This window comes from Balaenoptera borealis (assembly GCF_965194805.1).
Source record: "Balaenoptera borealis genome assembly, chromosome: 7".
NCBI classification, from domain to species: domain Eukaryota; kingdom Metazoa; phylum Chordata; class Mammalia; order Artiodactyla; family Balaenopteridae; genus Balaenoptera; species Balaenoptera borealis.
Window position 1 is genome coordinate 106,295,376 of NC_138864.1, and position 141,659 is coordinate 106,437,034.

At 48.8% G+C, this 141,659-nt stretch overlaps 3 protein-coding genes and 2 pseudogenes across 10 annotated transcripts; 1 reads left to right on the plus strand and 4 right to left on the minus strand.

The window, feature by feature from the left end:
• Window positions 1-12,116: 12,116 nt before the first annotated feature.
• Window positions 12,117-26,009, minus strand: LOC309632486 (ADP-ribosylation factor 1 pseudogene; annotated as a pseudogene). The gene is made up of 2 exons (XR_014249545.1): window positions 25,187-26,009; window positions 12,117-24,976 (listed from the first exon to the last, which is right to left on the minus strand). The product of XR_014249545.1 is annotated as an ADP-ribosylation factor 1 pseudogene (transcript).
• Window positions 26,010-26,547: 538 nt separating this feature from the next.
• RBM28 (RNA binding motif protein 28) lies at window positions 26,548-55,984 on the minus strand. Of its 2 annotated transcripts, none has more exons than XM_082400034.1 (19): window positions 55,743-55,984; window positions 53,413-53,571; window positions 53,018-53,112; window positions 52,507-52,582; window positions 51,985-52,077; window positions 50,833-50,904; window positions 50,009-50,195; window positions 49,694-49,836; window positions 45,933-46,002; window positions 43,513-43,622; window positions 40,814-40,887; window positions 39,879-40,014; window positions 38,834-38,898; window positions 36,854-37,012; window positions 34,819-34,968; window positions 34,432-34,506; window positions 31,290-31,549; window positions 30,609-30,708; window positions 26,548-28,142 (listed from the first exon to the last, which is right to left on the minus strand). In XM_082400034.1, the coding sequence occupies exons 1-19, from the start codon at window positions 55,858-55,860 to the stop codon at window positions 28,008-28,010; spliced, it is 2,277 nt and encodes a 758-aa protein (XP_082256160.1). In that variant the 5' UTR covers window positions 55,861-55,984; the 3' UTR covers window positions 26,548-28,007. The 2 variants fall into 2 exon arrangements, with proteins under 2 accessions (XP_082256160.1, XP_082256161.1); XM_082400035.1 differs by having other exon boundaries at window positions 55,783-55,928.
• Window positions 55,985-56,740: 756 nt separating this feature from the next.
• Window positions 56,741-61,584, plus strand: LOC309632490 (chromobox protein homolog 1 pseudogene; annotated as a pseudogene). Its single transcript has one exon. The product of its transcript is annotated as a chromobox protein homolog 1 pseudogene (transcript).
• A 38-nt stretch (window positions 61,585-61,622) lies between these two features.
• PRRT4 (proline rich transmembrane protein 4) lies at window positions 61,623-73,315 on the minus strand. 3 transcript variants are annotated; one of them, XM_082400016.1, is made up of 6 exons: window positions 72,983-73,315; window positions 71,015-71,738; window positions 70,825-70,929; window positions 70,380-70,499; window positions 65,363-65,589; window positions 61,626-64,840 (listed from the first exon to the last, which is right to left on the minus strand). In XM_082400016.1, exons 2-6 carry the CDS (start codon window positions 71,664-71,666, stop codon window positions 63,764-63,766), a joined length of 2,181 nt encoding a protein of 726 aa, XP_082256142.1. In that variant the 5' UTR covers window positions 71,667-71,738; window positions 72,983-73,315; the 3' UTR covers window positions 61,626-63,763. The 3 variants fall into 3 exon arrangements, with proteins under 3 accessions (XP_082256141.1, XP_082256142.1, XP_082256143.1); XM_082400015.1 differs by having other exon boundaries at window positions 61,623-65,589; XM_082400017.1 differs by lacking the exon at window positions 72,983-73,315 and having other exon boundaries at window positions 63,814-64,328; window positions 71,015-72,889.
• Window positions 73,316-91,831: 18,516 nt separating this feature from the next.
• IMPDH1 (inosine monophosphate dehydrogenase 1) lies at window positions 91,832-109,169 on the minus strand. 3 transcript variants are annotated; one of them, XM_082400065.1, is made up of 16 exons: window positions 108,916-109,169; window positions 104,721-104,819; window positions 102,557-102,605; window positions 98,972-99,073; window positions 98,754-98,828; window positions 98,240-98,446; window positions 98,001-98,088; window positions 96,967-97,166; window positions 96,231-96,321; window positions 95,909-96,004; window positions 94,776-94,919; window positions 94,537-94,681; window positions 94,077-94,220; window positions 93,840-93,923; window positions 93,252-93,268; window positions 91,832-92,581 (listed from the first exon to the last, which is right to left on the minus strand). In XM_082400065.1, exons 1-16 carry the CDS (start codon window positions 109,083-109,085, stop codon window positions 92,481-92,483), a joined length of 1,812 nt encoding a protein of 603 aa, XP_082256191.1. In that variant the 5' UTR covers window positions 109,086-109,169; the 3' UTR covers window positions 91,832-92,480. The 3 variants fall into 3 exon arrangements, with proteins under 3 accessions (XP_082256191.1, XP_082256192.1, XP_082256193.1); XM_082400066.1 differs by lacking the exon at window positions 93,252-93,268 and having other exon boundaries at window positions 108,916-109,165; XM_082400067.1 differs by lacking the exons at window positions 93,252-93,268; window positions 108,916-109,169 and having other exon boundaries at window positions 104,721-105,059.
• Window positions 109,170-141,659: the final 32,490 nt, after the last annotated feature.

Consider the following 141,659-nt stretch of genomic DNA (forward strand, 5'->3'; position numbering starts at 1 on the left):
ATTTATTACAAAAATAAAAATCTGCAAGAGAATTTCCTCCTCCTCCCCTACCCCTTTCTCTCTCTAATTTTCCTCTTGTTCATGTTGCATCACTTGGTCTCACAGCCTCGCTCCACTTGCCCCATTTGGGGAGCTTCGAGATTCCTTGGTGACTTCCTGCCCTCCTAAGAACACACTCTGGCCTCGCTCTTCCTAGAACCGGACACGGCCATAATCTCCTTGGTTAGTGAGGCCACTAGCTGAGGGAACATCCGGCTTTGTTTTCCCAGGGGACGGGGGTGGAGGCTGGAGAAAATGCTCTGCTCCTGCACAGTCAGCAGGGCGGGTAATAGGGATCAATCTGGGCACTGTCAAATGCAGATGTGTCCCCAGCCCAGGAGGGAGGACGAGCAGCTGCTGTCTCAGGGCCCAGCTGCGGCCCACAGGCGGGCCCAGGGAGAGGGCGGCGCGGGCCCAGGGAGAGGGCGGCGCTGGCCCAGAACGGGCGGCCTCAAGGGGTTCTGTGCAGCATCCTGGAGGTCTGGAGCTCCCTGCCCAGCCCTGCCTGGCCAGGAGGACTGCTTGATGGATGCCTTTAATAGACATGTTGGGGAGCTGACAGGCCAAGCGTTTATGCCCAAATGCACACTGGCTGTTTAAGGAATTCCCAAATCCCTCGCTGGAGCCTAGCTTATGAAAAACATTTCTAGAGGAATCCTATGGCCTCTCTTGCCACTATGCTCATCCTTGGGCTGCCAGGGGGTGGGAGGGTTGGGGGAGAAGTGTGAAGGGCAGCCCTTTGGCCAATGCTGGCAGGTTCTGGGTCAGACCAATCAAATTATGGCAAATGAGGAGCTGGGGTACAGAAAGTTGTTTGGCAAAGATTTCCTGAGTGCCTACTATGTGCCACGCAATGTACAGGCTCAGGAGAAACAAGAGCAAATAATAGCAAATAGAGGAGCTCGTACTCCAGCTGGGCAGACAGCTGCACAGAGGACAGAAGAGACTGCCAAAGTTGTGAGAAACACACGAAGGTGATCTTTGGGGTCCCGGTGTCCCTGCCATACCTCCCCCACTCCCTCACTTCTACAGGTGCCAGAATCCTTTTACAAGTAATAGTGACCAATGAAGTGTTCTTTCCAGCGTGATTTGTTTAGAGAGGAAATTCTCAAAACCCCCAAACCCTCCAGCAGTAAATAGAGTTAGGGGCCTATAACAGCAAAGTTTTAGGAATCTTGACAGATCTGGGGAGGGGAGGAATTTGGGGGTGGCCCTCAATAAACCACATGCTGGCCTGAGTCAGGATATTTGGGGTCTGGTTCGTGGCGCCCTGTCACTTTAGCTGGGTGAGCTGGGGCAAGTCACAGCAGCTCTCCAGCCTGCCTCTCTGGTTTTCTGTGCTGTTTAGATGAAAGAAAGAGGAAAGCACAGAACCTGGGGCACCACCGGCGAGTTCCACCTGTGAACTTCCTGCCCTCACCCCATAGCGGTGATGCACCCCATCCTCACATAGCCAGGTGTGTGTGTGCTGCTGAGTTTTATGCGGATTACTGTTCATGTTTCTTTATATGTAAATAGTTGTTGAAATAATCCAATATTCAATGAGGATAAACAGCAGAGAAAGGGCCTTTATGCTGAAGTGTGTGTGGAGGGGGGATGTCTGTGACAGCCACATTTTATAATCCTGTGTCGAGCGTCTAAAAAGGCAGCTTCAGGGCTATCTAACACTGGCTAGACGGGAACCAGATTGCCCTGGACCTGGGCTGGGGACGCCGTGGTTGCCAATCCTTTAAGCTGATTTAACCCTGATTTTTGCCCAGTGCCTAGCGGCTGCCCAGCAAACGCTGGCCCACCCTCCTCTCCCAGACACGCCATGCTGGGTCCCGGCCAGGCCTCGCGCCCTCTCCCGGCTTCCACCGCCAGGCGGCGTTTGGCCAGGGAGGCCAGGTCTGGTCCTGCACGCCCAGGTCTTGGGATCGCGAACTTCTCCACCGCCTCTGCCGCCTGCCTGTGCCCCGCCCAGAAGCCGCTCCGCCGCGGGACAGAGGCCGTGGGTTCCAGCTCTGCCTGTGGACTCCCGAACTCCGCTGAAAGGGGCAGGCCGGAATCGAGGTCTGCGCTCCTAGAGAGCAGTGCAGCCATGGGGAGGGTTAACAAGGGCACCCCCCCCACCTGGGATGCCAGGTGCTGGATTCTAATCCTGATGCTAGGTGGCCCTGGGCAAGCGTGTTCACTTCTCTGGGCCTCAGCTTCCTCATCTGAAAAACCCACATGCTGGACTCCATTTTTTAGGTCTGTTCTAGATTAATTATTCTATGATTCCACCCATAAACGTATCAGGTGGGAGGTGAGGCCCTTCTACAGCCCCAGCCAAATCATCCAGCAGCCACAATCATTTGCATCTGAGCCAACACACCAATATAACACGTTTGGAAAACAGTTTTATTCCTTGTGCCAACTTAGGTCTGCGGGTAGTGGCCATCCGGAGTTCTGTGTTGAGAAGGAATCTGAAGCCTTATCTGGGTCCAACAGGAAACAGGATGGTTCAGGGTTAAAAGGCAGCCACCTTTACCAGTTGTGTGATTTGGGCAAGTTACTCAGTCTCTCCCAGCCCAGGGGATGGTAATGTGCCTGCCTCCCGGGTTGGTTGTGATGATGAATGAGATAATGCATGTAAAACTGCTCGCGCGGGGTCTGGTGCATCATTAACGCTCCGCTAGGAAGAGCCAGGGCTGCCTGTGGTGGGCGTGGAAGGGTCGGGGGAGCCTGACAGCACAGGGGTGCTTTACCGGCCACATTATCTTTTTCCCCTCTTCCCAGGGCTGATTTCTGGCTGATCAGGGGCGCCTTTTCTCTCAGAGGGCGATTAGGAATCCCACAGTGTGAGTGAGAGTGGAGTCGGAGGAGACAGCCCACCCCCAAATCCTCATGAAACCTTTGAGTTGCTCCTTTCCTTTCCCTTTTGTCCTGGACGGGATTTATTTCCAGAAACGCCTTTGTGACCCCGCCCCCTGCTCTTCAGGGAGCCCACCCTGTGCCCCTTTCTCGGGCCGAAGCGGGGAGCCGGGTCTCAGTCGCCCCTCCTCCGACCCGGTCCCGGAGGGTCTCAGGCTTGCCTGCGGTAGGGGTCTTCCTCCTAGATTCCTGCCCCCGGCCTTGGGAGGCACGGGGACGGCCAGGTTTACTGCGCACCCCGGGCAGGGGCTCAAAACGCGCTGCCGCTGGCCCCGCTGGCGCCCAGCCGCGTGCGCAACTTGCTGGGTCTCGGGAGAGAATTCCACTCGATCAGCAAATTTCCTTTTATTGCTGGTTTTGTCTACTGGCTTTTCCCCAGTTTCTCTTTTTCCTTCTTCCCTTGAGTCAGCAATGCTTAGCCCAGCGACGCAGATGGGGCAAAGAGGAAGCGACGGGCCCGGGGCGCCCCCAGGTCCCTTTGCCGCGTGCCCCAGGCCAGCCTGGCGCTGCGGCGACCCGCGCTTCTGTCCCGTTTTTCCGCTCACACAACTGAACTCTGCCCCGCCGCCCGGGGCTGGTGCAAGGGCACTGGCCGGGGAGGGAAGGCGCCGGTCACCTGTGGTCTCGTGGGTGCCCCGCCTGCCGGCCGGCCTGCCTGCTCTACAGCTCCCTTCTCTGAAGCTCTTTCCCAGTTCTTTAGACTTGGATGACTTCGGACCCTTTAACACAATGCTTTATATTTAATGCACTTTGTTCTCAGTGAAACTCTAAGTCCTATTATCCCACACTGTTCCTGTCAGCAGCCAAACTGAGCAATAGTAATATAATCATAATGGGAGTATAGCAAACCAGTAATTTTTCATCTGAGCTTTAAGATCTGAAGGGACATTTGAAAGGATCCCTCACAAAAATATGGGGTTGGCCAAAAAAGTTCGTTCGGGTTTGCTCTGTAACTGCTTACAAAAACCCGAATGAACTTTTTGGCCAACCCAATATTACCCTACACTCAGGGCTGAAAGTCTATCAGTAAATGTATTTAGTATAAGTATGCCCCATGCAATATTTGGGACATATTCATACTAAAAATGTATCTGTTGTTTATCTGGGGTATACTTACACTAAAAAATGATCCACTGTTTATCTGAAATTCAAATTTAACTGGGTGCCCTGGTTTTTTATTTGCTATATTTGGTATATAATCCTAGCCCCATGGGCCCTGAACTGATGCTGTAGAAGGACTTCACCTACCAAGAAATCCCCACTCCAGGCACAACCACAAAACCCCTAGCTGTGGGGGAGCCCCCCCCCACCAGGTGGCCTTTGTTTCTCCCCCATTTTACTGAGTGCGCTCACCCAGGATGGCTTCTTCCTCCTCCTCCAATGCTGCAGCCTCTTCCTAGGCTCACAAAACCCCAGCCTACCCGTGCCCAGGTGAGCAACTTGCCCCCCAGCAGGCAATCCAGGATGCTGCAAAGGCCAGGGGTAGGGGGCTCTGCTGAGTAAGCCAATCCCGCCAGCTGGGACTTACGCAGCCCGGGCTTCTTCCAAAGGCCCCTGCCAGAGACAAGGGGGTCCGCCCCCCCCTCATAGCAACATTGGGTGGGGATGCTAGAGAGCAGTGAAAAGGACTTGGAGTCTAGAGACTTTGATTCCACCCCAGCTGAATACTGCTCCCAGCGTTCTCAGACAACTCCAGACATTTGGAGCCTCCATTGCCTTGTCTGCAACAGGGCTAATAATACCTAGCTCACCCCACTGGAGTGAGAGTGAGAGGATGTAAAAGCCTCAAGAATGAATAATGGGGGCTTCCCTGGTGGCGCAGTGGTTGAGAATCTGCCTGCCAATGCAGGGGACACGGGTTCGAGCCCTGGTCTGGGAGGATCCCACATGCCGCGGAGCAACTGGACCCGTGAGCCACAACTACTGAGCCTGCGCATCTGGAGCCTGTGCTCCGCAACAAGAGAGGCCACGACAGTGAGAGGCCCGCTGAGAGGCCCGCGCACCGCAATGAAGAGTGGCCCCCACTCGCTGCAACTAGAGAAAGCCCTCGCACAGAAACGAAGACCCAACACAGCCAAATAAATTAATTAAATAAATTTAAAGAGCCAACATGTTTCTTTAAAAAAAAACAAAAAAAAACAAAAAAACTGGTAGAGTATTAGCTAATACTTAAGCTAATACTTAAAAAGCTAACAGCTTCTATTGTTAAAAAAAAAAAAAAAAAAAGAATGAATAATGGACCAAACGTGCAGATCTTCAACATTCCTGCTCCCTCACTCCCACCTTCCAATTCAGGCACTGCTTGGGCAGCATTTAAACCTTTTTTTTTTTTTAATTTATTTTTGGGTCTTCATTGCTGCACGTGGCCTTTCTCTAGTTGCGGAGAGCAAGGGCTACACTTTGTTGGGGTGCATGGGCTTCTCATTATGGTGGCTTCTCTTGTTGCGGAGCACAGGCTCTAGGTGTGCAGGTTTCAGTAGTTGTGGCACTTGGGCTCAGTAGTTGTGGCACAAGGGGTTAGTTGCTCCGCAGCATGTGAGATCTTCCCGGACCAAGGCTTGAAGCTGTGTGCCCTGCATTGGCAGGCGGATTCTTAACCACTGTGCCACCAGGGAAGTCCCAGCATTTACACCTTTTTAAGAAATATCTCCCAGTGATTATTTGACAGAGCCCTAAATGACAGTGATCAAGGTCCAAATGGGCCACAGAACTGAACCTTCTGGAAACAAGGCCCCCAGCACTTTTTTTTTGGCTGTGTTTGGTCTTCGTTGCTGCACACAGGCTTTCTCTAGTTGTGGCGAGCGGGGGCTACTCTTTGTTGCGGTGCCCGGGGTTCTCACTGCGGTAGCTTCTCTTGTGGAGCACGGGCTCTAGGCACGCGGGGCTTCAGTCGTTGTGGCTCGCGTGCTCTAGAGCGCAGGCTCAGTAGTTGTGGCGCACGGGCTTAGTTGCTCCGCGACATGTGGGATCTTCCCAGACCAGGGTTCAAACCCGTGTCCCCTGCATTGGCATGCGATTCTTAACCACTGCACCACCAGGGAAGCCCCCAGGTCCCCAGCTTTGCTTTCTGACCTATTGCTGACTCGGAGGACTGATGCCCAGCCTGTAGGGGAGCTCTTGGCGTTGACGCATCCTGCAAACCTCCCCAAGGTGACAGCTGCCTTTTTGGCAGAGGACCAGGGAGTCCTTAGCCCAGCCTCTAGGATTCCATCCTCTCCTCCTTGGGCCCCAGCACGGCTCTTGGGGCAGAGCTCCCTCATGGGGCACAGCCCCCTCCTGGGGCACAGCCATGAGGCCCCACGGTGCCAGCATGGACAGGAAGGGCAGAAACTGTGCGATATGCCAGGCTCTGGGGAGACCCTCATCCTGGCTCTGCAGAAACACAGCGGGAGTCGGGGTGCTCTGAGCTGCAAACCCCAAAGCTGAGACCTGTCTGTCTCCATTAACTCATTCAGCAGACACATCTTGGCCACTTCCTTCTCCCCCAGCACTGTGGATGGGGAGGCAAAGACAAACACAGGAGCTTAGAGCCTGGTCCCTCATGCTTTGTCTCTCCTGAAAGTCTCTCCACAAAACTTCCACCACAGCTCTGGGCTGGCAGCTTTCCCTCCTAATGTGCCAGGTTCTCTGAGATACAGGGTCTTGTCCAAAGCCCTTCCCTGCACACCCCTAATTCCATCCAGCTGTCAGAGAGGAGAGAGACAGGGAAAGAATAAGCGGCTGCACAGTGAGGCTGACTTACCAGCGGACTCTGACAAAGGCCCAGGAGACCTGGATTGACTTTTTACATGTAGCATATGTCTATTGCAGGCTTTTATGTGCTGAGCCCTAGGGATACAGGCATAAACAGGACAACGGGTCCTTGCCCTGATGGAGCTTATGGTCTAGCAGGAGAACGAATTAGATAAGTCATAACAATCTAATAATAAATTAGGTAATAATAACAATATAGGTCATAACAATGAGATAAATAATAACAGTGTGATGAGGGTTAGGCTGAGAGAAGTGAAATTGCTGTGGCATAAAGCAAGGGTCTCAGCCAAACCTAGGGGTCAGGGGTCTGGGTCAGAAAAGGGCTCCACAAAGAAGAGGAGAGTGAGACCTGAAGGCTGAGCAGGGGCTCTCCAGGTAGAGAAGGAGACAGAGTAACAGTGTTTTTGAAATTCCCAGGGCAAGAGAGAGGCTCTGGAACCTTGGAAATGTTATGCTTGTATGATTCCATTTATATAAAATGTTCAGAATTGACAAATCCATGGGGAAAGAAGGTATATTCGTGGTTGCGGGTGAGGGGGTTATAAAGAGACTGCTAACGGATTCACGTTTCTTTCCGGGACGATAAAAATGTTGCAAAATTAGGGGACTTCCCTGGTGGCGCAGTGGTTAAGAATCCTCCTGCCAATGCAGGGGACACGGGTTCGAGCCCTGGTCTGGGAAGATGCCACATGCCATGGAGCAACTAAGCCCGTGCACCACAACTACTGAGCCGGTGCTCTAGAGCCCGCTAGCCACAACTACTGAGCCCGTGTGCCACAACTACTGAAGCCCGCGCGCCTAGAGCCCGTGCTCCTCAACAAGAGAAGCCACCACAATGAGAAGCCTGCGCACCGCAATGAAGAGTAGCCCCCACTCACCGCAACTAGAGAAAGCCCACGAGTAGCAACTAAGAACCAACGCAGACATAAATAAATAGATAGATACATACAGAGATAGGTAAATAAATAAATAAGAAAAAAATGTTGAAAAATTAAATAGTGAGGATGATTGCACACCCTTGTGAATACAGGTTTCCCCCAACATCCAAAAGTAAAGTGTTCCTATGAAACATTTTGTTAGCCAAATGGCGTAAAGCAAAGATGCAATTGCCTTAGGACACATCCAGCTAACAGATGCACAAAATACATCAAGATAAAGCACAGATGCTCACAGACACCATGTAAAGCTATGGCGGCTCGATGCTGAGTGCAGTTCCCAGGGAAGGAGCTTGGCGGGGCCACTCTCACTGCTCAGGGTGCGCGCTGCCTCTATAACCACTTGCTGCAAAACAAACGCTGAATCCTGTTTTTGTTTTTCACCTCTTTTCGTCCACTTAGGATTGCTTTCCATTAGTGAAAATAGGTACTAATGTAGCTCTTTCATAAAGGTAAAGTGACTTAGAGCAAACTTTCAAAAAGCAGGAGATACTTATATACTAAAAGCCGCTGAATTTTACACTTTAAAATGGTGAATTCTATGGTATGTGAATGATTACATCTCAATTTTTTAAAGGGGAGACATCCTGAGGCCCACTGAGCAACTGAACGACGTTCAGCTCACATGGGACAAAAGTGAGGGTTGAGCCAGACCAGATCCTGCAGGACCCCCTTCAGATGGACTTGATCAGAGGGCTATGGAAACCAGCGGAAGGTTTGAAGCTAGAGAGTGACATGATCAGGCTGGCACTTTAGGAAGATGGTTCTGGCTGCAGTGTGGAGGGTGCATTGAACGGGGGCCAGGAGGACCAGTTAGGAGGTTGCTGCCATGGTCCAGAGGAGGACCTGACCCAGGAGGAGCGGGGAAGGAGAAAAGCAGGATTCAAGGGAGAGACAGGAAGCAGAACTGACAGAGCACGGGGATTGTAAAGGGAGGGATGAGAAGAGGAATGATTTGAGGGTGATGAGGCAGATGTCACTAAGGGTGAGGTGCCAGGGCAAGTGAGACTGGGGTCATTTATTGGGAAGGGGAAGCCTGGGGGAGGAGAGGCGGAGGAGCCCCGTTCCATCCACTTGGGGCAGGTGGAGTTTGAAGCACCTGCAGGACACTCGGAGGAGAGTATCTTAGACTGCGGAGGAGGTGGCCGGCTCTAGGAGACAGTGCTCAGGAGACAGCCTGGGCAGGCAGAAAGACCCAGAAGGCAGCAGCACGTGAGGTCGCTGAGGCCTTGGGAGTGAGGGAGCCACCCCAGGAGAGAGTGGGAGAGGTCAGGCGGAGCCCTTGGGAACCCCGGCACCTGAGCACAAGATGAGGAAGAGGCCCCTCCAGGAGCCTGAGAAGGAGAAACCAGGAGCCAACTAGACATGAGGGGCACGTGGCGGGGGGGGGGTCTAAGGGAGGGGGTGTCTTGAGAAAAGGGTGTGATCAGCCATGTGAACGCCACTGGGGGCCCAGCCGGTGGGGATACACATGTATTCACAGGGTTCAGGGAGAGGTCAGTCACTGGTGACCCTGAGAAGGTCAGGGTGGGCACCACAACCTGGAGACTAGAGTAGACTGAAGAGGAAGAAGCGGAAAGTGATTCTTGGTAAAAGTTTGTGAAGGGGAGAAGCGCTGCAGGGGGAGAGTGTGAGGCAGGGTGGCGGGGGGAGGAAATTCTGAGAGCCTGGAGAGGCAAGAGATACAAGTTGTGCAGAGCCCACAGCATGGGCTGGAACGGAGGAGAGGGCCCTGAGGATGAGACGCCAAGGATGTGAGAGGCTAGGAGTTGGACAGGTCATCTCCATGGAGGCTGGTGTCTCCAGGGATTATGGCAGGGCTTGGAGCAGAGGAAACGTCAGAAGAGGGAAAAGTGAAAATGCAGAGGGAGGGAGGGAGAAAAGGACCCAAGAGAAAAAAACCTATTCTTCAGGGAGGCAAGAAAGGGAGACTAATGTGTAAAGCTGGAGGATGTTTGGGGGCATCATTTAATGATATTAAATGTCTCTATTTTAATCAAAAAGGCTAAAAGGCTTGATTGAGAATCTAAATTACCCCAGGGACCAAGCTAAATTCCTGCCTTTGCACTTCTTAAATTGTCATAAAAGTCTGAAATTATCAGATGCTTCAGAGTGCATCCCAAATTACAGGACAAAGGGTAACCAAGAAAATGAAGAGTGGCAGGGACTATCCTCCTATTGCCCTGGGACCAGCCCTGCCAGCAGCTGACCACAGCTCCCAGACATGAGTGTCTGCTCACTGGGCTAGTCTGAGGGAGGAGGCTTCAAAGGGGGCATCAACCAGAAGGCGGGAGCTGGGGCCAGATCTCAACTAGACAAGTCTGACTTCTCCAAGGACCCCAGTGGGGACCCAGGAAAAGCTCCGCTCAAGCTCCAGGGGTGAAAGCAGGGTGGGAAGTTCTGTCAAGTTGCAGAAACCATGTCTTTCTTACTTATGTTTATAGTGCCTGGCCCAGTGTCTTGCATATAATATGTCAGCAGGTGCTCAGTCCGTGTTTATAGAATTAAGCAAATTTTATTTAAAAAGAGAGAGAGAGTTTCAGTCGATGGATTGGGGATGTGATGTGTTTCCCTTCCAGACGGATTTTAAATTTAAGATGGGAAAGGGCAGGAGATATTAGCATAACTAACTCTTCACTAGTGGACTTCCAGCTCTCCGTGAAAGGTTTTCTTGTTGGTGGAGAAAAGGTGGGAAGAGCCTTTCCTTTCTTCTCGAATTACCCCAAGGGGCACCGGTCAGTTCAGCGAGCCATGCTTGTATCACCTCTCAGTTAACCTCGCAGCTAGGTGTGCAGGGCACTGAACGAGCACTTTCCAAGGACCCAAGCTCGTCTCAACCTCACCACAGCCCTTGGAGGGAGGGATGCTGTTATGTCCACTGTATCTATCAGGACCTTCAGGTTCAGAGAGGCCCCTGGATGATGCCACTGGCCAGGGGTGGGCCTGGGACACCAACCCACCTTCTGCCCTCAAAGCCTGAACCCATCGCCCCACACCTGCCCCCCACACACACACCTGCCCCCCCATGGACCCTGAGACTGAAGTCACAGCAAGTGGTCCTCTTCTCACTGACTCAGAGCTCGCTCCCTGTGACCCCTTTGGACAAACACCTGCCCCATCTTGTCCCAAAACTTGTGCCAAATCACGTTCTTGTTCTACAGGTAGAGGAGATGGAAAAATCTGGATTCCACTGCCAAAAGAACTTCAATCTGGGGGCAAGGGAGGGGTGGAAGGAGGAGAGAAGTATAAGAAATGACTCAAAAAGAGCTGAACTTGCAAAAACGGCAGAAAAATCTCTCGGGTGCCGCAGAGAAGTAGATTTTTTAACGAAGCTGTGCTAAAGGACTGAAAAATTGCTTATGAGCAGAGGGCAGCGGCCTAGGGAGCAGTTTGACCTGACAGGGCAGACAGAAGAAGTGCCGGGAAGGCAGTGAGAGAGTGGCATGGACATGTATACACTACCAAACGTAAAATGAATAGCTAGTGGGAAGCAGCCGCATAGCACAGGGAGATCAGCTGGGTGCTTTGTGACCACCTAGAGGGGTGGCATAGGGAGGGTGGGAGGGAGGGAGATGCAAGAGGGAAGAGATATGGGGACATATGTATATGTATAGCTGATTCACTTTGTTATAAAGCAGAAACTAATACACCATTGTAAAGCAATTATACTCCAATAAAGATGTTAAAAAAAAAAAAAAAGAGTAACAGTCTTGGGGCTCCTGAATCCACCTGTTGGCCCCATTGTCTGGGGAGCCAGAGTAGAATGACAACAGCCTGATGGCAGTTCGGGGGCTGGAGGGAGGGGAAGGGGGGAGGGTATTCATTCATTTGTACATGAGTCCAGAAGCCTCCCTCTCTTTCCTGGGAGGAAGTGATATTTCTTTCCCATTTGGCTGTCCCTTTGGCACACAAAGCCATCTCTACGCTTGCTTACTCACTCGTCTGGGACTGGGGACCAGGTAACTCCGCGCATTATTTTCGTTGAGGTGGATGTTTGTCGCCAAGACGTGTTTGCTTTTTAACTGAGTTTGGGGATTTAGAAAGGAGTGGGTATGGGGTTCTATTTTATTTGGGTTTTACCTGTGGCCTTGCTCCTGGGCAGCCAAGGAGTCCTGTGGCCTGTGGTTTTCCCGGCAGCTCCCCTTGGCCATCAGAGGGGCCGCAGGAGGCAGAGGAAGGCTGGCCTTGACGTGGCGGCCACAGGAACCCACCCCAGGCAAGGGCCTCCCCTGCTGCACGGGTCCCCCTGCGGAGTCAGCCTCGTCCACACACCCCAGCCTCCGTGCCTCTCTCTGCTTCTCCCCCAGCTTGCACAGGAGCACAGGATGGGGCCGTGTCCCCAGGTGCGCTCACAGAAGGGACCCAGCAGCTCCCGGCGCCCGCCTCGGCTGTGTGGAGAGACGGAGGGCCAAGGGGAGGTGGCACAGAGGGAGCCAAGGCCCCTTCTCGTGTGCCTGTCCTTTCCCCCCCCCGCTGCCTCCTTTTCGTCTCGCCCAGTGCTCCTACGGTGGGGGACGCTATAGGAGTCCCCAGCACCCCAGTCTGGCCCCGCAGCAGTTTGACTCTCCCGTTTGCAGGGGCTGCTCCACATTGAGGAGGGGAAGGCGGCCGCTGGCCCAGCTGAGGGTCAAGCGGGTGATTGCGGCTTGAGGCGTCCAGGCGCCCTACACTGACTTTTCTGGGGAGCCAACAGATTCCAGTACTGTCTGAGCCCTCACGATTTGCTTTCTCAAGTCTTTTCCTTATCACAATGACACATGCTCATTGTAGAAAATATGAAAAATGCAGAAAACTATAAAGATGTTGAAAAACGCTTACTAAGGGTCCATTACCTTGGAAGCAACCACTAGTAAAACGTCAGCATATCGTCTTCCAATCTTCTGTGCTGTTTCTTTTCCTTCACATGGTTGAGCTCATACTGTACTCTTAATTTTGTGCAGCGCTTGTTTCTCTTAACAGTAGGTGATAAGCCATTCTCGATGACATGAAACATTTCGTAATGTTATTTTAAAGGCCAGCTGCGACGGTTCCTTTACTTTCATGTGTCAGCTTGACTGGCTGCGGGTGCCCAGATTAAACGTTATGTCTGTGTGTGTCTGTGAGGGTGTTTCTGGATGAGATTAGCATTCGAATCAGTGGACTCAGTAAAGGGCATGAATAGAACAAAAAGTGGAAGAAAGAGGAGTTTGACCCTTTTTTCTGCCTTACTACTTGAGCTGGAACATCTCATTTCATCTTCTCCTGCCCTCAGACTGAGATTTACACCAATGGCTCCCCTGGGTCTCAGGCCTTCGGACTTGGACTAAGTTACACCACTAGCTTTCCTGGGTCTCCACCTTGCAGACTACAGATTGTGGGGCTTCTCAGCCTCCATAATCACATGAGCCAGTTCTCCATAATATATCTTGATGATAGATAGATAGATAGATAGATAGATCCATCTCTCCTCTGGAGAACCCTGACTAATACAAAAGCTGTCACTGAGCCACCTCATATATAAGAAAGGAGAAATACATTCCACCTCTCAGCGGATGGATTAGCAAACAATTTGCAGCCACCTTTAATCCACCACAACAGGTGTATGAATGCTATGGTGCACCACTGGGTTCACCAGAGAAACAGAACCAATAGGAGATACAGATACAGATATAGATACAAATACAGTTATATATCTCATTTACAATTCCTATAAGGAATTGGCTCATACAATTATGGGGATGAGAAGTCCAAGATCTGAAGTTAGCAAGCTGGAGACGCAGTGGTGTAAGTTCCAGTCCTGGTCTGAGTCCGAAGGCAGGAGAAGTCTGATGCCCCAGCTCAAAGACAGTCAGGCAGAGAGAAAGACTCCTTTATTACTCAACATTTTATTTTATTCCCACTTTCAACAGCTTGGCTGAGGTCCACCCACACTGGGGAGGGAAATCTGCTTTACTCAGTCTACTTGGATTCAAATGTTAATCTCATCCAGAAACACCCTCACAGACACACCCAGAATAACAGATAAACAAATAAATATCTGGGCACCCCGCGACTGAGTCAAGTTGACACATAAAATGAAGCATCACGGTCACCCAGCACCTCCTTCCAGATGAAGGCGTTTGTTTCCCTGCTGGCAGTGTTGGCTGCTCACAGCTGGGTGTCTCCCCAGAAACTGTCCTCTCCCAAAGTTCCACCCCCCTCAAAGCACAGCTCCCTCCCAGTGACTGGTCAATGTGAGGGATTCCAGAGCCCAGCCCCCTTACCTCTATTTGGGACAACTCTGAAGGGCCATCCCATCTTTAGATCTCCTCATGGGATCAGCTGGTGACTCTGTCGTGACTATATCGCAGTTCAACTCTCCTCCTGCCCAATCTTCTTCCCTCACTCCCTGCCAGATGCTGCTCTCAAAGTCCTCCCTAATAACCAGACACAGATCTCTGCCTCAGAGTGTTTCCCACCAACCTGACCTGGTCAGAGGAAGAGGAGGCTGAGCTCTGACTGGGGCAAGTAGCCATGTAGACAGACTCTGAAATAAGATCAGAGCCTTCTGCAGCCAGTGGGATTTGTGAGGCTGCGGTCTGAGGGAGAAGTCGAGGCCTGGGGTGGAGTGGGTAGAATGAGAGGATCAGGAGACAGGTGAAAACAGAGTAAACATTGACCTAACCAATCCGCTAATGTTAATCATTTAGGCTGTCTCCAATGTTCACTGTTATAAATAACAAGCATTGCAATACATGTCTTGATTCCTAAGTTCTTTTGTTCACAGTTCTGATCACTTTTTTAGGACAGATTTTGAGCAGTGAAATTATGAATGAAAGACTATAAGTTTTTTGGAGGCTACCAGAACTTGCCAAGACCCCTATTCACACTGCATTTACACAGCATTCTCCTTCAGCCAAACTCCTAAATTTATAAGAGACCTGATTTAGGGAAGGTCATTGACTCAGCTGGAGAGTTAATTATTCATCTGAATTGGCCTGTGCAAAAGGCTCCAGAGAGCCTACAAGAAAAAATTGAAATGCTATTAGAACTAACAGGCGAATTTAATAAAGTGGTTGCATGCAAAATTCAATAGCTTCCTCATCAACTAGCAATAACCAATTAGAAAATACAATGAGGGTGGGTGGATGGGGGAGTGGAGAACATAGTCAAAACACAATTAACAGTAACAAAAATACCCAGGACTGATTTTAGCAACAAGTGTGGGAAACAGGAAAACTAGATCTTAAAAATGTACAAACTTTTCTAACACACATGAAATAATTAATTAGATGGAAAGGCATGGCATATTCCTAAGAGGGAAAAGCGAATGTACTGTAGGGTTAAACTATAGATTAAACACAGTCCAATCAAAAGTCCAAAGAGGTTTGTCATTTTCTTGTTAAACATGCCACAGTTGTACTAATGTTTACTCAGAAGAAATACATATGCAAGAGTAGCTAAGAAAAAACTTGAAGAGGAATGAAAAGGAATTTCGCTCCAAAATAATAAAATGCTATGCAGCCATGAAAAAGAATGGAATATCTCCAAGAGATGTCATAAAAAGGAAAACCCCTGGTGCAAAACACCTAGTGCAATATTCTCCACTGTACATACCTAGGTGCCTGTAAGTGCAGCGTCTCTCTAGAAGGACCCACAAGAAACCCTAACATGGGACATCCCTGGTGGTCCAGTGGTTAAGACACAGCACTTTCACTGCCAAGGGCCCAGGTTCAATCCCTGGTCGGAGTGCAAGCCGAGCGGTGTAGCCACACAAAAAAAAGAAACCCTAACGTGGTGCCTCCAGGGAAGGGAACTCAGTGTCTGAGGACCTAGGTTAGGAGAGACAGAGGAACAGTATCTTTTATTTTATTTTTTTGTAAAACTGCCTTTTATTTTTTTTATTATTTTTTTAACATCTTTATTGGAGTATAATTGCTTTACAATGGTGTGTTAGTTTCTGCTTTATAACAGAGTGAATCAGCTATACATATACATATATCCCCATATCTCCTCCCTCTTGCGTCTCCCTCCCACCCTCCCTATCCCACCCCTCTAGGTGGTCACAAAGCACAAACAGTATCTTTTAAATTGGGGCTTGGTCGATAGAATGTGAGCTCCAAGGTGGCAGGAACTCAATTCAGTTCAGTGCCCTCTGCCACGCCTGGAGGTGATCAATTAATACTTTCTGAGTGAATGAAGGTGCAACCTCCCTCATGCCTCATTAGATCATTAAATAAGCACGCTAACAGCATCTACCTCCTGACCTTGTGAGGACTGAAGATACTCATGCCCATGAAATACGACACGATGCCTGGAATGAAACAAGAGCTCAATAAGAGACAGTTATTAATATTGGGTTACTTTCTGGCAAAGAAGGATGCTCCCTTACAGCAAAATTGGCAAGTAGGTTTCACCTCACATGCCAACTCCAATTGTCTGTATGGTTGCCTGTACTTTTTTGTTGAAAAAGATGCTGAGGTCAAGGCTGGGCTGGATGGTAGGAGGGAAGTGATGAGTTAGCAGTGATTGCCACAGGCAAAGGAGGAAGTAGGGTGGCCTGGGTGCCCCTTCTTTGCTGTCTCCTCACAGCACTCAACCCCAAGGACCTCCTCAAATGGCATTAGCCAGCTCCTTACAGAGGTAAAACGTCAAGATGAGACAGACTTATTCTCCCTGCAGTTTGGCGGGGAGGACAGTCTCCGAGGAGGGCAGATTGCCCTGGGAGCAGAGCCTCGCCCACGTGTCTGGATCTCCCTGCAGAGGCCGAGGTGGGGTCACTGCTCCCTTGAGGACAGGATGAGCTCCCTAAACCCAGGCAGGAGAGAGGTGGAAATTAGCCAGTCATCTGGAGGTGGGCAAAACCTTTCTAGGACAATCATCCTTTCTCCTCTTTCCTGTGAATTCACTCAGGTCATTGAGGGCAAAAGGCATCCCAGAGACCCTTCTTCCCCCATGTCCCAGATGCTGTGGGCCCCACCATCAACTTCCACACTCCCCTCCAACGGCTCTTTCATTTAGTGCTGATAACTCTGCAAAGTTGCTTTATCGCCTCTGCTTTACAGATGAGGAAAGAGAAGACTGGAGGGTCTGAGTGATTTGTCCAAGGTCACCCCCTTGTCTCTTTGCCGTTATCCTGGGGAACTGGGCTGTGAAGGTGGGCAGAGGGTGAGTTTCCTCATGCCTCCTGTCCTCCAGAACTTGGATTCTCTTGGGAGGAGCCCTGGCCTTTTGCTTTTCCCCTTTTGTCCCTCGCCCACCTGGAGCAGCTCAGATCCTTCACTGCTTCCCTGGGAAAGAAGAACATGGGTCCCTTGTTAAGACCCTAAATTGCCTAAATCTCACCAAGGAGCTCAAAACCCAGAGGCCCAGCAGCAGGTCCCTGGGAGCTATGTGGACCCTCCCCAGAACCCTCACCCCAGCCCCAGAACATTCATGCTTCCTGGAAAGACTGGGGTCCTGCTGGGGGCCACCTCTGGAGATCACCCTCAATGCATTCTCTTAAGCACCTGCTTGCTACAAAGCATGGCTAGGGGCTGGGCAGACGGAAGGAAAGACACCCCGTCCCACTCACCCTCCTGCAGCTCACACCCTAGCAGGGAGGGCACACCCAGTAATAGACTTTCAAGGGCACCACTGAAGGATTCATAGGCGCTCTGGGTGCTCCATTAATTAGCCAAGTGTGGACATGTGTTTCAAGCTGTGTGAAAATCTATGGCATGCTTGGGGCAGGTGGTGAGCTTCCTGTCCCAGAAGGTCTGCAAGCAGAGGGAAAGGGACCTCTAGCCTTCCTACAGAGAGACTTAAGTCCCTTCTGTCCTCTTCATCTGGCCTCTGGCCGTGGGGATAGGGATGGGATATGCATTTTACTCAGTGGGATAATCCTTAGCGTATGCCTGCCACACAGAGTAAGTGCTCAGCAATTCTCAGCTGCTGTTATGAACTATTCTATTTGAGTTTAGTGCACCCATCCTCTTGCAGAGAGAAAGGGAGGCAAAGGGTTCTTCCCCTTCGCCAGCTGCACCCGTGCACAGCTGGCTGTAGACAGGAGAGCCCGGCTGGCAGCTGTCCCCGCAGATAGGAGCAAGGGTATGTGATTTCCTGAGCAGTCACTTCAATCCTGATGTTCCTTCAATAGTCCTTGTCAAATTGCCATGGCTCTCCCCAGAGGCTTTCATGACTATGGAAAATAAATAGCCATTATCTGACCTCCAGGGGAATGGAGATGTCTGCAGAATTCCAGGAAAGGCAGTTATAAAACCGAGTAGAGTAAATCCACCCTTTCGATATTTGCAAACCCCAATGCAAAACTAAGGTATGGAGTCCTGGCTACTGCCAAAGAAATCACAAAATAAATGTAGTCACCACTCAAAGTCTTTCTTCACTTATTTTGATGTGCATGAGTACATCTGGCTTCTGGTAGCCAAGGAAACAGAGAGAGAGAGAGAGAGAGAGGGAGGGAGGAAAATAACTACAAAAATATGTGAAGACTGGTGTCTTTTGCCCTGGCGTAGGGGAGAAAGGAGCTGGTCAAGCAAAGGACTTAATTTTTAAGTTAATACTTTATCATAAAAACTTGGCATTATTGATTACAAGAAGTTTTTTTTAAATAGTTGAGATTTTATTCTAACAGCTATAATTACAGTGCTTGTTTGTCGAAATGAAAACTGAAAACAAGTATACAAAACAGTTGATTACTAATTGTGTATTGAAAGCAGTAAGAGGTTCCACGACACCAGATAAACCAGTTCTGAGGTTTTCCCCAAGATAAAGTTTAACAGCTCTAGCTTCTTCAGTGTTTATCAAAATACAAAAGAAAACAGTAGAGCTTATCATTTTTCTATGGCAAATCTGACCTTTGTAGGCTGAGGGAGTGAAAGCACACGTAGACAGGGGCTCCGAGGGGCTGGGGCTCAAGGATGACCACCCGCGCGCCCGCTGGTGAGACCCCAGAGAGCCCGGAGCAGGCAAGCAAGGGGACTGCAGGGTTCCCGCTCAAAGCAGAGAATCCCAACCAAAGTGCCCATGCTGACCCCAGAAAAGGCTGGGGTTCCTCCAAGGGGTCTGACAGCAGTGGCTGCAGCCTCCAGCCCATCTCCTGGGCGGCCATGTAAGCACAGAAACAAACACAGACGCTATGGGGTGTGGGATGACTCAAGACAGAGCAAATCACAGGGACCCTGTTGTGACCATGCAGAATGGATCATGGCTGGTTCTATCCCGTTTCACGTTCCCAACAGGAAACAGATCACTGGTGGACCGGACTCAGGCCATTACTGCAGAACCTACGCTAGGCACATTTCTCCCTTCTGTGTGTTCAAGTGTTCTCCTTATCTTGTATTTGTAACTATTTTTAAAAATGCACTGAGTTTGGGTTAAAAACCAACCACCAAAATGGATTTCAACACAGATCTAAAGCCCAGGGGAGAAGCATCGGGCTTGTCTGACACAGTGACTCCTGGATGACCCGTGTGCCTAAAATCCCTTCTGAGTACTAAACAGTGGGTCGATTTTCTTTTGAAAATAAAAAAAGCTGAGTAATATTGCATAGGAGTACCAGAAACTGCCTCATTGGAAACAAAAACTATTTACATTAGATTAAAAACCCAGTTGCAGTCTGCGTCTGCACATTTACAGCATGGTGAAGCACACTGTGACCGACCATGGAGACAGCTTCTGGCACTCACACCCCAGGGGCACGTTTGCCACATGAGAGTAAAGCGAGGGTAGAAGGAGGGAGTGAGAGGGGAGGAGAGAGGAGTACAGCTCACTTCTGGTTCCAGGGCTGATTGGACAGCCCGTCCCCGCTGGTGGCACAGGTGGCCTGAATGTACAAGTTCCTGTGGCGCAGGGAGTGCAGCCCCAGCTTGTCCGTGATGTCGGCTGCATTCACGGCATTGGGGAGGTCCTGTTTGTTAGCACACACGAGCAGAAGGGCGTCCCTGAGCTCGTCTTCTGCCAGCACCCTCATAAGCTCCTCTCGGGCCTCATTCACACGCTCTCTGTCCTTGCTGTCAACCACGAAAATGAGAGCTTGTGTGCTCTGGAAGTAGTGGCGCCACGGAGGCCGGATCGTGTCCTGGCCGCCCACACAGTGAAGCCGATGTGCTTGTATTCCACAGTCTCCACGTTGAAGCCTGTAGTGGGAACGGTGGTCACGATTTCACCCAGCTTCAGTTTGTACAGGGTGGTGGTCTTTCCCGCAGCATCTAGGCCCACCATGGGAATGCTCATTTCTTTTTTGCTAAAAAGGCCCTTGAAGAGATTTGCAAAGATATGCCCCACGCTGTAGACTCGTGGGAGCGACACTGGCCAGAGAAACCCTGGGCAGCCGCAGCGCAGCTGCTGCTCAGAGGCAGCTGCTGGTTTCGCTCTACGAGACGTTTTAAAATGTTTCACTGCCATCCAGAGACCACGTGAGGATGAAAATGTCCTTCCTTTTCTTATGTAATGTGAAAAAGAGAAACCTTTCTTTACCCTAAAAACACTTGGTGTACCTGGCAAAAAAAGCGGTTTCAAATAAAAGTTCCGTAAAAGGCCCCAGAGATAGAGCCCTGGGCCAAGTCGGAGCCCTGCCCTGGTCCTAGCTCAGCGGCCAAGGGATCCTAGGAGTGTCATCCTGTTTCCATCAGCTGTGAGACTAGGGTGGGAACAATTGCCCCTCAATGATCTAAGCCAGGATTGTTGTGAAGATCACCTGAGATGATAGGAAAGCCCTGCCCAGCCAGGCTTCATGAGAAAGGAGCGATGTCCAAACCCAGCGGCCCCCAAGGGGACACCATGATCACAATGCTGCAAAACTGGATTGAAAACCTGTCACAGCCAGACCACCGTCCCTCAGGTAAGCTCCATCCACTTCTCAAATGACCAGGCTGTCGCCACCCTGCCTGGGAAGGATCAGGAAGGGAAATGAGAAGGGGAGAGATGTTTTTCTTCATTCTGTCTCTCCCATCCTGAGAAAAGCTTCAAGCCAGGAGGGGATGCAGGAGCCCACCATCCCTCCCCCCTACTCACCCCCATGGGTCTTGGCTCCCCTTTCCCATGGGGTGGACGGCCCCAGGAATCCCAGGCTGAAGTTGATTGGCAGCCCCTCAGCCCTGCCTTTGCCCACACTCCGCTATTTTGATCCAGAGGCCATGGCTGTGGCTCTGCCCCTCTCGACAGCCATGGGTTCTTCTAGGCCACAACATCGGGGAGCTGGTGACAGGCAGGGCAAAGGAAGCCCACACCCCTTCAGGGAACTGTTTTTTGTGCAAAGGGGGAAACAGAGGCCCTGAGGGGGGCAGGCCAGGTGGCAGCGGAGATCAGATGAGGACAGAGCACTGGCCCAGGTGTCAAAAGACCTGGGCTTGTATCCCAGCCTCATCCCGTGCCATCTTCCTTGTCTGGGCCTCAATTTGCCATGTCTCTGAAAGAGATCGTAGTCTCTGACCTGCGTAACACATAAGGTGGGTCTGGGGTCTGATCTGACGAGGGAGGTTGCTTTCGGACTTCCAGCGGACCCCGCTGGCTTGGAAGGAGCCAGAGCACGCTGCCTCTAAGTTGCTGTTCCTTTCATTCGTGGCGTTACCCACCTCTGAAGTAACACAGGCCTACTTTGCTCCCTAGGGCCCTGCGGCGGAGCTGGTGGCAGCGCCATGAGGGCTGGACAAATTCACATACTCTGGCAACTGATGGCCACCACACTACTGGAGGAAGCATGTTTGTTGGGGTGCTTTTTTTTTTTTTTTTTTTTTTTTTTTATGGCTGTGTTGGGTTTTCGCTTCTGTGCGAGGGCTTTCTCTAGTTGCGGCAAGTGGGGGCCACTCTTCATCGCGGTGCACGGGCCTCTCACTCTCGCGACCTCTCTTGTTGCGGAGCACAGGCTCCAGACACGCAGGCTCAGTAGTTGTGGCTCACGGGCCTAGTTGCTCCGCGGCATGTGGGATCTTCCCAGACCAGGGCTCGAACCCATGTCCCCTGCATTAGCAGGTGGATTCTCAACCACTGCACCACCAGGGAAGCCCCTGTTGGGGCGCTTTTAAAAGAATATTATCTATAATTCTGACACCAATTACAATTTTGCATCCAACCCCAATGTGTGTGTTTTTCCCCACACTAAGCAATTCTCCAACTGGGTGTCCTACATTCTAACTCAATGCTGACACTACCTACTTGGAGATAGTGTCAGATTCCACAGGTTAAGGGCTGGGTCCCCCATGACTGACCCCCACCCTCCAAATTCAGAAGCCAACCACAAGTTCAGGTTGTTACCTGTGCTTCTGACCAATCAGAGGTTCCAGTGACCCCCTCCTAATTTGCTAGAGCAGCTCACAGAACCCAGAGGAACATTTTACTTCCTAGATTACCAGTTAACTATAAAAGGATATAACTCAGGAACAGCCAGATGGAAGAGATGCACAGGGCAAAGTATGGAGAAAGGGCAGGGAGCTTCCATGTTCTCGCCAAGTGAGTTACTCTCCCCAGATCTCCTTCCACGTGCTCACCGACCCGGAAGCTCTCGGAACCCTGTTCTTTCAGGTTTTTGTGGAGGCTTCCTCAAATAGGTGTGATTGATTAAATCATTGGCCACTGATGACTGAACTCAATCTCTAGCCCCTTTCCCTGCATGGGCGATGGGGTGGGGGGCCGGGAGGGCCATAAGTTCCAACCCTCTAATCACTGGGTTGGCTCCACTGGCATCCTTAGGGACTTTCCAAAAGTCACCTTATTTAACATAACAAAAGAGACCTCTATTACTCTCTGCACAGGAAATTCCAAGGGTTTTAGGAGCTCTGTTCCAGGAACAGGGACAAAGACCATATATATATTTCTTATTGTAAATCACAATATTACATTATCTTATAAGAAGGGTGCATCTAAATCCCGTCCTTTCATTGCAAGTAGTATAGGAACAATGTTCTGGACTTCTTCCTCCATCTGAGGTGCCAACTGCCATGATAGGGTCTTCTCCAGTGCAGGCTAGAATACAAAGCATCTTTCCTGCAGTAGCTTCCAAAGGGAAAACCTCATCAAAAGCCCAGTATTTGAGTATCTTTTGGTTGAAAAGTGCATTCAGACAATGGAGTGTCAGACCCAGGAGAGAGGAGAGGGAAAAATGGAGAAAAGTTGAGAGTGAGAAGGCAACACTTGAGAATCAGCTGCTTACTAGGGTTTTTGCACATACAGCCTTTAACGTCCAGCCCTGTGCCTAAGGGCTGGGAGCCCCTCGGGCAGAGGGGGACAGGAATGCGATGGGTTCTGGCCACAAGGCAGATTAAGCAATATATGAGGGGAGTTGCTGGTAGACTGAGGCCCAGACAGTAGTGCAGGGAAGATGAAAAGAAACGGAGTGACAGGAACTGACATTAACTGAGCACCTACTATGAGGAACGAGGCTGAACTAGAAAGAAAAAAGAAAATACATGAAATGATAGGCTGGGGAGAGTTCACTGCAGCAGGTGACTGTCTGCTACACCCCTCATCTTCATCATCCTCAACAGCCAATCACTAAGGACACCATCGGCCACGCCCTGGGGCTGGGATTGCCATCACAGGGCTCCATCTACTTGGGGAGGTAAGATCTAAAGAAATGACAAGTAAGCCACAGTCGCATATGCTGTCAAGTGAGTAGATGTCAACCAGAAAGTGTCAGGGACCAAGGGAGGGACCACAATGCCCTGGGTTGGATGAGGTTCCCAGGGAGAAATGCTGGATAGCACGTGAGTGGAGAGGGACAAATTGGTGTGGACAAGGCACAGCAAAAAGAACACAGGTGGTGTGCTCAAGGGATTGTGACCAGCAGTTTATTATTCTTTTTCTATCACTTTGTATTTTGGGGCCCTTTCACATACATCACCTCAGGAAATGACTCTGTTGTCCTTCACAAACGCAGCTCCCTGGACCAGATGGCCTTCTGTTCCAGTGAGTTCAGTGGAATTAAACGAACTCCTACTATGTGTAAATCATTGTTAAGTATTGCAGGGTACACAGAAAAGTGTAAAATATAGTCCCTGCCCTCAAGGACAGAAAGGATTTTCCTTCCATCAAACGGCCAGGGAAGGAGATTCCGGGGTGACTCTGCAGCAGTGAAGTATTCGTCTGACAAAAGGCAGCAGGCTCTGGGCAGCGTGGACGAGCCTAAGGAAAACTGGATTTGCCATCTATCAAGATGCTCCATTTGGGGGTTGTCCAAAAGGTATTCTGGTGACTCTGCAGTTTCCTCCTCAGAACTGGTTACCAGGCTCAATCAGTCTGTGTCCTTCACATTCTTCCCACTATATTACTTCATAAGCACAGAAGCCTGTCCGCAGCCAAACACCAGTTCAGAATCAAAAGCTAAAGTAACTGCAGATGTACCTATAACTCATCCATGTCTAGACCACTGAATAACACCCCAATCAATGAGCAGTCTCAGACTCTGCAATTAATCCTGGAAAGGACGAGACATCAGGACAAGAAAGAAAGAACCAAAATAAGACAATGCATGCAAGTAACTTCTAAATCAGTCAACCTTGGGCAAAGGGAGGTCTGGAAATTTTCACTCTGCCTGAGAGAAACAAAGCAACCTCATCCTGGCCCTTTAAGCGCCAGTTAGGACTGAGTGAGAGAAAGCACAGTTGAGCATCATCTGAGACAAACTGAAATACAAACTTATCTTGGGCATCCTCAGTCTGATGATGTGGCTACTACCATGATGGAGCAGTCCATGGAGAAGTTTCAGGAACTTTCCAAGTTGGGTGGGCAGAGTTGCCACTTATATGACAGAATTGGCAGATGCCTGTCAGTCACTTCTCAAAAAGTGAGTGGGAGGAATATTAAGCAAAGAAGTAGCTACATGGATCAGCCAGAGGGCCTATGACTGAAGATTCTGGGTGGCCGGCACTCACAGAGGCATATTTGACCTCCTGCTTCCTCAGATGACTGAAGATTAAATACATGGTGAGAAGGGGATCTCTGGAACCTTGAGGTTCTGCACTCTGAATTTTTAGCTGGAAAACCTCTTTTCAAGGCAAATACATAGCAAAGGACATTTGGAAGTATTTCGAAGAACGAATTCACATGCACTAACTTTGTAACAGAGGAAGCTGCAGATCTCACTTCAAGACAGCTGAAACAGAATCCTCGCTGCAGGCGAAGTCTAGAGCAAGGGACTATACACCCTGGATCAAAGCAGAGTCTTCAAAACTACCAAGTCTCCCATCTACCCCCCTCCACACACCCACCCCCCACCAAAAAAGCAAAGAAACAGCCAGCACACAATCTTAAGACTCTTTATTTAAAATAAGCATCTCTGAGTCAGGCTGCTGTATAACCAAGCAGGAAAATCTACTGAAACTTGACAGTTTTGGTCAATGGCCTTCAGTCTTGGATGTTAATGAAATGTTGCTATTGTTGTTGTTTTTTAACCAAGCAGTCTGTAACTCCACTTTCACGTTTAATTCAGAAAACTCCATTTCATGAAACATCAGGCTCTGAAGTGAAGAAATGAGCATGATTCTCCTTGCATTAATACTCCCGAGGCAAGCGTTAAGAAGCTGCCCAGATAACCCATGGTGAGGTGTCCCAGAGGAGGACACCATACAAGCAATCTGGTTGTTGAGAAAGTGGATGATTCATCTTATTACTTTTTTAAAGAACTGTGCAGTGTGTGTACTTTTAAACTGTATTGTAAATCACACATTAATTTGTTCCACATAGGAACGCCGACACTGAGAATCATTACACTTTTTCAGGTCAACATTCTTTAAACATTATTTTAGCTTGTTTTATGTTATTAACTAGTTAATTATTATTATTGCAAATGACCTTATATTCTCTTTCTTAAAGGTATGAAGTGAGCGGATACTGGCCAAATAATTTATACACATAGGTATTTGGCTATGTTTGTATCAATTAACATAAAAACCATAAAATATACCCATTTAAAAATCATATCTTGTAAACCTTTAGAAATAAATGTTACATAAAAAATAATTTACTCCTGTGCCTACCTTCTTTATAGGTAAGAAGACAGACCAAATTTACATTTTCTTTGTCCTTTTTCTTTAAAAGTATATATTTATTTATTACATTGCCTGCAGAATTACATTTTCTCTTGTCTCTTTTCACTGACAAAACTGATAGGGGTTCTGGCACACTATCCAGCTCAGAAATATTCTTGAGTAATAAAGTGAAGACAATATTGAATACGAATTCACCAAAACTGCCTCTGTGATTTAGTTCAATGCAAATCTTTTATGTATGCAGATTATATAATCTGATTTGCTATTTTTCGTTTGCATCTTTAAGCTTTCTAAATAATTTCAAAAGTAAACTATCAGACATAAGATAATTTTTTGCAAAATTATATTCACAAATAACCATATGCTGAAAGTTATATATTAAAGAGTGACTTTTTAAATGAAAATGATACTAGTATGTGGATTTTTAAATATGCATAAAAAAAGGAGTTTTTTTTTTTTTTTTTTTTTAAACAGACATTTCTTTCTTTTTTATTTATTTATTTATTTATTTATTTATTTTTGCGTGTTGGGTCTTCATTTCTGTGCGAGGGCTTTCTCTAGTTGCGGCGAGCGGGGGCCACTCTTCACTGCGGTGCGCGGGCCTCTCACCATCGCGGCCTCTCTTGTTGCGGAGCACAGGCTCCAGACGCGCAGGCTCAGCAGTTGTGGCTCACGGGCCTAGTTGCTCCGCGGCATGTGGGATCTTCCCAGACCAGGGCTCGAACCCGTGTCCCCTGCACTGGCAGGCAGACTCTCAACCACTGCGCCACCAGGGAAGCCCCAAAAAAAGGAGTTTTAATGGGCAAAAATTAGCAGCTTAAATAGTAATGGGATGAACAATAATTTTGAGGTTTAAGTTTTGTTTTCCTCGGGATTCTTATTATATAGTTGTATCTTAAATATAGATTTAAGAAATTTAGAAAACATATGATATCATTATATGATAAAGTATATGGAGAAATGCAAAATTGTCATTGTAAACGTTCAGCAATATATATTTTTTTAATTTAGTGATTCAAACATCATCATTTAATAAAATAAAATAAAGGCAAAAAAGAAGAAAAGAACTGTGCAGTAACTCTTCCAGCAGTTGAATGATGTTTTAAACATACTGGGCTGCTAAACCTGTTAGAAGAAAAATCTGGATCTAAGAAAATCTGGCAAAGCTATCTGAAATGAACCCCAATTTTTATCTTATCCTAAATGTTAAGATTATTTTTAAATGTTAATTTATAGATATTTGTACACTATGGGAAAAAGTGTCTGGTGAGCAGACAGCTGGCCAAGGGAAAACAGATCAGAGGCCAGGCAGGCTGTGGATCTTCTATTTACACCTTTAATAAAGTGTCTGACTCCCTCACAGAGTACAGGTCATCCTAGGGTTGATGGGTTGCCAAGCTGCTGCCAGAATATTTCGAACTGCCCAAGTCGCACTGTCTCAAGGTAACTCTGGAGATACAGCCTCTGTCCTTTAGTTCTCTCCAAAAGGTTTCAGTATTTTCATGGTCTCTCTTTTACCCATCTTTAAACCAATTAAGGGCATTTCTGAGCATTCACTGGTTTCCCAAGATACTGCAATGAAATAGCCATATCCCTAGGTCAGCAATGGTTCTGAAGAAAGCATCACTTATTATGGCACCAGACTGGACTGGGGAATTAAGAGCTTTGTGCTGTATTTCCACCTCTTTCTCTGGCCATGCTCACTGCTCTCTCCACCACCCACCACCTCTCTTGAGTCTTAGGAGGAGGTGCTGGAAGAGAGGAAATGCAGGTTAGCACCACCCAGGCTAGTGTCTGTGGGCCACTGCCAACTGATTTCTAGTTAACTACCAACAATTACCCACTCATTTGGCAAACAATTATCAGGTGTTGCTCCTGGCCAGGCCCCATGCCCTCAATTACTTTCCAAGTTTCTCCCACCCTCAAAGGTTAGGTTGGAAATCATGTTTCTCTGCTCTTTCTTAATTGATTCCTGCAGTATGTAGGACTACATGCCTGAATTAGAGTTAGGAATATCAAAAACATTTATAAATAATAAAGGATTCCCATATATTAGAAAGGAGAGTCTGTTATTCAAAAAGCCACAAAATATCTCATTTAGAGAAGACACTTAACAAAATATACATCTTAAAAATTCAGCAGTCAAGAATGCTTTTTATAATTGTTCCCATTTGAGCAACAAAGAATTAAAATGGATAAGAATTATAAACACAACTTCACACAAAATATGCAAGAAGCATCACCATGTTTTTCTGAGATTCCTCTTTGTGGTTATCTAACCACACACCAGGGAGGGACCAAAGTTTAGATGTGCCCCAGTCGCAGTGCCCCAAAGCGGCAGTGCACTCAAGGAGTTTCCTTCCCTCAGTAATGACATGGGGGAGACGGGGAGGCTTTACCAAGAAGCACACAATCCAGCTTCTTACCCAGTCTACTACCATCATCAACTGTCAAACCATTTGCTCCTCTTTGCAAGAGGAGCTCCTTTAGAAGGTCCCAATAACTTCTGCTTATATTGTTCGACCAGCTGGTTGAAGCGAATTTCTGTCTTGTTTCCCTTAGCTTTCTTCCTAGGTACCTACAAATGAAAGGTAAGGAAACATAAGATAATCAGTTTCAAGTATTAAGTATTACCTTACTCTTAGGCCGGCCAAGGGAGAAAGTAGGTTCAGAGATCTTGTCCACCACAAGAGGGACTTCCAGACAGTGACCCCGCAAGAATCATCCATCGGTAAGAAATCAGACCAGGAGTGCCTAAGAGAAGGGCCCCACTAAAATACCGTGTTTCAAAGGCCTCTCCCCCTTCAATTCCCAAATGTTCACACGAATCTCCTCCAAGATGAGTCAGCCCCAAGTCTGGATGGTCTTGCTTGTTGTCCTTTCCCTCACCAAGAATTACAGGGTTTCAAAGAGAGCTCTATAAGATAGTCTGATGGGTCAGAGGCTTCCCAGAGACACAGATTTCTTGAGTAGGATGAGAAGCTAATGCTTTTGTACCCTTCAAAGAAAGGAACTAGGCAAGAAAAAAAAGAAAATTTGACTTCACATGATCAAGAATGCAGGACCACCACTTTCTATTAAGAACTAGGGCTCCTTGGAAGCTAATGCCAGGGTTGACGAAGAAATAGGTAAGTTGGGACATCCGGTTGTACTAGAAAGTAAGGACACTATCAAAGACAGGGTCATGTCAGAAGGACTCAGGAGTCAACCTGAAGGGGCTTCTGCTGGCCTCAGATGGGACAAGAATAATGACTGCATCTGACTGAAACACATCAAGTACATAAAAACTCAGGAATTCACAATACTAAAAAAAATCTTACTGGTCATCAGAGGAGGTTGATAGGGCAACAACTCATTACTCTGGAAACTGATAAAAGGAAAAAAACAAAATCAAGCATTTACCCTGCCTTTCCTACACAAATGATATTTCATGGGAACCAAACAGTTGACGAGGGAAAATTCTTTTTTCTAGAATTCTTCTTAAAAAACACAAAAGCGTTGATAAAATTAGAAAATTACCATGCTGCAACTCATATTGAAATATGGATCTAGATAGCAGTCATCAGTGGGTGCTAAGACCCTTAGGTGGGAGGCTGATGGGGGACTTTACAAATGGAGGGATAAGGTAGACAATTCCTAAACTTACTGATGAATCACAGCATCACTAAAAATGGGGCAACCAGACACTATGCACCTTATGGTGCAATGCAACAGAAAGCACACAGCACCACCTATGAAATACTCTCGCCAAGAAAACTGAACTTGAATCTAATCAAGCCTCTAGATCTAACAACCAGTTTGTAGGCAACATGGGGTGTTAGAGGAACAAGTCAAATGACAGCACAAGGAAGAAAGCAACTAAATTCAAAATGTAATACATTCTAAGGCTAAGGACCTGGCTTATCCAACAAATTAACTGCATGGAAAAAATCGGGGTGGATGTAAGGAAGACTGGATATTATAGGGGAAAAAAAAAGATTTAAGAGATTTAAAAACGAAGTATAAGGAATTCCCTGGCGGTCCAGTGGTTAGGATTCTGCGCTTTCACTGCCGTGGCCCAGGTTCAAAACCTGGTCGGGGAACTAAGATCCCACAAGCTGTGTGTGGGGCATGGCCAAAAAAAAATTCCGAGTGTAACATGTGGACTTTGTTTGGGACCTGATTCATACTAACCAACTTAAAAAATGTATTTTTGGGCTTCCTTGGTGGCACAGTGGTTAAGAATCTGCCTGCCAATGCAGGGGACACAGGTTCGAGCCCTGGTCCGGGAAGATCCCACATGCTGCGGAGCAACTAAGCCAGTGCGCCACAACTACTGAGCCTGCGCTCTAGAGCCCGTGAGCCAAAACTACTGAGCCCATGTGCCACAACTACCGAAGCCCACGTGCCACAACTACTGAAGCCCACATGCCTAGAGCCCGTGCTCTGCAACAAGAGAAGCCACGGCAATGAGAAGCCCGCGCACCGCAAGGAAGAGTAGCCCCCGCTCGCAACTAGAGAAAGCCCGTGCACAGCAACGAAGATGCAACGCAGCCAAAAATAAATAAATTTTTTTTAAAAATGTATTTTTGAGGCAACTGGGAACGTTTTAATATGGGTTACATATTAGCTATTAAGAGCTTCTTATTAATTTCATTAGATGTGATGATGGCATAATATGTGTTTGTGTATATGTGTGTTTAAGGCCTGATCAGCTCGAGATGAATTCAGAGATATTTTTCTGAGCAATACACCTCATTTCCACATGAGGCACATTTACAAGTGAAGTAGAATTCGCTTTAATATATTCACAGGGTGGGGTGGGGTGGGGGGGGGTAGGTAAAACAAGATAATTGTTGAAGCAGAGTAACCAATACATGGGGTTCGTTTTATTTTTCTCCCCACTTTTAGGACCGTGTACCTCCACATCCTCTAAAAAGCTGCAATCCTGTACATAACTGCAATCTAGAAGCCCTTTCCTTTTGCACAACTAATCACGGCACAAGCGGCTGCCGACCCCAGCAGAGCTGTGCCATGCCAAAGCCTCAGGGCCTACAGAACTTACCTGCTTGGAAGATAATTTCTGCTTCTCTTGCTTCCAGTGGTTTATCTGGGGGTTTGGCTTCTTAGGAGGGAGAGGCTTCATTTTGTCTTTGTCCCGTAACCTGAAACAATATGGTCAAGTGTCACCCTGAGTTCCTCCTCTAATTGGGACCCCTGAGATTTTTCTCAGCCCAAAAGATCAAATGCCTTTTCTTACACTGGCTCTTTCTAAGCCCATGAGAAATCATGCTAAAAAGGGATACTGCAACAGAATGTCCTATGGCTCAACATCTGTATACTTGTCTTTTTGTTTTGGCTTAAAACCTCAAGGGGATCTCAAAAACCCTCATATACTTAACAAAAATTTTGTCAAGATCGACTTCTGTTGACAGCACTAATCTGTTGTCCCAAACAGAAACCTCAAGTAGATGGGCCTCAGCTGACAGAGACCGCCATCAGGACAGGAGGAAGCTCTTCAGAAGAGGAGAAAAATCGCGTGAAAGCCCGCACTGGAAGGCCCCTCTGAGGCCCCCTCTGCCGGTCCTGTTCCGGCCTCCATTTGGTCCAAGAGTGACTGTGCGGGTGTAGAGATACTTCATGTGGGACTGGCGCACACTAAGCTTCCCTTTCATCCAAACAAAGCCACAAAGAGGAAAAAGGGCGAAGCAAAACAAACCCTCTGAGCCGTCATCCTGCATCTCACCTAATTTTGGGGCCTCGGTGTGAGGGGAGCACCAGGACCTTTCTTCTCTTCTTCCCATCAGACAGCTCCACGTGCTCCACTTCGGCCTTGGTCTGGAAGCCTGTCCACGAGACAGATCCTGCCTTCTCCTCCTGCTCCGTGGGGGCCTTGCTTTGTTGATGCATGTGGTTCTGAGCTGTTTTCTGTTGCTGTTTTTTTCCAAGCTCTGGTTGTTCTTGCTGGGGCTGCTCACCAGTTGCCGACCCGGATTTCACTTTTTGCTGCATAAGACAAGAGAATGCCATTTAGTTACTGGGTGAGGTTTATTTGCTGGAAATACTCAGAAGAGGAATGAGCTGGTGAGAGAAGGGGAATTCTTCCCCCAAATAGTTAGAGACTATAGGAAAGTGAATGCAAGTAGTTCACAGGCCCTGAAATAGTAACAGATGGTTACTGGGTGGGGGACACAAAACAACCATTTCCCTTTCCACATACAGAAATAGGGGAAAAGTACAGGTATGTCCAAAACGCAAAAGCCAGTAGAAAATAGGCCAGTAGCATGGGACAATTACCAAAGGTGTAACAAACGTATAATGGGAATGAGAAGAAAGAAGAGAAATATTTGAAGTAATAAGAGCTAAAGATTTCCAAACTTAAGGACAGACACTAAACCACAGATCCAGGAAGCTCAGCCAAAAACCAAACAGGATATTAAAAAAAAAGAAAAAGAAAAAAGTACATCTAGGCATATCATATCAAACAGCAGAAAATCAAGGAGAAAATCTTAAAAGAAGCCAGAGGTAGGGAAAATACATTACCTACAGAGGAACAAAGTTAAGATTACATTGGATTAAAAAAAAAGATTACATTGGATTTCCCTTCAGAAACCATATAATAAGCAAGAAGAGAATCGAATGAAATATTTAAAGTTTGGGGGAAAAAAATCACCAACTTAGAATTCTTTACCTGTGTAATTATCCTTCAAAAGTGAAAGAAAAACAAAAACTTTCTCAGACAAACAAAAATTAAAGAAATCTGGGAATTCCCTGGCAGTCCATGGTTAGGACTCAGTGCTCTCACTGCCAGGGGCCCGGGTTCGAGTCATTGGGGAACTAGGATCCCACAGTACACACAGTGAGGCCGAAAAAAAAAAAAACTTTAAAGAAATTTATCACTGGTAGACCTGCCTTGCAAGAAATACTAAATGAATGTATTAAGGGAGGGGAAATGACAGGTCAGAAACTCGAATCCACACAGAGAAAGGAGAAAAACATTAGAGAAAAGATAAATGAAATGAAGATAAGGAAAAGATGACATGAGAAGGAAGACATAAAGTATGTTACAGATTTATTTTGCACTGAAGTGGGGGAAGAAAAAGAAGATTCATGTGAAATTAATGTAGTAATAATAATGTTATTTTGTCCTTTTCACCTCAGAAATCTAGATAGGCACACTGACACAACAAAGATCTATTATATGCCTCTTATGTGCCAGTCTCTAAGTGGTAAGGGTACAGATGGACAGAATGAAGTGTCTACCTTTTAGCACTCACAGCCCAGTGGAGAAAAGAGACATCCACAAAGTAAAAAACTAAAAAAAAGTTTAAGGAACTTCATGTAGTACAAGTAATAAAGTCTTATCTCTTTTGAGAGAGATGGGGAAATGCTACTTGTGGAATATGAGTATGGAAACTGAGTAGAAGTATCCTTGAGTCAGGGGAGAGGAACACTTTTACACAGAAAGATCAGTATGTACATAAGTGTAGGCAACAAATAAGGCAACCTGAATTTTTTTTTAAGCCAGTTGCTACAGAATCACCTCTGACTTAGGCAGTAAATAATTCTATAACTACAATAATAAAGCTGCCTTGAATAATAACCAGAACTCAGGTTTTTCCAACCCAGGGCCATTGTATTAACCACTGATACTGCTCCTCTAAAAGTCATGCTCAGGGCTTCCCTGGTGGAGCAGTGGTTAAGAATCCGCCTGCCAATGCAGGGGACATGGGTTCGAGCCCTGGTCCGGGAAGATCCCACATGCCGTGGACCAACTAAGCCCGTGCGCCACAACTACTGAGCCTGCACTCTAGAGCCCGCGAGCCACAACCACTGAGACCACGTGCCACAACTACTGAAGCCCGCGCACCTAGAGCCTGTGCTCCGCAATATAAGAAGCCACCGCAATGAGAAGCCCGCGCACTGCAACAAAGAGTAGCCCCTGCTCGGCGCAACTAGAGAAAACCCGTGTGCAGCAACAAAGACCCAACGCAGCAAAAATAAATAAATAAATTTATAAAAGTCATGCTCATGATATACACCATAAAGACACCAAAACACTGCAAATGTTTGGTATATACGCAAGTTAAGGTATAATATCAATGAGATCTGTAAGAGTTATGGTGTCAAGAATAACCTGGCCTTCTATGTCCTGTGGCAAGATGGGTAAGAGAACGAGTACTGACTGTGTGCTGACCGTGTAGTATGCGAGACAACTTAACACACGTTACCTCATTTAATCCTCATCAACCATATAACATAGATGATGTTAATCCTATTTTTACAAACTAGAAACTGAAGCTGAGAGAGGTAATAACTTGCCAAGGAACTCAGAAAGGGGCAGAGCCTGAGTTTGAACATGAATATTCTTGTTCCCAAAGTCCCTGTTCTTTCCTCTATGCTACACTAGATTAAAAAAAGTACTAAAACTATCAGGCATCAAACTTCTGGAGCCATCTAAGAAGAAAACAGAATTATGGAAGAGATAGCTGAAATCTACAGGTAATGTAAAACTTAACCTTGGCTATTAATTTTGACACGTACCATCACCAAACACTGCAGTACAAGCACTGCTGATTGGTAATAACATCAGTCTGATTCTCCTCTCTCCTTCCTCCCCGTTCTGTGGAGCTATCACAAGCCAGGCCAGCAGAAGCGAGATGGCCTGCAGAGTTCTAGGGAACTAAGAGTAAAGGGTAACAAAGAACCTAACGAGGAAGAGACCTACTTTAAGGGGGCAGAACCACAAACTGAACAAAACAGGAGTTTAAATATGGCCTGAAAAAAAAATTGTTTTAACTGAACTGTACACTTAAAAATAGTAAAGTTTATGTATATACTACTACCATTTAAAAAACAAAAACAGAAAAAACATTTCAGTTCTGTACCAGGCTGCGCTGGATCCTCAGTTCCTTTATTTTAAGTTTCCTTCGATCTTCCAAAGAGAACTCCACTATTGGTCTCTGTGGCAGAAGGGGACAGAAAGTCATTCATTAGATTTCTTAATCTCTGCATGCAATGAGCTGAGATATCGTCCCACCACTACCATCTTTCTTGCAAGTCAGAGGATGCTGCTCACTTCACTCTACTTAAAGGCAAGGGGCCAGTTCTGCAAGCAGTCTATCCAGTTTAGTGTTCCTTCTAATCATCTTATCACCTGAATCACTGATCACTCCTCCAACGCCTTGCCACTCTTACCCACCATACAAACGTCAGAGGGTTTTCCGCAAATGGCCCTCAGAGGAACATGCTCCCCCCCACAGGATGAGGCTCACCTTCTGAGGCCCAAAGATTTCTGGATTGTTGTTGATGTGGCGTAGGGCTGCCAGGGCATGCTCGTGCTCCTGGAACTCTGCAAAGGCATAGCCCAAGGACTGACCGTTAATTTTCCCATGAGCTCCTTTAAGGCCTCGCATTACCCGACACTACGAGTAGAACAAGAAAAAGAATCAGTAATTAGAGGATAAAGATCCTTAACAGCTTCAACAAGAAATCAGGTTATTGGAACAGTTTTCATATATGTCACCATCACAACAGTTTTACTGGAATAGCACTTATGAATGTCTGTTTTATTAGAATACACCTACGGAGAGCACAAAACGAGTTAAACAGATATTTTCTTGCTTTCTAAGAGCTTACAGACATCAACACAGACCCACAAATAAGCATGTAAATAAAATAAACTTCCTAAGGAAAAATTATAATAGCTAACTGTTGACACGACAATACACACAAGCTGAGAGGTACATGGTACTTGAGGTTGTATAAGTTAGAGCACTGAGGCTAAAAAGCCGTCTGTGGATCTCCTCACTGAAGACACCACTCAGAAAGGAAATTCCTGAAGAAGGGAAGGATAAGGGCCTGATGGCTGTAGATAAGAAAGACAATTCAGGTATGGGGAAGATCCTGCCCAACATATAGCCTCAGAAATACAGGAAGGAGCTTCAGCTGTCTTTGCTCAGAGCTCAGATCCTCTCTGGCGTGATTTTTCCCTAAATCCTTAAGCTGTAATAGGCATCCTGGGGCACCGAGGAACAGTAGGATATTTTGGGGTAACTGATTGTTTACATGCTTTTACTCCTGGAAGCTGTAGTTGTCATGTAACGGAGAAGTCTAGGTATTGGGTACACATGGATGCTGCATTTGGTGTGTGTCCGGTATCTACTCTGTGCCTAGAACTGTGCCATGTACTGTAGGATAATCAAGAAAGCATAAAATGAGGCTCCTATCCTCAAGAGGCTTACTATCTTACTGAGACACGATATTTACACGTATGAAAGAATTAAAGAGAAAATTCAATATAATGCAAATATTGTAAAACACACATACATTTCTCTAAATGATGGCAGGTGTTAAATGTGCAGACTCTTACTAAGTATTGTGGATGTTAATGAGAAATTACACAACTCACCCCTATGCCAGTAACAGCTGAACAGTTACCAAGTTTTACCAAGAGTGGTGTCGGCTACGTGCTGACATGTTCATATTCTCTCCTGGAATTCCCTGAATACCAATACCTTACATTTTGAAGAGGATTTCCAGGAGTAGGAAAATAGTTTACGGTGATGAATCAGAGCAAAGCAGATTCATAATATTGGCTAGGTTACTTATTCAATAAACACTAATCAAGAGATGACTATGTGCCAGGTATTATGCCAAGAACTGGGAACAATGAGATTAACGCCTGCTCTCCAAGAGCTCAGCCTGGTGGGGAGCAATGACCGGCAGAACATCACAGGACATGTAGCAGTCAGTACTATGACAGAGGTACGCAGGGGTGTTGTGGGAGCAGAGGAGAGCTTTCTGTATGCACACAGAGCCTAACCAAGTCTTGGTGTGAATCCAGAGTTTGTCTAACACAACTGCTGAAGACCCGGTGGCTCCCTATGCTCACCACGGGGCACTGAGGACTCTTACTACAGGGTAAGAGCCTATACGGCAGTGAAACGCCCTTCTAAAGAGCAAAGCACACAGATTATTTTCTCTGCAAGAAAACTAACCTTACAGCACCTGGTATAATGCTGAGAACACAGCAGGTATTCAATAAATGCTTGCTAAATTAATTCATGAGGGCAGAGACTTCCTCACATTCTGCTGCAATTTGGTCAGATGTGAAAGGCAGTTCTTAGAAGAGGTAAAAAAAAAATTTTCAACCCCAAAAAACCATAAAAATCACCAAACTCAGCCTTGTCTGCTGACAGTGTGTCCAAAAGAAAATCTGTCAATCTGCCAGCACCACAGCCTGAACTAAATACTCGATCTGACCCAGGATGAGTACCTAAGTTCTGAGTGGGCAGGGCCAACTCTCACCTCCTTGATGCGCACCCCCTTCTCCCCTCCAGTGGCATTCAGCAGCAGCTTTCTGAGCCGTCTGTCATCCATGGCCTTTGGGAGATTGTGCAGGCACAGCCTGGTCCGGGAGACAAAGATATTCTGGTCCTTGAGTTTCTGATGCTTCAGCAGCTCAAACTGAAAGAACAACAAATTGTTAACAATACAATCCACCCTTTAAAAATACAGGCTCATAATTCTCCAACAGGTAAGAATCATGACCCCTATCCAATAACCACACATCTAGAAAAAAGGAGGGAAACCACCCACCCTGCAGCCTTATGATACTCAGCACAGGGAAAGAAAGGGCCAAGGAAGCAAGATGATGGTGGGGAGGTGATAAGATCATGGGCTCTGGAGTCAGACTGAATTAGAAATCCATCTCTAACTGGAGAAGCTACATAAAATTGTTTAAGCCTCAATAATTTCACCTACAGAGTAGAACTGTAGATCAAAATATAAGATCAATCTTTCAGTACTGATGTGAGGCTGCAATGAGGTAATACACATGAAATCCCAAGCTCAAACCTGGCCCAGAGCAAATAAAAAATAATACTGTAGTTAACATCTATGCCAAGCCCTTACCTACCCATCAACTCAAACTAATTACTTACTCCTTCCAAAAGGAAATGGAATTTATTTAAAGAATTCTTGATAGAATATTGTCTCGTCTCAACTCTGCCACCTTGAGGCAAAGAAACGTCAATGGCCATAGAAACAAATTGCCTCTAGAGCCTCAACTATGCTGCACAAAGCACTGGTCCCAGGGCAACCTGTCTCTAAAGAGAAAGGATGACATTCTTCTCCTGATTTGTTTGTTAAAATTAGCTCAGTAGAAAAAAGTTTTAAATTAAATTTTTTCTTTTATCAAGTTTCATTCCTGCTGCTTCTTGTTTGGTAAAGGTACTAACAAATCATAAAATAAACAAATACCCTGGAAATGAATATTAAAAGGGCTATTTGAAGAGGTTATCATGCTTAAATTCAACAGTCTAATTTTTCTCCTAGGAAAAACTGTGCCTGCTCTGAATTACAATGTGTATACTCTAGTGAGCTTTTTGCTAGAAAAATTCACTCTAAGGGAGAATTAAATGTGTCACTATCACACTGTGATCAGAAAAGGGCATACAATGCCCTCCAAATAACCATGATTTCCAGATGTTCACTACCCAAAAAAGTTGAGAACACTAGTCTAGAAACTGTACAGAGAAAAGACATGCTGCCTCTTGCTGTCACTATATTCTCATCTCTGTCCATCATCTTCTGCACTTTCAGGTTCCATAGTTAATTCTGTTAATGATCATGCATCTTTACCATTCTAGGCTGGCTTAGCTTTTTGAAAGTAACCTATACGGGCAAAAGTAAAAATTACCGGAACAAATATCGCCGAGCAGCAAAGGAACTCAATAGGATCAGTTATCAGTGGAAATCCCATAACATAGAGTTTTCCTAAAATGATTTTATAATCTGGAGACACCACCCAACCCCCATCAAAACAGACATCTTAACTCTCCCTTCCAAGACCCACATCTATACCTCCTTCCCTACTAACTCTAGCCACCCTGACCTTCCTTTATGTTATTCTGCATTTATACGGACACCTAACCTAATTATATACAGCCTGAGCCTCTAGGTATCTACTCCATGATCCAGAAGCATACTATCTGGCATTAGTATGCTTAATACTGCTGAGTATTATGCCTAATACTGCTGAGCATTAGGAAAATAAAGAATAAGACCCAGTCCTTATAATGGCATATAATGCTGACGTGATATTATGTTTAATGCTGGGTTAGTTGCTGTTTCACCTGTGTGCTTGTTTTCTAACAACAGTGTAAGCAGCACCTGTGACCGATACTTGCTTGGCTCTTTGATGAGCATCTCTAGCATTCAATTATTATTATTTATGGATTTTATTAAGTCATGCAGAACATGAAGACTGGTGCCTAATCTACTCACTCGTTCTCTTTTGGCCATATCAGCAGCACTCACACCCTCTGCAGCCTTCGTCCCAGCACGAATCACTGCAGAAAGAGGGAAAAAGGCCAAGACATCAGCAAGGGAATTTTCACTGAGCAATAAGAGGAATGTGATTTGAATGATGCAAGCTCTCTGTACAGGGCCCTGAGGACTATGCTGGCCAGGACATAGTGGCATCTGGGTAGGTCCAGAAATAGGCTACAGGGCTAAGTTCTTGTCTATGAGCTGCTCTCAAGGACTAAAACTCTGAACATTTTGTGATTTTGTTCCTCTCCTTCCTTTCCCTCAAAGAGTTTCATGTACATGCCCAAAGTCAGATGGAAAGGCCTAGAGGAAGTTCTGGAAATAAGTACATTTTAGGCATCTAGAATGCAAAAATGCTCTACCTATAACCTGTCCTTGGAATTTCACTGCGCATGTATTTGGGAGCCATTACTAAGCAGTGAGATAAGCCAACCTAGAAAACAGCTACATCGTAACACAGGGCCTAGTCTCAAAGGCTAATGGTCTCCCATTTGCTAGTCCAGGCTGGGCAGCTGTGCAGCAGGTGGCAATATTGTGTGACCTAGAGAAAAGGATTCTTTTGTCTTAATTAAAGCTCATTCCTGATTATCTTTCTGACATTAATGGAAAGGTACTCAGTGCATATTTAAAATCCATGAGTAATCCAAAAGAGTAATTTTAGTCATAATTTTCAACTTCTTCAGAAAACCTATCAGGAATGATGACAAAAGGCAAAGGTAATTTGAGTTTTTCCTCCCTCTTTGCCCGGCTAATCCTCTGACAAAAAGGTCTAAAGGCAAGCAGGCAGAAAGGAGAACGGGACTCGTTAATCCATGAACTGGGTGAAGCCTTCCTAACAGAAAGCCACATCTACTAAAGTGGATTAACAATATATCACTGTTAAAGAGGACGTAGGGTTTTTAATTTGAAACATGCCCCAAACATACTACTGCCAGGTCACTGTCACAGCAAGGGGCCAGCTACTCAGAAGCCTGGTTCCCATCTCCCTGCCACCACTCACAGCCTTCTCGGGCCAGATAGAGGTTCCGGGTCCCAGTCGGCTTCTTCACCTTCTTTGTCCGGAGCTTTGCAGCCTCATCACGGGTCACTGCCAAGTCAACCTTAAGCTGCCGGCCATCCAGTTTAAGCCCACCACTCTGTAACAGATTGCAACCTCTCTTAAAATTCATGATGAGTAGAAACTAAGCACCTGACAAGGAACACCAAGGAAAGGGAAAACAGCAAACCCCAATTATGCTGTGGAACCCAACCCCCAGGATGTTTTAGCCCAGCTGGTTGCAAGTAGATCACTGAGCCGAACAGTATTTAGCACAGCTGTGCAAAGGCCACATGTTCGTTTGTTTTAAGGGAGCTGATTAGTCCCAAAGTAGGCCCAAATTGAGGAAAATGATCTGTAAACTGGCAAATTTTTAGTACTCTAAAGAAAGCTAATGAAATGGTAGTATTAACTCTACTCAGGAGAATTTAAGAGACAATGGCAATACAGAGTAACTTATCTCAAAACAACTTATACTTGGTTATAGAATACACAGAAAAATTCTCCATCACCTACACACTTTCTCTCTCAAACATTTACTCCACTTCACAGATGGCCTTAATCCCTTCTTGTCCCAGTGTTTCATGTCATCAGCCTAGGATAGAGACTGACATACAGAGAGTGAACCATAAATAGATTATTATACCTGCTTCCTCACCTGTAAAGTAAGAATAATGATTGTACTTACTTTATATACACCTACAGGGCTGATGTGAGGATTAAATAAAGTAATGCATGTAAAGCTCCGTGCCTAACATACACTACGTGCTCAACAAGTGTTAGCTTTATTATTATTATATCATTGACAATAATAATAATAAAGCTTTGTGTAAACATCAGATGTCGCCCCTGGGAGCCACTACTGCCTAAGTTACAGAGTAAAGAAATGTCTTCCTTACCTCGGTATCTGGAGAGGCAGCTTCGAGGCATTTCTGAGCCGCTTCTTGAGTCATGAACTGGGCAAATGCACAACCTGCACAGAGAGACAAAACTAAGTAGATCCCAAACACCCATGGCCCACCAGGAATCCAAAGACAACACTACAAATGGTGGCAGCCTGACACAGAGTGGAGGGGTGGTAGCATCCTTTTGTTTAGTGCTATGAGACTTAACTAAGAAGCACTGTGTCAGGCGCTGGAGGTTCAAAGACAGGTAAGATAGCACACCTGCTCACAATGAAATTTTATCATTACTTCCTTCATCTTTTCTAAGGCTTCTTAGAAACTTTAGTCTCACCATCCCACTCCTTAATAAGAAATATCCACAAGAAATCCGAAGAAATTCCAGCCTAACGTTTAATTCAGCATCACTCTCTGCACGCCTATTAGAGGACTAAAGAAACAACCACTTAAGCCTGAAATTAAATTACAGAGCTCACTGTCATCACAGTCACTGGAAGGCATTGTACAAGGACAGATCTAGCTCTTGTAGTAAAAAAAAGTCCCTGGCCTCTATCCCATGAATATAGTGGTGAACCAGAAAGCCGCGAGCTCAACTCTTTTTTGTTTTGTTTTCATGAATTCAACTCGACTCATGCTGGAGAATTTCCACACCTTTCACTGGTTAGAGGCAGGGCCAATCAACCCATCCTAATTTTCTGCTCTTGATGAAAAGCAGCTTTTGTAAGAAAAACAAGTTCACCTTACAGTAAACTCAAAAAAAAAAAATTAAGTTCCATAATATTTTGTTAGTATTCCTTTAAACTTTAATTATTCCCTCATATATGAAAATAATGCCATATTTCCTGGAGCTACTGGAGCACTGATCTTTTGCCCCTCTAAGAATGAATGGCAGCAGACTAACTGAAGGGACACCTGTGGCAGGCCAACCCAAGGGTCGCCATCTAGTGAGGTCTTCCCTGCTTCCTCCAGGCAGAGCCAAGTGCCCCCCTCAACCCCCCCGCCGGTCCTCCACTCTCATCTCTATTACAGCACTGGTCAGGTGGCATCTTCCCCAAAAGACTTGAATGTCTCTGGAAGAGGGGCCATGTTTCTTGGCTGTTTCTACATTTGTAGCACCTACCATAATGTTCAGCATTAGTAGATACTCAATAGGAAGAAACAAGTAATATAGAAAGAAATATGGGGGGAAAAATGTTTCTAACAGGCACATTAGCCTGTTTGTCCAATATGAAGAAAATAGGATGAGTTCCTCTCTCTGAATGGGTAAGAATTTTACCATTGGAATTTCCACGGTAACTACTGGGTTAAATCCTACCACCTTCCTAAAAGTCTTCAGACAATACTTAGCTCTTCCAGGCAGTGAAATAGCATGCTGACAAGGATGAGGTATAGGAGGAGGTTGTGTGAGGAGGCAGAAAAAGTGCCAGAAAATTTTAATATGAGTTCAGGAAAGACAATGCATTATGAAAAAAAAATAATGGAAACTATGCCTATCAAGACCATTAACTCTCAGCTAACATTAACAGACCAAGAAAGAGACTGAGCAAGTCAACTACAGACTCCATTCTGAAAATGTCAACCCAATACACTACCGCACCCAGAGAGAGACAAAAGAGATCATCAAAGTCAAGCAATATCCTACAGTACTTGTAACATTTTATGCAATCCTAGTTGCCCATTTTCAGAAAAATATACTAGAAATGGAGAAGGTCCAAGAAGCATAACTGAATATCAGAGCTGAACGCACGTTAAGTGATTAGTTGAACCCACTCGTTTTACAGATAAGAAACTGAAGCCCACGGTGGTTAAATGATTGCCAAAAATCACCCAGCTGGTCTATGGTTTAGCTGGGATTAGATCCCTAATCTCCAGGAAGCAGTTCAGTTTTCTTTCCATTATACTACCTCATTTACATCCTTCATAGCTGAGTAAAAACCAAAAATGATCAAGTTTCATCAAACTGGAAAATAAGAAGGTTCAAAATGGAGGCAATTAATCCATAGATAGGCTCCAAAGAGCCCCAAAACAGTCAGAAATGGCATTTTTCTGAGGACAGGGTTCAGAGTTTTTGCTAGATCTCAAAGGAATCAAGAACCAGAATGAATTAAGAATTCACTGCTTTAGTAGAAGGACTGCAGTTGATAAAATCAAAGATTATGAACGGGTTGAAAAGGTGCTTACCTAACAACAGTATATTAGAATGAGGAGTGGTCAACCTTTAAGCACAAAAGAAATAGCTTTGGGGGGGGGGGAAAGAAAAAACTGAGGCAGCACTCCTGCTACATAGTTTTCCTTCTGACTGTTGCCACTGCAACAAAGTTTCTGTCAGTTTCCATCTCTAACAAAAGCAACTGAAAAACATCCCAGCAATTTCAAGCAATGTGGAATGATTAATACCGGTGAGATGCTATCACATCTGAAATTCAAAGAACAACAAATGAAATTCATTACCCTGAAGTAAATAAGCAAGAGCTTAAAAAGCTGAGACAAAATCATGGCTGGCAGCACCATTACAGATGCTGAGTTTGACATCACGGAAGACAACCTCAGAATGTCCTTGGTGCTTCTATGGATCACAGAAACCTGGATAATGGCGGACCCCTCAGAATGGCACACATTATGCTCTCACGTAACCTAGTCAGTGCCCATGGCAGTGGTCTCAACCCTTTTGGGCCTGACCAGCTGACAGCAAATACCTTTAGAATGCTCTGTGTCTGGATGCAAGACAATGCGGACATATTTAAGATCTCCAAACTGCTGGAGGAGCTCTCCAAGGTCTTCTTCCTCTGAGTCGAAGGACAGGTTTCTGTGGAGGACAATCAGGCCACAAGAAAGGTCAGTTACAAAAGTGAGATCCTGCATTCCAGTACAAGGTGAGTGAGTTAGACATCAACTGGAGTGGTTCCCTTGCTCATAACCGCCCTTCCCAGGGACAGCACCAGGGGGTGGCTCCCACTAGCCAGGCCTCCAGTGCATGACGCTGCCTATCGGCCGTAAGCAACTGACCTTCCTCTGTTAATCAAATACTCCTTCCCAAGAATATAAAACTTGAACAGACATATACAAAGACCAGAAGTTGTAGATATAGATTCACTTCAAAACAGCAGTGTCCCACTTGAGGGAAACTTATGGGGAGCTGAAAATGTTCTATATCTTGATCAGAGTGATGGTTACATGGATATACATATATCCATGTATAAAGGTATATGTATATAGATGGTTATATACATGAAAAATGTCACTGATTGTACACTTACATTAACACACTTTACAGAATACACGTTATACCTTAACAAGGGATAGAAAAAAGGATGGGTGTCTTCAGAGAAAAGAACACATAGCCTTCTGCAGCCAGGGTCCCAGAACCACCCAGATCTTCATCCCCTTCTTGAGGTCTGCTCTTTGACAACTTTTATTCTGTGAGCCACCCTAATGTCCAACAAACCAGCCTTTTCACTTAAACTGGCCAAAATTAGTTTCCCTTACTACAACCAAAAGACTCACAGACAGCTAATGAAAAGTCAAATGTCACTCAACGTCTCCTCTGTACTCCTATGAAATCCAGGTTTCAGTTAAAATTTTACAGAAGTCAGAAAATCCTTCAAAATAATAACTCAAAACCAAACATGGTAAAGTTTACTAGCTAAGTGCAAAAAAAAAAAACAAAACTACTATTTCTCTCGATGGGATTAAAAAATGTTGGAAGAAGATTTTGTTCCACTAAATTTCAACACAGTGTAAAGATTCCTCTTTTCCCAGCTATGCACAGCCTTCCAGGGGTAAGAAAAACAGTCCCAAATAAATATCTACAATTTTACTTCTCTTATGCTAGTTAACAACCCCATAAACAGTTCTATCTTATGGAGTTACCAAGATAAAAAAGATGTTCTGGAATAAGACATATGCTAGCTACATTATTTCTTCTAATTTGCCTCATCGTGGACATAGTTTTCTTTCTTCCATCCTTTACTTTCCTAAGTTCTTTTTTAATTAAAAGATGTATAAGGAATGGTATCCTTGGTATTGAGGTCACAGGCTTCTAAGTGTGGGCTTCTAAGTGTGACATTCTTTCTTTCCTGTTACATAGAATCCTTTACAAATACAAAATTATATGGAAATTACAAATAACACAGTAAAAAAAAAACCTGGAAAGACATGCTATAAAGAAAGAAAATGGGACATATGTACACTAATATGTATAAAATGGATAATTAATAAGAACCTGCTGTATAAAAAAATTAATTAAATTCAAAAATTAAAAAAAAGAAAGAAAATGGGCTACAGCACAGCATGTATAGGCTAAAATCATCTTTGTAAATATTTATGATATTATGAATATGTGTGTGGGTGTTCCCCAAGCAGTGATTAAGGTTAACTTTTTGCTTATTCATTTCCTATATTTCCCACAATAAACATAAATTACTTGTATAATGAAAACAATCTTAAAAGACTATACAGGAGAATAAAATAGACATCTCTAAAATAAGACCCAAATGGCCCTAGCACAATGGTACTTAAGAAAGGATGAGAAGGCATGCTTGAGGTATGCCGAAGATATCCCAACCTCCTGAAAATACCAACCTACTGCAGTCAGTAGGACTAAAACAGCAATGGCAACATGATACAACACCTATCTCCCTCCCTCAGTTTTCCAGGAAACAGATGGGATGCCTCACTATACTCTGGACATGACTTTAGAAGATAAGTTAGGCATGAAGAGAGAATTCGTTTGGGATAAGTGGTATCACCCCTCCCCAGCACTCACCCTAAAACAAAGGCCAGAAGCAAGATGGTTCTAATAGTTGAAAAACTGATTTGTTCCAAATGATCCCACCCCAATTACAAAGAATGAAATCTAAATGAGGACAAGATATAAAGACCCCTGCTATTTATCTTCTGTGTATAGTTCTGATTCTCCTACACATTTCTCATTGTGTGCTATGTTCCTAGGCAGATGTGCTAATGGTCTTAGATGCATCTAACTTTTTGGCCTAACTAACAGAATTAGTGCAAAAAGAAGAAGACGAAGAAAGGAAAGAAGGGAGGGAGGAAGAAGGGAAGAAAAGAAACCTATGAAGGCAACACAAACAGCAGTTCTCAAGATAGAAAGTCATACCTGATAAAGACAGTTTTCCCTTCATTCACATCAGAGGGTAATTTCCTCTTCTTCTTCTTCTTTTTCGAGACTTGTATATCCAAAGTAAAAAGAAAAACAACAAACTGAAAAAGACTAGTACAAGCCTTACAACAAAGACTTTTAAATATATAAAGATCTTACATAAATTAAGAACTCCAATTAAAAATGAACAAAGGATATGCAACTAAATATTCAAAGATGCTCAAACGCACTCATAATTAAAGAAAAACACAGCACAAGAAATGAGATACTATTTATCACCAACAGATTGGCAAACAACAAAAAAGACAGATGAAATCCATTGTGGTCAGGGTGTGGGGAAAAGAAGAGATTCCCATATACTGTTGTGACAGTGTAAACTTTCTGGAAATATAAAATGTAAAAATTTGAGGAGAAAAAAAATATATCTACATTTGCATACACAACTATACATTATATTCTACATAAGTGCATATACATTCATGTTTTTGCTTATAAAAGCATTAACTATCCTTAGATACACAAGAAACACTGGTTGTCTCTGGGGAGGGGCCCTAAGTGGCTGCGGATTTGGGTTTAAGGGAGACTCATTGATTTTAAGAATAGACATATATGCTTATATATACACAGAAAATTTCTGGAAGGATACAAAAGAAATAACAGATTATTTTGGGGGACTACTGGGAGGATTGGTGAGGAACTTTTTTTTTTTATAAATTTATTTATTTATTCATTTATTTAATTTTTGGCTGCATTGGGTCTTCACTGCTGCACGCGGGCTTTCTCTAGTTGCAGTGAGCGGGGGCTACTCTTTGTTGCGGGGCACAGGTTTCTCATTGTGGTGGCTTCTCTTGTTGCAGAGCACAGGCTCTAGGCGTGCGGGCTTCAGTAGTTGTGGCACACGGGCTTCGGTAGTTGTGGCTCGCGGGGTCTAGAGTGCAGGCTCAGTAGTTGTGGCACACGGGCTTAGTTGCTCCGCGGCATGTGGGATCTTCCCGGACCAGGGCTCGAACCCATGTCCCCTGCAGTGGCAGGCAGATTCTTAACCACTGCGCCACCAGGGAAGCCCGTGAGGAACTTTTAAAGATCTTACATAAATTAAGATCTTACATAAATTTCTATATTACACCCTTCTGCACTATTTATATTTTTTGTACTGTATTTTTAATTAATTTTCTCCCATTACTATCCATCAGTCTTATAATTTTTTCAAGTGAAAGAATGGTAAGAGACAGCTGAATCTGGTTGTAGAATGCAGGGTCTCTCAGCTCCTTCAGAATAAAAGCTTCTTTGTTTCTAAGGTGTCTACTATTCTCTCCTCACAGAAAAAGCTTATTTCCTCAGATTTCTCATATGGTCAAATCAACGCCAGACTTACAGAAAAGGGAGAAGGGAGACCTGATAAGTGAATAAAAACCTCCACCCAGACAAACTAAAGGACTACTTACTGACCGCTCCTCATTCTGTAATGACCTGCCTCCCTCAATAAACTAGTTGAGTTTAAACCCAACATTCTTGATAAAAGTAGCAATGTGGTTTGGTTACAGTTTTACAAAATGCCCCAGGAAGTCCCTTATCCCGATTTCAGTTCAAAATTGTTGTTTATACTCCACCACTGCCACAGAACAGTAACAGTGACAATACTAGTAGTACAAGGCATTAGTCACACAAATAAGTTAATCTTCACAACAACCCTATGCGGTTATTATCTCCATTTTATAGATGAAGAAACTGAGGTATAAAGAGGTTAAGTAACTTGCCCCAAAGTCATACCTTAAAAAAGGAGCAGAGACAGGATTTGAAACCCTCTGCCAAACAAGCTATACTTGTGATCTCTAGGAAATGTGGCGTTTTATTTTAACTCCTGTTCACCCAGTGTCTAGCACTGCAGGCACTCTGAATATTTGTTGTCTGAATAAACGAAGGTGTAGTAATAGTAAAAAAAAAAAAGTACATTTTTCTTTCATGACAGGTTTAAAAATCACTGTCACATGAAGCATCTATTCCAACCTTTCCAAAGAGCAAACACATGGGCATTTACATACAACATGGGAAGGGTGTGCACATAAGTGTTCATTCATCAGTTCCAAATTGTTTCATCTACAGTTTTAAAAAACTCTGATGAAAGTGCAGAAGTGTTTTTGTTGGTCTTTGCTTGTCTTCTTGCCAATCCTTTGTGACTGAAAGTAGTGGAGCCAGATCAAAAGCTCCTAGAGAACAGGATTTTTTTTTCTGTTCAGCCCAAAGTTTAACATTAGTAGGTGTTCAATAAATGTTTCTTTTTAAGCAAATGATGAGGAAAGGAGACTTGATTTGCTCAACTGAATGGAGTAGTGGAATGCTCAGACTGCCTCCGCCTCCCTCCCAGTGACCACTAAAGGCAGAAGATTTTATCAGCAGCCATCTTACATCTAACTTAATGAGACTCACACATTTTTTAGAAGATTGTTGGTGGCGGGGGCGGCGGGGGGGGGGGGCACATAAAAATAAGATTAGTAGCAACAAAGGCAACTAATACTGTTGGGAAGGTACTCTCCGCAATGTCAGGAGATAGGGACCTCTAACATCCAATCACAGATGAAGTAATGTGGAAACTAGAGGCAAGGACTTGACCAGAACCAGACAACTAGAAATGGAAAAGCCAGGACTTGAACCCACATGATTTGACTCCTAAGCCCATGATAAAAGGCAAAAAAGACTGCTTAAAAGAACTGAGCTTTTCCAGATAAGAAATTCTGAGTTCAGTAGTGTGTTACTATCATAATGGATTATTTTATTGTTGTTGTCAGTCTTCATCCTGGAAGGTGCCAGTGATTCAAGTACCTCTGATTCTGAGTAGAATATACTAAGCTGATGTTCTGGGGTTTGCTAACACTGCAGACATACTTAAAATAATACCTCTAATCACTGAGGGGAAAAAACACCATCTTTGGGCTTTCAAATCTACTCCATATAATCTGTTGTTTACAGACAACAGCATGGATGGAAAAATACAAGTGTTTCCCTTCCTGAGTTTGTTACATTTAATAAAATGTAATTTTAGTACAGAAGTAAATAAATTAAATTAAATTAATTGAATAGAACCCATTTTAGTGGTAGGATGCAATATCCTGTTTATCCAGTTATTCATTCAATTTGGGTAATTGAGAGAGACAGAGGCAGTGCCTCAGCATTAAGCTAGGTTTTAAATTCCCTAAGAATCTTAATCCTCAAACACTATTCCAAACTCATTAAAAAAAAAAAATCTTTAAAAGAAAGGAATATAGGGGCTTCCCTGGTGGCGCAGTGGTTAAGAATCCGCCTGCCAATGCAGGGGACACAGGTTCGAGCCCTGACCCAGGAAGATCCCACCTGCCACGGAGCAACTAAGCCCGTGCGCCACAACTACTGAGCCTGAGCTCTAGAGCCCGCAAGCCACAACTCCTGAGCCCACGTGCCACAACTACTGAAGCCTGTGCGCCTAGAGCCCATGCTCCACAACAAGAGAAGCCACCACAATGAGAAACCCGTGCACTGCAACGAAGAGTAGCCCCCGCTCATGGCAACTAGAGAAAGCCCGCCCACAGCAACAAAGACCCAACGCAGCCAAAAATAAATAAATAAATAAATAAATTTTTTTTAAAAAAAGAAAGGAATATAAAGGTTTCATTTTCAGCATTTAAACATAAATTTGACAGGACACCTTAGGGTCCTATTTAAAAAGAGGACTGAGCTGAACTGATGCACATTTCTCAGTAACTTATTTTAAATTTAAGGCAAACCTTCCTCCTCTTGCTCTTCAGTGTTGGTATCACTCTGAGCCAGGTCCTCTCCACCATCAACACTGTCGCTTTCCTCCAGGTCGCTGTTGTCATCGGAATGCTCCTCTTCACTGCTTTCTGCAGGTGCTGCCCTCTTGACTGCTCTGCAATGGCACAGATCAGAACTAAGGTTCTGGGATGAGAGAGGGGCCTGCCTATCCAACTGCACCGCACATGTCAATTCTGCAATGATGGGGGCAGGGAAAGATATCATTTTCCTCTCAGGGACAACCCTGAATCTTCCTCTGTTGCCTCAGAACACACTGAGCCACTTACCTCTTCTGAATGTGCACAGGCTTGGTCAGCTTTGATTCTTTATTCTCCTCCTCCTCCTCATCTTCTTCTTCATCATCTTCCTCATCATCATAATCACCATCGTTCTCCTCCTCCTCCACATCCTCTTCTTCCCTGCCATTCTGTTGACCTAATTCCTGACATTTAGGTTCAGGCCTCTTCTCCTCACCTACATACATAGTTGGTAAAGAAAGTTAGGAATTCATTTAGTATCCAAAACAAGGTTATTTAAACAAGAGTAACTAATACCCCAAGTTCCCGGTTCCTTTGGTTTTACAGAAGCTCATATATTTTTCTTACTGTACATAATAGGAAAAAGTATGAGGGAAAAAAAAGCAAAAAAGCAAACAACAAAAACCCCTCATCACTGAGATTCCCTCGGAGGCTGTCCCATTCATCAGAAGCCTTACGGGTAACCTGGCTCAGCAACTGAGCCTCCGCGAACAGCCTATCATCGTGCACCACGGCCAGCACGATGCACGCTCTGGAGCCCAGCCATGAAATTTAATCTCTGTGCGTTCTGTTCTCTGAGCTCCTGGTGGCTTAAAAGCCAATTGTTTTCTAAATAAAACTCAAGTTTTAAGTTTCCCTATTTTTAATGTTCCATCACTCCCTATTATGAAAGCTGGGAAAGGACAGCAAGTAGTAGGGACAATGAACTTGGGCCCCACTCTTCACATTCACATCAAGGAGTGGGCTTAGATTCAAAAGATCCTGTTTTGGGACCAGATCACCAGATGGTACAATACAGAATGACAAACAGTTAGGACATAAAACCCCTCCTACCCAACACCACTGCATCTTACCTGCGACAGAGGCAGACTGTGTATTTTTATATTTATCCTTTGCCACAGCCCAATCCACAGCCACTGTCCGCCCTGTCAGACAGAAAAGTAGCATCAGAAAGGCCTTCTCTTTAACATTCCTATTTCCTATAAATGACTTCCTATTAGTCAAAGATAGTAATGGAACCAAAGGAGACAAAAAAACTGCAGATTCAGAGACTGTTGGTCCTAAAATAAAACTCCTGGTAGGTGTCTACTCTTTTAACCCTTAACCGTTTTATCAATGAACAGAAGTTTTGCCTTTCTACACAGCCACTACACCTGGAACAAGACAGAGTAATAATCAGAACAGTGCTTCCAGTTAGACCAAGTTTCCAGTTATACTAGCAAGAGGGAAAATAGACATTCTGGAATAACTGCACGTTACTCAGAAGTTAGAAAGTCTCCAAGCCAATCCCTTCTTTAGGCACTGTACCTGGTAAATCAATACCCAGAGTAACGTCAAGGTCAGTTTAAAAGCCCACAGGTGGACTTCCCTGGTGGCGCAGTGGTTAAGAATCCGCTTGCTAATGCAGGGGACACAGGTTCGATCCCTGGTCTGGGAATATCCCACATGCCACGGAGCAGCTAAGCCCGTGCACCACAAGCATTGAGCCTGTGCTCTAGAGCCCGTGAGCCACAACTACTGAGCCCGCGTGCCACAACTACTGAAGCTTGCACACTTAGAGCCCATGCACCACAACAAAGAGTAGCCCCCACTCGCCACAACGAAGACCCAATGCAGCCAAATAAATAAATAAAAAATAAATAAATTTATAATTAAAAAAAAAAAGCCCACAGATGCTGAATAGTGATCATAACCAAGAGGGAGGAACCTGCTAATCCCACATCCTCTAGACAGCAACCTGCCTCTATCAGTCAGGGACAGTTTTTCATTAGGGATTTAAAAGGACACTCATCACCAAAAAAAGAAAAGAGAAGGACAGCATGGGTCCTTTCAAGTTTAACCCTAAGATCAAGTACTAGGACTATTTCACCAAAACAGCTTCTATATTAGCAATGAGACTCTCAACAAGGCAAACACCTTTTGAAAATGTAGAACGTGGGTTACTATGCTAATTTGCCTAAACACCAGAAATATCTGAGTCAATGGTACGGGCATAGAAAACTTACCTTTTATCTCTTTCATGTTCATGCTTTTGAGAGCCTTTCCTGCTTCTAGGAGGTTTTTGAACTGAACAAAAGCAAAACCACGCATCTTTCCATCTGTGTGCAAACACAACAAAGAAGTTAGAGGTAGCAGGTAGGGAGCCAACAGACACTAAGAAGATGTTACAGCAACCTGGACTGGCAAGAAGACCCAAATCCTATCAACCAGTCAGCCTCTTGCCCAAAGCAAACGCCTATATCCTGCTGAGGTTACCCTGACACAGGCTTGGGGAGAGCAATGCATTTTCTCAAACTGTAACTTGCCTTCTAAAAGTAGTTCTGATCTAACTAACAATACCGTAAGGGGACTAAACACTGTTATTTGTCAAGCACTGTGCCTGATACTTTACATATATCATATCATCTGGGGCTCACAGAGTATGACCTGAACCTTGTATTTCTGCTTAGTTCAAAGGTGATACAGAAAGAGACCATTATGTAAAATAACCTTAATCTAATCCACACAAAATAAAGGTTTGCCAGTACCTGGTTTCCTAGGGATGTTTACTTCCAGGACAGCTCCAAACTGAGCAAATACTGTCTTCAAGTCATCTTCTGAACACTGAAGCCAAAAGTGAAGAAAGAAAAAGAGATATTATCACAGCAAATAAACACAAAACATCAACTATTCAATTAGTTCACCAGGAAGAGCTTGAATATTTGTATTCCTTCTTAAATTTTGAGACTAGGACACCAAACATTTCAAAATAGACGACATCTTGCTTTGTACCTATACAGGCAAAAAGGACAGATAGCAGAGAGCTTTTCCTCCCCTCCCTTTCTCAGCAGTAGTTTCCCCAAGGCATCTTCACAGTCTCTGTCCTTAATAAGTTCTCGTTTATACAGGCCCATTTTCTGAATTCAACAAGGCTAAAAAGTTCGTTGCCAGAAGGAATTAAGCCCAATTATACCATCTTGGTGAGGAGTTCGACCAATGAGCATGCCTTGGCTCCAACAGCCTTCAGAACACTCACTGTTAGTTTTCTCTGTCTCTTACCTTAAAGCTCAGGTTCCGAATAATTAATCTGGCTTTCTTATCTGCCACTTTGGCTTTTTTAGGCTGCAGCTCCTTCTTTGGGGACTCTGAATTTTCTAAAAAATAAATGGCAATGAAGTAAATCTGTGATCCCCTCGGCCCAGAACATCACAGGAAAGAAGCTACTAGCAACAGATGGCATTTAACACAAGGTTAAGTATGGCAATGCCCAGGAACACCAGGTTTTCCAGACTCAGAAGTAAACAAAAGACTAAAACGAGTAACAAAATACATTGGATGATTTTGGACATCAAGAGGAAATTCAGGAAGCTTTTAGGCCTAGACACTACTCCCAGAGCCAATCCACTGTCCCCTCAATCCTGGGGGAAAACTCCCTTCGGCTACTAGAAACTCACCAGTTTTCCCCTTTTCCTTGGACTTATTTCTCGGTTTTTTCTTGGCAACAGTCACGGTGATCTTGCAGCCTTCGAAGGTGGTAATCTCCTTGAGGGCCCTCTGAACATCTTCCAGCATAGAAAAAGTGACATAGCCGAAGCCTCGACATGCCTTACTTCCTGGAACAGTATGGGGATGGGGGAAGGGGGGATTAACAGTAAGCCAAGATCCCTAAACCAGTATTCTCACAGCCCTAAACTAGCAAATATACAGCCAGGCCAGCCAGTCTGCCAAAATTCTCAAAAGAGAAAGAGACAAGATTAGCATGAGTGGCCCCCGTCCCCTCTTTGCTCAGAAATTGTTAGGCTTCCTCTTCTAATGTGGTGTCTTTGCTGTTAGCTCCCTTTCTTCCCTCTTTCCTGATAATTTCAAGAATATGGAGGACCCATGATATGCATTACACCCCCAAAGAAGAACTCAACATCAAACAGAACAAAACATCACCAGAGAAGGTAGGAAAGGTAAGTATGGTAGCTTCAAAAATTACAAAGAAATAATTCAGCCACCGCTCCGCAGAACAGATGAGCAATGAATGCCAGGGGCCCTGAAAAAAGAACCTCAAACAATAAACATTGCTTCAGAAGCCTGCAGACACTATTACCATTATTACCAAGCCCTAGAAATCAATATCAAATTAAACCTTTCTAAAGCGGCTGTAAACCTCTTACCTCATTTTGTCAGAACACACCAAGAAGAGAAAAGCCAATATCATCATCGCTTTTCTCCAAACGAATCATTTAAGACAAACAGTTGCAAATATCAACTGTAACCCACCTTTGCCCTTTTTGGTATTTTTTTTTTCAGTTTAATATTTTTGTGCAGTAAAATTTTAAGTAATTTACTGCATCAAAAAAGGAAAGGACAGACCAGGTAGTCTGCTTACTACCCAAAGTATTCCACAAGTCAGTAAATATCTCCTGCGGCTCAAGCCAAAACCCTTGAAGTCAGACTTGACTCCTTGACACTCTCTTTTTTCTCATACCCCACATCTGATCCATCAGCAAATTCTTTCAGCTCTACTCTCAAAAATATCCATATTGCAATCACTTTTTACCACCTTCACTGCTACAACAGCTGGTCCAACACCATGACCTCTCTCTCACCTGGATTACCACAGGAGCCTAATAACTGGTCTCCCCGCTTCTGTCCTATTCTTAGCAGCCTATTCTCAACACGGCAGCCTGAGAGAATCTTCCAAAATGCAAGCCAGATCATATTTACTGCTCCCTGCTCAAAACCAGTGGTTTCATATCTCAGAGTAAAAGCCAGAGTCCTTGCAATGGCCTATAAGGTCCTACATGATCTGGTAGCACCAGATCTCATCTGCTAATTCTCTTCCCTTCACTCGCAGCATTCCAGTCACCCTGGTTTCCTCACTAGTCCTCCAATATACTACACACACTCTTCTTCAGTATCCTTTAGCTTCCTCTGCCTAGGCTGCTCCTCCCACTGAGAAACACATGTGCCCTCTCTCACATCAGAAAGGCTTTCCCTGGCTACTCCTCACTCCTCTACAGCTTCCCCACCACCACACACACACATCTACAGAGACTCCCTATCCTTTTTCCCTGACTTATTTTTCTCCTCAACATTTATCACCATTATCACTACATATTTTGCTTATTTGCTTATTGGCTGTCTTCCCCATCTTGAACACAAGAGCAAGGTTTTTGGTTTGGTTCTGTGCACTGCTGTATCCCCAGGACCTACAATAGTTGCCTGGCACAAAATAGGCATTCAATTAATGTTTACGGAATAAATAACTGGGTGAATGAATAACATACTGGTTAAGAGCTCCGGGTCTGGTGATCAAATTCTGAATTCACTACTTACTAGCTGTATGAACTTAAGCTGAAATTACTAAATTTCCCTAAGCCCTAGATTCCTCGTCTGTAAAATGGAGTTAACTCTCCACCCAACAAGACTGATGGGGAAATTAAATGAGATAACACATGGAACTCAAGCACTGCACCTGGCTATCAGCTGATTCTCAATAAGCCTTACTGGTGTTTTATTAAAAGTTAGTTATTTACTACCAAATAAGATCTTATATGTGAGCGCGCATAATAAACGGAAAGCGCTACATAAATTTAAGGGACTGATTTGACTTTCAGAAACGGCCCGTATGGATTCATCTAAAGCAGAGTCCGTTTAGAAAACAAATTCAACTTCCAAGTCCTTTCACTATGCGGCAGGTAAAGGACTATACGGGTCGCTTCAATTTGGGTGTCCTCGCCCCCACCCGGCTCCCAGGAACCCCAAATTTGTCCTCGACCGCCCCGCCCCCTACCTTTCTCAGTCACCACGAAGCACTGCTTCACCGGCCCCACCTGACTGAACAGCTCCTCCAGCTGCTCGCTGCGGGCCGAGGGCGGGAGGCGGCCCACAAACAGGGTCAGCCCGGCCATAAGGCCGAGAAACAGAAACACGCGGCGTCGCGCACGCGAGTCAAGTAACAGGTTTTAGTAAGGGGGACCACGCCAAGTTGCCGGGAGACTCCGGAAGTGCTCTTCACTCAAAAGAGTCCGGAGGAAAACGTGGTAAAAGGAGAAAAAACATTCCGGAAGGAAAAAAATCATGACGCCCGGGGGCGGAGCTTCTTGAGCGGGGTTCCACCCCTAATCCAAGTACCGCCCCCGCCGCTGTAGAGAAATTTGGCTTCGCTATTTCCTACACTGCTTACGATGTAACCTCCTGGAGATCGATACCAAACTCAGCAGGGCAGGCCGGAGAAGTTGGTTTTACTCTGGCCCTAACCCAGGATCTAACATATAATGGATGTTTAATAAATATTTTCTGAAGTGCCACCCCAGACTCCCAGATAAAACACAGCCAGAATGCACATCAACGCAAGTACGTCACATACATCATTCGGACAATTCTCATGTTCTCAGAGAATATGAGACATCTGTCACACTATAACAGATAACTACAACTGTGCCTTTAACACTTCGCAGACAAATTATAGCTACTAAAGTACAAATAGGCACAGATCATACACTGTTTCAAAAAAATATTTACTGAGGTCCTACTATGTGCCAGGCACTAAGGATAAAATTGGTGAGCTAAAAAAAGACGGGGCGCCTACCCTCATGGGGTATACAGTCTCGTGGGGGTAGACAGACATTAATCAAAAAAAAAAAAAAAAAAGGAGGGCCGTTGCCCGGGGCCTGCAGTACGCCGCTTCAGTGAGGGGCTCAACCGCGGTCAACTGTCTTGTTGATTTACTGGTCGCCACTCCCCCGGCCGGCCCGACAAGACGCGCCTGTAGCGCAGCACCGATTCCTCTCGGGCTCGTGGGCGCTGCTCTGAGCCCCGTCACCCTTTATACCAGAAAGCTGGGGGCACTATGGGGAAAAAACAAAACAAGAAGAAAGTGGAGGAGGTGCTAGAAGAAGAGAAAGAAGAATATGTGGTGGGAAAAGTTCTCGACCGTCGAGTGGTAAAGGGCAAAGTGGAGTACCTCCTAAAGTGGAAGGGGTTCTCAGATGAGGACAACACATGGGAGCCAGAAGAAAACCTGGATTGCCCCGACCTCATTGCTGAGTTCCTGCAGTCACAGAAAACAGCACACGAGACAGATAAATCAGAGGGAGGCAAGCGCAAAGCTGATTCTGATTCGGAAGATAAGGGGGAGGAGAGCAAACCGAAGAAGAAGAAAGAAGAGTCAGAAAAGCCACGAGGCTTTGCCCGGGGTTTGGAACCGCAGCGGATTATTGGAGCTACAGGCTCCAGTGGAGAACTCATGTTCCTGATGAAATGGAAAAACTCTGATGAGGTTGACCTGGTCCCTGCCAAGAGGGCCAATGTCAAGTGCCCACAGGTTGTCATATCCTTTTATGAGGAAAGGCTGACGTGGCATTCCTACGCCTCAGAGGATGATGACAAAAAAGATGACAAGAATTAACTCTCCTGAGTACCAGCCCCTGTCACATATGACTGTGGGTTTCAAGTGGGGAAAGAAGGAGTTCTACTTGTCTTGACAGCATAGAGGTGGCTTGAGAAGATGTCTTTTGAAGAGCCAGTATAGTTTCTGTACCCTACAGCAGCCCAAGTGCTTTAAAGTCACTCCGTGCTGTATAGTTTGCACACCCATCCCAGTGGAGGGGAAGGAGGGTCAGTGTTTCAAGGCAACCCATTCTGAACTTTGCTGAGAAAAGCAAAGGGCCTTCTATGAAGGACAAAACTTGCAGAATGGGATGTGGGAGAGCAAAGGATACTGTAGATCTTCAAAGAGCATCTCCACAACCCACAGCTTTCTTCCCAATAGTGTTAACTCTGCATTTTTACAGCGTAGCATATATGTAGTTTTTGGCTATTAGTGGTGTATTATTTGGGGTGGGAGGGATGGGGTGGGAATGAAGGGAGATGGGTTAGGATTATTTTTGTTAAAATTTGGGGCCTGATGGGGGAAATGGTGAAACAAAGGAAAGAACAACTAATGATGATTTGGTTCTGTGTCCAGAATATTTCATCCTTTCAAAAAATGTCATTGGCAACCTAAATGAGGACGTGAGAGACTGTTTAAAAGCTGTGAATGCTAATCATCAGAGAAATGCAAATCAAAATTACAATGAGGTATCACCTCACACCAGTTAGAATGGCCATCATCAAAAAATCTACAAACAATGAATGCTGGAGAGGGTGTGGAGAAAAGGGAACCCTCTTGCACTGTTGGTGGGAATGTAAATTGATACAGCTACTATGGAGAACAGTATGGAGGTTCCTTAAAAAACTAAAAATAGAACTACCATACGACCCAGCAATCCCACTACTGGGCATATACCCTGAGAAAACCATAATTCAAAAAGAGTCATGTACCACAATGTTCATTGCAGCTCTATTTACAATAGCCAGGACATGGAAGCAACCTAAGTGTCCATCGACAGATGAATGGATAAAGATGTGGCACATATATACAATGGAATATTACTCAGCCATAAAAAGAAATGAAATTGAGTTATTTGTAGTGAGGTGGATGGACCTAGAGTCTGTCATACAGAGTCAAGTAAGTCAGAAAGAGAAAAACAAATACCATACACTAACACATATATATGGAATCTAAAAAAAAAAAAAAAGTTCTGAAGAACCTAGGGGCAGGACAGGAATAAAGACACAGACATAGAGAATGGACTTGAGGACACAGGAAAGGGGAAGGGTGAGCTGGGACGAAGTGAGAGAGTAGCATTGACATATATACACTACCAAATGTAAAATAGATAGCTAGTGTGAAGTAGCTGCAGAGCACAGGGAGATCAGCTCGGTGCTTTGTGACCACCTAGAGGGGTGGGATAGGGAGGGTGGGAGGGAGACGTAAGAGGGAGGAGATAGGGGGATATATGTATATGTATAGCTGATTCACTTTGTTATAAAGCAGAAACTAACACACCACTGTAAAGCAATTATACTCCAATAAAGATGTTAAAAAAAATAGAAAGAAAAAAAAAGCTGTGAACGCCTGAAACTTAGAAGCCAAGGGGTTCCCTGCCTGAGCTTAATGCTATTCCCAACAAAGGACTAAGCCAGTTAAGAAGTTACCAAAGCTGCCATTTGAGGGATGGAAACTGGTTGAGGAGGAAAAGTCTTACTGGAGTGTATACACAGGCAGATCATTCTGTCTTAGAGGTGCTAATTCTTGAAATTGACAAGAAGACCCTTTTTTTCCAATTATGAAGTTATAAATATCAGCTTCTCCATCAAGCCACTGGCTGAAGTATGTGGGGAAGGGCAGAGGGTGGTATAGGAGGTGGGAGAGTAGGCAAAGACAAGGGCTGGTGCTCTTAGGTGGAAAACTCTTGGAGCCTCTGTTTTTTGAACTTTGAAACCATTGGTGGCAGGGTTCAGTCACTGACTGAACACAAGTTCACTGAATCACTTCAAGAATTGAATGATTTCAGAAGCCCTGGTCTCAGGAGAAGATTAAATTTTCATACTGGGGCAGTGGTTCACTTTAAAATAAAACAAATTTTTTTAATCCTAAGAATTAACTAGAACCCAAAATGCTGTCTTGAATCATGAGATCCATCAGTTCTTGACATCATCTAGACCTGCATCTAGAACTCCCTTGTAAAATCTTTTTAGGCACGTGTTAGGTGTCTGTGAAAACTTTTGTTTAAATGTTAACCTTCATACCAACACTGTCAGTTTTTGTCTTAATAAAACTATAGATTTATAAGGAAAAAAATTACAAATAAATCATAGCCTGCACCATGCAAGATCACGTGAGAACATACCCAGAACAAACATGACATCCAGCTTGCACACACAGACCTAGTACCCAGGTCCTCCCAGAGACAGGAGATCTTTCCTCAGGTCAGCTTATCAGACAGAGCCAAGGCTGAGGAATCCCACTGGCCAGGAGATCTGGGTGCTCCTGGATCCTGGAACACAGACAGTGTTTGCCATCCCATTGGGCCCAGGAACTGACCTGTGTGCAGGACTGCAGCACCCTGAAGAACATTTGTACAGAACAAAAGTACCCAATGCATTTTTTAAATAATTACTTTTAATGGCATAACCTGAACACAGGGTAGGTAGAAAATTCAAAAAGTACAAAAGGTACATTGAAAAGTGTTTCCCTTTCTCCTCAAACCCTATCTACTTTCAGCACATTTTGGTTGGATGGATGACTGGTTGACAGTGATAGGGGGAAAGGGAGAACGTTTAACATCAGATTTATGAAACCCTAGCTTTTAAGCATTTATTATATGCTTAAAAGAAAATGTCACAGTTATTTTTAAACACACAACTCAGCAGAGGAAGTATTGAAATAAAAAACAGATTTTTAAGGCCATGGGTTAATTCCATCCAGGATAAAGAGAGACAAATAGACAAAGGAAATGGGATGGATCATTTGAATACAGTCGGTTTGGAATTCCACATTCCTCTCTCTTTTTTCTCCTCCTCTCTTGCCCCTTCATCACCTTAGAGATCAAAATTTCATACCCAAAGTCTAAATTGCAAGCTTCAGGGCCCTAGCTATATAGAGGCTTTCCCAGTCCTGGCTGCAGTGTGCACTGGGGAAAGAATCCTGAGAAGGCTGCTCCAACATCCCTTTGGGACACACCCTACAATGCTCAGTTGGAAATACTTTGGACCCAAACCTTCCATAAAGAACAAAAGGAAACTGTGTCCCTGTGCCCATCAGAGGGCAGCAGCCACCCACAGTACGGAGGAGTTCTGTGACCCTAGGGGAGTATAACAATGCAACTGACCCTTTGTACTCTTCCCAACTTTCAGACCTGGCTCCCCATCTCAGTCTCCCAGTCTCAGCCTCAGCCCCATCCCCTCCTATACATTTGTAACAGGGAAGCCATGTGGTTCTTCAATCAGGAATATTTGCTCATCCATCTAACCGGGACACACGCAGGGTTCTTTATTAAATAGCAGGAGTCGTGGTACCCTGCACCACATCAGCAACGTGGCTTCCAGGGGAAATAAACTGCTGGCCTCTTCTCATCCATCACTTGCAGGAGCCTGGAAAGGAAGTAAGAGAGGCCTGGGCTGTGCTCAGCCATCCTCTTCCAAGCCCCATCCCTCTGGCTCCATTCCCGCTTGCAAGCCAAACCTTCTTATAATACCGCATACTTCTTGTTCTTAGCACTTCTCGCAAAGGTAATTAATTACTTGTGTAATTGTAATTATTTATACGATTAACTCTTTAATGTCTGCTTTCTCCAAAAGACCTTCAACTTCATAAGTTCAGGGCTGTTGTCCACCTAGCTCACCTGTCTACCCCCATCACCTAGCATATCGTAAGCATCCAATAAAATGTTTTAAAGAGATTGAACAAATGAAGGTGTTTGTTTCTCAGTCTCCTACAGTACTAAGAATTGGAACTGAGGGCGTACATATTACACCCTGGTCTATCCGGGCTCTTCTGGGAAACTGCTTTGGGTAAGGAAGGGCTGAGGCATGAGACAAAAGGGAAGGGTTGTCTCACCAAAGTCTCAGCCTCTTGATCAAGTAAAAGGGCTTAGGCGATTCTTGCTGAGGCAAATCAAAGAAGTGCTGGAGCTGGTGAGTAACAAGCTGTATTCCCCTGCCCCCTCCCCATCTCACCAGCCCCATTCAGAGCTTCCAAACAGAAAAGGAGTGTGTGTGTGTGTGTGTGTGTGTGTGTGTGTGTGTGTGCGCGCGCGCGCGCGCGCGCGCACGCGCAAGCGCTGCCCGCTTCTGTGAGAGAGAGAGAGGCGGACAGACAAACATACAGAGAGACTGACTGGGGGTATGTGGGGCTTGGACTGCTTTGCTGAGAGGTGTGTGCCTGAACCCAAGGACCCTTGATGGGGAGAGTGAGAGGAGCTGGCAAGGATCAGGATGAGGAAGAGATGGCAGAGAGGAGTCGAGTGTGAGCAGAGGCAGATGGAAGGGTAAGTGGGGAAGAAAGGAAACAATTTCTCAGAGCAGCTCTGGTGCTGGGGCCGCTACAGCCACTACAACACCAGTGAGAAATGCCTGTAATTAGGAGGATGGCAGTTCTCTGGGCCTCAGCCCAGAGTGACGATGCAGCAAGAATTTCTGAGCCAAGCTGAGCCAGGTGATGGAGAAGACACAGTCAGAACCACTCCAGTCCCACTCTTCAGCTGTGCCTGCCCCACCCTCCTCTCATATTCTTCCCTACGATGACCCTCACTTGCCCCAAGCATCATTGGCTTCCCTCCTCCTGCTGAGATTCCAGGCTCTGAACGCTCCTTTCAGCCAAGACAGAGCTTCATGGGTGAGGAGAGCAGTGCTTTAATTCTTCCACTAGTGCATTGGACCTGGTCTGGTGAGGGCCCCCTCCCCTCCTGGCCTCCCTGCTTCCCTCTTGGCTCCCTTGCTTCCCTTCTCAAATCCCCACACGCTGATGGGCAGAGTTGGAAGAAAAACCATTCCTGTTCCTGTTTTTCCACTTCAAGCCTAGTATGTGTGCCCCTGTAGGCTTCCCTGTGATGTGCAGGACATCTGCCAAAACACTGCCAGAATTTAGTTTTCAAATCTCTGACTCTGTTTTAGTGCCACTCTGAACTTACTGCATTTTAGCCAAATGACAAATGCACACACTACAGAGCTCAGAGCCAAATGCTCTGGACAAGGGAGGGATTACGGAGTGCCTGGTGGCCGGATGTATTCATGGGTCTCTGCCCTGTGAGTTCTGCTTTGGTGGGTAGGATGGGGCTGGTGTTTGGCGAAGACAGGCTTTCTCCAGGGAAGATCTGCACCTGTGGGAGATGAATGCTCTCCAGGGGAAGGGGCTTGTTAGTCCAAACTTGAAGAGGTCCTGTTGGTAGGTGGAGCAAGTAGTTTCCTCTGTGAATTCCTCTGGGTACGTGGCGGGGAGATTGCTGTGAAACCCAGCTCAAAGTGATCAAGCCCTTGAGATGTGTATCAACATTTCCATGAAGGACTTTGACACTAACTAGTCCCTAACCACTTGTCCATCAGGACCTGAAGCCAGTTTCTTAGGAATGCAGACATTTCCACCAACGACTGTAGAGTTTCTGCCTCTTTTCTCAGGGCAGTGATCCAACTCTGAAAAGCCACTTCCCAGGGAGTCAGAAGGGTCTTCAAGGGGCCACTCCCAGGACCCTCACTCAGCCCAGATGGGCCATGGACTCGTCTATGGGGAAAGGTCATGTGGAGGACAAGACCCCTTGCAGTCAGGAGTGAAGGTCACTGGGGTCTGAGATGGACCCACCCCACCCAAACACTACTTCTCTTCCAGTTCTGGCAGAACCATTGCTGCTATTGCCTCATCTCAGCTTTTCCAAGAAGGTCAGACCTTTCTCCTCCGAAAATATTTTATTGATAAATTAACTCTGAAAGCGCTCACCTCCCACCCAACTGCTGTAGAGTCTCCTAGATGGGCCATGGACCCTTCTATGGGGAAGGATCATGTGGAGGACACGGAGTCTCAGTCACGCAGGGATGGGATTCCTGGGCGTGGCAGAGGTGGGTGTGGGGACTGAGGCCAGTCCTGAGGTCTGCTGAGGACAGCCCGTCTCACTCAGCACCACAGTGGGAAGTGGTGGTCTGGAGTGGAGCACCTTGGAGCTTTATTGCTGGTGAATGCCAAGGAAAGTGGGAGCCCTGCCAGCCTAGAATTGCAGCTGAGGGCATCAGTGCCCAGGGCTCCAGAGAAGGTGGCACTAGTTCCCAATCAAAAGAGCCTGGCTGCTGACCCACCCATCCAGGGGTCCCTGGTGGGCAAGGAAGCGTGGAGAGGTATCTGAGCCAGGCGGGATTGGGGAAGGGTTACAGTGTGCAGGTCTCGGACAGAACAGGCGCCAGAAGGGGGCGTATTGTCGGGGCGGCGAGGGGCCCACATCTTCACAGGTCTATGGTGTCGCTGCCCACGCTCAGCTCGTCAATCTGTCGGCAGGCGTCCAGGAATTGCTCCTGCAGCAAGGCCTCTTCGGCCTGCAGCTCAGGAGTAGGCTCTGTGGAGTCGCGGGAGGGTGGGGACAGGGCCTGGTAGGATCCTGAGACCGGGAGGCTAGGGCTGCTTCCTGAGGGCCGCGGGGGACTGAGGACGCAGACCAGCGGACAGCGAGGGGGCCTGTCCGGGCTGGAGCACAGCAGCATGGACGAGCTGTCCCGCGACAGTCCGCACAGCGAGCCGGATGAGGCGCTGCTGCCCGCGGGCCAGGCCCCGGGAGAGGGGAGCTCTGGGGGCGCGGGGGAACCAGGGGCCTCCCCAGACCTCCCAGTGGGCCCGGCCCCGGTCTGCGCCCCCAGCGAGGCGGTGCGGTAGAGGCCGAGCCCCGGCAGGGCTTCCCCGAAGGCCGGGCCCTGGAAGAGGCCGGGCTTCAGCAGGGCTTCGCTGCAGAGGGCCTCCTCGATGCTGCGCCGCAGGTTGATGGGGGAGGGCGGGCGGAAGTCCACGGTGTAATCGCTGCAGGGGGAGGAGGCCGGGGAAGGGGCCGGTTTGGCGGCCGCGCCGTCGAAGCCCCGGCAGCCTCCTCCCTGGAGTAGGAGGTCGGGACCCGACCCTGCCAGGGCGCACAGCTGCAGCAGCTCCGCGTCGCCACGCGCGATGGCGCTCCCCAGGGGCTTCTTGTCCGGGGGCCCGGCGACCCAGCCTCCGGGCAGCAGAGGGGCGGCGTGGCCGGGGGACAAGCGGAAGAGCTTGGCCCAGCAGCGCGGCGGCACGCGGGGGCTGCAGAGCGCCGGGTAGAGGCCCAGCAGCGCCAACGGGAGCGCGACTCCCACCTCGCCCAGGCGCAGGCCGAGCTGGAAGGCCCACCAGGGCCAGGGCCCCTCCAGGCCAGGTTGGCCGCCGTAGCCCAGGGCGTGCAGCACCTCGTAGCCCTGCAGGGCTCCGCTCAGCAGCCCGAAGGTGCCCGCCACCGGGGCCGTGCGCGCCGCGCGCCGCCAGGACTCGAGCGGGCCGAAGGGGCTGCGCGCCTGCGGGAAAGGAGTGGCGCCCTTGAAGCCGGACGCTCCCAGGGGCGCTCCGGCCCGCCGCCGCCGACCCCCCCAGCAGGACAGCGCCAGCAGGAGCCCGGAAAGTAGGGCGGCGAGGAAGGCGTGCAGCCCGCGGGAGGCGAGCCGCAGGGCCCGCAGCGGGCGATGGGCGGCGCTCCCGAGGGCGGCGGCGGCCGCCAGCCCCAGCCCCAGGAGCAGCAGCGCGGCCAGGGCGGCTGGACAGCGCGGCGGGCGTGGCCGGGCCAGAAGCAGGCAGGCCAGGCCCAGGCCGGCGGCCAGGCAGGGCAGGGGGAGGTCCTGCAGCAGCAGCCAGGCCAGCGCCGGCAACCGGTCGCGGTGCCCGTAGGCGTCGTAGAAGAGCGGGAAGGCCCGGGTGGTCCCGGCGGAGAGCAGGAGCAGGTCCAGCAGCGCCAGGCAGGGGGCACCGGGCGGGCAGCGCCAGGGCAAGAGGGCCAGAGCCAGCAGCGCCAGCAGGGCCACCAGGCCGAAGAGCGCGCCTACCCCGTACACATGGGCCTCCCAGGCCAAACCCCAGCGAGCCTTGGCCTCTGTCCAGTCGGCCTCCAGGGTCAGGAAGAAGAGGGGCAGTGGGGCCGCAGGAGGCTGCGCTTCGCGTTCAGGCAGTTCTCTGATACCGCAGGACCCTGGCCCACATTCTGGCTGCACCGAAAGGTTCCCAAGGCTGGCGGGGGAGGGGTCATCCAGGCCAGAGGTGGAGGTGGTGGAGTCTGTGGGCAAAGAACGTTTGTCTGAGGCATTGCGTGCAGCCCTCCCCTTGCCCACCCTGCAGCCAGTAGCCTGTATGCCAATCGGAGAGTCCTCATAGCTTCCAGGAAGGACTTGTCTTAAATTTGAGACTCACTGACCCCGCAGCCCCTCACCTTCCCCTCCCACATCAAACTCCTCCGGCTGCAGTTTCAGCTCTCATGCCCTCCCCCCACCCCATCCACCCCCAGCTCCCTGCTTTGATCATTACCCTGTGATTCCACTGAAAAGGGTTTTTCTTAAGAAGTCACAGAATTTTACAAGTGGAAGGAGCTGTAGAAGCCCCCTCTAGTTCAATCCTCCCGCCAGGAAGGAGGCTTCGTGAGAACAAGGATTGCTTTGCTCACATCTGAATACCCATGCCTAAAACAGTGCCTGGCACAGAGTGGGCACTGAGCAGATATCCGTTGAAGAAATGAATCCTCTTATTTGCCAGATGAAGATATTGAGGCTCTGCCGAGAAGCCAAGTGTCTTGTCCAAGGTTACAAATTGGCAGAGCTGCAACTGGAATCCAGATCTGAGCACCAGTTTGAGCCCCTCTCCTTGATTTCAGAGGCGCTTCATAATACTAGTTTGCTTATCTCTTGTTCTGCACCCCTGACTCCCAACTCCCACCTTGGTGCTAGAAGAAGCTTGCCCTGCCTTTTTTCAGCTGCTCCCCCCTTCTCCCTGTCTCATCAGGAAAAGCCACCCCGCCCCGCCCCCCCCCACACACACACAGCAGGGGGAGTGATATGACCCTCCCATCCCCAGCACCCTGAGAAAACACAACCTTCCCTATTCACTGGCCTTCCTGCCTGCTACACCTCCAACCTCGGCCTACCCATGGCTATGGTCCCCATCCTAACTCAACTACAAAGTCATCGGTCTGAGGCTCTTAATACAGTGCCGCTTTGGTTCTCACCCCCTTTTATAGAAGGTGACATTGAGATGGACTCCCCTGGGTCTCAAGACTACCCTTGAACTCTGAGGAAGGAACATTTGGGGGGATCACAGCTTAGCGTGTGAGCCCCTCAGGTGCTCTGGGGTTTGCTAACTTAGGCTCCCAGCCCCATCCTGTGCTCTAACATCTTCCCCACATCCCTTGAGGAAAGGGAAGTCAAGTAAGAGAGTGTGAGGACTAAGATCCCTAATTCTACTCTCCTGGAGCTAGAGAGGGGTGAAAAAGAGTTAGACCCAAGGATTTTCCATGGCCAGGCAGCAAGGGAAGATGCTTCACGCTGAACCTCCCTCCCTCATCTAGCAGGCTTAGCAGGACCGCAGCTGCAGGCAAGGATGGAGGGAGAAAGATGGTGGTGAAGGATGGGAGGAGCCAGCTGGCGATGGGGAAATGCATGGGAGACAGATGTAGAGTGAGGCGGGGAGGATCTCCTGACAAGCAGACTCCTGCCCCAACTGCTTGGCCATACCCAGCCATGCCTCAGCAGGACAAAACAGGAAGACTGCAGGCGCACCCCCCATCCCTACCCCAGGCAGTGCCAGCTTGTGCTGGGGACATGGAAAACAGAGCAATCCTAAGAATAAGGAAAAGGAGTGAGCGGGCCAGAAAGCAGCCCTGGAGAGAGGGGAGGGGAAGGTAGAATTGGGCAACTGGGAGGGCAGAGAGGGAGCTGCCAAAAAATTACATATATACAGCTGGCTGCCTACTGCAAATGGCAGCATGTTCCCTGGTTCCTGTCCCATCATATGCCTCAAGTCTAAAATGGGGAAGAGCACCTACTGCACAGGGCTGTTATGAGGATACATGGCCAGCGTGTGCAAAGCTCTTTGGAGAGACTGGTGCATCATAGCATTTGATATACAACTGTTGTTGGTCTGATCATTATGGGCTAATGTTTATCACCCGTCAGTCATCGGTGTGTGTCTGTTTGAGTGTGACCATTTCTGGCCTCAAACTAATTCTTGATTTAACTAACAAAAGGCTGTTTTCCCTTAGAAAGTCAACTATTAGTCAAATGAGTGAACGTCAACGCACTGTCTCACTCTGTGAACCCTGTTTAAAGAACACCATTTGGATGGACTGACCATCCCCAAACACCTACTGAAGACACAGCCGTGAGTTAAATGAGGAATCATTCAGCTGGGAACTGAGGGCTTGCTGATTCGGTGGGGGGCAGGGTCAGTCTAACACCAGTGGGATCAAATACACAAACATTTTCCCTCACCCCTCATTTATTGGTCCCCTCAAATACCCTTGCACAACCCACTTCTGCAAAGTGGATGAGTCTCCTTGGTCTTTCCGGTCTTGGTGGGCTCTGCAGAGAGGCAGGGAGACCCCAGCCAGGAGCCCACAGCCTGCGCCGACCTGTCGCCCCTCATGCCTCCTCCTCGCTCACTGTACAGACGAGTGCAGCTCTCAGAGAGCTGCTCCGCCTCACCCTCTTCCAGCGCCACTTCTCACTCGATGGCCACAGAAGACCCCATCTTTCACCTCTGGCCCAAAGCATTATGGCAACTAGAGCAAACTGCAATATTCCTAAGAAGCCAGAAAAAGAATGACAACCAGGAAATAGAGTACAGGCCCAGCTCAAGTGTCAGAGGAGAGAGCTCTGACCTAGGAGCACTGCTCCCAGGGGGCAGGGCAGGCCAGGTATGGGTGGGGACAGGTGAAGAAGGCCCAGCCTCTGCCTTTGACGGGTCCGCTTGACCTCATCGTCTGTCTCCCCATTTGAGGCTTCCACAGAAGGGGCCCTCGGTTTCCCCCAGAAGGTAGTGACTTCCTAGGATCCCTCTCCTGAGCAGGCCTCCCTTACAAGGTGGTCCCACTCTGGCCCTGTGGCTCCTCTTGACCTCAGGGGCAAAAGAGGAGATGGGATGTCAATGTGAGTAACTGGTGAAGCCAGAGCCGGTTGGGGAGGAGTTGGGAAGAGGGCCCAGCTCAATTTATGGAAAAGTCCACTAGCTGCCCAGATCAAAGGGCTGGGGAATCACTCTCTACTCTGGATGCCGGAAGAAGCTGCAGCCCGGATCAGTGGCCTGGCCCCATCCCTCCCCCCAACCCCACCTCCAGGATCACAGAGGATTGGTACTCCTTGTCAGGGTGACATTCGAAATATTTAACCACTGTTTCAGGTGAATCAGAACAGCTGCCAGCCAGGTGGTCAGGGAGGGGAGTGGTGCTCAGGAGGCTAAGGAGAGTGGATAGTTATCGACTGGTATGGAAGTCTTTTACTATGTTAACGACCTGCACAACTGTTCAGCGCTTACTGGCTGAATGCAAGCTCTGTCCGAGGTGAAGCAGACCTAATGCAAGAGAAGAGAAGCCCTAGGCCCAAAGGTTAACTGTACCGAGGTTAGAAAGTTCCTAGAGAAGACACAGAGAGACTCCCTTTATCCCCTAACTGCTTGCCACTACTCCCGCAGAAGGTGCTGGCAGGAACAAGGCTCTTTGGCCTTCTCTCCAGGAGGCCTGCAGCCCTCCGGGGTTTATCCAAGAGGGACAGCCAGGAAGAGGCTGGGTTCCTACAGCCGTGGAGAGGAGGGGGAAGGAGGGCGGGGCCACCAGCCGGCTGGGCTGCCTCTGATATTGTCCAGACTCATTAAACCTGCCTGGCCAGCGCTGTCACTAAGGCTGGCAGACCGCCACCCGGCATCCTTCCCCTGAGGCCACAGAGCCTGCCCCCAACTCCACAGCAGATCCTGCCACTGCTGCACACTGGGCTGGATGGGGAGGAGACGGCAGGCTCCCCACCCACATGCCCAGGAGTGCCGAGTCCGCTTGAGAGGAAGCGACGGTCAAGTGTTGTGTTAAGTCTGGAGCTGGAAGCAGCTCGGGGACCAGCAGTTTCCACTGCTGCACCAGTTCCTAGTGTGGGGTGCCTGAGAGGATGCCCAGCCACAGTTAACCCTTTGCATGTCTCCCTTGGCCTCACCTACCAGAACCTCTCCCCAAGCAGCGTGCCCTCTGCCTTTTGTGGTATGTGTTGTCCTATCACATTTAGGGGCCACGGTTGCCGTGTCTGAGAGGTAGATCTGGAATGTACTTGGGACACACCGGGGAAAGAAGCAAGGTTAACAGACACTATTTAATGAGCTAATACTTTGTGCCCATTACATCATGTGGAAGCTTTACAATAACAAAACAGGCACTATTATTAAACCCCAGATATAGGAGAAAATTTAGGCTCAGAGAAGTTAAATAGCCTGTCCAAGGTCACCAGCCAGTTAGGAAGTGGATTGGGATTCAAGTCTCAAAGCCAAGTCTCAGGATTCCAGAGCCCCTGGTCTTTGCTCTGCACCACCAGCTTGTCTATGTGCGTGTTCTGAAAGGCTCCCTGGAACAAGGATGGCATCTGTCTGCGCAAGGTCTTCTCTTCAACGTCTTCCCAATGAGGGGCCCAACTCTGCCCATATCTGACAGCACGTCATGTCAGATCAGACGGCAAAGGACAGAGCCCCAAGGTCGGAGTGGGAGGGTGGGGAGGCAGGGCAGGCAGACTGGAGTAGAGGGTGGGGTTAGTGCTGAGGCTGTGGAAATCATGAAGGAGTTCCTGTGTCCGTTTGCCCCTGAAACATTTGTCTACATCCTGCTCTGTCTATGACTGCAAAACTCTCAGAGGACCATTACTTAACTCTGTGTGGGACCATCCTCAGCAACACTTGTTCTCAGACCATTAATATATATCTCCATAGTGGTGATGAAGAGAATGGTGATGACAGTGAAATAAAAGGATCCCAGAATGCCGATGAGTGGCTAGCATGTAGTAAGTGCTCAATAAATAATAGTCAAGTTTAAATGAATTGGATACTTACCTAGTGATGCTGTTGCAATGAAGGCAGAGCTCAGGGAAGCAGCTGGGTCCAGTGGCCTTGGACTTGGGAGTTTTTTCTCCTGGGGGGATGGGGGCGGGGATAGAGTGGTGCCAAAGAACCCTGCAAAGGGAGCACATAGGACTAGACTGCCATCCTACCAGCCAGCGTTGGCCTCTGGAGCTTTGGAGAAAATCCTGTCCTTTCTCAGAGCTTGACCTATGGGAGCCACTGTCCCAGGAATTGTAGCCACATGTATACCAGAAGCTAAGCTACAAGGACCAAACCAGACTTAGTATGGCAAAGAGGGCATTTCCCCATAGAGCAGTGGCTGGTATCCCAGGTCCTGGGAGAAGGAATGCGAGCTGCCCTTGAGTCAAGGGAAAAAGGAGGTGCTGGCATTTAGAGGTGTTCCATAAATGCTTGTTGCAGTGAAATAAACACTCACCTGGAGAATCCGAAATTCCAGAGGCAGAGCTTGGGGATGTAACTGGGCCCGGGGGGCTCGGGCCTGATAAGTTCCGGAGTGGGGACACAGTAGTGCCAAAGAACCCTGCAAAAGGAGCCCAGACTGAAGCTTCCTCCCACCTGCCAGACTGGCCAGCAGAGGCTCTCCTGGGGTTGGGGTGGGTACTCACCAAAGGGTCCCAGGCGCCCCGCAATCTCTGCCAGGCTGGCCCGCAGGCTGGGCAGCAGGGGCAGTGTTCGATGTCCAAGCGTTGGGGCTACGCCTGCTCTCAGCGCCATGTCAAACTTCAGCTCCAGCTCGCTCTGGTGGAGCCTGGGAGCACTGGATGGAGGTGCTGTAGCTGTCAGAGCAGTAGCCCAGGTCACGGTGCCCATCCTGGGCTGGTAGGGAGCAGTGGGCCGGTCAGTGGGCCCAGCGAGGAGGGATGTGGACTCCAGAGGCCAGGAGGAGGCCCAGGGAGTAGAGCTGCCTTCAGCAGAGCCCCGCTCTGGGGGGGAGTTCCCGAGAGAGCCCACCAGTAGTTCCCAAAGGGGGTCAGTCCTCAGCCCACCGGCCACCTCTTCCTCTGGCTCCCGGCTCGGCCCAGGAGAAAGTGCCTGGGTCTCCGTGACAGAGCTCCCCCAAGCAGCAGCAGGTCCCCGAAGGTGGAATTTGAAGTTAAGTCCCAGGTTGAGAGACAGCACAGAGGCCTCACTCTGAGGTGGCGGGGCCAAAGTGGTGACATGGGCACCTGGGACAGAGGAGGCAGGCTGGGAGCCCACAGGGACAGCAAGCAGGACCCAGCAGAACAGCCCCAGCCCCAGACAGCCATACCCTGCCATGGCCCCTCCTGGCCTCAGGTGGCCTGGGTAGGCAGGGGACTCAGGTCTTCAGCACCTTTGAGCACGAAGGTCCTGGAGAGAGGAGAGGTGCTATGAGCTCTGGCTGCCTGGGATCTGATGCCCCAGAGAGGCTTCTGATCCCAGAGAAGCAGGTGGTGGGGATAGGACACAAAGGCTTCTGCCCAAGGAGAGTTGCCAGCTTCTTCCTGAACATTCAGGCCCCAGCACAAATCTCTTCCCTGCAGTTTCCCTTCTCTTCCAGCCAAGGTTCCTTCTCCCTAAGCCCCTGCCTCCCCCACCTGCTCAGTCCGGGGACAGGGACTGGTCTGACTGCATCCAGCTGCCCTCGTCCTTGACTGACTCAGATCCCTTCCCTCCCTCTCTTCTCTCTTTCCTCCCTCAAATATCTGTTGAGCCCTACTATGTGCTGAGCACCCTTCTGGTAATACAACTGTGAACAAGCTGGCCCTCACAGATGAGTCTCAACATATTCCCACCCCAGCTCCGGCCCCCCTCTAAGATGTTTGTCTTCTCACTCAGACCCTGGGAGCCCTGGTCCCTGGAGGGATGAAGCACAGGGTGAGTGATCTGGCAGAGATGGAGAAGGCAGCTCTGGCCAGGGAAGCAGGGTGCCCTGGTCTGGCAGAAGCTCTGTCCCTTCAGCCTCTACCCTCTTTCCTGCGGCTTGACCAGCTCCCCATCCCTTAACCCTAGAAGTATTGGGGGGAGGGTCAGCTTGGCCATCTCTGGCTTCCGGGGGGAAGATGGCCAGGCAGGCAAACTGGACCAGGAGCTGCTGCCGTAGACTCCTAACTCCCCGGACCCCACCCCAGGCACCTACCTCTGGTAGGGGAAGGGGAGGGTGAGCCAGGGATGGAGGTGCACCCAGCACCCTTACATCACACACGGCCACACCTAGCACCCGTGACACACTCACCTACTCACCCTTCACACACCCCTGCACGTAAGTGCGCACACACGCGCACACACACACACACACACACACACACACACACACTTGGTCCTGCCGAGCCCCCTCCCTCCTACATGGGTTCAGACCCAAGCTCTGTGAGCTCCCAGCCTGCTCTGTGTCACAGGCACACACACACCCCCCTACCTCACAGACACACACAGTATATACCGACACAGAGGCATACACACCCCTACACACACATTCGCACGCTCCTTACAGACACACAGCACACACCGTCATCCCCAGACATGCACATTCCTACACACCCACCCACCCCTACAGGCAGGCGCGCGCGCGCACACACACACACACACCTCCCTCTCCCGCTGCCCTGACGGCAGACCTGCTCCTCTCGCTCCCTCCCGAAGGCGGGTCTCCTCCGGCAAGTCCCACGAGAAGGGGCGGTCGCGGCGGCCCAGGAGCCCCGCTGGGCGACGCTCCGCCGACTCTGGTCGGTTCTCTCTGCGGCCGACGCCCCCCTGGCTCGTCCCGGCCACCGCGGCTTCGCCGACGCGCTTCCCTGGGTCTGGCGCGGCCCGTCCCCGGCCCGCAGCGCTGGCCCCAGGCAGGCGGCCCGGCCCGGCTCCGGCTCCGCGCTCCCTCCCGCTGCGCCGCCTCCTGGCTGCGAGCCTCGCTCCCCGGCAGAGCCGCGCGCCGGGCTCCGCGGCAGCCGCGCTCTGACCGCCCGCCCTCCCCGCCTCCGGCGCTCCCACCCCGCGCGCCCGCCCCGCGCGCCCGCCCTCTCCCCTCCTCCTCCCCCGGCCCGCGGCTCGCGGTCCGCCCCCAACCCGGCCGGCAGGCAGGCGGGCGCGCATCGCAGCGCTGAGCCGCCGCCGCCTCTGTGCCCGCGTCCCCACGCGCGCTCATTCACCCGGCGCTGCCGCCCAGCCGCGGCGGGCGCGGGCACCGTGTTCTCAGCCTGGCGCCGCAGCCGCACGCTCCCAGGGCGGCCCATCACACACATCCACTCGTACGCCCTCCCCAGGAAACACAGCGGGCCAGAGCACCACGCGCACACCCATGTGCACACACGCGCGCGCGCGCACACACGGCAGCCTGCCCAGGATGGCACTCCCGGCAAGAAGAACCACTATGTTTATTAAGCCGTGAGTGGAAAGTGTAATAAGCACGTCTGCACCCCTTATTTCATTAGTCCTCACCACAACCCTGTGGGTGTCCCCATTTCACAGATAGGTAAATTAAGGCCCGGGTGGGTGGGGAAACTCACGAATTTGCCCAAGATTACAAAGCTGGGCAACCTGAACCCAGTCCCTCTGCTGTTTTCTCCATCACCTGGTGGCTTTCAACAGTTGGAAGTGCCTCCAACACTTCACAGGTGAACCACCAACTGTCAATCCGTGTGTAACATTTCTTTTTGCTAAAACTTATCTCTCAAAAATACTGAAGAGTTTCAGAAATGTCTCTCACCTTCTGGGTGGCTTACAACTTGTTTCCAATAAGGGGCAAGAGGAGAACAGTGAAGTCAAAGAGTGTGCAGTCCAGGAATATAAGAGTGCACAGGCCAGTGTTGAAGATAACTAAAGAGCAGGGTGGTCACTGTGGATATTTCATGGACCCTATCATGCTGTCACAGTGACTGATTTAAGTAGTACTGGCTCGTTTACGCTGACTTGAATCTCTAAATCCCTCCCAAGGGCTTCCCTGGTGGCACAGTGGTTAAGAATCCGCCTGCCAATGCAGGGGACACGGGTTCGAGTCCGGGAAGATCCCACATGCTGCGGAGCAACTAAGCCCAGTGCTCCACAACTACTGAGGCTGCACTCTGAAGCCCGCGAGCCACAACTACTGAGCCTGCGCTCTAGAGCCTGCGAGCCACAACTGCTGAAGCCCACGCGCCTAGAGCCTGTGCTCCGCAACAAGGGAAGCCACCGCAATGAGAAGCCTGCGCACCACAAGGAAGAGTAGTCCCCGCTCGTGGCAACTAGAGAAAGCTGGCGCACAGCAATGAAGACCCAATGCAGCCAAAAATAAATAATTTCTAATAAGTAAGTAAATAAATAAATAAATAAATAAATCCCTCCCAAAATGTTAGTATTTGAAAGTATCAGGTGAACATAAAACACAGGAGGTTCCTTGCACCATACAAAGCTGTCCCAAAAAATCCAGACATCCTACTGTGTGCCGAGCACCATGCTGGATGATTAGGTGTCTCCCCACTTAGTCCTCATCATAGGCCACACAGAGAGAAAAATGAGTGTCACCAGGTAACAGCCTTGGATGTTACCCTGATCCCCCGACCTCGCTGTTCTGCAAGGTTGGGGAGAGGGTGCTTAAAGAGTTACCCAGGAGCTTCCTTGGTGGGGCAGTGGTTAAGAATACGCCTGCCAATGCAGGGGACACGAGTTCGAGCGCTGGTCGGGGAAGATCCCACTATGCCGCGGAGCAACTGAGCCTGAGCGCCACAACTACTGAGCCTGCGCTCTAGAGCCCACATTTAAAAAAAAAAAAAAAAAAGAGTTGCCTAGGGCAGATCTGTCTCAAGAATGGCTAGCATAGCACTTGGCCCAGGCACATGCTCAATGAATATTAGCAAAGTGAAAAACGAATGAATGAATGATTCTAGGGCCCAAATGGGCAATGGGTTGCATTTCAGAAAGGCATCCAGAACTCACTTTCTTATCACAGAATTCCCCCAATTGATGTAAGATAAACTCAGGCCACTAACTGAGCCCCTCTCCAGGGAACATCAACGATGAAGTCTGGGATTTATTCTGGGTCTCTAAACAAAATATTGCCAAGGGCATTCCCTGGATGCACCCTCAGAGATCACTATAGGGTCCCTCCTCTAGTAGGAATCCGCCCTAGTCATTTAGGGGCTGCCTGGAGGCTGCATACTGGGATCCAGCCTCTGGGTTTCTCTCATATACTTAATAAAAGTTATCCCACTAGAGACATTTTCCTTGAATCCTCCTCATAGAAAGGCTCATTTCCTGCTAATCATGTTCAGTTAAAGACTTCTAAATGGAAAGACAGAAATAAACATGCCCCAGTACATTAAAATAACAATCCTCCATGACCAATAACAATCCTCCCAGGAATTATATTTTTTAAAATATATTAAAAAGGGAAGTTAGGGTTCTGGGTTAAGATGGTAATTGAATGTGTACATCTAATTTCACTCCCTCCTAAAACCCCACTAAAACTTCCATAAAGAGATTTTTAAATCAAGAGATAAACCTACAAGGATAGACAGAACAGGGAAAAAGACAACAGTCACAAAATTTTTGAAGCAGGATGGCAGACCAGCCATCTGGTTATTTACTGACTTACCAGCCCCAAGGAAAAAGACATCTCAGCTGGCAGTGGCGAAAATTGAGAGCCAACTTGATCTACATGGCAAGGTTCTCAGAGGCACAGAAATTGGGAGTCCAAGGTACCTCTGGATTCCCAGAGGTGAAAGGTGGAAGAGGTTGCTAAGATAAGTACCAGGATGAGGAGTTAGATCCCTCCATCTCTCCTCCAGCTCCAAGCCCCTGGGCAACAGTCCCTCCCCTACGCCAGCCAGAGTCTGGGGGATTTTCCTCTGAAGAATGTAAGATAGAAGGTGTCTGTGTTGGAGCACAGTTGTGAATGGAGATACCATACTGAAAAATACTGAAAACAAAGGGATTAAGTGACCGTGCCATATGGAATGCAGAATGCTGAATGCTGAGTTTTCTGCCACCATCAGGCTCCCCAAGTGCTGGGAGCAGGACCTAGGCAGGAAACTGGAAGACACTACTCTGGGGTATTTCACCAGTCCACGAGGAAAGACCTAAAGATACTGACATAAGAAACAGCCCAGCCAGCCCACCCTATGGTGGCAAACCCAACCTCTGAGCTCAGAGTTTCTGACTAGCTTCCCTCCCACCTACACAACCTTAATCACGGCCGAGTGTTACCAGACATCCAGGAAATTTTCTAACGCAGAAGAGAACCACAAAACAATCAGAAAAAAGTAACTTGGAGGAAACAGGTTACACAGGAAGAAGAAAGTGTCAAAAAGACCAGGGTTAATATCCTTAGAGAGATAAAAGATATTGCATCCATGAAACAGTAACAAGATGCTATACAAAGGAACATCCAGAGATGTTTGTAGCAAAAGCAACAATTATGTCTAAAATCATGACAGCAGAAACAAAAACATCAACACAGAGATAGGCAGATAAAGTTGATTCAATCTCCCTGGAAAGTAAAGCAAATATACAAAGAGATAGAAAATATAGGAGGGGAGGGGCATCCCTGGTGGCGCAGTGGTTAAGAATCCGGCTGCCAATGCAGGCGACACCAGTTCAAAGCCCTGGTCTGGGAAGATCCCACATGCCGTGGAGCAACTAAGCCCGAGTGCCACAACTACTGAGCCTGGGCTCTAGAGCCTGCGAGCCACAACTACTGAGCCTGTGTGCTGCAACTACTGAAACCCTTGAGCCCATGCTCCGCAACAAGAGAAGCCACTGCAGTGAGAAGCCCGCGCAACGTAACGAAGAGTAGCCCCTGCTCGCTGCAACCAGAGAAAGCCCGTGCGCAGCAACGAAGACCCAACGCAGCCAAAAATAAATAAATAAATAAATGTATTTAAAAAAAAGAGTAAAGGAGAAGCCAAAATATCATTATATTGTGAAACATTTGGAAAGCCATTAGAAAAAAAAATGTGATTAGGTTAAAGCTAAATATCCCCATCAATAGTTTTTCTATACAAGAATGGGGAGGGCTTCCCTGGTGGCTCAGTGGTTAAGAATCCACCTGCCAATGCAGGGGACACAGGTTCAAGCCCTGGTCCGGGAAGATCTCACATGCCGCGGAGCAACTAAGCCCAAGCGCCACAATTACTGAGCCTGCACTCTAGAGCCCACGAGTCACAAGTACTGAAGCCCATGCACCTAGAGCCCGAGCTGCACAATGGAGAGTAGCCCCCGCTTGACGCAACTAGAGAAAACCGCGCACAGCAACAAAGACCCAATGCAGCCAAAAATAAATAATAAATAAATTTATAAAAAATAAATAAATAAAAAGAATGGGGAGAAATATCCCATTCAATATAGGCAAAATGCATTAAAGAAAGAAATAAACTTATTAAGAAATGAAAGGAACCTATGCGAAGCAAACTACAGAACTTTACTGAGAGATATGAGACTTTGATAAATCCTTCCACAATGTATACATGTGTCAGATCACCACATTGTACACATTACATATCTTACAGTTTTGTCAATTTGTACCTTAATAAAGCTGAAAAAATAAAAGAGGCCTTGATCAATGGAGAAACCAACCTTGTTTCTGGATAGAACCTCTCAATATTTTATAAGATCATTAATTCTTTCCAACTTGATTTGTATGTTGAGTACTATTCCAGTTAAAATATCAATGAGATTTTTTTAAGTTTGAAATAATTATTCCATAGCTCATCTGTAAGAATAACAGGCACAAAAAGAGAAAGAAGAGTGGCAAATGGGATGTATGGCAAAAACTTGCTCCTTGGGTAGTGTGTATTAATTTACATAAATATTAAAATATAGTACAAAGCTACAATGATTTATTTTTATAAATTTATTTATTTATTTATTTTTGGCTGCGTTGGGTCCTCGTTGCTGCACGTGGGCTTTCTCTAGTTGTGGCGAGCGAGGGTGACTCTTTGTTGCAGTGTGTGGGCTTCTTACTGCGGTGGCTTCTCTTGTTGCGGAGCACAGACTCTAGGCGTGCGGGCTACAGTAGTTGTGGCGCACAGGGTTAGTTGCTCCGCGGCATGTGAGATCTTCCCGGACCAGGGATCGAACCTGTGTCCCCTGTATTGGCAGGCAGATTCCCAACCACTGCACCACAAGGGAGGTCCCTATTGTTATGCAATTTTTAAAGGTTACTTTCCATTTACAGTTACTACAAAACATTGGCTGTATTCCTGGTGTTGTACAATACATCCTTGAGCCTATGTTACACCCAACAGTTTGTACCTCCCACTTCCCGCCACTGGTAACCACTATTTTGTTCTCTATATCTGAGAGTCTGCTTCTTTTATGTTATATTCCCTAGTTTGTTGTACTTTTTAGATTCCACATATAAGTGATACACAATGATTTTTTTAAACTGTGATTCTGGCACAAGAATCAATGGGGAGGGGAAAGCAGTGGGAAGAAGCACTAGCCAAGCAATTGGCCCATTTCTTTACTACTCACAGTAGAACCCCAGTTGTCTGCACCATCGTCTCCACTTCTTTACCTCCTACTCCAGCCCGGCTTTCCATCCCCTTGCTCTACTGAAACAGCTCCTGTCAAGCCATGTGTCAAGTCACGATGACTTTAGGTTGCCAACTGCAGTAGACCTGAATCTTCTTCCTTGACTTTCCTGAAGCAGTAGATACCCTCCATCACTTACCCCTCCTCTATCACTCACTCCTCTTGGCTCTGGAGACACTGCACCTGCCTTGCTCCCCCCCTTTGCCACTTGGCCTCCTCCACTTATAGTCTTGCCTAGGCAATTTCACCTGGTAATACGGTTTTAAATACCAACTCTGACCTCTAAGCATCAGTCTCATATTATCTAACCACCTACCTGACTTCTCTGCTTAGCTAAGAGATGTTTCAAACTTGTCATGTCCAAAAAAGAACCCTTTCCCCCAATCATTTCCCACGAAAAACCAGTCAACCTCTCCACCAGAAGAACTTTTCCTTCAGTCTCCCTCATTCTTTCCTACTTTATGTAATACTCCTACTTTTCCCTACTCAGTTGACTAACCAAATATCTAGCTGTTGTTTCTGATTCCTCTCTTGCTCTCACCCTTACATCTAATTCATCAGGAAATCTAGGCAGCTTTATCTCCAAAAGACTTCTCACTTCAATGTTTTTCACTGCTCTCTGTCACCATCACTGTCTCACCTAGATTACTGCTTTCTGTTCCCAACCCCTGGCAACAACTGATCCTTGCACTGTCTCCACAGTTTTGCCTTTTCAAGAGTGTCAATTGGTTGACATCATATAGTTTGTAGCCTTTTCAAATTGGCTTCTTTCATTTAGTAATATGTGTCTAAGCTTCTTCCATGTCTTTTCACGGCTTGATAGCTCATTTCTTTTTAGTGCTGAATAATATTCCATTGTCTGGATGAACCACAGTTTATTTATCCATTCACCTACTAAAGAACATCTTGGTTGCTTCCCAAGTTTTGGCAATTATGATAGAGCTGCTATAAACATTCACATGCAGGGACTTCCCTGGCAGTCCATTGGTTAGGACTCTGCACTTTCAATGCAGAAGGCCTCGGGTTCCATCCCTGGTCGGGGAACTAGGATCCTGCATGCTACCTGGCGTGGCCAAAACAAACCAACCAACCAATGGACAATAAAAAAAATTCATGTGCAGGTTATTGTATGGACATACGTTTTCAACTCTTTTGGGTAAAAACCAAGGAACACAATTGCTAGGTCATATGGTAAGAGTATGTTTAGTTTTGTAAGAAACCACCAAACTATCTTCCCGTTTTGCATTCCCACCAGCAATGAATGAGAGTTCCTGTTGCTCCACATCCTCGCCAGCATTTGGTGGTATCAGTGTTTCAGATTTTAGCCATTCTAATAAATGCATAATAGTATCTCATTGTTGTTTTAATTTGGAATTCCCTGATAACATATGATGTTTAGCATCTTTTCCTATGTTTATTTACCATCTTCTTTGGTGAGATGTCTTTCAGATCTTTTGCCCATTTTAAAATTGAGTTGTTCATTTTCTTCTTGTTGAGTTTTAAGAGTTCTTTGTATATTTTGGATTACAGTCCTTTTATCAGATATGTCTTTTGCAAATATTTTCTCTCTGTCTGTGGTTTGTCCAAATACTACTGTTTAATCAGAAAAAAAGAGCTCTTCAGATCCAACACAACACACATCACCCAGGCGAGTGCCTCAACACCTTAAACACCTCCATCACCCAAGAATCCTATGATCTCCCTGAGTCCCACACTAGGATCCCCCTCACCTGCTCCCAGTGGCCTGGCTAACATCTTCCCTCAGCCACTGCCCTGTCTAGCCTTCCTGAGCTCAGCTGTTCTCTCTCACTTCCTCTCAACCATGCTCTGAGGCTTCTTGCCCCTTCTCCCAGGTCTGAGAATGAGGCCATATTCCAGTGATACTCCTAGCAGCCAAGAACCAGCCACCTGAGAGTGGAGTTTGGTTTGGTCCTGAGAGGCAGAGGGAGGGGAATGGCAGCGTGGAAGGGCCACGGCAAGAATCAATGAGAAGAGTCAGGCGTCAGGTCTGGGATGAGGGCTCCTCAGTCCAGCTGTGTGGGGCTGCCCTCTCCCATGAGGTAAGAACACCTCCCCAGCACCCAGAAGGCCAGTGCCTACCGGTGACTGCCTGCTCTCTCCAAAAGAGATGAAGAAAAATGGGGGTGAATGAGAAGCAGAGTGGTGAGAGGAAAGAGTCTCGAGGAACGGAGATGGGGACCCTCCTGCTGATGGCTCCTGGGGTGCGGGAACTGGGGCAGGCTGGCAGAGGGTCCCTCCAGGGAGTCCCTGTGTTTCATCTCTTTGTGTCTTTAGCTCAAAGACACAAAGCTTTAGCTCAAAGATTAGGAGTGAATAGGGCAAGGGTCAGGGAGGTCTGCTGCACACACTGCTGTGTAATTTTTTAAAAAAAGAAGAACGGTGCTTTAATCTTTTGACAAGGCAGCTGTTCCCAAATGTCTGCTTTGTGGGCCTCTATCTCCTTGTTTTCTGCAGTCCTTAGACTTAACTCTACCTTACTGTTTTCCAGTGTATCCGATTCCTCATTTGCAAAATGGGGATAATAACAATCCTTCCTCGAAAGAGTTACTGGGACCACTAGATGAGCCCATATAAACAAAATGCTTTGAATATGTAGAAATGGCACATTGAAATACTTATGGAAGTGTTTGCTACCGTATTACTATGGTATTATGGTTCCAGGAGTGACAAATAAGGCCTCTGGGGTGAGTGGAGGAGGTGAAGTTTGGGGGCAGTGTACAGAAGAGGCTGGTAGGGGATGCGGTACCAGGAGGGGGTGGGGATAAGTAAGAGACGGAAGTGGCTAGGAGAGGAGGATTCCTACCCGGGGATGGGCTACGAGGTGCACTCTAGCCAGCAGGTAGAGGTAAAGAGGTTGCGGCTGGTAGGAGCTGTGATACCATCTGCAAGGCTGATCTGTTTAAGTTTTATAGGACAGAGTCGGCCCCAGGGAAAAGTGTCCTGGTTCTCACATCCTGGTGAAAAAGCACATGCCCTGCTTAGAGCAGAGGTCCCTGCTCTGCCCCTCCCATCCTGCCCAGACCCTTGGACCACCCAGGCTCAGGATAAGAGGGGAATGGGGCAAAAGGTTGAGGGCTGCACTGGGGGCCCTGCCCCTCCTCCTACACAAAGCTCAGCTGGGCTTTGGCTTTTGACAACCTGACGTCTTCCCACAAGTGCCCAGAGAACCCAGCTGTTTCCCGCAGCAGCCGAGCGGGGACCCGCGGCCCCGAGTGCTTCTGCCCACGACCCTCCCCCTCCTGGTGATGCCCCCAGCCCTCAGGTGCTGGGAGGACAGACTGGAGCAGCTGAGGGACCTGCGGGGCTGAGGGAGGATGACAAGAGCCACCGCAGCAGCACCCATGAGTGGCCTGGTCAGGGTGTAGGTGGCGGTAGGCACCCCCCTCTCTGTCTATCGCCAGAGGAGAAGCCAGCAGCCCGAACGAGGGGCCGGCTCCCCCAGCTACCCGTGCAGGCCTCCCTCCTCCTGTGGCTGGGGAGGAACCTCACAGCAATCTCCGGTCCTCATCTCAGCCCTCTTCCCAGTTTCCTGAGACCTGATGCCTTCGTTATGTAAATGGCAAAGTTGATGCTGGGGACACGCTTCTACCTCCCCTACCATGGCACCTGGGCTGGGCGGGGAATGAGGGAGGGGACGGGCTCTGTTGCCTGCGCTGCCCTTCTGGATGCCCTCAGGTCCTATCCCTCGCCCTCACATCCCCTCCCCCTGGAGCGCAGGCCGTGGGTACCAGTGGCTTGTGTTCTACACGTTTCTGCGCTCTGGGCCCTACTCCCACCTGATCTGGTTGCCTGTAGGAGGGGGGTTGGCGGAGCCCCTTGTAAAACTTTTCTAGGAGGAAGGGCACGGGTGAGGGAGCGAACCAGGAACACTATTGCCTCAGGCGGTTGGAGCAGATTGCTTATAACACGCTTCTTGTTCTACTACGTGAAATAAGCCATTCATCAAACTCTACCAATAACAGTAATAGTAATAATAATAATGTGTCTGAAGCAGCCTCACTTGGGAAGCGGGAGACCTGTGTCCCAGTCCTGTCTGGGGCAGAGCTGAGAAGAAAGTTCACCCTTCTTCTTTCAGGGCCTGACCGCTGCCCATAGGAGGGTGAAGTCACGTCTGCAGGGCAAGAAGAGGAAAAGCTTGGAGGGCGGAGACCCCCGGGAGATTCAGGGCAGGCAGGCGCTTGGGAGGTGATCAGGGAAGGCAGAGGTGGGCAGTGAGTTGCTGAGGGGAGGAGAGCCCACTTCATCCCGGCCCCTGGGCAAGGCCGTGCTCTGCCCTGAGGGGACGGCAGCTCCCTATCAGACCCTCACAGCCAGTGGGAGGGAGGGGCAGGGGGTGACATGGGAGGAGGGTAGAGAGTGACCTGCTGTGAGAGCTCAAAAAATACTGAATCACTGACTGAATGCCGGGGAGAAGGGACCGCAGGTGGATCCTCTAAACCCGTGCCGTTCACAGTGTGCACCGTGGACCAGCCCCTCGCCCCAGCGACTCCTCACAGCCTTCTTGGCCTTGGCCCCTGGTGCCGAGTGCGTCAGCAACAGGCCGGTTCAGAGAAGGGAGCCCAGGAAAGGCGGGGGGGGCGGTGAGGGCTAGCCCCAGAGTAGGGTTTCTCGATCCTTGGAGGTCGAACTCCTTCTGAGAATCTGGTGGAAATTCTGCTCCCGCTGCCCAGAAAAATAGACACACAACCTGGTACGCAGGGCAGGGGGTCCGCCGGAGCCCCATCCATGAGCCCCAGCCCACAAAATCCTCTCTCTTCTTCCCATCCCGATGCTGCCCACCTACCTACTCCTCCACGCCCCATGCCAGGGCCCCAGGAGCTAAGACACAAGCCCTGCCTCTGGGAGCTTGCAGGCCAGACCAAGATGCACACCCAAGGGACTCAAAGCAAAAGCAGAGGGGCCCATGTGGGAGTTCCCAGGAGGGAGGGGCTCACTTCCAATCTGAGGAGGCAGCCTTGGGATCACAGCAAGCCCACAGGCTCTGGAGTTGGCCAAGATCTTCATTTATACAGTGGAGATCAATGACCACCTCACAGGGATGGCGTGGGATAGTGTCAACGGTATTTAGCACGGAGCGAGGCTCAGGTAAACGTGCCATAAACACTCCCTCTAGCATTGGCCCAGCTGGGCATGGTAAGTTGAATAATGGCCCTCCAAAACTGCCCATATCCTAAGCACTGGAACCTGTGACTCTCTTACCTTAGATAGCAAAAGGGACTTTGCTGATGAGACCACATTAAGGGTTTCGAGGTGGGGCCGTTATTAAGGATTATCCAGGTGGACCCGATGATTACAAGAGTCCTTACTAGACAGAGGCAGGAGTGTCAGAGTCAGAGCAGATGTGACAATGGAAGCAGAGGTCAGAAAGGCAGGGAGATTTGAAGATGATGCACTGCCGGATTTGAAGATGCAGGAAGGGGTCCAGAGCCAAAGAATTCAGGTGGTCTCTAGAAGCTGGAAAAAGCAAGAGAAAAGATTCTCCTCTAGGGCCTCCAGAAGGAACACAGCCTGGAGGATCCATTTTCATCTTCTTTTTTTGTTTTGGTTTTTTGTTTTTGTTTGTTTGTTTGTTTGTTTTTGGCCACACTGCGTGGCATGCGGGATCTTAGTTCCCCAACCAGGGATCTAACCCGCACCCCGCCCCCAGTGGAAGCACGGATTCTTAACCACCAGACCACCAGGGAGGTCCCCATTTTCATCTTCTGACTTCCAGACTATAAGATAATAAATTCGTGTTGTTTTAAGAGGCTAAATTTGTGGTAATTTGTTACAGCATCCACAGTAAACTAATACACCAGGCCTTGCCAGGGGAGGCCAGAGCCTGCTGGGGCGAGGCTGTGGTGCAGGAGGGAGGCCGGAGGGGGAGTTTTGTAGCCGGCAGGGCAAGGAGTGAGACTGCGTTGGGAGGGAGGAGGGGCTGGGCATGGAGTGCTCAGCCCGTGACCTCACCCTTGGCCAGCCAAGCTGCCCTGGCATCCGGACGCCTGTCAACCCGAGGTTATATGCCTCACTGGGCCAGAAAGGGATCCCCGTGTAGCCAGGCCCCAGGCAAGGGTGGGGTTGTGGCAAAGAAGGCTGGTGCCAGGGGAGGGAGCCCAGTCAGCCCCTGGGGCTGCAGAGGCCACATGAGTGAAGGGGGAGGCCAGCAGGGGTTGGCAAGGTGCCCTGTCACCCAGGGCCCCCTGCCAGCTCGTCCTGGTCTACCTCTCTCCTGTGGGGCACGAAGCACTCCCTTTTTCTCTTCTTTTTCCCTCTCCACCCCTGGGCTCCCCTAGGAAAGTGGGAGGAGGAGGGACTTGGGGGTAGAGAGCAAGTGATGGGGTCACAATCTCAGCTCAGTGGCTGAGTAGCTGGGTGACCTTGGGCAAATCACGTTGTCTCTCTGAGCCTGTTATCTCCTCTGGAATTGAGGAAAGAGTCTCCACTTCATGGGGCTATATTAAATGACACAATACAGTGCCCAGCATAGAGTAAACCCTCCAAGTGCAGCTGGTCTTTGTGTTATCACATGTATACACGCCACTGCCCACAGATAGAACATCAAGTTTATCTGCCCTGCTAGGTGCCCAGTTCCTCCAGGGAACATGGTGTCCCACCTATCTTTGCATCTCAGCATTGCTACAATTACTGGTGTGTATTAGGTGATGAATATGTTTTACCTGTTCATTCACTCATTCAACAAGTACTTATGTGTAACACTGCTTTCAATGATGAAGACATATGAGGGAAAACAGACCGTATGCATATAAACAGAGAGTATGTTTGTGATGTGTTATGAAAAACAACAAAGCAGGAAGAGGGAGTGCCAGCGGAGGGGGAAGGGAAGCGGTTTGCTATTTTGTACAGGGTGTCAGGGAAAGTCTGTCTCACAAGATGCTGCTGGAGCAGAGACCCAAGGGAAGTGAAGGAGTGAGCCCTGTGGATTTCTGGGGAAGTGGAGGGTTCAGGCCTGGTGGAAGCATTCAAGGACAGCAAGGCTGGTGTGGTGGGATCAGAATGGGTGAGGGGAGAGGGATAGAAAACAAGGTCTGACATAGTTGGGGCCAGATCACACAGGGCCTTGCAGGCCATAGTAAAGCCTGGATTTTACCAGGCTTTACTATGGAAATTTACTATAGAATGGAATTGCTATTCTCCAGACAGGGTAGATTTAAGGAGGAAAGTTCTGGGAGGATAGTGAGGGAGTGTGATGGTTAATTTTATGTGTCAACCTGACTGGGCCATGGGGTGCCCAGATATTTGGTCAAACATTCTGGGTATTCGTGCTGGTGTTTTTGGATGAGATTAACATCTGAATCTGTAAGACTGGGTAAAGTGGATTGCCCTCCCGAATGTGGGCAATCTGCTGAAGGCCTGAATAGAACAAAAAAAGGCTAAGAGAGGATTTGCTCTCTTTGCCTAAGTCTTTGATCTGGGACGTGGATCTTCTGCTTTCAGACTTGGACTCAGACTGGACGGCTCTCCTGTTCTCAGGCAGAAATAAATATTGTGTGCCTACCTCCTACTGGTTCTGTTTCTCTGGAGGACTAACACAGGGAGCCAGAAGTCGGGTGCTGGTTATGTTCAGCACGAGATCCTACTCAGTATCCTGGTGGAGACATGGAATAGGCAGAGATATGAGATCACAAGGGACTGAGAGCAGATTCGGTCATTGAACTGAATTTGAATCCTCCCGATCTCTGTCCCTTGACCCAGTTGAAGCCGGTTTTCTCCTCTGCACAACTGCTGAAGTGGAATCCTTTCCTGCTTCTTCTCCCCAGAATAGCCCCGGGCTCCAGCTTTGTGTCCTGCTTGGAGAGCTCTCCTGTCCTTGGCTTCTCCAGAGGGTTCACATAACCTCCAGAAGCCCTAAACCCCTTCCCCCTCCCCAACTCTGTGGTCTTCTGACAGAGGGGAGCCCCCGCAAGGTGAGGGCAGCCCTGAGCAGAGGGGTGCCCCACCCAGGCCAGGAAAGGACAGCCGGGCTAGCGGGGGTGGATCTGTCTTCACTGCTGCTCTCCTGGTCTCCCAACAAGTGCTGGCCCCCAGCACCCACCATGCCAGCTTCCCTTGGGGGCTTGGACACTTCACACCCGCCAGGAGGTGCAGTGGAGTGGAGGGGGACATCCAGGCTGGCCCAGCTTCCTAACTGGGTGTACCTCTTATCAGCTGGTGACCTGGGCAGGACACTTTGTCTCTCTGAGCCTCATTTTCCCCATCCATAACAAAGGGATATGTGTGACTGCCTTATAGGGTTGCTGAGGGTAAGATGCACCTACCACAGTGGCTGTTGCTTAGTAATAAATGACAGCAGATGGCGGGTCTTTCAGACTCCTTTCCCCACCCCCAGCCAGCCTCTCTCCTTTCTGAGAGATTAGATTATATTACCCCCATCCTGTCCTTCAGAAGCCAAATTTTACTGTGGACGCGGGCAACCAGGGAATGGTTGCCAAGGGCAGGGCTTTCAGAAAGGCTGCCGGTCGCCCAGGAAACTACCCCACTCGGGGTTCCCTGGGGTCCCACAGGTCGTTGGGTTCTTGCGCCACCTGCTGGATGCAGTGCCGCACTGCTCCTAAAGCACCCAGACCCGGGAGTCCTGCATCCCCTAGCAGAGAACACTCTCTGCCCCGGCCCTCTTCTCCTCACAGCATCTCCACCATAAAAGGTCCTTCTTACTGTTTGTCCCTAGATTTTCCCAGAGACCAGAGGCATGGAAAGGAGTTGGAAGCACTGTGAACCACAGGGAGGAGTGGGAGCAACGTCCTTCCCGGACAACGACGAGGACGGGGGAGGGCTCTGGTAGTGTGGGGTCCGAACAAGTCCCTCCCCTCAATTGATTTCCTGAAGCTCGGACTCCGCAGTGCAGACACACGTTTTGTTTCTCATTAGTCCACTTTCCACCAAGAGGGAGCAGTGGGGAGGAAGAGGTTAAAATTGGGGGTGGGAGAGTGACGTGCAGGGTCACGGCCAGGTCCTTACGCAACATCCCCTCCTGGCTCCCTCTTCCTTTCCAGCGGCTCAGCCCCTGATGCCCTAGTCCTGACTTCTCTTTTCTTCTCAGGGGAGAACCTCCCTACCTACCTTGATAGCATGTCAGACAAACCCCTTGGAGCCTCAGATCATCCTGCCTCCAAGGGAACTCCCGGGGGCAAGGGGCAGAAGAGGGAGAAGCAAAAAGCCCTCTGCTATGAGAGACAAGGTCTCCTGGGTTGGATTCCTGCCTGAGGCAGCCCCTGTGCTTGGCCATCCTGAGGTCATCCTGCCCTGAAAGGTGAAGGGTGAGGTGGAGCAGCTGACGTGTGGGGTCAAAAGACAGGAAGCTGTTGGGGTGCCTGGGGGGGTGGGGTGCTCCTCTTTCCCCGGTTAGGATCACAAGTAGAGAAACCGAGGAAGAGGCACACGGAGAGGGAAAGGTTGGTCTCTACCCGTCCCAGGGTAATACTGCACCTTGCAACCCACATGCCTCCTCCCAGACTTCAACTGCGCTGAGGATGTGGATGCCTTGGGAGCCAGACACCCTGGCTCCCAGCCCAGAAGCTGAGGTCGCCAATGGGCTTAAGAGGCCGTGGAGCTGCAGGCTGGGGACCAAGGTCTCCCTGACCCCGCCCATCTTCCCTCCTGAGCTGAGCTGCAAGGAAGGTAAAGGAGGAGGCTGACGGAGGTGAGTCCAAACCCTGCAGGTGAGGGGCACTGCCCTGAAGACAACAGGTACAGCGAGCGGGGTGGTAGGGCAGGGGCCCAGGAGAGGTTGCATCCTTTGACCCTGGCACTACCCTCTGACCAGATGCCCTGACTCCAAACTCCCCTCAGCTGCAGGCAGAAGGGCGTCTGGGGGTGCACTGGGGTGGATAGAACTAGCCCCTTAACCTCCAGATGGGGGGCAGCCTGTGGGTAAAGCAGAGGGGGGACCAGAGATGCTGGAGTTGGGGCATGTGTAGCCCTACAAGCCTGGAGCAAAGCCTGAAGGAGCAAAAAGCTCTTCATAAGAGTGGAGCGGGGCGCTGCCTCCCCACCAGCCCCCGGGGCTGGTCCCGCCTCCTCTCCAGACTGCACTTCCGGTGTGAGCGGAGCGGGTGGAGGGAAAGGTTGAGGGCAGCTGAGTCGCACGCAGCTGGGGTGCTGACCCCTCCTCTCTGGGCTGGCTGCCCAGTTCCTGATTGGCATTAGAACCACAGAAGCTTAAAGGGCCCTCAGAGGGCTAATCCGACCTCTCCTGAGCTACCCAGTCGTGCCATCTGAGAGCGGATGTGTGGGGAAAGGTGGTTGAGGGCCACCCAACACTCTTCATCTGTCCTCCCGGGTGCACCAGCCACGGCCCCGCTGCTCCCCACCGATGTCACGGCGACCCAGCTCTCCGCTCCATCCACCTGTACTGCAAGCCGGGGCCCCAGGGTCCCCGGGGCCCTGCCCGATGCTCCTGCTCCTGCTATGGCTGGGGGCGCAGCCAGCTGCCCAGGCCAAATACCTGCAGCTCTACCTGGCCTGCGGCTTCGACGTGCTGGCCGTGGAGAGTGTGCTGAGCCGCTTCCTGTGCCCGCGCCAGGGCCTGGGGCAAGCTGCCCGAGTGCTGGCGCTGCTGTGAGGGCCTGGGCCACTGGCCAGCTGCCCACCGGTGATGCACACGCTCTCCCTGGGTGGCTAATACCTTTGCACAGACGCTCCTGCTCAGGGGCCAGGACCTGGGACGCCACAGCAGCGTGGCCCAGTGCCTGAGGTGCCGTATTTCCGACAGCCTGGTGGTGGGCAGCCTGGACCGCGTGGCGCTGGGTGAGCGTGCGGGGCAAGGGTGAGGGGGCACCTGGGCCACACAAACCAGGCTGGACTCCAGGCGGACAGGCAGTTCTGCCGACCAAGGGGTCTGCAATCTGCATCTGTCCTAAATGTGGCTCTGGGTTTCCTCTGACCGTTCACCTGATGTGGCCTTCCTACCCGGAGCATCTGTTGTTTTGTCCCATCTGGGCCTCCCCCACTGTGGCTGAATTTACAACCCAGAGTGATTGTGTTGTCTGGGTCCAGCCTGGCATGCCTTTATCTGCAGCCTCTATTAAGGCTAATTTACTAAGCGCCTATAACTTTCCATGCTCACTCACATAATCGCCACAGTGAGGCCATGAAGTAGGTGCTGTGCCTTCTGAAATTCTTTTCTTAGGACACATGCTTTGCAGAGTCTCAGAAATCATGTACAGTTGACTCTTGAACAACACAGGTTTGAACTGTTGAGCAGGTCCACTTATATGGGGATTTTTTCAGTAAATACGTACTATAGCACTACAGGATCTGAGGCTGGTTGAATCTGCAGATGTGTAACAGATATGCAGATATGGAGAGCCAACTATAAAGTTATATGCGATTTTCGACTGCGTGGAAGGTCAACACCCCTAACCCCCGCGTTGTTCAAGGGCCAACTGTAACTGGATGCACAGGTTTCCTCTAAAACAGTGATTTTTGAACTTTGGTAAATATCAGAATCACCTGATGCTGAGTGATGATTCAGAGGCCCAGACCCTATCCTATTTCAGTGAGCCTGGGCCTCTCGGTTTTTAAGCTCTCTAAGTGATTCTGATACCCACCACAATTTGAGGACCACTGTGCTCTAACTTCCTCTAGAAGGACCAAACTAATGCTAACATACCTCAAGTAACAGGAAGGTCATTGTTACAAAGTAACCCATTCTATTCCTCAGCTCTAATTGACCAACTACGTCTAGTTCAAAAGGAAAACTCATGCAGAGTGACTTGGCATTTCTCTAAAAATCCTTAGATCTTTTCCATCTCAGTTGCTGGTCAAATTGCTTCCTGTACGGTTTTTGTAAAGCAGTGTGCAAGACAAACCATGAAACATGGCCTCGTTCTGGTCCATCCCTTCTCATCTTTTACAATCCCCTGGTATCCAGACATCCTTCTCCCACCCAGCTGGGTCACCTCAGACTCCTAGGTGCTCACCAAGGCCACAGATCCCAGGGCACAAGGCCTCTGGGGACTCTCGATGACCCAGTCACTTGGCAACAACTCCTGGAGCCATTGTTGAACCAGTTCTGAACCCACCCAACAGTCCAGCACTTTCCTTCTCATCCCTGAAGATGCCACAAAGCTGGAAAATGCCACAGAGAGAGGCTGACTCCAGACCACGTGGCTCTTTTAGGAAGGGCCTGGGAGAGGGCAGTTACCGGCCCAGGATGCCAAGAGTGGGCTGAGGGAGCCCCTCCCTGACAGTCATGGGGGTGTTTCCAGCTCTTCACTACCCACAACTAGGGCCTTCTGCCCCCTCTGCTTCCTGCCACCAGAGCATTCCCAGGCCATCTTCCTTGCTTCTGCCCCGAATGGTGTCTGTACCTGGTGGGACAGCTGGGTGCCCGCTGCCCAACTACAACAGAGGCAGAGAAGGCAGTGTGAACATCCCAGGACCCCCAACTCTAGGGATACACAGCAGCCCACGTGTCAGTGCTGTCCCCACCAGGAGGCGGGTCCCGAGCCACACATGACAATGGCCGCTAGCCCCCTCTCCCTGGTACCCACAGGTGTGTCTCAGCTGATGAGACCGCAGGCCCTGGGCCTGGTGGTCAGGGCCACAGCCATGCTCTACTTCCACCTGTGCGCGAGCTGCACCGTTCAGCATCACGAGGCTGCGGTGAGCGCTTTCTGGCAGCCGCCCGTGAGGCTAGTCTTCTACGCTAGTCTTCTACAGCTACGATGACCCCCTCTGCGACAGGGCCTGCCTGCAGGAGCTGCTGGCCAGCTGGCAGCAGCTGGGCAAGCCGGTGTGGGCGCAGGCCTGGGAGACCTCGCGCCACGCGGCCCACCTGCGCCAGCACCCCCTGGAGTGCCGCAGCACTCTCACCACCTTCCCGGGGAGGCTCGGCCTGGCGCCCCCCGCGGCCCGGCTCTGATGGGGCTCTGGGCTCCAGCTTACCACCAGGAGAGGGTCTAGCCGTCCAGTGGACAAGGGACAGAGACAGGATGGCAGAGGCGTTGAAACCTCTTGATTTATTCAGATTATTTAACATACAATGACGCAACTGTGACCCCAAAGTGTGCAAAGTTAAAGCCTTCAACTGCAGCTGAGAGGAGAGGGCAGGAACGGTACACCTGGGGATGGGGGTGAGTCAGGAATGATGGGCAGCCTCCTCCCCAGGGCCAGGGATGGGGCGGCCTGAGGAGCAGGGCCTGGATAGTCCAGGGCCAGGGGTAGGGGGCAGAGACCTCCCTCTGGCCTAGGTCAGGAGCCCAGAAGTGCCACATGGCTGAGGGGGCAGCAGCCCGGGAAGGGGCCAGAGGCAGAGCCAGGAGAGCACCAATTCTGGGATGGGGGTTAGGGAGGGAGGTGCCCTACAGGAGAAGCCAGGAGGGGCCACCTGTCCCAGGGGTGAGAGCCGGGCCGGAGCAGGCTGCAGCAAGAAAGACCTGAGGCAGGCGCAGGGCCTGAGAGCCCAGGCTGGCTGGGCTCAGGGGGACTGAAGAAGGGGGAACCCGGGGGGCTCCCAGGGCAGCCCGGCCTGGGAGCAGTCCTGACTCTGCGGGGGAAGCCCAGGGAGGGGCCGCAGACCCTCGGGGCCTCCCCTCCTCTCTCCCTGGAAAGGAGCTGGGGAACCAGTAGTGCAAATCTGTGGACCACTCAGTTATGGAGGGAGGCTGTACCCAAAGGGGGACCCTGGGGCATGACCCCTCCGCCGCCTCGGCCTCCACCACCATCCTCAGTACAGCCGCTTCTCATAACTGTGGGCACAAGGCAAGAGGGAAACTGAGAGTGGGTATGTGGGAAGGTGGCCTCACCTCCCCAGACCCCCTTGCCCAGGCCAGCCCTGGGCCGCCGGGCGGCCCCCAGACTCAGGAGAGGCAGTGAGCTGCAGAAGCCTCTGCCTCTCAGCCGCAGGGGGCGGAGGGAATGAGAAGCAGGCCACGTGCCTCTGTCCGCCTCGGGCCAAGGCTCCCGGAAGAACCATGCCAGGCCCAGGGACAGCCATGCTCCTTCTGGCCACAGCCGCAGCTGGTGGACTGTCCTCAGTGCCGGGGTGGAGAGACAGCTCAGGAAGGCACGGCCCATCCTCACAGAGCAAGGTCAGGCCAATCTGAGCCTCTGCTTCCCACGTCTCCACCCCACCCCTGAAGGCACTGTGGCCTAGGTCCCTTGTGGTCACTGGGTCCAGTCCAAGACAGGACAGCCTCAGGCCTGTGGTCAGGGACATCTCTCTGCACCCCGGGAGGGGATGGTTCCTCTGGAGGAGGGGCCACCGCCAGCTGCCCCAAGCATGATGCTAGTACTAGGGCCCATGTCCCATGATTACACCCCAGCACGCCCCCAACCCAACGCCCCGCCCCAGCCCAGGCCCCACCCAGACTGCCCCTGCTCTACTCTACGCCTGGCCCGGGCAGCGCGGTTACTTACACGGCAGAAAGGTATAGCTACGGGAGGATGGGGCAGAAAGAGACACAGGTTAGATGCCCGCCTATGCCTGGGGGGACAGGCCCTCTCGACCAGGGCGGGGCCGCATGCCTGCAACTACTGCTGCCAACTAGCACTGCCCCCGCCCACGGTCGCCCCAGCGCCGGCCCTGGCATCTTGTCTCTCTGCCCTTCTCCCCGCCAAGGGCTCATGCCCCGAGCCTCCACCTGCCTGCCTGGTGCCGCCACCAGCCAGAGCCCAGCACCGCCAGCCCCTGCCACCAGCCACCAAGCTTCTGAGCAAGCAAGGGCTGGGGAGCCCAGGAGGGGCCAGAGGCCGCATCTCCCATGCCCGGCTCGGGGGAGATGCCCGAGGGGATGGGAGGGCCTGCCTGCGTGGGGACTAAAGGACAGGGTTCAAGGGTGGGCTGGGCCCTGTAGGAGAGGGTGATGGGGGTCATCCTGCAGCAGCCTCCATCCCTGGTGCAGATGGTCCTTGGGGTCCCTGAGACCTCGGCTCAGCCTCTGAACCATGGCCCCACCTGCCTGACCCAGTGCCAGCCAGCTGGGGCAAGGAGGCTGCCACACTTACGAGTGCAGGCCGTGGACACCACCCTCGATCTGAGCTGACATGGTCCGCTTCTCAAACTTGAGCTCCCCTGAGTACATCATGGACCTGCAGGCAGGGAAGTGGTGCAGGTCAGGGGCACCAAGGGTGGAGGAGAGAGAGAGAGAGACAGAGAGAGAGAGAAAGGAAATGGGAAATATGGGGGCGCCGGGAGCCTCCCTGATGCCCCCCACCTGCTGCCCCTCTAGTCACAGCACTCACCGCAGGACAGACAGGCTACGGGCACCGATATCCTGGCAGCCATGCTGGATCCCCGCTATGAGGTAGGGCACGAACTTCTGAATGGAGCCTTTGTCCTGGATGGAGCCCGAGACACCCTGCGCGATCTTCACCTTATCTCCCTCGCTGCACGGAAGGCGGGAAGACTGAGCCCTGCCACCCATGGCTCAGAGGACCCCACCCCACCTCTCAAGGGTACCAGCAGAGGGGCTACCACCCAGAAGTACCCCCAAAGCCGCCACTCCCTGGACTACAGCATAAATAAGCATGGATTCCGAGTCAGGTGGCCCCGGCACCATCCCAGGTCTGCAACTTGGGCCCTGTGCCTTGGGTTCCAGAACTGTAATGTGGAGACTGGGTGCCACCTTGGGCAGTCAAAGGCTCGGGTGGACCTGAGGGGCTGGGAGCTGCTCTGCCTGGGGCCAGGGCTGGGGGCAGGCACCTGAAGTAGCGCTTCTGGCTGCTGCTGCTCTTCTCCATGGCGTCCAGCGAGCCCATGCCGCGGTACTTCTTGAGCCTCACACCATCCGAGAAGAAGTACTCGCCGGGGGCCTCCGTGGTGGCAGCGAGCAGGGAGCCCATCATCACTGCAGTGGTCGGGGGGGTCAGTGCCTCTAGCCCCATGGCCCTCCCACCGCCCCCCACCGGCCTGCCCGATCGCCGGCAGACCTGCCCCCTCACCTGTGGAGGCACCGAGGGCCAGGGCCTTGACCACATGCCCCACGGTCTGGATGCCACCATCGGCTATGACTGGCACCCCGAAGCGCCGGGCGTACTCGGCCACCTTGTACACGGCAGTGCCCTGGGGCCGACCACAGGCCATCACTGGGGACGGTACACAAGATAAAGGCGTCAACAGCAACGGGAGCCAGGTGCAGTACAGGCCCCTTTCTCCTTGTGCCCTACCTCCACTTGGCAAAAGGGACAGGGCTGGATGTTAATGCGGCAAAAAAATAAGTGGCAGCAAATAACACTAGGTGAACGCACTCCAGGAACCTGGACCACCCCACCTACAAGAGCACTACGGGGACCCCGGGGGCAGCATCAGTACTGCCCTCAGCCTCACCTCTCTCCAGGCACTAGTTCCCTTACAAAGTTACTAGAGTTAGGTACTCACAGCCTCCTTTGGGATACTGGCTTGCATTTCTTTAAGTTTAATTGTCCAAGGTCCTTAAGTGTTACATTTCTAAGTGAGAATTCTAAGGAACCAGCACTTATCTAAGGATGGATGCAAGGCTGGATAAAGGAGAAAAAAAAACTTCTCTGGTGGTACCTTTGTTTGTTTTGTTCTTATTGCACCCCAAGGTTTAGAACAACGCCTGACACACAGTAGGTCCTCAATTAACATTTGTTAATTTGTGGAGAAGGCCCACATCTCACCTCAGGGGTCAGCTAATGCGAAGGCAGACAGTTAAAAGCAGAGGCTTAGAGACCAAACTGGGAAGATGTTTTGGGCAGAGAAGACCAAATGGGTCATTCAGCGTTTGGGAGACATGACCAGACATGACCAAGGGGCCAGATGCACCAGTCTTGGGCCTGCAGATTAGACTTCCTTGACCAGAATCTGAGAAGCAGACTGGCACACACACCCCAAACTCACGGTAACCTCATCTTACACCTGCCTCCCCCCATGTCAGTGGGCTAGACAGGCCGAGTCTGAGCCTGGGTCACCCCCGAACCCACCACCCCAGAAAGGGGCCTGGCTGACTGAGCACCCGGCATGCGTCTGTGGAGCGAGACTGAGGCCCCAGGGCCTGTGGAGGGCGACTGGGGCGTTCTAAGTGGCAGTCACTCGCTCTCCTACTGACACCCACCTTCTTGGGTGATGCAGATGGAGCCGCAGCCCATGCCCACACGTAGCCCGTCCACACCAGCGTCAATCAGGTTCTTGGCCTGAGCTGCTGTCACCACTGGGGGGGAGGGGGAGTGGGAGAGGAGGAACAGTGTGAGGATGGGTTGCCCCTGCCCCGCCCGGGGGCTTCCTGGGACCCCAGTCTACACCTCCCCTTCACCTGCTGTGACCAAAGCCCATTCATTCAGCTCCCTGCCCCTCCATGCCAAGAGCGATGCCATCACCAGGGAATGCCAAAGGACGTAGAAAGGTTACACAGTGAGGGGGCAAGGGCCAGCACTCACCATTCCCCCCAATCACCTGGAGGCGGGGGTACTTCTGCTTGATGTAGTGTACCATGGCGATCTGATACACAGAGTTCCCTTGGGATGAGTCCTGTGAGAAGGGCGACAGGAAAGCTTAGGCTTGGAGGCTGAGAATCCTCACCGAGGGAAGGGGTCTTAAGTGGACAAATCCTGAAATTGTATCAAAGATGTATGAGGATACACCTTTGTCTTTTTCTGGGAAGACACTGGACAGTTCTCGGCAGAGTCTCAAAGGGGCCTGCCTTCCCCCAAAGGTTAAGCACCACTAACATAGAGTCTCAGAGCAGACAAAGCCCTTTCATACCCACAATATGGACTGGTTCTCACAGCAAAGAGATGGTGCCTGTGGTCGTATCCACTTCCCACCAACTCACGAACCAAACAGAATTACTTAACCTCTTGAGCCTCGGTTTCCCCCTCTGACAAGTGGGCATGGAGATTGTACCTCAGGGGGCTGCTGTGGGGGCTGAGTTCATCTGCATGAACGCCTTAGTGCAGCGCCTGGCAAGTGGGAGGTGCTCACTGCACGTGAGTGGTAACTGTTAGGGTCAAGTTATGAGTGCGAAGGGCCCCCAGAGGGGTCCACAGTTTGTTCTGAGCTGTCAGAGTACCAGTGACCCTCCCAATTCTGACCCCGGGCTTAATTAGAGGTGAAGCTGGTCTTCATAAGCCTCAACTCTACTGAGCCGCCCCTGCTCCAGGGCAGTGTCCGTACCAGCACTATGACGTCGGCGCCCGCCTGGGTGAGCAGGTCCAGGCGGTACTTGTCATCCTCACGGGTGCCCACGGCCGCCCCGCACAGCAGCTGCTTGTGGGAATCCTTGGAGGCCAGAGGGTAGTCCCGGTTCTTCTTCAGGTCAGTGCGGGCAATGATGGCCACTAACTCATCTCGATCATTGACAATGGGCAGCTTCCCTGACAAGGAACGCAGGGGTGAATTGAAGGAGCAGGCTTCTGAGGGTGGGGTAGGGGGCTAGTGAGAATGAAAATGGACCAGGCCAGAGATTCCACTGCAGTACCCAAACCAACCACTAGGTGACAGCACCCACCCAGGAAGCGCTCCTAGGGACCTGGCTCTCTGCCCAAGGAACAGGAAGCAAAGAAACCCAGTTCCTGGAGCTCTTCCTGCCCTGTGGCCTGGCCAGGCTCGGTGGGCAGCCCTTGAGCACTGGCAGCCTTTCCTCTGAAGGGCCACAGGCCACAGTGGTCAAAAAACTCACAGCTAGGGCACAAACACGAGGCTATCCTGCAGGGCGAAACGTGTGTCCTGCCCAACACCACCCCAGAGAACAATCCAGTATGGGCCAGGGGAGCATTTCCCAGTGGGTCCCACAGGGACCTAATGGATATTATGTCAACAGCCTCAATGTCAAATAAATTTAACCGCAAGACTTCTCAGAGCCTTTGATAAAGTAACATACAATTCCTTATGCAAGATGGGGAATACAGAAAGCAGCGTTTTTCAGACTTGTAAGAACACGGAGCCCTTTTTTCATGATGAGTGTTTCACAGGACTAGTCGTTTTGGGAAATATACTGTGAAGATGCCAAATAAGGGATGGGCTTTCCTGAGTCAGGAAAAAGACCTCAGAAGTCATGCTCCAGCCTGACGTTATTCAAGCCTTCCCTGAGGCCCAGCCTAGTTGCAGGGACAACCTGCAAGGCTGTGAAGGAACAGGGGGCTCTGGGGGTACAGGGAGCTGGGCTGGGGGAGGGGGGGTTCTTGCATTTTCCACCTCCTCCCTGGTACCTTTCTTGCTGCGCTGCAGGATCTCGTTTGCCTCTTTCAGTGTCACACCCGCTGGAGCCACCACCAGCTCATTCCGCGGTGTCATCACCTGTGGGGCCAGGAACATTTGCCTGCAGGTTGGCAGGTGAGAGAGAAGGGAGCCAGGCCTCCCTCTGGTCCCTGGTCACAGGCACCGGCCTGAGGCCCCGGGACGTGCGGTCCTCTCTGCCCCAGCCATGCTCTCCCTGCCCCGCGGGTACCTCACTGAGGAGGGTGGTGTGGTCCTTCTCGGCGAGGAAATCGATGTCTCGGGAGGTGACGATGCCCACCAGCTTGCTGCCCATGGTGCCCGTCTCAGTGATGGGGATGCCAGAGAAGCCATGCCGGATCTTGGCCTCTAGCACGTCACCCACGGTGTGCGAGGGGCTCAGCACCACAGGGTCCGTGATGAAGCCCTGTTCAAACTTCTGCGGGCAGAGACAGGGGAAGGAAAAGGCTGGAAGAAAGCTGGAGGTGTGTACAGTCTGGCCACAGGGGGCCGAGGGTCTCCTGGCTGTGCCACAGGGGAGCCAGGGCCCGCCACGGGGCAAGAGGCCAGTGGGGAAACGAGGGCTGAGCCCTGCGCTCCCACTGTGGAGAAGGGCAGACAAGACCCCACAGCCACCAGCCAGGGAGCGCACCGGCCCGCAGAGCTGGCAATGGGAGGTTGGGAGGGCCTGTGAGGCGGAGGCTGCCAGAGGGCATCTTCATTCTCAGGATGGGCCTGGTACTCGCCTTGACCTTTCGCACCTCGTTGGCCTGGAACTCTGGAGTGCAGTTGTGGTGAATGAAACCGATACCGCCCATCAGCTGGGGTTGAAGGGAAGAATGGTCAGAGCCAGGGGGCCAGCCCTCCTCACTCTGCAAACCCCGCCTCTGATTCCAATTCCTCCTGACGCCCACCCCACTCGGTCCTCTTGGCCCTGGGGTCCCCACCCAGGTGCTCAACTCACAGCCATTGCGATGGCCATGTCAGCCTCTGTCACAGTGTCCATGGGGGAGGAGATGAGTGGCGTCTTCAGCGTGATCTTCCGAGTCAGGGCTGAAGTCAGGTCCTGAAGATGGAGACACAGGCTATGTGAAAAGTTTTATCATTCATTCGACAAACATTTACTGAGCTGCTACATGTACCTAGCACCAGGACAGGCCCTGGGGATACAGCAGTGAGCGAGGTGGATGAGTCTCTGCTACCTCTTGCAGAGCTTATACTCGGAAGGAAAGACGACACACACGAAACGTGCACAAGGTGATTCCAGTTGGGATGACGGCTCCAAAGGAAACCAACGAGGCAAAGTGACCGCTGGAGAAAGAATGTGGGGATTAGGGAAACCTCTTTCTTGGGAGGCGACAAATGAAAACTCATCAAGTTGAAGTCCCCAAAGAGGGACTGTTGTTCCAGGCTGAGGGAGCTGTGTGTGAAACCCCGCCTCTGATTCCAATTCTCCCTGAGGTGCGTTTAAGAAAGGAAAAGCTAGTAGAGTGGAGGGGAGGGAAAGAGGCAGCAGCTGAGGGCTGAGAGGCAGGGGGCGGGTCAAGGATATGCAGCCTTGAAAGGAGCTTGCATTCAATTTTCAGATGAGAATCCACTGGAGGACCTCAGGCGGAGGAGAGACATGATCTGATTTAAAGAGGTCACTCGGGTTCCAATGTGGAGATGGGATTCCAGGTGACAAGGCGTGAAACAGAGAGACCACCAGGGAGGCTGCTGACAGGTCCAGGTGGGAGATGCTGGGCACTGGGAACGTGGAGGCGTGGGAAGCAGTCTATTAGACATCCAATCCACGGGAGTAGGTGACTAAGGGTCTGCAGCTCAAGGGAGAGCTCAGGACTGCAAGGATATTCAGGAAGCATTTGCCTGTGAGTGGCAGCCAAGGCCAGATCACAGATTCCTCTGAGATTCAGGCCAACAGCTGTGGATCCTAGCCCACAAAACCCTCAGACACAGACTTTGCTATATAATTTTTTGGAGACACAAAGGCCCCTGCAGTCCATTCCCAGACTCTGGCTGAGAACCCTGGCCCTGCAGTCTAGAAAACTCCCCCTTCTCCTCTCTGATCCTAGCACAGGAGAAGAGCCACAGCCTCCTGACATAGGCCACAGGACAGGGAGACCCTTGACGGCCAGGAGGGCTTCTCCCAGCCCTCTTTTCCTTGCACCCTGCCCAGGATCTGGCACAAAGCCAGGGTGCTCAGAAACTGAACAGCCAAACCAAGAAGGCTTCCTGGTTGCTGTCACAAGGGGAATATCCAGAATAGTCCTAATTTCCCCCTGAAAAATCTGTCTGTGTCAGCACTGGCTACACAGGCTGGACATGAGCTTCCCCAACGTATAAGTGATCCAGGGACACTCGGGCCCTCTGGCATTTCATGACAATCAGACCTGAATACATATCAATGATAACAGCAACAGAAAAACTTTTTTTTTTAACGTGTATTAATTCATGATAGAATAATCTAACTTTTCCATGAAATGACTTACACCCATCAGCATTAGCCCCTGGGCTCCTGTAGGTTTGTCATATGTTAATTGTGTAAAGGACATTGGTCATTCACCTGGTTTATTGCTGAGCCCCTCCAGTTAAGGGAGGCACTGTTTCCTTGTATTTGTCCACAATCTAACTTCTTTTTTTTTTTTTTAAATCTCATCTCTTTTTCTTTTTTTTTTTAAAAATATTTATTTATTTATTTATTTTTGGCTGTGTTGGGTCTTTGTTGCTGCACGGGCTTTCTCTGGCTGCAGTGAGCGGGGGCTACTCTTCGTTGTGGTGTGCGGGCTTCTCACTGTGGTGGCTTCTCTTGGTGAAGAGCATGGGCTGTAGGTGTGCAAGCTTCAGTAGTTGTGGCACGTGGGCACAGTAGTTGTGGCTCGCGGGCTCTAGAGTACAGGCTCAGTAGTTGCGGCGCACAGGCTTAGTTGCTCCACAGCATGTGGGATCTTCCCAGACCAGGGCTCGAACCCGTGTCCCCTGCATTGGCAGGCGGATTCTTAACCACTGTGCCACCAGGGAAGTCCTTTTTCTTTTTTTTAATGTTTTTTATTTTATTTATTTATTTTTGGCTGTGTTGGGTCTTCGCTGCTGCGCGCGGGCTTTCTCTAGTTGTGGTGAGCAGGGGCTGCTCTTTGTTGCAGTGTGCGGGCTTCTCATTGCGGTGGCTTCTCTCGTTGCGGAGCACGGGCTCTAGGCACATGGGCCTCAGCAGTTGTGGCGCGCAGGCTCAGTAGTTGTGATGCACGGGCTCAGTAGCTGTGGCGCACGGGCTTAGTTGCTCCGTGGCATGTGGGATCCTCTCGGACCAGGGCTCGAATCTGTGTCCCCTGCATTGGCAGGCAGATTCTTAACCACTGTGCCACCAGGGAACCCCCATAATCTAACTTCTTCAAACCCTCTTGCCAGTTCTTATATATCATGGATCCACAAACAAGTCTGTCCACCTCTTCCAAAGTCTCCATAATCTTACTGGCTTCTATGATGTCTTTGCTTAGCACTTCAGACAAAATCCAGTAAGTAATAAAGCAGCCACACCCACGTGCCTGCCCACCCCCTCCCTGGGCCTTTCTGAACCTCACCTCAGGCTCTGTCAGTGAGCCCTCTGGCCTCAGGCCAGGCCCCCCTCTCAGGATACCCCCAAATCCCCATAGCTGTCTCTAACCCATTAGGCATAATCCACTGACTGTGCCAGTTTCTCCGACAGCACTAAAGGTTACATCCACCACATTCCCAAGGAAAGTCTCTCCCGGGAATTCCCTGGTGGTCCAGTGGTTAGGACTCTGCACTCTCACTGCTGAGGGTCCGGGTTCAATCCCTGGTTGGGGAACTAAGATCCCACAAGCTGCAAAAGAGGCAAGGTGTAGCTTTTAAAAAAAAGAAAAGTTGGGCTTCCCTGGTGGCGCAGTGGTTAAGAATCTGCCTGCCAGTGCAGGAGACATGGGTTCAAGCCCTGGTCCGGGAAGATCACACATGCCACGGAGCAACTAAGCCCATGAGCCACAACTACTGAGCCTGCGTTCTAGAGCCCGCGAGCCACAACTACTGAAGCCCGCGTGCCACAACTACTGAAGCCCGCGCGCCTAGAGCCTGTCCTCCGCAACAAGAGAAGCCACCACAACAAGAAGCCCTTGCACTGCAAGTAGCCCCTGCTAGCCGCAATTAGGGAAAGGCTGCGCGCACAGCAATGAAGGCCAAACACAGGAAGAAAGGAAGGAAGAAAGAAAGAAAGAAAGAAAGGAAAGGAAAGGAAAGAAGGGAGGGAGGGAGGGAGAGGGAGAGAGGGAGAGAGAGAGAGAGAGAGAAAGAAAGAAAGAGAGAGAGAGAAAGAGAGAAAGAGAGAAAGAGAGAAAGGAAGGAAGGAAGGAAGGAAGGAAGGAAGGAAGGAAGGAAGGAAGGAAGGAAGGAAGAAAGAAAGAAAGAAAGAAAGAAAGAAAGAAAGAAAGAAAGAAAGAAAGAAAGAGTCTCTACCACACCCTGCCCTTGAGCAAGAGATCAGCCTCTGGCACCACAAACACATCCCCTCTACCCCATCAGTGGAAGAGATACTCACCACCTCATCAGCTGTGAAGTCTATGAATCCTGGGAGAATCAGGAAATCGCTGTGAAGAGAGGAAAGTGACTGTTCCTGGGTGAGGAGGAGTCCCTGAAAAGGGCAGGGCCTGCCACGCCAGGGGAAGCAGCACGGGGGTGGGGAGATGGGCAGAGCCTCTGAGCCCTGTGCCATGTCAGGGCTGAACCACCCTCATGCCCCTCGCTAGCATCTGGTCGACTTTAGCCCAGAGAGCTAGAGCCAAAGGTGGCGTAAGCTCTGTGGTCCTAGGGCGCCACCAAGGCAGTTGGCCCCAAATGTCCATTGTCTTCAGGGCTCAGAGTTCGTCTAGGAACCTAGACGTTCCCATAATGCAGCACACAGCAGATAAGGTGCCTGCCCTTGAAAACTTCTCGATCTTGAGAGGGGGAGACAATAAATAAACACAGAATACACCTGAGAACAGTTTAGTAGGGCAGCATGGCATGAACACCACACAGCACAGGACAAGCTGCACAGCCCAGTGCCAGGGCTGCTGAGTCACACAGGGTTCAGAACAGCACAGGGGGACCCCAGGGGGCTGAGTGCGGGGCATGTTCTGACAGAGCAGGCATTGGTAAAGGTTTGCCCAGTTGGACGGGAGCAGCCAACAGACATGGCCTGGGATGGGAAAGGGGAGGAAGGGGCCTTATAGTTAGGACCAGGACACTGGAGGCCCAGCCAAAGCACGGTAGTGGCCAACACTAGCGTGGAAAGGGAATGCAGGCCTGCATGCGTAAGGCAAAGCACAGTGCCACTGCCCAGGAGCCCCGACGGGTTCAATCTCCCTGAAATCACAGGGCCTAGACAGACACAACCAAAAGCACATGCCCCATGGTGTTCAGGAACAGCCCCAACCAGACTAAGCAAAGCCATCGGGCACCCCAGGGCAGGAAGGAAAAGCTATAGGGTGGATGGGAGGGGTGGGGTCTTTAATTTGCCCCAAGGCCTAGAACAATTTCCCTAGGAAGTTTCCCTGGGAGACTCCATGGAAACTATATCATAGATACTCTATCCCCCCTCATCAAAGACCACCAAAGAAATAAAGAATCTTCACTGCCCCTGTCCCTAGGCAGCCCTTCTTCTGTACAGTGAAGAGGCCTCTGTGGCTCACTTAGAGGCAGGGAAGAAATGCTGGAGTCTGGGCCCCTTGGCATTTTCTAGGTATTATATACACCCCTCACCTGGCCCACACCCCAGCTACTCTGACAAGGAAGAGGAGACACTCCTCAGGACTGACTGGGTATCCTGGTGTCCAGGGAAACCGCCTGCCAAGCAGGAGTGCTTACAGGCAAAGGCAGGAACTAGCAGGAGACAGGGCAGGGATGCTCCTGGCTCACCAGCATCCTCACTCCACCCCAGTCCCAGGTCCTGATGCTCTTTCCTGGCATGGACACAGTCCTGCAGCCACAAGAAGAGCTAGTGCCAGGCCTGCAGCCAACAGGACAACTGGCCCAGGGCCCACGGAAAAGCACATTAAGCCAGAGGCAAATGGATAGGTCTTGCCCTCCTCAAAACTCCTGGGTGAGGTGGGCTTGGGTGGGTGATAGTCAAAGAATACTCATGCCTGGGGGGCACCAGTACTAACTTGTAGGCAGCCAGGGGCACAAATGGAAAGAAGACTGGACTGGACAGTGGAAAAAAAGAGCCATCCCAACTGCCCAGCTGGGCATCTCCTGGGGGCAACACCCAAGCAGCTGCCTTAGCTGGGCTCCAGGGCCCCCTCTGCCCTCGTGGTGACGCTGGGAGTTGAGAGGGTGTCGTGGACCAAGGTCTGGAAAGTCTCCATTACTCCCACATCTCGCGTTCCCACACGCCCCAAGGCCCCTCCATGCGGCCAAGATGCCCGTGAGAGGAGGAAGGGGGCAGGCAGGACCCGGATCTAGCCAGAAACGGGGCATGGCACCGAGGGCCGCGATGTCGCTGTGCCACGTCCGTCTGCTCTCGGCGCGGGCCGCCTTCCTTCCCTTGCCCAGCCCTCCCCCCCCCGCCCCCCGCCCAAGTCGCTCGAGTCGGGCCGGGGACGCGGGCGTCACCAAGGGGGGAGCTGTGCACGTGCAGGGCCAGGGCCGGGAGTCGGGGGGGGGGGGTGGTCACGGCGCGTTAGTGCGCGCACCCAGGTAGGGCCGAGGCCCCCAGCGCTTACTTGTAGGTGAGGCCGTCGGCGTTGGCGAACAGCTGCTGCGCAGTGAGCCCATCCTCGGGCACGTAACCGGTGCCGCCGCTGATCAGGTAGTCCGCCATGCTGCCAGGAGACACCGCGACCCGACATAAACACCCGCGCGGGCCGCCCCGCTACCGCTGCTGCCGCTGCTGCTACTGCTGACGCCGCGCCACGGCCACGCTGCCGCCGCGGGCTGGGAGGGCCGGGGGCGGGGGCTGCGGCAGCGGCGAGGCGGGCCAAGGGCGCCGCCCTCCCCTCCCGCCCCTCCCCCGGGAGCCCGCCGCCTCCGCCCGGAACAGCACAAAGAGCCCCGCGGAGCCCGGCCCAGCCGCCGCCGCCGCGCGCACGCCCAGGGCCGCCTGCAGTGGCACAGCGGCCACTCGGGACCGGGGCGGGGGAGGACGTGTGGATCCAACGCGAGGAGGGGGCTGAGCCAGGCCGGGACACGCCCCCTCCGCCGCTCCACGTCCCGCCTCCTAGGCTCCCCGCAGCGCCTCCACCAGGCCCGCCAGCATCCTGGGCCACCCCAAGCCATCCGACCCCGCCGGCCTGAGTCTCCCCTGGCCCTACTCCCCAGCCCCAGGGTTACCTCTCACATGGTTTACCTTTCCCAAGACTAAGGCTCAGACTTTAACCAGGGCCTGGAGCCCTGAGGAACTGGTTTGGGCTGACAGCTCCCCAACACAGCAGTTTGAGGTTGTACCCTCCGGGCAGTGTACCCGCCCGCGCTCCCCACAACCGGGCATCAGTCCTAGGGGTCAGGCATCCTTAACAATGACAATCCCTGACCTTTGGGTGGCCTTGGAGCCCTCTGCAGTTTACAGGCGTTTTTCATAAATGATCACATTTACAATCTAGTAATTGCCAATTATTAGGTGTCCCACCCCACCCCTGCTTTACAGATGCAGAATCTACAGTTCAGGAGGGGTTGGAGACAGGTACTACACCTGACTCCTGATCCAATGCTTCAGTCTTACATCCTGTCTCATCCCCAGCTCAAAAAGTAGTGTGGATACCGTGGGTTTTAACCCCAGAGGGGAAAGTTTGCTTTTATTTGGGAGGGTAGCATGGTGGGAAGGTGAGGGAGGATCACAGGCCTGGCCTAGGCAAGTATGTATACATATAAATTAGGGCAGAGGCTAGGGAAGTTTTGAGAATTTCCCAAAGCAGACATTTGGTGGCCCTGGATGTCCAGCAAGACCCAGATTTCTACATGAAGGTAGTAAGATTAGGTAGCAAGTTGACTCACATGGGAGGAGGTGGGGTGTCAGGGGGCAGACCCTCCCCCTTTGCGTGACCAGAACTACTAACGCTACTGCCTGACCAGAAGCCAGAAAGCGGATTTCCACCCCTCCCCCACACCCTCTGCCCCAGGCCCAAATGCCACGCTCTCCTCCCTCTGTCCTCCTATGGTCCCTACGGCTCATTTCTTGGTGAAGTGAGGGAAAGCTGGGCCAGGGACACAGTCCTCTCCCTGGCAAGGTGGCTGTCTGTGGTACTCCCTCCATCCCCAGCCCTCGAGGCTGGGTTTGTTTACCTCTCCCCAGTGTGGTGGCAGCCAGGCCCAAGGGAAACTCCCTGGGATGCCCAGCCCCCCCCCGTGACGCCCCGGGACCCTGCCAGGAAAACACAGCCTGTCCCATCTGTGTGCAGAGGGGAGGGGAGGCTTCCCACAGAGCTGGGGTGATGAGGCCCATGAGGCCGAGAGTGCTGCAGGGGGCTCAGATGTCCACAGTGCCCTCTTTCTTACTGTGGGGGGACCAGAAAAATCACAGGCGCCCAAGCTTCCCTCTCTACCCAGGGAGCCCCAAGGAGGCTCCTGATGGGGGCCTCTGGAGGCCCTCTGGTGTTGAGAAGTGGGGGAGAGGGCCTGCTGGGGTTCTTTGCTGAGTGGGGATTGGGGCCAACTTGCTAGGGATGCCTGAGACGTACTTGATCCCTCTGCACTCACAGACTCATCCAGAGGGCCTGAGCCATATGGGGAGGAGGGTCATCCTGAGGGGACCAGCACTAGGACCTCCTACTGGCCACCTGGAGGCAGAGCAGTGAGACCAGCCACAGAAAGCACCTGGCCACTCAGGGCTGTCCTGGGCACCTTTCTAGCCATAGAAGGATGGGGCTAGGATAGCATTGCAGGCACAGCACCCGGGCTGCCCCTGTGGTCTCCCTGGGTCTCTGAGGGACCTGCTCTGGGTCACTATCTCCTGCAACTAGGGTACTATTCAAGGTTCCACCAGGGCTGGGGCCCAGGACAGCAGCTGGGTTCTGCCATCTCAGTTGACCTTAGTATGACACCTGCCCCAGTGTAGAACTCAGAACCAGAGGAGGAGGCTGCCAGGCTGAGTTGTGGGGAGAGTCCTCTTCCCGGTGGCCACAGACCTCACAGCCCCACTCCCGTCTCCTGCTGCTCCACACCTCCTCCTGCTTTGACCTGTGTCAGGGCTCCTCATTACTCTAAGCTGCTGAGCTCAGCCCTGCGTTAGGCTGTCCTCTTCCAGAAACTGTTAATCCCCCCCCCAGCTTTCCTCCTCCCTCTTCCTGATCTTCCCCCCACTGCTTCCTCCATGGGGAGGAGACACCAGGCAACCAGTGGCCTCCTCAGCTCGAGGAAGGGCTGTTGGTCCCCTGAGGCTCCACACCTAGCAGCTGCGAGGGCAACGGAACAGAACAGACCCAAGCCCCTTCCTTAGGACGGGGGGGGGGCACCCATATCCAGGCAGGGAGCCCAGAGGTCTCTTTCTAGTCTGGGGCTATTTGAAAGGACAAGATTTCAAAACACTTCCGAGGGGAGAGGTGGGGTGGGGGAGTGCTAATAACATTGTTGACCTGGGTTAGGGGACATAGTTTGCCCAAGTTCAAGCCAGAGAGCAATAACTCTGGCCTCAGACCTAGACTTCTCATGGAACCCTGTCCTCTTCCCACAGCTTTAAGCTAGTGATGGCAGATGGAGGTCTAGCCAGCAGGTTTTGAATCTCATTACACCACCTGGCTGGGTCTCAGGTTTTACACAGGCTCTTCAGAGTCTGGTGGGGGTGTGGGGATAGTACAGGTGCAGAAGTACAATCTGGAGAAGGGATGTTCCTGGTGTTCTGAAATGATACTTTTGCAGTACCTTCTCCAACCACGGCACTGCTTCCATCAAGGCCCCGTGTGCCCCAGCACACTCCCTCACCTCCTGTAGCTTCTCTCTATTGCCCTGGACCTTGAGCCCCAGTAGCTGGATTTCTAGGATGGGAGGAAGGATACAGTTGCCAGAACCACAGTCAATTCTAGAGAGCCAGCCTGCGGGGGCAGGAGGGGCCAGCCTTCACCCAGCAGCCCCTTAAGCCGTTAAAAGTTCTTACATAAGAGGCCAACCCCTGGGCAGAGCTGCAGGGCTAATTCCCCCAGACCACCGCCCACCCCACCCCCCTCAAACCCAGCTTCCAGGTCACCTCCCCAAGCTGCTGAGCACCAACAGATGGGACAGGGAAAGAAGTCCAAATCCTCTGGACCGGAAGGACAGTGGGATTGCATTTCAAGCTGCGATACAATCCAGAGATTAGCCACTGTCTCCTTTTCAGTCAGTCCCCTGGGACCCAGATCAACACCTCCACTCTTCCTCCAGGGACCCTAACAGACCCCAGCAGGGTAAGGGCAAAGGGGGTTTTGAATCTTAGGAGAGACCCTGGGGTGAGCTGCACTGGCCGCCTCATCAGACCTCAGTGAATGGTGAGGAGGGGACGGTGTCCTCACTCGACTCCGAGGAGGCCCTCCATCTGGTCACCTACACCTGCCAGGAAGACTCTGAAGATAGTTCTAGGAGGAAACGGCTAAGGAGGAGTAAGCAAAGTTGGACATGGACTTCAATAGGCTCGGTTTGAACCCCAGGAGTTGGAGCCACTTGGCTCGGGTGTGTAGTTGAGGTCAGATCCAGGACTAAAATTTTAGCGATCGTTCTTCCGACCTGCTCCCCGGTGCAGCACAGCGCTGAACCTTTTCCACAGTGCCCGCCTGCATCCCCCAACCAAAGCTGGGTGCGGGGCGTCTGAGCCCGGTTTCAGGAAGTTAGAGCTTGAGGCGGTAAGAAGGCATGGGTGGTGGGACCTACCCTTCCCCTCCCCCGCAGCGCTGCCTGGTTCCCAGAGCCGCCGCGCCCGCCCCGGATGCGCCCCGCGCGCTCTGCCCTGGGCGTCACCTCTCAGGCTCGTAGCCGGCCTGCAGCAGGCGGGCGCTGTACCGCTGCGCCGCCGTCTCGTGTCCCGGGTGCTGCCGGGCTCCGGGCTCCGGAACATCGGCGGCTCCGCCTCCCTGCAGCGGCGGTGGGAGCGGCCCCGACCCGGCTGGCGGAGCGCGCGGCTCCTCCATGAGGACGCCGCGGCTCAGGGCGGGTGGGCGGGAGCCTCTCCGCCTAGAGGCTCCCCGGCCCGGGCTAGGGAGTGAGCGCAGCCCAGTCTGGTCCGGGGAAGGGGCGGGGCCGCCGAGGCGGGGCCTGCGTGCCGGGGGCGGGACTCGAGTCCCGGGGACCGGGTCGCTCGGGGGAGGGAGTCCGCTGGGCTTTCCGCGCTGGCAACGCACTCCCACCGGCCACTCTACGCGGCTGCCCAGATTCAGCCCGTCTCTACCATCCCCGGATCAGCCACAGGATACTGGGAGACGGAAGTGGAACTGCAGAGGACCTCCACCCTTTCCCGCCGTCCGGACCTTCCAGTTTCTCCTGGCCCCTTCTAAGGAAAACCAGAAAAGAGCGCAGAGTATTATCAGCGGCCGGAGTTTTCTTCGCGTCTTGTGTGGGCGCCTCTGCCTCTTGCGAACGAAGGCACGGTCCTTTGAATCGCCTCCTACCGGCCAGCGGCAGACCTACCTTGCTAGGGCAAGATAGGCGGGGAGATTATCCATCTTCCTTTGCCTACTGCCCCCTTTGCCTGCTCAACACACTCCTTTAGACAGCAGGAAAACAGATTTTCCTTAGCCCTTACCCGCCACTACCTGAGGAAGGAACAAATAAGACTGCAGGCTCCTTAAGGAAAAGGGCCTTGTCTTCCCTTGCCTGGGGTACCCCATAACCAGGGAGTGGGGTTGAGCACACAGGTGCTCAAACTTCTTCATCTGCTGACTAGAAAGCATACTTTTTCCTCTTTCATAATTGTTATGACTAGCAACAGTGATTGAGCACCTAGCAGAGTTGGCAAGTAAGAGTCCTTGCCCTCAGGCAATTTCTTTAAGGAAACAGAATAGATAGAAAATAAACAGTTGACAATTCTCATACTATATATATATATTTTTTTTTTCACAAAAATCTGACAATCTGAGGGAGCAAATGGTAAACACTAAACGACTGTGGGCTAAGATGCATTTTAAGGAGGCAGAGTTAAGGGTCAGACTTTTCAGCAACTTTTTCACAAAGGAAATTGAATTTACGCAATGGTAAGATCTTGGATTTTATCCTGCCTGGTACCTTTTCCTATACATGTACACACCCACTCCCCAGATTCGAGATCAAAACAATTTCTCTGACAGCTCAGCCACGTGAATGCCATTATAGACAATTATTTTTGCTACAGACTGAATGTTTGTGTTTCCTCAAAAGTCATATATTGAGGCCACTGTCACCTTCTGAGATGGCCCACACTCTGTCTGTGGAGTGTTTCTCTCTAAATAAATCCACTTCTAAGAAAAAAAAAAAGGCATATATTGAAACCTAATCCCCAATGTGATGGTATTTGGAGGTGGAACCTTTGGGAGGTGATTAGGTCATGAGGGTGGAGCCCTCATGAATGGGATCAGTGTCCTTATTAAAGAGAACCCAGAGAGTTCCCTCACTCCTTCCACCATGAAAGGACACAGCACCTATGAACCAGGAAGTGAGCTCTCACTAGACATCAAATCTGCCAGTGCCTTGATCTTGGACTTAGCCTCCAGACTGTGAGGAAAAAATGCTTGTTGTTTCAGCCACCCAGTCTAAGGTATTTTTATTATAGCAGCCTGAATGGACTAAGACAATTTTGTAGAACAAGATTATTACCATGTTCCTGCAGGTATCGTAAAGAGGCAAGGGCAGACTAATCTAAATTGTACGCAGTGATGAAGTCATTTTTCTGGTCCCTATTTGTGAACTGATCATTCTAGACACAGAAAGAGCCAAAACACAGGTTTATGACTGTAAACAGGAGGCGTAGTATATCAAAGAGGACTGGGACTGGCAGTTAGGTGGGCCTTGGTCCAAATCTGTGCTTCTTACATATATTATATTATATATAATTCTTATATAATTACCCAAGTCACAATCTCTCTCTGAGCCTCAGTTTCCTCATCTTTCAAATGGAGTTACAATAGGTATCTCATAAGGTTGCTTTGCCATTAGTGAGATAACACAGGTAAACTTCCTGGCTCATGGTAGGCTCTTAATAAACAGAAGTAATGATTATTTTAAGCTAAGTAAGCTGTGGCTAAGTTTTACACTTTTGACCCACAACTAAATGCAATATATTATAATTTCTATTACATATTCATTCAATAAATGCTTATTGGGCACCTCCTATGTGCCAACTGGGAGTGCATGGTGAACAAGATGGTGATTGTCTCTGCTGCCGTGGGCCTTAACGTCCCCTGGGGCAGAAAGACAAACAGGCAGTGAGAGTACAATGTGAAAAGGGCTCTGACAGGGGAGGACCCCTCTCCACACAGCCCAGACTCCTGGGCAACGCACAGAACATAGCCAGTTGTTCTGAGAAAGAAATGAGTCAGGGTCCACTTCAAAGGTCCCTGGAGGTAGGCAGAATATGAAAAATAAATGACACACACATACATGGTGAGTGGGTCCCAGCAGTGACTGAGACCTGGTCTCACTTACAGAGTGGCTCTGTCTTTTCTCCAGAGTTTGTTGGCTACAAATGAGATTTACCAGCAAACTATTCATTAAAACAATCACATAACCTGAGGGCCTCAGTGTGTCATATGAAGGGATTTTACCTGTAGTAATTTCTATACCGTGGTTCTCAGGACATTTGTGATGTCTGGGGACATTTTTGAATGTCATAACTAAGGGGGGAGGGAGTATATTACTGGTGTCTGGTGAGTAGAGGCCAGAGATGCTGCTAAACTCCTACAGTGCATGGGACAGCCCTTCACAACAAAGAATTATCCAGTCCCAATGTCAGTAGTTGATATTGAGAGACTCTGGTCCACAGGAACTATTTGAAGAAACGGGAACTAAAGAAAAACTACTTAATTTTCCTAAAGCCACAGGACAATGGACTGTTTTGGTTTTTTGTACGTGAAAGAGTTATGTATCCTCACGGGGCCTCCTCATCTGAGAAATGAGAGTATTGGATTTGATCTTGTAGAAAGTCCTTTCCAGTTTGAAAGTTTATGAATCAAATACATTTATAGGATTAGGATGCAATTAACATGGGGCTATAAGATTGAGGGATGGTGGTCAGTCCAGGTGCTAGTGTGTCTGCATTTCTTTACCTTCCAGACTTCCTGAAGTCAGGTGCATAGTCCATTCATCAAAAACGTATGGAATGAGGGCTTCCCTGGTGGAGCAGTGGTTAAGAATCCGCCTGCCAATGCAGGAGACACAGGTTCGAGCCCTGGTCCAGGAAGATCTCACATGCCGTGGAGCAACTAAGCCCGCGAGCCACAACTACTGAGCCCCTGTGCCACAACTACTGAAGCCCGCATGCCTAGAGCCCGTGCTCCCAACAAGAGAAACCACCACAATGAGAAGCCTGCGCACAGCAATGAAAACCCAACGCAGCCAAAAATAAATAAAATAAATAAATTTTTTAAAATTACATTAAAAAAAATGTATGGAACAAGGGATTTCCCTGGCTGTCCAGTGGTTAAGACTTTGCCTTCCAATGCAAGGGGTGCGGGTTCAATCCCTGGTCGATCCCACATGCCTCACGGCCAAAACACTAAAACATAAATAGAAGCAATATTGTAACAAATTCAATAAAGACTTTAAAAATGGTCCGCATAAAAAAAAAACCTTTTAAAAAAATGTATGGAATGTGACTTCCCTGGCGGTCCAGTGGTAAGACTCTGTGCTTTCACTACAAGGGGCATGAGTTCAGTCCCTGGTCAGGGAACTAAGATCCCATATGCCAGTGCGGTGCGGCCAAAAAAATAAAAAATGTATGGAACACCTATGGGCAAGGTGCTGTGCTTGGGTGTTAGAGGGGTGCAAAGAGGAATTAGATACAGCTCTTGCCCTAGAGTTACCTACAATGTAGGAGGGGGGAAAAAGCAAGGATAACTATAAGACCAAATCAAAGACCAAAATTAATTGAGTATATATGCATCAGATACTAGGATAGACACTTGGCATACTTTTCTCATTAATCCTACTTCCCATTATTTATTATTTTTCAGGCAGGGAAACTGAGGCTCAGGCAGGGTAAGCAGCTTGTCCACAGGCAGGGAGCGATGATTGGTGGGGCCCAGGAAAGGCCCTGGGCCTGTTTCCTTCAACACCTGAGTCTTTAAATATCTTCCTAGTAACTCTCATCTTCTCTTCCCGCGTACAGAACCTGACACCATCAGCGGAGAATCTAATACAAGGTATATAGCCCATCGCAGGGGACTTCAAAAGATAGTGCAGATTATTGTGTGATTCAGATTTTCATCTAAGTATCACTTGAAATAAGTGGAGTTTAGCTTGGAAATATTTTTATTGTGGGTTCCATTTATTATAACAAAGTTTCTGCAGTTGATAGAGCAAAGTTCCTTGCCAACAATTGTTCCTCAAGATCTGATGGTGGGAAGAAAGTGGACTGACCTTTTAGAAGCAAATATGAATATCTCCAACCCATAAAAGCGTAACTTAGGCCCAAAGGTAGCTATCATAATAACTTCTACTTGCACTTCTAACATTTGTAAAGTGTGCATTGATTTGTTCAACAGATAATTATGGAGCACTTGAAGTGTATAATAGTGTGCTAGGCACATTAGGGCACACAAAGGAATCTAGCCTGGAAAATGAAATATTAAAAGCTAAATAACAATATAAAGTAATGGTTCCCAGCTAGGGACAATTCTGCCCCCAGGGTTCATTTTGAGAAGTCTGAAGACATTTTTTGGTTAGGGATGCTCCTGCGTGTTCTGAAATGATACTTTTGCAATTGGTTTTTTTGGTTGTCACAACCAGAGGGGTGCTGCGGGCATCTAGTGGGTACGGACCAGGGAAGCTGCTGAAATCCTAAAATGCACAGGCTAACCCCTTACAACAAAGAATTATCCAGCTCAAAATGTCAATAGCACTGAGGTTGAGAATCCCCAATATAAAGCAATTACGTTCTCGTTGGTAATGCCAACTATGTTTATAGAAGTTGCAAGAAGAGACCCAATGCTATAGCTGGAGTAATCAGGGACAATTTCACAGAGGAAAAAGGACCTGCCTGGGTCTCTGAAGGAGTTAGGATTTAGGAAGGGAGGGGGCCTAGAGGGGACATTCCGAGGAGGGAATATTGCATGGGCGAAAGTGCTGAGGTGAGGTGAACTAGGAGGTTTCTGGAACAGTGAGCGGGCCATCCTGGATGAAGCATTATCTCCACTCCACATTCTGTGGGTTGGGTCAGGCTGGTGGTGTCACACCTCCAGGTGACAGATGAGGAAACCAAAGCACAGAAAGCTTCAGAGCAGATCCTGTGATGGTCTCTAAGCTGGAGAAGAAGCCAGTCCTCGTGTTGCCCGGGCCCTGGGCTTTCTCCACCGTAGTCCCCCTCACCTGAGCCATGGTCCCACCCTGGACCGGTATCTGCCATGAGACGCATCACCCAAACAAAAGCTTCCTTCTGTCCTGAATCCAGCTGTCCTACTCTGGAAGATCACTATTTCTTTATTTGAAAGGACACCCTGTAGAAATCTAAACACACACACACACTCACACACTTCTCAAGCCAGAAATGGAGAGAAAGGCTGGTAGAAAATGGAATCACGTTCTAAAGAACACTAACTCAAAATTAATAGTCAGTCAACAGGCTAGCTGGGGGAAGAGCAGCCAGTTGCTCAATAGAAACAGAGCAGCTTCTGGCTGGCTGTGGTGCTGTCACATGGTCACCACGCCCGGGAGGGGGGGGTGGGGGAGGGGGGGCGAGGAGCGGGGACAGGTAGGTCTTAGGTAGGTCTCCAGAACAGATGAAATGGGGAGAAAATCTCACCTGGTGGAGGGAAAGGGAGAACCAGGAGTTTCCCACTCAGACACTCTGAGGAGACTAGACCAAGGTGCTGTGAGGACAAAGGCCGATGCTGATCTGAGGAGGAAGGGTCCAGGGTCCTGGGGAACCATCACAAACCCCCCTTCCCGAGTCTGTTCTGACCACCTGGAGTCTTTCCTCTCCAGTGTACATTTAGGGAAGAAAAGACCCGGAGGCAAAGCATCTGGGAACAGGGTCAGAAAAGGGTGAAAAGGAGAACAAAGGGCAGGTGTTCTAGGCTAGTTGAGATGATGCGGGGTCTGGGACTTGGGAGAAGCACCAAGTGGATTGCCAGGGGCAGCTGCAGGCTTCACAGAGTCAAGGAATCATTCACCTGTGCCCTAAACATTGAGGAGGAGGGGGGTGAGGTCAGAGGAGAAGAAGCACCCTGGAGATTAGATTAGAGGTCCTGCGGGAGGCAGAGCCCCAAACCTGGGTCTCACTCCCACACCTGCCGGCCATCCACATCCAAGGATGGGGTCCATGGGAGGAAGCGGGACCCCGGTGCCGGCCTCATGACTCTTCTCCCTCACCCCTCCTTATCCCAGGGCTTAAATAGATTGATAGCTTTGCCATGTGTCACCCAGTTATTGATTGCTTTTGCATCTCCAGTGAGGATGAGGCTCTGGTCATGTAGGGTTGGCGCATGGGTGAGCGTGGAGCGTGGATTGGGGCGGTGGGTGGAGATCACTGGTCCAGGAAACATCTATGCCAAGACCACAGCAACTCCTTGTGCCCACGCCCACAGCATCCTCTGCACTGGATCCCCACGGAGATGCCCTTCCCCTCACCCCCAGGGTCACAGGTGGCACCAAAATCCTGTCTTTGAGGACAGTTTGTCCACCCTCCCACTCTTTTAGTTCCAACCATTTCCCAGCCTGGCTGCATAAGAAAAATGTAAGCAATGTGCAGACTGCACTTTTCTCCTGCCTGGGAGGCCCTGACATTATCACAGCCACAACAAACCCCGGCCTTCACCCCAACCCACTCCTGCCTCTTGCCTGGGGCTTGAGCAGAGGGACACAGGGCACCGGTGGGGCCAGTTTGGGCCCAGGGTGTCAGGGCAGGCCCCCCACCCTGGTCACTGCATGGTGTGGCCTGGGGAGTGGCTACTGTGGGTGCTTCTCAGTCCCCAGGGTGCCCCGAGGGAACTGAAGGCGGGAAGGGGATGATGTGCCCATCCAGGGAGGGAGGGTCATTGGGGATCAACTTTCCCAAGTTTGGAAAGAGCCCCCCTCCCTCCCTGCCTGCCAGCCCCTGCCTCTTGCCTCCTGCCAGGTCACAGTGGGTAGTGGGACAGAGGGCAGTGGAGAGAGGTGAATGGGGCCTCCACCTCCTCCTTGGACTGGAGGCCTGGATGTTGGGACGGAGGGAGACAAGGGGGAGGGCCCAGTCACAGGAGTGGTAGCCCCATGCCCACCTCACCTCCCCAAGCCTCCCTCCACCCCCAGGCATAGCCTCCCACTTGCCTAATCCGTCCAAGGGTACCACTGGGAGTGTCACCTCCCCCCTGCTCCCAGGCCTTGAGACCTTGCTGGTTCCCACAGGCTGTACTCCCTCCTGCCCCACCCACTCAGTCTGTGACTAAGAGGGGATGCTTGGAGAGGAATCATCTGCTCTCCTGTTTCCACCCCCTGCCCCCAAGTCCTCCAGCTCCGACCCCAACTCCGTCCTCAGGGTGAGGGCTGCCCAGGCTCCCTGCTGGAGACTTGGGCCTCTTGGCAAATCCCCAGGGCCCCTTGCAGGCTTCAGCCTCACCTGGTTACCTGCAGGCAGGCCCTGTACCCACAGCACCGGCTTCCCCTCCCTTAGGTGCAGCTGGACCTCAGCCCAGGGCCGCTGGGGGAGGCTAAGGCACCAAAGTACCCGAAAGGGCAGCTTGGGGGTGAGGTGGGGAGGCAACAGTTCTCCCCCTCAAAGGTACAGAGGTGGGCCTGAGGACCCCAGGCCAGGGTGAGATCGCGCTGCGATGCCCTAGGCTCCTTCTCCCTACATACACTGAAGAAAGGAAAAAGGGCATTATGTCTGCAGTCCTAAAATGCTGGGAGATACTGCCCTGTTTAGCTTCCAGCTAACAAAAAGAACTCTCCCAAGACTGAGAGCATATTTAGGAAGTGGTTCGGAAAGCTTACATCACCACTGACCTTCAGCCTAGAAACCTGAGCCAGCTGGGGGAGGGACCCTGGAGCGGGGTGTCTGTGACAAGACCACCAAGCTCACTGGCAGTTCTGCCATTGCCGCCCTGGCATGGGGCTGGCATGGGGAGTGAGTTCCTGGCACCTGGCTCCAGCCCTGGGCAGTGTGTCCCTAACATCGTGAGCAGGTGGGAGTTGCTGTGGCCACGCTGAACCGGGGCCTCTCTGCACGTGTGTGTCCACTCCCCGGCCCATCACACCTTGGCTTCTGCTTCCGGTAATTCATCATTTGTTTTTCTGAAGCTTGATTGTCATTGTGACGGAACATATTAAACAAAAGGTGAGGTAACTAATGAAGTAAGTTACTTGAAAGAGCTTTGACAAATGTCAAGAGCTGCACATACACGTTATTATTCTTAGTGCTTCCAACCATCAAGGAGTGTCGTTAAGTCCTTGCCAGACTCGGAGGGATCTGAGAGTTTATCTGATCCAGCTCTTTCATTTTGCAGACGAAAAATGTGAGGGGCGAGGTGGTCTTCCCAAGACCACATGGAGGGGTTCAGCCAGATCTAGTGTCCTGGCAGGAGCTAACTGTCCACTGAGCGTCCAACACTATGCTATACTCTACTTATATTAAATCATTCCACACGACAAACTATCAGGTAGAAATATTAATTTTATAGATGAGGAAACTGGCTGAGGAAGTGTTTTTTTTTAATAAATTTATTTATTTTATTTATTTATTTTTGGCTGCGTTGGGTCTTCACTGCTTCGTGCGGGCTTTTCTCTAGCTGCGGTGAGCGGGAGCTACTCTTCGTTGCGATGTGTGGGCTTCTCACTGTGGTGGCTTCTCTTGTTGCAGAGCATGGGCTCTAGGTGCTCAGACTTCATTAGTTGTGGCGCATGGGCTTAGTTGCTCCATGGCATGTAGGATCTTCCCGGACCAGGGATTGAATCCGTGTCACCTGCATTGGCAGGCAGATTCTAAACCACTGCACCACCAGGGAAGCCCCCGCATTACTTTATGCTGCCCCTTTGTAGCCAGCTGTACCCCTGCCACCCCTGGTCCCTGGCAGCCCCTAATCTGTTTTCTGTTTCTATAACTTTGCTTTTTCCAGAGTGTCCTATAAGTGGAATCATACGATATGTAGCCCTTCAAGTCTGACCTTTTTCGCTTAGCATAATGCAGTTGAGATTCATCCAGACTGCTGCCTATATCAGTAGTTCCTTCAACCACAGGTTGTTAATCCACTTATCATCTGAAGGACGTTTGGTAGTTATGAATAAAACCTCCAAAAACATTCACGGGCAGTCGGCCCTCTGTATCCACAGTATTCAACCAACAGTAGATAGCTTGGTTGGAAAAAAAAAAAACTCCAGAAAGTTCCCAAAAGCAAAACTTGAATTTGCCACGTGGAGTCTATTTACATGGCATTTACACTGTATTTATAACTATTTACATTGTATTCCGTAACATAAGTAATCTAGAGATGATTTAAAGTATATGGGAGGATGTGTTTTAGGTTACATGTAAGTACTATGCCATTTTACATAAGGAATTTGAGCATCTGTGGATTTTGGTATCTGCTGAGGGTCCTGGAACCAATCACCTGAGGATACTGAGGGACGAGAGTTACAGTTTTTTATGTAAACATAAGGTTTCATATCCCTTGGGCAAATAGGAGTGGGATACACAGCGAGTGTTGTTTAATTTTATAAGAAACTGCTAAACTATTTTCCAAAGTAGCCATACCATTTTGCATCCCCAGTTCTAGTTGCTCTGTATCCTTGCCAATATTTGGTATGGTCAGGGGTTTTTGCTTGCTTGCTTTTTTTGCCATTCTAATAAGTATGTATGAAGAGGGTTTTAAAATTTGCTTAAAATCATAAGTATAGTGAATGGCAGAGCTGATATTTAATTGTAATCTATCTGTCTCCAAAATCCATTCCCCTTCCTCTACACATACTGCTCCTTAAATAATCCGGTTCCTCTACCTTGACTCAGAGCAAGTAGCTGGTAAACCCACTCTGCCAGTCAGAATAGCCTAGGTCACATTGAAGTAAGAACAACAACAAAACTCAAACCCCAGTGACTTCAAATAACAAAGGTTTCTTTCTCATTTATTCTGCATATCCTCTGTGGGTCAGATGGGACCTCTACTCCATGCTCTCCTCACTCCAAACTCAGGCTGATGGAGCAGCCACTAGCTGGAGCATTACCACTTGCTCTGCAGAGGGGAAGAGAGCTCGGAAGGGCTCACAGAGACGATTAAATGCTTCAGCCTGGAAGTGATACCATCACTTCCACTTCCACCAGATTGGCCATACCCAGTCTATGGCCACCCCCAATCACTAGGGACCAGGGACCAGGCAATGCCATCCTAGCATGTGGCCAGAAGGCAGAGAAGAGGAAAAATTTGGTGAACAGCTTTAATACCTACTATATGTATTGTAGATAATTGTTGATCATTCAGAAGATGCAAGGTAACGCTAAATGAAAAGGGGTTCATATAAAGCATCGCATTATTCTAAAGGTTAGCCTTTTTTTTTTAAATGAAATTATTAAATTATTTATTTATTTATGGCTGTGTTGGGTCTTCGTTTCTGTGCGAGGGAGGGCTTTCTCTAGTTGTGGCAAGGGGGGGCCACTCTTCATCGCGGTGCGCAGGCCTCTCACTATCGCGGCCTCTCCTGTTGCAGAGCACAGGCTCCAGAGGTGCAGGCTCAGTAATTGTGGCTCACGGGCCCAGCTGCTCTGTGGCATGTGGGATCTTCCCAGACCAGGGCTCGAACCCGTGTCCCCTGCATCGGCAGGCAGATTCTCAACCACTGCGCCACCAGGGAAGCCCCTAAAGGTTAGTCTTATCCAAGATTTTCAACATGCTTTTCACAGTTGCCTCAGAAAGACTTGGCTGGGTGCAGAGGCGCTGCCACTACACAGGCAGGCCCTCCTGCTAATATTTTCCCTGGATTCAGGAAGAGCCCAAATGGCTTATAAACATAGTTTCCATTAAGGCCCAGCAATGCACTGAAAATCCAACCCTTCGGCCCCTTACTTTGTTTCTCAGATTCATATTGTTATTCCAGCCACTCCCTAATTCCCCTTGATTTGTGACTATGGGCAAAGCCCTTCATTCTGGGAGTAGCTGCCAGGTACCCTCTGAGCCTCAGGGTCATAAAGCTATAGGGCAGCTCAGGTGTGCTAGAGCAGGGAGCTGTGGGGAAGGATACCTCCTCTACATGGTCCTGCCTAAGTCCTTGGACTAGACCTCAGACAGTCTCCAAGCCAAAGCTACCGGGATTAGAACAGCTGAGTATGAGTACTAGAACAGCTCACGTGAATTACGGTGAGCTGGGCAGACAGAAGGCCTCCCTCATTCCCCCCACATCAGCTGTGTGCCCATGAGCAGAAATTCTCTGAGTTGTTTCTTCATCTGGAAAATGAGGACGATCATGACCTCTGTTAACATGCTATGAGGAATAGTTTGTAAATGAAGCATCTGGCACATAGTACTTGCTTAATAAATGGTAGCTATTATCACCATGATACTTAGAGCTAAATAGAAGCTCTGTGCATTTTCAGTCAGACGCTGCAGTGAGTGAGTTCTAGGGGCCTGGGACTTGATTTCCCTTGACCTTGGGGTATGCTTAGAGTGAAAGGATGGAGTATTATTGTTAATTGGTTAAAACTAGTGCTTTGTCTCCTAACTATTGAAATAACTATTTCACTGTTATTGTTTTCATTACATGTGCACACCTAACTTGCATGGCTGATCTATAAGCCCAGTATGAATAGAGATGTAATTAGCAAAAGTCCAAATGGTGATTAAAAAGAAATCTAGAGAAACTTTTTCTAAGATCTACTGCCAAAGAGCCTTAAGCAAGTAAAAATTAGCTTTCATGTCTTTTACAGTTTTTACATTGCTGTTCAGGTTTTAATTTTCGAGTTTGTAATTATTGAAACTTTATGTATTATGGTATAGTGGCTAATACAAATAAATAAAATCTGTGAACATTCACTTCAACTTTTTCAAAACAAAATGGGTCTGTCTGATGGTTATACTCAAACCCGTCTGGGGCTGAGACAAGGCTGCCCTCTTCTGGAAATTTCCAGTACTGTAATGATTCCTTAAAGAGGCAGGCTGTGGGCCTTCCACCCCAGCTGAGAAGGGGCCCATGTGTTTCCATCATTTCAGCTGTGGGTCTAAAGGTCTCTCCATGCTGCACAGAACAGCAGACACAGTGGCCCTCAAGTTTCCTGGAGTTTTGTTACTCGTTGAGGAAAGCGATCACATTTTCTACTTCCCCACGATATGTTGGTAGAGTGCTGTACAGTTTAAAGAGCAGTTTCACACACTTTACTTCACATGTCATGATAACCCTGTGAATTAAGACTGGACAAAAGTTTTTGTCATTTTACATGGAAGAACAGAGGTTAAGAGACGGCGAGTGATTTGCCTAAGACCACACTACCCCTAAATGGGAAAAAGTTCTAGAATCCAGGACTTTGGTTACCTAGGTTTGTGTTCTCTCTGCCAAACCATAATAAAAATATTACTTTTATTTTTAAAATAGCCTATTTACGATGTGACAGGTCAGTGATTCTCAGCTTTGGCTGAACATTAAAATCACCCGGGCTACTTTAAAAAGTAATTCCCATGCCTGGGCACCACACCAACCAAATACATCAGACTCTGTGGGTAGGGTTCCAGGCAACCATGAGTTTCATTAACTCTCCCAGGTGACTCCAGTGTAGAGTGTCACGCGTCATTGTGTAGGTACTTTATAAACACCTCATTTAAACCTCATTACAATCCCATCAGCAAGGTATTGTTACCCACATCACAGGTGAGGAAACCAAGTCACAGAAAGGATAAGTCAATTGTCCAACTCATCTTGGATAGTCCCTATTACCACAATTCCCAAACTGTGTGTCACGGTGCTCCAAGTTGCCAAAGTGAGGTTCCACAGGATATTTGAAAAATTTCAGGGATAAATACTCGTCATCTGTCAGGCATCATGTGCACTACTAGCTCAAGGCAACTCACCGCTTCTACAGTAGATGGCGCTACATGCCTTCCAATGACGTCACTTTTTTTGGCAAAACTGGATTTTTCAACATGAAATCAGTGTGGAACAGGAAATGAGTCTGGTGGTGTTCACTCTGATTCCAAAGTTAGAGAAGCAAGGCAATGCCCAAGAGTCATAGATATCCCATTAGTAACTGTGGTAATTTAAGAATGAATTAAAATATTTTCTCTTTCAACTTTTGTGTCGTTTTTTCAAATGGCTATGCTGTTAGGACAAAAATATGTATTAAGTTGTTCAGACCTGACTACTTAATAAAGGAAAATTTGCGGCATTTTGGGAAAAAAGGCACTGACACACCAAGGGCATCCACTCTAATGTCAAAGTCACACAGTGAAGATGCAGAGGGAGGATTTGAATTTGGTCAGTCTGAACTGACCCAGAGCCTGAACACTTAACCTCTCCTCTTTTTTAAAAAAATATTTATTTATTTATTTATTTATTTATTTGGTTTCGCCAAGTCTTAGTTGTGGCACGTGGGCTCCTTAGTTGTGGCATGCTAACTCTTAGTTGCGGCATGCATGTGGGATCTAGTTCCTTTGACCAGGGATTGAACCCAGGCCCCCTGCATTGGGAGCGTGGAGCCTTAACCACTGCGCCACCAGGGAAGTCCATAACCTCTCCTCTTAACTGGGCTCAGTCAGTGCTTTACTTCTGTGTCCTGTCCTAGATGCCAAATCTTAAACACTGAGTTAGGAGTCAGCCTGGAAATGGTAGAACAGACATAAATTGAACATTACTATCAGGACCACAAATTATTACCATGTCCTTTGGCAAGTTACAGAATGTCCTGAGCCTCAGTTTTCTCATCTGTAAAATGGGGATAGCAACATCTACACTACGGAGTTGTGAGGATTAAACAAGATAAAAATCATAAAGCATCTGGTATAGAACAGGTACTCAATAAATGTTCTTTCCCTTTCTTCCCTCCTCACTTCCATGACAGACCTGGAGGCAGAGGGACACACCAGTGTCCACAGAGGTGTGAAACACACACATGTAATCTAACCATCTGCCTGTGTCCAGTCGTCAACCTCAAGCACATTGTATATACATACAAGCACATTGTATATACATACATATATACCTATAATCACAGCACCTTGGCGATTAAATCAGCACAAAATAAACTGACAGAACAATGAAGCAAATAAAGTTCTTGAACTCACTCCCCTTTCTCCACATGGCCTCCATGGATAGCTACTGCTATGGAGAGATCCTCTGCCAGCCCCACGGTATCATGCAGACTCAGTTGGATCCACGCCACCCTGCCTCTCCAGTTGCCCAGTATATCACTGCACGTGACGCTGGACCAAAGGGCTGCTCAGGACCTAAAAACATCCTCCATTTCATCTCAACACACACACCCTCCCGCCATTGGTTCTTAGCAGCGTCAGCCCCAGAACAGATGACCACCTTCCCAACATGTTCCTCACAGGAGGAAACCCCTACAACCAGCCAAGGTACCTGAGCTTTCACCTTTAGATATTATTTCTTTGGGCTTGAAGGCTTTTTATAAAATAGAACGCTCTCTGTAAGAGGTAAATCTTATGTCTCACCTGGCAGGTGGTTAAACTTCAGGTCAGCTTCTGGGGAGGAAGTGAAAGAAGAATCAGTGTCCCTAACACATTCATCTCATAAATATCTAGTGACCATCTACTATGTGGTAGGCACAGGGGCATGGGCATGAACAAAGTGCAGTCACTGCCCTCAAGGCTTATGGTCTAAAGGACACAAACTAGGAAACAGGTAATTACAAATCCCATGTGTTATACGCTAATACAGGAAGGAAGTATAGGCATATGGGGGCACATAAGAGGGAGAGAATCCAGACTTAGAGAATCAGCAAACACTTCCTGGAAGAAGTGAGATCTAGACTGAAACTTAAAGGCTGAAAAGGAGTTAGCCAAGTGAAAAAGGTGGGGAGCATTCCAGGTAGAGAAAGCAGGAGTACACAGGATAAGGTCCAGGGATAGAAAAGCGTAGTGGGAATTAGGTGCCTACAATTGTGCAAAGGGTTGGGACATGGTTATGACCTGCTTTTGAGTCTTTTCAAGTCCAAACCCAGGCAAAATTTTCATGTAACAACTATTTACTGAACTCCCACCACTTGCAAAGAGTCTCCGCTGATGTGGGGAGGGTGTGTGTATGTGAGGAAACCTACATAGCACGACAGTAGGAGCCCCACATTAACCTTCCCTATCTTGCCATGTCTGGACACCACCTCCTTATGACTCTCATGATCCCAGACTGGCATCTTACGTTGATGGCAGGCCTGGTTTGAGTCTTGGTTCTCTTGTGTCCTAGCTATGGACATGCTTTGCATTCTGGCAGCCCTGATGAGAGAGTTCTAGGCTCAGGCAGGGCTTGTATTATTCACCCCTCAGCTTGCAGAGGCAGTGGGTCAGAAGTGAGGGGACAAAGCAAGGTGGCACTGCACCCATTCTGAGCTTGAGAGACCTGGAGACATCTCATTGCTCCTATCAGAAACTTAAACACAGGGAAAGGTGGCAAAGGTGATATTTACAAAAGTAGCTGAGGGTTGGATGCCAGCATTCTGACCACAGCTGAGGAGAGGACTTGGCTTATTCTATTTAAAACTTTGGAGTTCCCAGGTTGTGCAAGGCAGAAGGTCGGGGTGTTGTCAGAACAGCCAATCTCAACATGCTTGCTAACTCATGTCCACGTGGTAGCTTCTGGCATGATGTCCTGGGCCAGTCCTGATGTCCACCCCACCCTCGACTCCAAGTACCTAAAACACACACCTCACCACTTTTGTAAAACACCAAACTCACCATCTTTAAAAAGAAAAAAAATTATAAGCAAAATCAGTCAGGCTAGAAATGGTCCCCAAGGAGACAGTGCTTCTGAGAAGCCACTGAAGGCTTCAGGCCTGGCTGCTCAGTCCTTGACCTACTTGTAGGCAGGCAAGACCTATGCCCTTCCCAGCTTTTGGAAAGGCTCAGTCACTCTGGCCTTGCCTGCCTAGCCCAGCTTTGCTGACCTCATGGGTGCAGGTGGAGGCTTAGAAGGACCTTTCACCTCCTTCCTGCCCACTCATTTCCCTGCTGCAGCCAGGTCCCTACAGAGTGCAGGCAGACACCTGTCACACACAGCCTGACTCCTCTGATGTGTGTTAGAGAGGGGGAGGGGAGGATGGTGTGCTGGACCGGGGACAGCAGTTTGACAGGACTCTGCCACCCTACAGGGATTTATGATTCTGGCCCACCCAGGTTTGGGGGGCTCCCTAGGGCCCGGGTAGCTGTGTGACCATCCTCAGGAAGGTGGAGCAGCTGCCTCACTGGGTTCTGGGACCATTGCCTGCTGGAGGCCCCTCCACGAGAAGGACGGTCTAAGACTGGACCCAAAGGCACTCACAGACAGACCCCTCTGCTAAGACCCAGAAGAGGGTGGCCTCTGAGGTGCCTTGGAGTCCCTGTCTACAGGACCTGGGCAGACCTGGTGCCCCCAAACCACCTCCAAACCCTCCTACCCTGCCCCGCCCAGTGAGCAGGAATACTGGTTCCTGCGGTAGGTGGGTAGATCGGTGACGGCGGGACTCTCCCCGCCTCGACGTCTCTGTTCAGGGTAAAGGTGAGGACAGGCTCCTTCCCCTTAGGGCAGCCCAGAGCAGTTTCCGGCTGAGTCAGTTTCGCGGGAAGAGCGGCTCAGGCCAGCTCAGGGCTCGGCTCGCCAACAGGGATTTGCTCACTCCCCTCCTCCGGCGCTGGGCAGCCCCTGGCGCGCCCCTGGGCCCCTGGCCGGTGGATGGGCGGATGGACAGACGGCCGCGGGGGAGCCCCGAGCACCAGCCTGCTAGAGGGGAGCCAGGAGCAGGTGGGCGAGTGCAGGGTCCTGGGCCCCTCGGGTTGTCGGAAGCCGGCGCTGTCCAGCCAGAGAAGGGACTCCTTGACGCCAGCAAGTCGGGGCCCTGCTTAGATTTCCCTTCCCACCTGGGACAAACTTAGTATCCTCCAGGCGCTTGCATTAAAGAGTGATATTTCCCCGATCAGGACTTTCCTAGTAAAGTAACTATTGTTGGTAGAAGGAAGAAGTTGTTGCTTCTGATGGCCCCTTCCACTCTCAAGAAGCACAAGGAAAAGATATCTAGACACCTGAGGCTTAAATATGAAAGGGAGTGTAAGGAATAGTTAAGAGTATGGATTCTAGCATCCTGACCTGGGTTTGAGTCCTGACTTTGCCATTTTTTGAGCCGTGTCACCCAAGGTGAATTTCTGTTGTTTCTCAGAGGCGAGTTTTTTCATCTGCAAAATGTATAATAATTCTTATTGCACCTGTTTCTTAGGATTGCCGTGAGGATTAAATGAGACAAAGGTGGAACACACTTAACACGGTGCCTGGCACATAGTGCCAACTCAGTACATGGTTGTAAAATGTGCCTTTTATTGGACAGCACTTCATCCCAAAGAGTGGGGATTTCACACAAAAGGAAAATATATTTGAGCAGGCATGTTTTGTATGGCCGCCCAAATCACAGAGTAGACTACAGCATGTTTCCCACCAGCCACTTCAGTTTCCCTCCTGGATAAAATGTAAGCTAGCAGGACCCTATGGGGCCTTCCCAGAACAGGACTCCCCCTCTTTCCCCCCATGTCCTCTGCCTGACTTTCGTCTGTAGAAAAACTAGTCAAAGAATAAATCTAATCAGAGAGGTGAGAAAATGCAGAAAGAAAGAAAAACAGTCAAGCAAGACAAAGTCAAGGACCTTTAGTTCCTCCTCAAGGGCAATAGGTAATATTCTGAGCCAGGTCCTTTGAGCTGTTTTGCAGATACTGAAACTTCTTTGTGGAAGAAGTTAACTGTATGCCACCCACAAGAACAGAGACCCCAGACCAGCTGGAATCAGAGGGCTGAAGATATCCACTCCCACCAACCCATCAGAGGAATGTCCATGAGCTGATCACACACACCACAATCCCCCTCCCTCACACTGTCTTTAAAAACCTTTCCCTGAAAGCCTTCAGGGAGTTCAGGTCTTTTAAGCACTAGCGACCCTGGATTCCTTGCTTGGTGCCCTGCAATAAAAGCTGCACTTTCCTACACCACCAACCGGGGTCAGTAGATTGGCTTTACTGCACGCGGGCAAGCAAACCTAAGTTTGGTTCGGTAACAAAAACAGTCCTAATTAAAGGCATCTAGGAACTAGGAAGCAAAGAGTGCTTCCTAAAACTCCTAAAACGACCAACCCTCCCATCTGCCACTCCCCACCCCTACCCCCCGCCCTCCGCCCCACACAAGGTCTCAGCCCAGTCCCCCAGAGCCACAAGCCAAGAGGCAACGTAGATGTCTCCATGTTGGCTTCATACAATCAGTCTATTATTTGTTTTGTTTTGCCACTCCGCTTGCGGGATCTGAGTTCCCCAACCAGGGAATGAATCTGGGCCATGGCAGTGAAAACCTGGAATCCTAACCACTAGGCCAACAGAGAACTTGATATTTGGTTTTTTAATCATAGAGTATAGATTCTTCCCCTCCCATTTGTCCTTGTAACTTACCGTTGTCTAATCTAGAGTTGGTTTCTGGAGGCATGAAAAATCTCAGCTGAGTCTGAAAAGATAAATAAGAGTTCATCAGATAAAGAAAGAATAGGGCATTTCAAGTATTGAGACGAGCACAGGCAAGGCTCAGAGGCTTCCCAGGACATGTTCTGTGGAATAACATGCGGCTCTGTGTAAAGGAGTCTAGGTCCCGGCTGAGGCACTGTGGCATAAGAGCTTAGCACGTGAACTCATGGGCTATACTGCCTGGGTTTGAATTCCAGCTCTATTACTTATTAGCAAGTTACTTAAGTTCTTTGTGCCTCATCTATAAAATAGAATCATAGTAATAATACCCAGCTCCTATTGTTGTTGGGATGATGAAATAAGTTGGTATATGGAGAGAACTTAGAACAGTGATGGTGCATAGTAGGTGTTTCATAAATGTTAGATGTTACTATTCCCAATTCATATGTAAGCTTTGGAGCAGCCCACCTTTTTCTTTCACCATTCAACCCAAGTACACCCTATACAGGAAACTTTCTTTGATTAATCTGAAATGCCTATATGTTGCATACCACCCAAATGCACTTCATTTCTGGATATCAACATTTTAACAAACTCATTCTCTAACACTACCCTGGGGAATTGGTCACATCAATAGAGAAGGAAGTTTACTGCAGGAAATCAATGAGCTGTCTTGTGACACAATGACTCAGTTATACATTCAACATTCTGTCAGCAAGTATTTATCGAGCACTTATTATGTGCCAGGCATCATGCTTCACGCGCCTTCCCCTAGAGTCCCACACAGGAGAATTAGGTGGAGGGTGATTGATTTAAGAGTCTCAGAAAGACCAACCTTTGCCTCCAATCTTTCTCCTCCTGACTGCTTGAAAGATTTAGCACTGATTTCACTTCTTCAAACCCTGCTTAAGGGTGATGCATTCTGGTGGGTCAAAGTTCTAGGTTACCCAGAGAGATCATACATTAGATATTTAATAGCAGTGAGAATTCCTTTATCTGATTAACCCATTTTCTGGAGCAAATGGATCCATAAAGGGCTTTGGTGGGGCTGTGAACACTGGAAATCACGTGTTTGTCAATTTGTGCATTTTTCCCTAGGAGTTCTATGTCAGAAAACATAAGAATTAGATAACAGGACAATCTTCCCAATACAAAACACCTAAAACATAGCAAAGATTCTTTTACATGCATAGCAGAGCTTGAAGAAAAAAAAAGGTGGGGGGAATCTATAGGGGCAAAAGACAAACAAACATACAAAGCAAAGAACAAAACGAGTGCTGTTGCAGGTGTTGTCAGTGAAGCTGTGGCTGTCCTGAGGGTGCTGACCAATCCTGATAACCGAAAGGCTACAGCAGGGCCCTCAAGGCTATGCTTTCCAGGAAGGGTGGGCCCGGAGGAATCTGGCCACCAGCAAAGGGAGGGGTCAGTGATATGTGTTTGTCTCTACCTGCATTCTTGACTTGAATAAACAGTTTCCAGTGAGAATTTGCGATTCTGTGCTTCCAGTGAATTTGAGAGTAAAATGTATACTGCGTGGTCTGGGACGACACAAGAGGGAACATTAACAAAAATTGGAAATGGATTGGTGGTTCTCTGAAGGAGCTTTGTACAAAGCTTCTCTGGAGGAGTTCCCCCTCACCCCAGGCCACATAGGATTCCCACACAAAAAGTTTGGACAAGTAGAGCTCAAATTAAAAAAAAAATCTAGGGCTTCCCTGGTGGCGCGGTGGTTGAGAATCTGCCTGCCAATGCAGGGGACACGGGTTCGAGCCCTGGTCTGGGAAGATCCCACATGCCGCGGAGCAACTAGGCCCGTGAGCCACAATTACTGAGCCTGCGCGTCTGGAGCCTGTGCTCCGCAACAAGAGAGGCCGCGATAGTGAGAGGCCCGCGCACCGTGATGAAGAGTGGCCCCCACTTTCTGCAACTAGAGAAAGCCCTCGCACAGAAATGAAGACCCAACACAACCAAAAATATAAATAAATAAATAATTAATTAATTAAAATAACAAAAAAAAAAATGAAATTTAAGACAACATTGGGTCGGGCTTCCCTGATGGTGCAGTGGTTGAGAATCTGCCTGCCAGTGCAGGGGACACGGGTTCGAGCCCTGGTCTGGGAAGATCCCACATGCCACGGAGCGGCTGGGCCCGTGAGCCACAATTACTGAGCTTGCGCGTCTGGAGCCTGTGCTCCGCAACAAGAGAGGCCGCGATGGTGAGAGGCCCGCGCACCGCGATGAGGAGTGGCCCCGGCTTGCCACAACTAGGGAAAGCCCTCGCACAGAAACGAAGACCCAACGCAGCCACAAATAAATAAATAAATAATTTTAAAAAAAGACAACATTGGGTCAACTGACAAAAGGGGAATATGGATGAGAGAACAGATAAAACTATAAAGCAGAAACTAACACACCATTGTAAAGCAATTATATTCCAATAAAGATGTTAAAAAAAAAAAAAAATTCTAGGGAATTCCCTGGAGATCCAGTGGTTAGGACTCTGCACTCAGGGTTCAATCCCTGGTTGGGGAACTAAGATCCCGCGCAAGCTGCAAGGCGCGGCCAAAAAAAAACCAAAAAAAAATCTATAAAAACCTAGAAAAAAATCTCCATGAACAAATGTCAGCAGACCCAATAAATAGCTGCATAAGAGCCTTTCCAACTCTGATAATAGAATTATTAGGTACAGAGTAAAAAAAAAAAAAACAAACTTTTTTTTAATGTTTAAAGAAAACTAAGAAGAAACTGAAAACATGAGAAAAGGACCATATGCTACCAAAAAAAGATGAAGGAGGTTTGAAAAACAAATCAAGTTGAACATCTAAAAATGAAAGCCATAATAATCACAATTAAAAACTAAATGGGCAAGTTAAACAGAAGATTTAGATAGAATGGAAGACAAAATTGGTGAACTAAAAAAAAAAAAATCTAAAAAATTACACAGAATGTAGTAGAGAGAGACAGAAATATGGAAAATATGAAGGAAAAATTAAGGGACATGATGATCAGACTGAGTAAGACTAATATTCATCGAACTGGCATTCTGTAAGGAGAAAATAGAATAAAAAGAGGCCTAGAGATAGTGGCTGAGGATTGTCCAGAAGCAATGAATGACATGAATCCTTACCTTCTATGATTAATGTAAGCTAGATGACAAAGGAATAATACATATATATAAATTATTTTTCACCGTGGTCTCCAGGGCCTTTATTCAGGAAGGTACAGAGCACCTGCAGTCTGTTTGACAGGCACTGTGCAGGGGTTTGTAACAGCTCAGTTTTCTCCAAAGGTGTAGTGGGGAGAGGGGTGCAGAAGGAAGGAGAACGCTCAGGGGAGTTCTCTCCTCCAGAAAAAGGCACTGGCAGGGGGTGAGCACCCTGCTTCTTCCCAAGCAATGGCCCAGGTTATATACACACGGGGGTTGACCAGATGCAGAGAAACTCAAAGCTAAATACAGCTAACCGTGCAAAGAGTCCCTGGAGTGGGGTGGGGAGGAGGGGAGGGGGGGGTGGCAGTGGCCAGGGCTGCATCTGGGCTCTTTACATTGGGTGGAAAAGGAAGTTCAGAAAGAAGGCAAAGCTTTAAAGGAGAAACAGAATGCAGCCTCTCAGACTTAGTGTTCTGTGCGATTAAAAAAACCGACAAAATAAATATAATTTAAAAACTTCTTACATGACACTAAAGGCACATCTGGGACAAGCAGTTGAGAAACCTCCTCCACTGCTGAGCAGTGTTGAGCCCCAAGAGCCCCGGGGCCCCACGGGGACAGGGCGGAAAGGACGCCCACTCACCTGTGCACAGGAGTGCACACCTCGTCCCACACTCCTGGCACCTGCACAGCCAGGACCCAAGGAGTCCCTGCCTGGACCAGGCTGGCTGGGGAAGGTTTTCAGACCGCCTGGGCAGAGGCTCTGGGAAATCCCATTCCAGGATCCATCTATCCCGCTCCGTCAAGGGAGTGGGGGACAGAAGGGAGAATGGGTTGAGAGAGAGAGTAGGTGTGCAGGAGAACTAGCATGGGAACTACAAAACCCCCAAACACCTAATAGAATAACCCTAGAAAGATGCCACTTTCTACCATTCACATATATACTGTAACTCAAAGCAAAGGATTGCCAGTAAGAGGCCCTATGGGCCTCCTTTAATAAACAAGTCACTCGCATATTAGCACACTGTTTGCAAACAACTGGTGCCTACTTAAAGTACTTGGAATGTTTGTCCTCTTAAGTTGGTTAAGCTGGTTCCCTGTAATTTTTGTTCATAGCATTAATTTGCTTTAGCAAATTTTTTTCATAGATAGAATGAGGGTAACTTGGCCAGCCGAGAGTTGTAGAACCTTTACATCTGAATTAATGATGTCCCTTCCCCACAGACAGCTGCAGCACAGACCCCGGGGTCCCTTCTGACCGAGCTGACTACAGCTCCCAAGACCCCGAGCTGACTTTGGCGCTTCTGCCGTCTAGGGTCATAAAAATGTGGAACGTTTCATGAATTTGCGTGTCATCCTTGCACAGGGGCCATGCTAATCTTCTCTGTATCAAGGAATAATATTTTTAAATGTCTGAGAGTAAATATCTAGCAAACTAGAATTTATACTTAGCCAAATTAGCATTTAAAAGTAAGAACATACATGGAATGGGAGAAAATATTTGCAAACCATGTATCTGATAAGGGACTTGTATAAACAATATATAAAGAACTCTTACAACTCAGCAATAAAAAGACAAATAACCCAATTTAAAAGTGGGTAAAGGAGTTGAATGGACATTTCTCCAAAGAAGATATACAAATAAACGATATACATATGAAAAGATGCTCAACATCGTTAGTCATTAGGGAACTCAAAATCATGATGAGATACCACTTCACAACCAGTAGGGCAATGGAAATAAAAAAGGAAGACAATAAAAAGTGTTGACAAGAATATGGAGAAACCCTTATACATTGCTAGTAGGGTTGTAAAATGATGCAGCCACTTTGGAAAACAGTTTGGCAGTTCCAGGAAATAGTAAATATAGAGTTACCACTCTTAGTTATACACTCAAGAGAATTGAAAACATATGTCCATATAAAAACCTGTACACAAATATTCATATCAGCATCATTCATAACAGCAAAAGGGTGGAAATAACCCAAATGTCTATCAACTGATGAATGAATGAGCAAAATGTTGTATATCCATAAAATGGAATATTATTTGGACATTAAAAGAAATATGAAATTCTAATTTTTAAAAATTGTGAATCACTATATTGTGCACCTGTAACTTATATAATATTGTACATCAACTATACTTCAGTTAAAAAAAGATATGAAATTCTGATACATGCTATAGCATGGATGAACCTTGAAGGCATTATGCTAAATAAAAGAAGCCAGACACAAAAGATCACCAACTGCAGGATTCATTTATATGAAATATCCAGAATAATATTCCTTTGAATAGAATTTTTAAATTACACCTTTGCAAATCTATGTACCTATACATCTATATCTATAGATATCTATATATCCATAGATATCTAGGTTTTTGGGGAAGGATGCACAAGAGACTGTTCAAAGTGGTTGCCTTTGGAGATGGGAGATTCATGGATAGAGCACAGATATGGGTTGGAAACCTTGTTTTTATTATTGAGGTACAACAACATACAAAAATTCACCCTTTTGAAGTATACACTTGCTGGGTCATACAGTAACTCTTCTTTTTTTTAATTTTTATTTTGTATTGTAGTATAGTTAACAATGTTATCTTAGTTTCAGATGTACAGCAACTGTGTTTAATTTCTTGAGGAACTAGCAAACTTTTTTCCAAAGAAGCAACATCACTTACATTCCCACCAGCAGTTTATGAAGGTTCCTATTTCTCCAAATCCTTGTCAACACTTGCTATCCTCTTTTTTGTTTTGTTTTGTTTTGTTTTGTTTTGTTATTGCCTCTGGGTCTGAAGGTCTATGAGAAGTGGCATAAATCTTGCTTTTATTTTATTTGTATTATAGGGTCTGTGATCTTTGTGTAGGGGTCACAAGGTTAGAAAAAGAATTTGCTCTCTGTTCACCCTTCAGAATTAGGAAATCAGCCTTATCCACACTAAAAATTTCCCCAGGGCTATTTTTAATATTTCAAAAACCCTGATATAGGACATCCCTGGTGGCACAGTGGTTAAGAATCCGCCTGCCAATGCAGGCGACACGTGTTTGATCCCTGGTCCGGGAAGATCCCACATGCCACGGAGCAACTAAGACTATGTGCCACAACTACTGAGCCTGAGCTCTAGAGCCTGCGAGCCAAAACTACTGAGCCTGCGCGCCACAATTACTGAGCCTGTGTGCCACAACTACTGAAGCCCACATGCCTAGAGCCCGTGCTCTGCAACAAGAGAAGCCACCACAATGAGAAGCCCACACACCGCAACGAAGAGTAGCCCCCGCTCGCCGCAACTAGAGAAAGCCTGCACGCAGCAACAAAGACCCAATGCAGCCAAAAATAAATAAATAAAATAAATAAATTTTTTTTAAAAATTAAAAAAAAGAAAAAAGAAAGTGCTTTGACAACTAACAGTCCTCTGCATATGTAAGGGATGATTACAATTCATTAATTTTCCAAACATGTATTGTTGTGCTCTTCAGTGGAACAAGTAATTTAAATTTCTGCCCTCAAAGAACTTATAATTCAAGATTTTACTTGATTTAAAGTTACTTTTCTCAACAAGGCAGTTCAGGAAGGGATACGAGGCCACGTGTATAATTGAAACTATCTGAGTTTGGTGTGGAAAACTCAAATCTCATTTGATCAAGTGTGGCAGTGGGAGTTGAATCAGGGTATTAGATCCCTGTGGGTAGAATGGGGCAAGGACCCTGTCTTGTTCATTGCTGCATCCCCATGTACTGCACCCAGTACAGTCTCAGGCACATAACATAAGGATAATAATAACAAAATATAACTAACATCAGTTGAGCACATCAGTGCCAAACACTGTACCAAATGCTTTGCCTGCATAATTTCATTTATTCTTCAAAACATGGGACTTCCCTGGCTGTCCAGTGCTTAAGACTCCGTACTCCCAACGCAGGGGGCACAGGTTCAATCCCTGGTTGGGGAACTAAGTTCCCACATGCCGCATGGTGCGGCCTTAAAAAAAAGAAAAACAAAAAAAACAGTCTTATTGGAGTAGGCATCATTAATCCCACTGAGAGAAAACTGATGAGAAAACGGAGCCTCAGAAAGATTAAGGAGCTTGTCCAACGTCACCTAGTCACTGAGTAGTGGAGCTGAGTTTCAACTCAGGTCCAGTTTTCCTGGAGGCCACTGCTCTTAACCCTGAAACACCTACATGAGAAATCCAGTCCTGTTGTATCTCTTCGTGGAGGCACAGTGAGGACAGCAGGCTGGTGGAGCTTGGCGATGCTCACCTCCGAGATGCCCCACCAGCTCCCCCAGCTCTGATTCTACTGCCCCGAGCTACCATCTGTCATGTTTTGGATCCCCAAATGGACTTCCGTACAGAGGAAAGAAATCACTCCTCCCTGTGATTTAATAAATGGAAGTCAATCAATAAGTATTTCTATGTCAATTTCGTGTGAGTTTTACTAATACTGAGTTATAATAACTAACTCTATATTTTAAGTTAATTTTCCAAAATTTTATTAATGATATAAGTGAGCTATATATAAATTTAAGTGATAAACCTTAAAGAAAATCAGAGCCTTATCAACTAAAAGTATGCCTATACTATTAAACTTCTAGATCTATAAGTTGAATAATTGGGGTAGGAGGGAGGAAGAGTCCTAAAGGCAAGTAGTTTAGTCTCCAAAATGCTTCACCTAATGCTTATTCGTAGTGACATTTAATAAATAGTTGTTGAATAAATGCGTGTAAAAAGGAGGAAATAATCATAAACAAAATTAAAAGCAAATAGATGGGGAAATATTTTCATAAATACAATAAGAAAGGGCTCAATATATGAAGAAGGGCTCAAATATACCAAGAACTTGGAAAATATATCAAGAACTTGGAAAACTGATACAAAAAAATATGAAATCTTTAATAGAAAAATGAAAACACCAAATAAATGAAGAATGAATGAATGGTTGGCTTGGAGCCACCGGAGAGATGCCTCTCCTGGAAGTTAGCACCTTAATTTTGCAAGACAGCATTGGGGACCATATGCGGACAAGTGGACTTCAGGAATGTGAGAAGAGGGAAGTAATCCGAAAATGCACGGCATTTAGCAGGGGAGCTGGGTTAGACCTCTTTCAGACAAGCGAGAGAGCAGGAGAGGGATTGCTCTGGGGACTGACTGGGTGATCAGATGTCCCAAATTGGGGAAAGCAGCCAGAAAAATCAGAGCTATTTGGAAGCAGGAATGTGGCTTTACTGGGAAGGGGTTGGAGGGTGAGCTCACCCTCTGGGGACGAAATTCAACTCTAGCAGGTGGACAGCAGTCTTGGGGAGAGTGCTTGGGGAGGAGCAGGGCCAGCTCTGTCCTGCCCTGACAGGTCACAGGAGCCCAGCCTTGGGAGCCGGGTGAGTTGGAACCTGGGCTCTGATGATAGTAGCAACGTGTCTGGCATGTGAAAATGTCTTTTCCTTGTGAGAAACCAGGTGAAGCGATGTGACTCAGGGGCTTAGCAAGTGCAGGACTGGTTACTGAGCTTGCTTCCAGGCCCTAGTCCTGTCTCCAGATCCTGGAATGACTTTGATTTTATGCCCTTCCCATTAGGGGGTCTCATAACTGAGAACTCATCCCCAGGAGATAAGGGTGACTTTCACAGTGCACACCCTTTGTGGGAAAGGGGCTGTTCAGGTGTGCTGGCCTCTGGAGCTTGGGGGACTTCCCTCCTTTCCTGGCTTGGAAGAAGTAAGGGAGCTTCAGGCAGCCCATGTCCACTATTTATCAGGTGATTCACTAATCCAACTAAAGAACCTCAACTTCCTGCAGTGATGAGCCCAGCACATAGTTTCAGGTACACATATCACCAATAGTCACATTCCCCTTGACTAAGTGACCTGCACAAGGAGGCTGCGAAAGCTACACGCCCAGGCACTCCGCACATCAGGAGTCACACTGACAATGAGAACATCCACAGGCTTGGAGCCACTGACAGTGCAAAGGTTCCTAGTGTGCACACGCTTGCCCTGAAGCACACACACCCATCTTGGTGTGCACACTCAGAGCCCCCTGAGCTCTACATCCCGCTACACACCAAGCTCATTCTTTTGGGTGGCCCCCATTTTGAGCAAGTCCCAAAGCTGCTTGGTTCTTTTGCTGTGAAAGGAGATTCTCCACAACCCTCTACTCTTCTTTCTTCTTGACTTCTCCCTGTTTAGCAGACAGCGAAGAGGCAGGGGACAGCTATGAATTCATTCCAGAAGGCTGAGAATGGGAGGCTGTCAGGACCTCATAAAAGCACTGAGTTATAGAATCTAATCAGCTGGAAGGAACATTACAGAGCTCGGTCCATTTGTTTTATTGGTGAGGACCCTGAGGCTGAAAGAAGAAAGAGACTGGCCCATTGCTCTGGGCTGGGCAGGGCTGAGCCTGAGTTTGGTGATGTGCGTGGGATGGGCAGAGAGAGTACAGGTTCAGTCTAGCTAAAGGGTTTGGTGAGCTCAGGGGGCTTACTGATCTTCAGTGCTTGCATGTGATAGGAGATTGATCAACAGATAACCACTGAGCATCCGGTTTGCACAAGGCATAGACTAAGGAGATAATACATCTTTAAGTCTTAAAATAACTCTTCCTCTCAAAGTGTTTACAATCTAACAGTGGAGAGAAATGAATAAGCAAAATGCTTGTGATAATTTTTAGGAACAGTACAAGAGGTTCTCTAGACAGAACATGCTTATCAATTGAGAGGCATAAACACTGAATGCTATGACATCAGGAAGCAACACTTGAATATGCAAAAGAACCACTGGTGACGGTCTGGGGAGGTTTCCAGGGCCAAAGAAGAGAGCTGGGAGCCTAAGATACTGAGTAGTTTTAGTTGCCTTTCAGGATCCGTCAGGCCAGGGGGTTGGTGGGGCAGGCTCAGGAGGGACCGGGCCATCCTGGTTGAGGGGAATGGAGGGGCAGATTCTGGCTGGACAGTGTTTCCCCACAGCAGCTTCTGCCCTTCTTGGCTGGGATAAGAGGCGGCAGGGCAGCCCGCATGTTCACTAGCCGACTTGGAACAGAGCCAAGGAGTTAGTCAGCTGGCAGCAGAAATGGCTGGGCATCTGTGTCTGGGGGAAAGGTGCCAGCCAGCCAGGAAGAGGAAGAATGCGCCCATGGGTGCACATATATGTCAATACAGGGGATGTATGTGTAGCCACACCCAGAAGAGGGGGAAGTGTTATTGTAACTATGAATGAAAACAGCACAGAAATCAGGAGAACCCCATTGCCTCCCAAGTTCTCTATCCCAACTGCCAGCTCCCTGATAAGATGGCAGGACACCTGCCACCTCCTGTAGCTCCCGCAGCCACTTGCCAGGTGGCATGAAGCTCCCTCCATGCCTGGCTTGGTCACAGCTGGCCTGGGCTCCCCTGCTCTCAGAGAGCCCACCTTGATCGCAAGACAAGAGGACAGGAGGGGGAAAGACTTCGTCTTAACGCGTAATAATTTTATGATTCCATGAAGGAAGGAGAGAGCAGAGTGGCAACACACAGATTTACCCCAAACTCTTGGATGGACATAATTTGGTAGATAGCACAGAAAGAGAAAACACTTTTAAATACATGTTTTGAGTGAGTTTCCCCTTTGATGCTTATTACCTACAGAAGAGAAGACTAGACCGTACACAAGCTTTTACTGAGATGAGGAAACAGGGTTTCTTCACCCCAAATCCTTCCTAAGCTTTTTCTTTCTTTTTTTTTTTTAAATTTATTTTATTTATTTATTTTGGCTGTATTGGGTCTTCACTGCTGCGTGCGGGCTTTCCCTAGTTGCAGCGAGCGGGGGCTACTCTTCGTCGCGGTGCGCAGGCTTCTCATTGCGGTGGCCTCTCTTTGTTGCGGAGCATGGGCTCTAGGCACGTGGGCTTCAGTAGTTGTGGCATGCGGGCTCAGTAGTTGTGGCGCACGGGCTTAGTTGCTCCGCGGCATGTGGGATCCTCCCTGACCAGGGCTCGAACCTGTGTCCCCTGCATTGGCAGGCGGATTCTTAACCACTGTGCCACCAGAGAAGTCCCCTTCCTAAGCTTTTTCATTAACATTTTTTCAAAACATTCATTGATTTTTTTCTTATTATTATACAATATATGCTTATAGTAGAAAATTGGAAACTATAGGAAACTATAAAATGAATCCATAATCTACCATCCACTCACTTTAAGAACTTCCACAGGCCCTCGACATGCCTATCATATGATGCCCCCCATCACATTAAAATACACCCACATCCCACATTGATGGTTATCGAGATGAGTGGAAATTGTCTAGTTGAGATAATGTCATATTTTGGAGATTTTTGATTAAATGTTTTTTCATTTTAATTTTGCCTTCTTAAAAATTTTGAAGCCAATATATTGTGTTTTCCACATCTGAAATATTTTTTTCTTCTTTTTTTAAATTTTATTTTATTATTTTTTATACAGCAGGTTCTTATTAGTTATCTATTTTATACATATTAGTGTATATATGTCAATCCCAATCTCCCAATTCATCCCACCTCCACCTCCCCAACTCCCCCCACTTTCCCCCCTTGGTGTCCATACGTTTGTTCTCTACATCTGTGTCTCTATTTCTGCCTTGCAAACCGGTTCATCTGTATCATTTTTCTAGATTCCACATATATGCGTTAATATAAGATATTTGTTTTTCTCTCTCTGACTTACTTCACTCTGTATGACAGTCTCTAGGTGCATCAGCATCTCTGCAAATGACCCAATTTCGTTCCTTTTTATGGCTGAGTAATATTCCACTGTATATATGTACCACATCTTCTTTATCCATTCGTCTGTCAATGGGAATTTAGGTTGCTTGCATGACCCAGCTATTGTAAATAGTGCTGCAATGAACATTGGGTGCATGTGTCTTTTTGAATTATGGTTTTCTCTGGGTATATGCCCAGGAGTGGGATTGCTGGGTCATATGGTAATTATATTTTTAGTTTTTTAAGGAACCTCCATATTGTTCTCCATAGTGGCTGTATCAATTTACATTCCCACCAACAGTGCAAGAGGGTTCCCTTTTCTCCACACCCTCTCCAGCATTTGTTATTTGTAGATTTTCTGATGATGCCCATTCTCACTGCTGTGAGGTGATACCTCGTTGTAGTTTTGATTTGCATTTCTCTAATAATTAGTGATGTTGGGCAGCTTTTCATGTGCCTCTTGGCCATCTGTATGTCTTCTTTGGAGAAATGTCTATTTAGGTCTTCTGCCCATTTTTTGATTGGGTTGTTTGTTTTTTTAATATTGAGCTGCATGAGCTGTTTATATATTTTGGAGATTAATCATTTGTCTGTTGATTCGTTTGTAAATATTTTCCAACATTCTGAGGGTGGTCTTTTTGTCTTGTTTATAGTTTCCTTTGCTGTGCAAAAGCTTTTAAGTTTCATTAGGTCTCATTTGTTTATTTTTGTTTTTATTTCCACTTCTCTAGGAGGTGGGTCAAAAAGGATCTTGCTATGATTTATGTCACAGAGTGTTCTTCCTATGTTTTCCTCTAAGAGTTTTATAGTATCTGGCCTTACATTTAGGTCTCTAATCCATTTTGAGTTTATTTTTGTGTATGGTGTTAGGGAGTGTTCTAATTTCATTCTTTTACATGTAGCTGTCCAGTTTTCCCAGCACCACTTATTGAAGAGGCTGTCTTTTCTCCATTGTATATTCTTGTCTCCTTTGTCATAGATTAGTTTACCATAGGTGCGTGGGTTTATCTCTGGGATTTCTATCCTGTTCCATTGATCTATATTTCTGTTTTTGTGCCAGTATCATATTGTCTTGATTACTGTAGCTTTGTAGTATAGTCTGAAGTCAGGGAGTCTGATTCCTCCAGCTCCGCTTTTTTCCCTCAAGATTGCTTTGGCTATTCAGGGTCTTTTATATCTCCATATAAATTTTAAGATTTTTTGTTCTAGTTCTGTAAAAAATGCCATTGGTAATTTCATAGGGATTGCATTGAATCTGTAGATTGCTTTGGGTAGTATAGTCATTTTCACAATGTTGATCCTTCCAATCCAAGAACATGGTATGGCTCTCCATCTGTTTGTGTCATCTTTGATTTCTCTCATCAGTGTCTTATAGTTTTCTGAGTACAGGTCTTCTACCTCCTTAGGTAGGTTTATTCCTAGGTATTTTATTCTTTTTGTTGCAGTGGTGAGTGGGATTGTTTCCTTAATTTCTCTTTCTGATCTTTCATTGTTAGTGTATAGGAATGCCAGAGATTTCTGTGCATTAATTTTGTATCCTGCAATTTTACCAGATTCATTGATTAGCTCTAGTAGTTTTCTGGTGGCATCTTTAGGATTCTCTATGTATAGTATCATGTCATCTGCAAATAGTGACAGTTTTACTTCTTCTTTTCCAATTTGATTCCTTTTATTTCTTTTTCTTCTCTGATTGCTGTGGCTAGGACTTCCAGAAGTATGTTGAATAACAGTGGCAAGAGTGCACATCCTTGTTTTGTTCCTGATCTTAGAGGATATGCTTTCAGTTTTTCGCCATTGAGAACGATGTTTGCTGTGGGTTTGTCATATATGGCCTTTACAATGTTGAGGTAGGTTCCCTCTATGCCCACTTCCTGGAGAGTTTTTATCATAAATGGGTGTTGAATTTTGTCAGAGGCTTTTTCTGCATCTATTGAGATAATCATATGGTTTTTGTTCTTCAATTTGTTAATATGGTGTATCACATTGACTGATTTGCGTATATTGAAGAATCCTTGCATCCCTGGGATAAATCCCACTTGATCATGGTGTATGATCCTTTTAATGTGTTGTTGGATTCTGTTTGCCAGTATTTTGTTGAGGATTTTTGCATCTATATTCATCAGGGATATTGGTCTGTAA

Coding starts and splice junctions, on each gene's coding strand:
- RBM28 (XM_082400034.1), bottom strand. CDS start 55,860: ATGGCCGGGCTGACCCTGTTTGTGGGCCGCCTCCCGCCCTCGGCCCGC. Junction 34,969..36,853: donor AGGGGGTGCGCATCAAGGAG/GTGAGAGTTGGC, acceptor TTCTACTCGTAG/TGTCGGGTAATGCGAGGCCT. Junction 28,143..30,608: donor AGAAATTATCTTCCAAGCAG/GTAAGTTCTGTA, acceptor TTTCATTTGTAG/GTACCTAGGAAGAAAGCTAA.
- PRRT4 (XM_082400015.1), bottom strand. CDS start 71,666: ATGGCAGGGTATGGCTGTCTGGGGCTGGGGCTGTTCTGCTGGGTCCTG. Junction 70,930..71,014: donor GGGGCGCCTGGGACCCTTTG/GTGAGTACCCAC, acceptor CTCCTTTTGCAG/GGTTCTTTGGCACTACTGTG. Junction 65,590..70,379: donor CATTGCAACAGCATCACTAG/GTAAGTATCCAA, acceptor CTTTGCCCACAG/ACTCCACCACCTCCACCTCT.
- IMPDH1 (XM_082400065.1), bottom strand. CDS start 109,085: ATGGAGGAGCCGCGCGCTCCGCCAGCCGGGTCGGGGCCGCTCCCACCG. Junction 99,074..102,556: donor ACTTCACAGCTGATGAGGTG/GTGAGTATCTCT, acceptor CTCCATCTTCAG/GACCTGACTTCAGCCCTGAC. Junction 96,322..96,966: donor GCGCCGACGTCATAGTGCTG/GTACGGACACTG, acceptor CCCTTCTCACAG/GACTCATCCCAAGGGAACTC.